We start from the raw sequence: 144179 nt of genomic DNA on the forward strand, positions 1-144179 counted from the left end.
AAAACATTAAAACTACCTGGTGTTTTTAGATAAATTGGAACTGGCACCAGCAAACTTCAAAATGTCTGCAAACACGCATCACAGCCCCTTCATGGTCTGTTCTTACATAAGCACAGTGGTGGTAAGCAGGCAATGGGCAGTGTAAGGATGGTTGGTCTCCTGGTGGGTAATCCTTGGCCATGAGTCAGAATCCCAAAGTTCACTGTGAACCTTCAGTTCAGCTTCCTTTGACTAACCATATGTCAGAGTGGCAACATGAGGTCAGATTACACCTCTTCCCCTCTAAAGACAGGAGTGGGCATCTGGCACTCTAGGCTAAATTTGTTTTGTGATGTCACAGTTTTTCCTCACTTGCCGACCTGACCCATGTCACAACCTCGTGAGTTCTCATGAGGAAGCTACAATGATATTTTGTCTGTTTTAATAATTCTTTTCTGTCTCTATTCCTTTATTTAATCAAATTCAAGTTCATTGCCCTTGGATTTGGGGCTCTGCAAAGGCCAGTTTTATTTTCTTATTTGCTTTTGTGTCTTCTTGTGACAATTAATTCCAAACATGAGCTATTTAAGGAATGTTTACAAGGCATGCTGACTACAAAAAAAGGTTAAATATCGAAGGTTGCTTACTGGAGAACTTTTTAGCTTATTAGCAGCAGGTGAGGAATCAAAAATAAAAACAGGTTTATGGATTAGAAGACAGAGATAGTGTCTCTCTCTCTTTCTTTTCTGTCTGTATCTAGTAGTCATACATGTTTTTCCTCCAGGAAAATTACTGCCAGTAGCCTAGTAATAGAGACACTGACTCCTGTGTACTGTATATTGTACATGGAACTACAGTGGGATTACTGGGACAAGGCACTCATGCCAGAGCATTACATGTTCTAGTAACATACCCTTGCATGTATTCTGCAAAATAGACTGCGAAAGATGATTTATCTCTGAGGGTCAATGCGATACACAAAAATAAAGGAAAAAGCAGATATCTGTATTCATCTATATGTAGCAGTATTTCTGAAAGCAGAAAAACCTCAAGTTTCTATGCTATAGATGCGACGAACAAGGTGTCCCTGCCATTTCAACAGTAGATGGCACCATTTGTTTCATTCTTAAAAACATCCTCTTCTGCTGTGGTTTTGTAAAGCAGCAGGTCTGCAGGAGCGGGGTGACAAAAGTGTGTGTACTGTTTCTGGCTGGTTCAGAGTAGGAATGTTTCTTTGATTTTCTTTAGTGTATCACAGTGGAGTGCAATGGGGCATGAGACATACATCTGTGGGGATCTATGGTGGTTTTCACAGGGCCAGTGAGTTGCCGGTCCTCTCAGACATAATACCTGAATAGGCTGTCATGGTAGGGTGTTGCATATGATAGCCCAGTGGTCTGTTTGCTCCTGTGCTCTGGGTAGACAAAGGTGACTATAAGGAGAACTGAATTTTCCTGTGTTTCCCCTTATTCTTCCAGGTTTAGTCGTCCTTGGAAAACAATGAATTTGTATCCCTTGATAGTGCCCTATTACATATTGATGAAGATATGCAGCCCTGAAAAGAGCATGTGCTGCTTTACTTACTTGGTCAGGGAGGACGGATAGCTACGGTTTGCTCTCTTTAATGACACATCTAATGAGGCTGTCTACTGAGCCTTGCTCCTACCAAAAAAACTCCTGTTCTCAGCATTGCTGGTCAATCAAATGTAACATACATCTCATTTCTGTTCATTCACACCAGCAGGGTCTTGTGCCTTTAATTTGTTGCACAATTAAATGTAATAAGAGAGAGATCAATAGATAGCATGCCCATTATTTTGCTAAGAAAATGCTTCATAAATGAGGTAATTCAGTTTAAATCAGGTACAAGTGTAAGTAGCTCTAAAAGGAGCCTGAGGTTGAGTAAATGTGTATTTCCACTTACATCTTTGTACATCTTTCACATGGAGGGATGAACATCAAATGCTAATGCTAATATTAGTACTGACATGTTTTCATCTTGGGATCGCTTATAACCTTGTTAACAACCTCCTGGGGAGAACTCAACCAGTCACAGCCTTGTTGTCCACTCAAAGAGACTGGCAAAGTCTGTGGTGTCTTATACAGCTCTTGATTTTAAGTGTTATATTTCTTCCCCACAGTGACTGCAAAATCCTTCAGGAACTCTTAGACATTCTTTCCATCATGATTTCAAGGTCCTTGCACATTTAGTGGAGGGCAATTTACCTCTGGACAAACAGCCTCAATGAGCTGAAATTATTTTTAAGACATTTATAAAACACTGGGGACAAGTCTATAGGTATCCTGCCGTTCTTGGAAAGTTGCTTATGCCCAGATCGCTTGCGAGGTGTGACTCTTGAGGACTTACCTACTATGTCAACAGTGTCCCCAGTGAAGTCCGTAAACATCAGCAGAGGAAGGGTTTGTTGTCAGCAGAGCTATGCACCTCACCAAAAACCCATAAGCTAAGCCCGCTGAAGCAATTGTGTGATAGCAGAGGTATCACAATAAAAAGGCTTCATAGCACAGGTAGGACAGCAAGATGGTGTGACTCACAGCCTAGAATTACAAACTTTGCCTGAGACTTTGCCCATCATACTAATGCTCTGGGCACATTTCAGAACAGCAATCTCTGGGCTATATCTCTGTCAGGAGTTATAAATCGGGTCTTTCCCTTGGTGCATACTAAGATTGTATCAGAAAGGGCTGACCCCTCAAGACTGAAAGGTCACAGATTTAAGAATCTGCCCTGCTGAAGTGATTTGTAATGTGACTTATGGTTTTTGCAGTATTATTACAGCTTTTGTGCAGGGCTCAGAGCTCTAGACTGAAGACCACGTGGATAGTGTGAAAACAAAACCACACACAAAAATATTTTGTTTTGCTGAGCAGTTCTGTTTGGCACATGATAAATTAGTATAACAAGTTCTATCCCCTCTTCAGCGTGACTTTGTGTAAGTCTTCTCATAGATTTTGTTTTGTTGTATGTTTATGGGAAATCGTCCCTAAAAAGCTGCTAATTGTCATGTGTTTCCTCCTAGTAGGTGTTTTGATGACAGCTATGCTAGAAGCACTTCTGTAGTCAGCCTTTTTTTGTCTGAAGTGTTAGTGCGAAGGTGTCTTGTCTACACTGAATGCTCTTCCCACTTCTACCCATGCCAGATCTTGGCTGGAGCCTGTGTAACCCAGACAGTCACCTGAATGTCCAAAGTCTTCTACCGACCTTAATTTAATCACATATTATTATCCATACTGGAATGAACAAGGAAGAGAGACCAGAAAAATAAACATATCTATTGCAACTGATTATCTCTAGCAGTTATTTATACAGTAGATTGTGTTGTTAGTATATTTGTTGCCTTTACAGAAGTGGAAGAAAGACGTATCTCTTGGTTTGTTTGTTAATAGCCAACTCTCGGTCATCCCAGTGGGATTATCTGAGCTGTGGTTTTATCACTATCATGGGTAGAGGATCCACTATCTTAGGATAGTAGCAGGGTTACATGAGTACAGTGACTCATGACCAAGGCTGTATTGCTTTCAGGGGGAGCTCATCACTGGAAGCAATGGAGCTGCTGTTTCGTGAAGCAGCTGTCTTCACACTGTGACAGCTTGGGCTTTTTTGCATGTTGTTCCCAAGACTAGGATGCCAGGGATTGCAGTGCAGGCTCCATCTCCATTTGGTGATAGCTCCAGTTTGGTGAGGCTGATGAGCTCCAGCAGGCAAATAGCCCCATCTTTTTCTGAAATGACTGCTTTGGTACAGCTTCCCAGGCAGTGCTCCTTGTCCAGGAATACGATTCAGTAGACGGCAGTGTCACACAAGTACATAGACCCTGGCTGGCCTACTGGATCAGCTGGGTGAGGAGCACTTCCCAGGGAAGCACCATAGCAGGCATGCAGTGCTGTGTGTGAGACTCAGGTTTGACTCTGGCAGACTAACACTGCTGCTGCTGCACTGGGGTGCAGTAGCGGTATGCAGAGAATACCTCTGAGGGAACCAACCTCTGTCAAACAAGCATGCCTTAAATTGGTTCAAGCCTGCCCATAGGTTTGGCTGGATGCAAACAAGCCTTCTGTCTGTTCACTGTTCTGTGCTATCTAGTACTCCCTTTTTTGTGGTGTTATCCATACCTTCCAAGCTTTTCCTGCTATTTGCTGGTATAGCGGCTCCCCTGTTAGCTCCAGGAACAGACTATGCTTTGACTGGATTTGTACAACCTTAAGTGCAAGATACTCTTTGAATGAAGCTGGTTTTGGACACACATTTAGGTAGTGACTTAACTTATAATTTTCCTTTTCCTTTATCTTATTTTTTGTAAAGTGCACTGAGATCCACTACTAAATAATACTATATAATCTCTCTCCCTCCCCTCAACTCTTCAGTCACTTTTTATATCTCCTCTGAATCTCTCAATCCCTTCCACAGTTGTTCCTCCATCATTACTCTCTTCTCCTTCATAGGAGAGCCTTTTATTTTAATTGGGTGATGTCTATTTCACCAGCTGGTCTTTTTTTCTCATTCCCTTCCCAGCACACATCCCACGTCTCTTCTTCTCATTGATAGGCTGTAATTGTAATTTGAAGAATGGTTGATCTATGATTCCTTGGCTAGGGCCAGGGAGGTAACTGCAAGTTCAGCTGTCTGTTGCTGAGACACATCTCAGTATTTCAACCTTTAAAGAGCACAAGACCTCTCAGTCAAAATGAACCCCTGTACAGCAACTGGTGCATCCTGAAAAAGGGAGCTGGAGATCATGTGTTTCTTAATACAATTGCTAATTAAGAATTATTTCATGTTATGTTGTTATGAACAAAAATATATTTTCCTAGGCAGTGTACAAGAAAGCAGAAATGTGGAGCATGCTTTTGATCACACAAGAGATGCACTCTGCTCCAAAATGTTGTTTCCTTCACTGATTGCTTTGTCAGCTCTTGCAGCTGAAGTCTGATATGATTCACCATTACAGGAAACCCAGACAACTATTTAGCAAAAATGTGCATGTTGGTAGGCAGATATATTGGAGGATAAAGTTATCTTGGGCAACTCAGACGTGGTAGTAGTCATCAATACAGTTTTTTAGCACCGATGTTTGTGAAGAATAGGATGACCAGACAATAGGACTGGTGATGCAGATCCTTTCAGGCATGTCACCATACCCTGAAACACACTGCATCAGAAAAAAACAGAGTGAATCCTGGTATTATCTCCTTCAGGCTTGAAGACAAATTTGAATGTTTAAACTAGTTCATGGTTTTCCCTGCTTTTCCCCTTCCATTGGTACCAATGTGATGCAATTTCAGTGAGGGCACTGAAAACACAGCAATGTAAAACTAGTATCTGAAGTTTCAGCCAAGCCCAGCTGCTGTAATTAATGCTTATTATTACTGGGATAGATGAATAATAAATAGAGATGGTTGAAAAGTGCCAGTTCTATTTATTATCAGAAAATTAAATAATATTTTACTTGAAAGTTAAATTTAAAAGGAAAATAAAAGCAGTTTTTGGAAACATTTCTGATTAGAAACTTTGTTTTTTGAAAACATCAGACCCAAACCCTTGTGCTAAAAGTGCATTTTATCTTTCTCTGATTCGGTGTAAATCAGTAATCTTTTGACTATGAAAGATTTTCTAATTAGGAAAGAGTTGACTTGTTTCATCAAAAATACAATCAGAAAATTTCAACCATTTGTAATGAATCACCAGGTCCCTGAGGGCCCTGATGAGCCTCCTCATCCCTGCCTGCATCTTCCCCCCGAGCCCTAACCCTGAGACCCCATCTGCCCATGATCCAGGATCCCACATCAGTCTCCAGGGAGCCATCAATGCCTGCCCTAGCAATGCCACTGCTTTAGCAGGGATGGTCTCCAGCTCCCCACAGCCCTGCCCTGACAGGCCACGGGGCAACAATAATGGTAAGCAGGAATACTGCCATCAGTATCAAGTAGTGGGCATAAAAAAAGTGAGCCACCATCAGCAAGTAAAAGCAGAATTTGTTGTAAATCAATCATTCATGGCAATTGCATGGTGAGTGTCTGCGTGCATGTGTGTCTATTTATCTCTCACACCTGCACGGATGTGGGGAGGAAGATATAATCTGTACCAGAGGAATGCAGACTATGTTTATTTTTTTAATTCTCCTTGCCCTTTTCCACTGAAAATACATAAGCATGAGTAACATGAGCTCTGTCACACTTTCCTTGGTGCAAATGAGATGCTGCCCTAGCACTGTTGTTTCTCGTCCTGTGTTGAGTCATGCAGCGTAGATACTTTATCCCGCCTGTGTTTGCTGTAAGACCACAGATCATGTTATCACTTTACAAATATAGCATATTAGTACATCTGGAAGGCAAGTCACGCTGTGGGGTTCAAACAGGTCTGACTGGCCATGAGCTATGTTGCTGCTATAAACAACCTCAGTGTCCCAAATTGAATAACTGCAGAGAACACTTGGGAGCTCTGAACACTCGTGTTCTTTAGTAGTAGGTAAGTGACAGTTTTGCTGATTATTGTGTTTCTTCAGATGTGTGGGGTCAAGGTGGGAAATGGCGGGGAAAGTGAGAAGTCATTATCAGGTCTTTATTGCTGCTGCTGTGCTGTGGATTTTTAAATGCTAATGTATATGGGAAAAATAGCTGGAACACAGAGCATTAGTCCAAAGTGGTGTGTTTGCTGGATACCATTAAAGATAGTAAGATTTACACCGTGTCCACCACACATATAGTTCCTCTAAGTAGATTTACACCTGTGACAAATCCAAACTTTATAATTTAGGAAAGCTTTCAAGACTTACCCCGTGACTCAGTTGTAATAAACTCTTTCTATTACATCTCAAGGACAGATGCTGGTGTGAGAATGATTTTCAATAAAAAAATGCTTGGAGAGGTTGGTCATTTATCTTTGTTGTCTGTCAAAATTTAGAGTGGAATTTAAAAAGGTTTATAGAACTTCAGTTTGTGAAGGCCACTCACAGACAATCTAACTGGTATAGGAAATCTAACCTGCTAAATCTTTTGTGAACAAAGCCTATCATTTAAAGTAAAATGTTGTCATTATTGTTGTTATTGTTGCTACCATAAGTATTTATGTCCTGTCTATTACTGTCATGTTACTTTCTGTAGGCCAAACAGTAGTGACCAGTGCTCTTTATTTCAGTAGTAGTTAACTGAGAACCATTTCAAGGATCAGTGATGGATGATAATGCCCATTAGCCAAAGAGGTAGATCCTACCAAAGAGTTTAATCCACTTTGCTCTTCTCAGACAGAAGGTGAAGGTGGAGAATTATTCCAAGGAAGATATCCAGCTGATCATGCTCCCTGTGTCTCCTGTCCACAGGCATCAGGATGTTTCATGGGAAAGGCTAAAGACAGCTGTGGGGAAAGATGAGAGCTGATAAATACAGCTTCCACCTCATGACTGTGTGGTTGGATTTGGACCATTTGAGCTAAAATAACTTGGCTGCTGGAGTAGTTGAAAGTAGTGTCTACTCTTGCTTACCTAAACTGTCTGACATATCTTCTTAAATCACAGAATTTGACTGCGTAGGAACTGGTTGTGCACTTTACTCACGATATGGGTTAAATGATCTTGTATCTAACACTGGAAATAGGACTAAGAGGTCAGATGTAGGTTTTTGCTCTCCTTCTGCAGTAGAGGAAGACACAGGTGATAGGATTGGATTCTTAGGTCAATGCATGGAAAATAGATACCTGGGAGCAAAAGGAAATGATCAAAATTTTGAGGGTCTTTTGCTACTCTCTGTTAGGACTGGAAGCCTAATATAACATTTATGATGCTGTCATCCACATAGATAACTTCAGAGGCTGGACCATGTACATTGAAGGCAACAGTTGTAGCCTTACTTCCTGGGTATGATCCAGGTACATTAACCTTAAGACAAATGACAATAAGTCAGTGAAATATTGTGCTAAAAGTACAGATTGCATAAAACAGGTCTAAGAAACCTGACATTCTAATTTTATGCTTAATTAAGATCATCTAATTGTATATGGAAACCTCCAAGTTTTTTTTTCACTGGCACTGAGTGCAATTTTATTTGCCATGGGTCTTTTTATGAGTAATTAAGTGGGGTCTCTAATCAATTCTTAGCACATGCTCTAGCTTTCCCAGGACTTTGTTGTCTACTACCTAAGACAATCGTTTTCACATGCTGACTACAGCTACATTAATAAATTCAACTACCTTTAAAAAGATGTAATATACTTTTGAGCTTACTGTTTTTCCTTTGACAAGAAATAGCCTTAAAATACATGCCCATTTCAAATACATAACTCCACTCTCAATCTTATAAGAATTAGACCTCTCTTCAGCAACACCCAGTAAAAAAAAAAAGAATGGATTTATGTCACAGACATCAGTCCAGTGTTTCATTAGCTTCATTGTCAGTGGAAGAAACACTTTGAATAATTAGTCAGCTCACTGAAGTGCTCGGGGAATACATCTGTAATAAAACCCCTTGCATATGTAACATCTATCATACTTGATGGAAAACATATTAGTGTTACAAGAGTTGAGGAAGTATAAGGAATATAGTAATTCAGCTGCTAATTAATCCATAATTAAAGACCTAATTAATGAATAAACCTGTGAAAAAAATGTCTAAAAATCAAGATGTGAAGAGTGCAGTGATAAAGAGGAATCTTGTTTGTGAGAGTGGTTAATTTACATCTAGAATAGGAACTGATTAATGAAAACTGTCAGTAAAACATTGTGCTGCAGCACTGGACAAAGAGAAATGCACACATAAAAATGTGTGGAAGCCAGGCTCAGCCTTTGCATATCTATATTCACATACCTTTTTAATTTTATGATGTTCATAGTTATTTCTACCTGAAGTATAAGAAGTAGGTTAAGAAAAGACATATTTTCTCTCCTAGCTGTGGTACGCAAACAATGCAAAAGTTATTTATTTGTGTGTGAAAGACGCTAATGTCAGATTCTGTTCTTAAAAGCCTCTTTAATGAAATAGCTAAAGCAGAAAACTCAAAAAGAACTTGATTCATCAGAGCATTCAGGATTAAGCCCCATGATATGCAAAGACACTAATTTCTGAAATTAACTTCAGTGAAAGCTGGACTAATTAATAGCTTGAAAGTGTTACTGTCTGTCTGTGTTTGTTTATCTAGGAGCTGTCTGGCTGAGTCTGTGCTCTTGAGAGAGCAGGAGGGAATATTTCAAACTCCCAAAACATCTGGGCTCGCATCCAGGTGTCAGGACTGCTTTCTCCAATCCTGGAGCAGCTTGTCCCTTTCCTTTTCTATTTATTCTGCAGTGCAGCTGCATTTGCTGGACCTCTGAGGACCCAGACCTTCAGGTGGGCACCCACTGTGAGCCATAGCATTGCCCTGCCCACATGCTCCCCACAACCCAGCCATCACATGCACGCATATATGATCTGAAGCACAATATAATCTGGATGCCCAACCCAAAACTCTGACTGTCAAATCTGCACATTTGGCAAGTCTAGTGACAACGGAGATAAACTAGCAGGGAGGATCATTCCCTGCTGGTACAGAACAACATGAGATTGTTAGTGGCAGCAAGGCTAGGTAAGGAAGAGGAGCTTCCTGCTTTGCAGTCCTCTCCCACTCCCCAAATGGCACAGGGAAGCACTTCTCCACTTACAAGCTGTGCACAGTTAGCACAATATAGTTTTGTACTATGAACATTGTCACCATTTCTATTGCTCTTTCCATCACAGCATGTTTCTGTAATTTAATCTTTCCTTGATAACACAAAAAATGTGTTCAGTTGCTATCCAAATGCCAGGTTTCCTTTGAATTATTTAGAGACTTGTGAGATAATTGACTTGATCATTCTGAAGCACAGTATGAGCAATCTTATTTCCTAAGAAATTATTTGCAGGATTGGTAGGAAACATGTTCATCCACATTTTCGCCTATGTAACCCTGCCAGTAATATTCATGAGATTGCAGGAGATCTCCCACCATGATTATCTGAAAGAAAAAGGACCCAAGTGAACAAAGCTGTTAAACAAATTGAAGAAACCAAAACATCAATAATTTGGTGACTCATGTAAAGCAGCAAAGGAAAGTGTACAGAGTCCTGTTATTGAGGGCAATCAGGCCCCAGATGAACCCAGGAGGGCTGTAACAGTGACTATTATTGGCTGTATCTGTAGTATCAGTTGTTGGACAACTTCCAGACTCAAGACACAGACCTTGTTCACTGTGAACAGGCAAGTTGACCAGCATTAACAAAGATGCCAGCTATGTTCAGAGGAGGCTAGACTGTAGTATAATAAAGCCAATATAAATTTGGCTTATGACAAGACAGAGATAATGTTGGTAAGCAGGGAGAGCCATAGAAGAGTTGGTACAGTTAGTCGTGGAAGACTGCACAATCATCATATCAAAGAATCCTTTTCCTCTGTGCTCCACTACCTTACTTTCCAAAGAAGACCTTGTCTTGTCCTTAATTTTTTGTAGTATGCTCCTCAGTGCACCTATACATTGATATATCAGATACTGACATGGATGCAGAAAGGCTGTAAACTGTTCATTCAATGAAGACGCTGATTAGAAGATCACTTCTTCTCCATGGAATGACTTCTGTCTGGAATTCAGTGTTAGTTTTAGCTTATGTATCCTTAAACAGTTTGCTTCTTGCAGATCAGGCAGACCATGGCATCCTGTGATGCAAGCATGGGCAACTGGGGTGAAACTCCTTCAGCATTAAACACCAGGAGCTGCCAAAAGACAGTCCCATTTTAAAACCAAGTTGCCTGATGGTTCCTCCATATCCCATGCTAGTTACACTTCCAGATGTATGGCAAGTCACCATTTCCCTCCTTTTCATTAAGCCCGGGGGGGGCGGGGGGAAAAAGTCAAATCCCTGCTCTGGGTTCAGAGACCAAGTGCAAACAAACACATGTAAGTAGTCATGAGATCGTTGGCTGCTGTCAAAGGTGGCTGTGGAAACATCTGGCAGGTCAGGTCTATGGCAGAGCTGTAAACAAGGAGTGGAGACATCGGTAGCTGAAGGGAGCAAGGGCATTTAAGGGGTAGCATACTAAATCTCTCCAGTTTTACTGGTGGGTCAACATGATCTGAAATACACATATCTTTGAAGCAACAGCATGAATAAAAATAAATAGGCAATAATAAAAATTATAGACATTACAAGGCAGGTATCTCCTATTTTGTAGTTTTTCAAAATCTTACTGAACAGACTCTGTTCTAGAGCTTCTGGGTACTCCCACTATTTAAAGAAGAAAGCCTGAGGTAAATGCTAGAGAACTGTCTGTGTACCTTTAGGTGAATTTATTCAACAAAATAAAATAAATGATAATATAAATGATAAAATAAAAATAATCCATGCAGATACTTAAGCAGATGCTTTTACTAGCAATAATATTTGACATTAACGTTGTATCATTTAAATGAAAACCTATGATGAGTATCACCACTAAGATTTTGCTTTTTTGCCACCTAATCCTCCAAATGCTTAAATATCAATATCCTTATACATATAAGGACTGTGTTTGATTTTAATAAGCCTATTTATATATGCAGTTAAAGGAATAAATTTTTTGCAAGACTGTTGTCTTCTGTTTAAGATCAGAAATCTCATGAAAGTGTCTGTAAAGGCATTTGTTTTGCTCTGTGCATGCAGGTATAGCTCATGGCAATCAGAGACCTAAAACCAAATATTGATAGCAAAGGAGTGCTCCTTTGTGAGCAAATGCTTCTTCTCACCTCAGCTGGTCCAGATAAGTGGTGGATTATTAAATTCACATGGAAAGAAATAAAGATGAGTTTCAGTGTTGTGATAGGGCCTGCAGTAGGGCAAGGTTAAGAGAGTTTGTGAGGAAAGGGGCTTTCTAAGGAGCTCTAGTGAAGGCACAGAGCTCTGGAATGGTGAAATTGAGAAAAGTTTGTAGGTCATGGTATTAGGGACTGAAAGTACAGCCCTGAGGGGATAAACATGAATTTGTGGTATAGAATGTAGGGAGGGGATTCTTGTGAGTCTCTTATTGATGGAAATTGGGACAAGGTTGCAGATGACCTAGCTTGCTAGTTGAGGACGATGACATGTTGCAAAGGTCATGGTGTTCAAAGGCAACTTTTTTTTTTTTTCAAAGATAAATGCTATTTTTTTCTTCTCCCTCTTCTTAAGAAAAGTATAAAGAGAGGGAAAGAATGAAGCAAAGGGAAACTTATTTTCTCTGCCATTAGTATAAGTTTCTCTGGTTAGAAACTCTAGTATTGCTTTGGCAAATAATGCAAATTCTTATTATCAAAAAAGTTCTTTTTTATTTTAAAATTAAGTACTTAAAACATATGCTACTTAAAAATATTGCCTTAAATGTGATGTGTAGCTTCTTATGAAGGGGAAACCTTGCAATCATTAGAAAAAGAAATGTATCCTGAATGGCCAGCTTTGTTGCTGAGCTAACCATTATGAGAAAGATAAGAAATCAGACTGACTTCCCAGTGTGTTGCCTTTTAACGATATTGATCAAGGTCTTGTAGATTACTTCTTGGGAGGTGTAAATGACTAGGGATAAGTTTATTTGCTTCCACAGACACACACACAAAACTATTTTCTCCACAAATTATTCACTTGTAAATGACATCTTTGCTTTCTCTTTATGTTTCTGAATCCCTTTTCCACTGGAAAGCACTTTGCTTTCTTTATCATACATTACTGAAGAACCTCGTTTTTGTGATCTATCTCACTGATAACTCATAAGGTGGAATGAATGTTATAACCATGCATCATCTAAGAAAGGTGTGCTGATGATGTACAGCATAATTTAGATGTAGATGTCACCTGAGGAAGATGATATTAAGCTGCAAACTCAGTGTAGTTATGAAGCAGGGCCTTGCAGATACAGGTAATGGTTGCTTTTGTGGTCAGGACTTGTCCTTAATGAAAGCAAGGTTGCCTGTTTCTTGGGTGAGAAATAACTTGAGTATGTTTTTTTTTTTTCACTTGCTGCCACATTAGTGGGTCGGGTAATCCTCACAAATATAACCAAAATCTTGTCTTTAATAAGCATGTGCAAGTATGGAGTGTGAAAGGAGCAATGATGAAGTACAAAAGGATGGGGAAACTGGAAGAGGAAAGGGCTGAATTATGTGTAAATTTGGGTGGATAATCATGTGACTGCTTTGAGCAGGGCAGTTGGACTAGGTGACCTCCAGAGGCCCTTTCCAACCTCACTGGTTCTGTGATTTCTTACAATGGGTAAAATGCTAATAGTGTTTACCTGTGAAGAGCCCAAGTATAGGAGGGAACACAGGTGTGGAATACCAGTCGAAGGGAAGAAGTTAGAAAGAAGTCTATAATGAGCATTTATCTACCCAAATGTAACTTCCCACCTGTGACTAATAGCAGATAGCTTTGGGTTTTCTTGTACATGCCTAACCTGATGATTGGAAGAAAGCAACTGCAGTATGTGAACTAGAACGGGTATAGCCCTATGTATTTCTAGAAATTAAAATTATTATTGGTAGTTGCTGATTCTGTCACAAGTTCATGCCATGCATGAGTCAGCACCCTGAAGAATCTACACTTAGGATCAGGTAAGTCTGGTTTCTGCCAGCATGCCAGGCTCTCTTTTCTGGGCAACATCTCATTATCAGGAAAGTGGAGGCATCTGAACTTTGCGAAATACACATTCTGCCATCATGCTTGATACTTCATGCCCATCTTTTTGACTAGGATATGGGGTAAAGCGACAGCCCTGTGATAATTGGGTGACCTTTTTGGAGTTGTAGGTAGAAACAAAGTTTCATGTTTGTCCTGAAGAATAGTTCTAAAGCCTTAGCCACTCTGTGATCCGATCAGGATTTGTAGCTTTGCCCCTCCTGAAGAGAATAATCCTGAGGACTTATGATGGACACTTATTACCGCCAACCCATGTTTCTTCTCTGTTTGGTTTTACCATTGAAGAAAAAACCTGACGCATTGCAGCCTAATCCAATTTCTGGATAAAAGCTGTATGAACTTTCCCAACCTGAATGTCTAATAAATCAGTGTCTCAAATGAAGAACAGATGACTTAACCTGGGAGACAGGAAGGTGACGAACAAGTCAAGGAAGTAGAGTACTTTCACAGTTTATTCAGACTTTGTGTTGATTAAGGCCATCTAGTTCCAACAGAGGTCAAGTGTCCAGCTGCCACTTCACTGTCTCTCAGCAATTCAGCTCCTGCAATAGCCATTCTACCAAAACACACTGCTATGAATTGGCCTATTAAAATGAATTAGATACTGCAGAGTGACTGCTGGTCTGCAGCTACTGTGAGAGGGAAGTCCTTGTCACTGAGTTTCTTGATTTGGGCAGCAGAAGAAAATGTTTTATTTTGTGCAGTAAACAATTGCCTGTAAATTATTAGTGAATACATTTTAGAAGGGTGCAGCTGATTATAGATAAACCTTTCCACTGAGAGTAAGGTCACCATTCTCATTACACTGCTATTAATGGGGTTTTGACTCAGCTGCTGTCAGCAGACAGTTCCAGATAGGTTGGGAACTATTTTTGCCTCATTGTTAGTACTTGTAAAGATAAACAAGTGATGGGGGCAGCTTTATGAACAGCAAAGATAGCAGTTTGTATAAACATCCTAAGATCCAGAAGACTATGTCATTGAAAACTACTGGTCTCCGACCAGCCTCTGTGCCAGCATTTGGAGGTATTTGTCAGGGTGTTTCTTGCTGAGATGACAAATAAGGTGGACAGGTAGAAACCTTTCCTCTTGGCGTACCTATGCATAATCCTTTTTATTCCACACTGTGCATTTTCCAGAGGACATGAGGGTGTCTTGCTGGCTCAGAAGAAATTATTCCTTTATGTGTTACGTGTTACAGAGAGATGTGTAGGTGAAAGGGGGTGAAAGAGAAAGGGACAGCTATGAAGTTAAAAGAGGAAATATGCAGAGGGAAGAATAATTTCCCTTTCCTACTCAGCATTCTAACAGAAGGACAGATAATAAATAGCCCCCGCTGAAGGATCTAGAGCTTGGAAAAAATGATCACAGTAAGGTCCGAGGAAAAAGTAATAGATATAAACTTGAAAACACCCAGTAAAAGAAGGGGCAGATTGCTTTTTAAATGACTAGAGATGGCCCAACAGGGTTTTCTTCTTCCTTTTTAAATTTTTTTTTTTGAGCTTACAAATGGTATAATAAATGTGGTGTCTAATGAAGCTTCAAGCAAAGTTTAAATAACAGATTTTCCTTTTCTCTTCTTTTATCTTGTTAGATGCAATTACTTTTAAAAGGCTTTGAACTTCTTTTTAATAAGTCTTTTTTTGCAGTGGTTCAGCAAACCATTTTATAAAGAAGTAAGCATGACAGAAGTTCTCTGTGCACAATCTAGCTGCATTTAGTGAAAACCAGTGTATTGTGATGATTGTAACCTCACCAGTGACTCCAAGGAAGTGAGTAGTTTTACCTATATTATCAAGATTAGTATCTGTACTTTTGTTAGTGATTATAGTAGGTCAATTGTTTCCTTTGTTTGTATTGAACCATTGCTACAGTGTAGGAAGGAACACCATGTTGCCTACACTATACATGTAGTAAGAAACACAGTGTTTCACAAAACGTAAATCTGAGGTCTTAATCTCTTGAGGTTGTTAAAGATACTACAGCATGGTTGTTTACTTGAGTAAAAAGAAGGTAGTTTTCAAATTGGGTCAAGCTCAAGCATCATGCCTGCTAAAGTGAATGAAAGCTTTGTCATGGACTTCAGTAGGGGCAAGGTTTCTGCAAGAATTTTCTGTGGTTTTAACTGAATATGGAAAGCTTGATGAGTTAGGGTCCAATTGAGCTCAGTTCTAGGCTGCACAGCACCTGATAGATTGATGCCAAGCCTTCAACTGTTGGAATGCAATTCTACACGTAGTAATAAATGGAGACTATGTGTCCACAAAGCCTTCACCTTACCTCTGCCATAGGTAAGTTTTCATCGTATGTTAGAGGGCTGGTCTTTCAATGCCTTTCGTAGGTAAGCACCTTCTTATGCAAACATTGGAAATTTCCGAATTCCACTGGAACAGGATGGCTTGGATGCATAAAGATCCATACATGAGAATCCAAGATGAAGTGCTTTTGCATGATTTACGATGAATAAATTCTTTATGAGCTCTCTTTTTAATATTAGTTACATAAATTGTTAAAAAACCAAAATCTTTAAAGTTATTTTAATCAGTGTTACTTGATCAAATTAGTATTTCTTTGCAACTGTGTCTTTGTCTTGGAAAGGGAAAAGTGCAAGGTATACAAAAAATTCAACATTGAGCTGTTGCTACAGATTTTATGTAGAAGTCCGTTGTATGCTACGTTGATTACTGCCAGAACAAATCCCTAGACAAACTAGGTAAGACGGAAAGCATGTTGTGTTAATATTTCTTATGACTTCATCTTTTTTTCCCAGATAACTTCAAGTAACATGATCATTTGGTTCCTTATTTTTCTCATTATTTCTTTCCCAAAGTGTTCATGATGGCTTGCTCTTGCAGGAGAAGCTTAATGTCGACAGTATGGGACATCAGGTGATAATATTTGACTTTTCTCTCATAAGAGGACTGTGGGAAACTCGAGTTAGAAAGAACAAAGAACGTCAGAGGAAAGAGAAAGAAAGATTAGAAAAAAGCTCATTGGAGAAGTAAGTGAACTTTTCTGCTGTTCATTTTAAGTGAATCCATTATTATTATCCACTAACATTGCCATATAGTAAGCATTATCAGATGATAAAAATTTTATTTTTTTTGGTGTTTGATTTCAATGATTTCTCACCCATTTTCCTCAGATGATTATAAGAGAAATGCAGCACAATCTGTGCTTTTATTTCATTAGTCCCTGCTATTTCCGATGTAGATTGTGATTTACTAATGGTGTATTTTATTGTCTACTGTGTGCATTTAATTTGAAGAGAAAAATAACACATTTTGTACCTTTCTATTGCTTATATGCTCTATAAAAGTATGGCTTTTTATTATGGAATTCATGAAAATATGGTCATAAAATTCAGTACTAAGAAATACTTTAAGTCTCTGTTGAGCTGACAGGAGAAACAAAAGAAATTAAATAAATCAACACATACAATTGCTTCTGAATAGGAGAGACAGGATAGAATAAAAGAATTATCAGAAGAATTTTTTCTTGTTCAATTGTTAAAGAGAGCCTTCATTATAATACTTACACCCACTAACCATGTTATTGTTTATATTATACTTAACTGATGTTTTCTTTAAGCAATATTTTGGTTTCTTTATGTTCATTGCCATTATGGACGATGAAATATTATACTGTGCTCACAATGTTGGAAACGCATGACGTACCATTTCTCCCTTCTAAGAAGAGAACAAAGCAGTAAGAATAACTTTCTGCTTTAAAAAAAAATGCAGAGGGATAAACAGTGCCCTTGTTTAAGACCATCATTGCAGTGAACCTTCATGTGGTGTTTCAGCTGTCTCAGGAGACCCCCATTCACAGATTCTCACTGTCAGTGCAGCTACATTGGCAACAGACCAGCTGGGCCAAGAGGAGACCAGGGTGATACAAAGTCTGACTGCCCCTTTAGCAAGCCCTTTCTCTTCAAATCATCCATAGTCATAGTCTTTGTTCTCCTGTCTCTACCCAAAGCCTTCATTAAAAACCATAATCCTAACAAAAAAAAAAAAAAAAAAAAAGAAAGCAGCAGCTCATCCTTCAGATTAAATTCTCTAGCAAGAATAAGCTTTCTTTTTGGTATGAGCTGAGGTATATAAAAATTTTGCTGTTGTGAATGTTACCCTTACAGTGGAAAAGAGAAGTGAAAGGATTTGGGATGCAACTTGATCAAACTGTATTTCTGTCTTGGATGTTACATTAAGGAGTGGCTTTCTGCAATTCTAATGCAGATGAAGTGGACAACTATCTACTGCTGTCTATGTGATCTAGTGGATCTTGGGGTGCCACTGCAGCCTTCTTCATAATAACAATATTATGACTAGGCATCCACACCTGTAGCTTCCAACAGTGTATGCAGTCATCCTCAGAATTGACGAAAGGTCAGTCCCAATGTGGACCTAAATGCCAACATCCCCCTGCCATGTTTTATTTTGGGTTTTTGGTTTTCTGTGGTGCAGAAGATAACTTCTGAGTTCACTAGTACAAAAGCAAATCAGAAACACCAGGCATGGGGAACTTCCATATGTAAGAGGGAAAGAGGGCAGCCTTATATGCTCTGAGGTAGCTAATTTCAGCTCCTATGGGGTTTTTTTGTCAGTAGCATAAGTTAAGCTGTATAACTTATTGTGACTTGTTTTCCTTAAAAACAAAACATTCTCCCAGCTGTTTCTGCCTGTGGTTATATGTCTGTAGGTCTCCCTCCAGCTGAAAGAGTGGAGCTTGAGTGCCTATTGTGCTCTTTTCCATTAATGACATCCAAAGTCAGTTATCTTCCTGTACCAACTGGAGATGGGGAACTTGGGATATGATGCAGAGAAGTAAAAGGTTCCAAGTGCACTTTCAGCATTCACAAAGGACTTTTGTTTTCTTCCTTTAGCTTGCAATTTGCATGGGGTACTTTGTCTTGTTGCGCATCTTCATGCAATCAGATTGCTTTCCAGTTAGACCTGCTTCTTTTAGAGCTCCTGGAAAAAAAAGAGGAAATACATCAGACTTTGTTTCCTGAACGTGAGTGATCTGTATTTCACCTACTGAAATCAATGGCAAAGTTCATGTTCATTCTTACAATGCAGGCCTCATAGAATGGATAAAGCTGGTCAAAATCATAAAAATATTGCTACTAAAATGCAAAATTAGGTCAAAATAAAAATAGTCTTTGTTCTATGAGGTGTGCAGTGACTGCTGGCCTTTAAGTCCTAAAGGTCAGATCGCAAATTATTTCTTAGATACTTTTCAGTTCTTCCAAATGTTGGGCCAAAAACAGGACAAGATTTTGCATGTTGTTAGCTCCAAAGTACAGAGAAAATTGTAATTACAGTTAAATGTTTAATAGAAATAATATTGCCCTGCAGAAATAAATTTCATTATTTTAGGGAGTTCTGTGTGTGACCAAATTCTGCTATTCTACTCAGAGATTAAAATTTTACTACTGTCAGGTAGGTTCACTGAAATCAATGCTAGTACTTACTCTCAAGTCACAGCAAGAAAGTATTTTGGAAAGGATTGTGACCAAAAATGATAAAAAAAAGACATTCAAAGAGGCAGTTTCCCGCACTGAAGACTGCATTCTAGGTTTTAAGATTCTAGATATACACTTTTGCCAGCAGCCAGAGTGAATTCCCAAGTAGGGCTGAAATTAATAGTTTTTCTGCAAATGTGTTTGTGTAACAGATGAGTTTGGAATCAAGCCTGCTGAGGCTGCTTTGCCTTTTTTTTTTTTAAAACACAAAATCCAGTTTTTCTCAACGAGGTTACAATTCACTAATGCCCTTGAGATTGTGCAGTTCCTTATCAGCCATGTTGCTATGTAAAATGACCTGATAATATGTAGGGAAATGTAGGATGTGTTATTTGAGGAAAAACCTCCCAATTAACCTCTAGGGAACTTTGCTTGCCTTGGGGCAAGGTAATTTAGTTCATGCAGGGTCAGTAAGCCATTAGATGTAAGATATTTCTCTTTTTTGACTGTTTTGTAAGAGGAAAACCTCACAAAGAAATGCAAAGCTTGAACTGTGTTTGCATTAATGGTGAGGTCTTGTAAAGATATTGGGAATTTACAGGTTGGAACAGATGCTTAAGCAGCTAGCCAGTGAAAGAGGATTCTTTACTACAGTCTACTGAGGATATTGTGAGAGGCTCATACATGGCTCTCTGAGAAACTGGTATCAGACCGCTTTGCGTAGAGTTAATTCAGTCCTTTGTCTTCCCTTTGGTTTTGTGGTACTGTGGAAGTATGTCAGTTTAAGGAAGCCCTGTTTCTGGGGGGCACATATAAACCTGCAACTGAGTTTAAAAGAAAAAGAAACAGTATAGTGTTGTGCCGCAGTAACTTCATTTTACTTCATGTTCTTAATCTCATTAGACAAGCCCATTCTAAATCTCCCATAGGATATGAAACACAAACTGTTACAAAAATGTACACTGTTCTGTGGCTATCTACACATTTATGAAAATCTGTATTATAGAAAGGAGTTTGTGTTTTTAGAACTGTTTTATATTTCATAATCTAGATTCTGTTAGCGGTGAACAATCTTATATTGTACCCTGAAATCCCGAATGCTGTCAGACTAACTTGATGTTGTATGATGATTTTCCTTATTAATTTTTCCTTTCTACTTGTCATTTTTTTGGAAAGGGAAAGGGAGTGAAAGTTTACAGTTAGATTTTTTTTTTTTGAAGGATTGCAGCATGTTTGTCTTCTGTGTGAAAGGCAAGTAAGGTTAAAACTGAAGGCTGACAAATTAAGCGTTCAAGTAAGGAAATACCAGAGACTTTTGCCTAGATTAGCTATCTAAATCTTTGCTGTGAAATGGCACAGCCTCCCTGTCCACCAACCAAACATGCAGCAAAGATAACAGTTTGTTCAGCCACCTCTTCCAGTGTGTCTCTTCTCCAAAAATTTCCTCTCAAGGTTTGGCTAGCTAAATGTGCCTGTATTACTTTTCTGAGCAATGCACTTCCTGAATGTTAAAAGTCAAAAGAAAACTTTCACTCTACAGGCAGCAGACAGTGACTATTTTCTGTGAGAGGTTATGTATTTGTTTAATAAAATAGATTGGTCTCTTTCTTTCTAGCAAACTTCAGTGTTATAACTCTATTTGTACCTGAACTAAGATTTTATTTGTGATGTTTATCCTTATTCTCCCACTCAATATCCAATTCAAAATTTTTTCTAAGCAAGACTAAAAATCAAGCTGGGAGTCTTTAGCCTGAAACACAAATTATAGGCAACAAGTTTGGAGTAGATCTGCAGCACTAATAACCACTTATTTGCCTTTGTTCTTAGGTGCTTGTGCATATAGACCTTGTGTATAATATAATGCACACAAATGGGTTGAAAGATAAAAGCTGCTGTTCAGCCACAATCCTTTACATCCCATGGAAAAGCCTGGCACAGAGGGACTCAACTTAAATCAATCCAATAGAATTTGAAGCAAATGTTGCTCGTCCATCACAAATATTAGTCTGGGCTGAGCTCCAGTTTAACAGTACTGCTCTTATAAAAATTCCATAGGATTATTTAATGATCCTCTGTGGCTAGTGATTCTGATTTAAACATCACCCAGGAGTGCTAAACTGGTGTCACCATGTAGTGTCCTGGCTATTTCTTCCACCCTGATTTAGAGGAAACAGTGCCATCTAATGAAACTTCCTTTCTTTACCTAAGAAGTACAGCTTTATCCTCAAGACCTCCTAATCAGACATTGAGCAGTGGGTAACTGCAGAAGAAAGAGCCATTCAAAGAAACCCAGCTACCCCTCATTTACTGGGATGGCTCTGAACTCCTTACTGGTGCAAATTTATTGTTTTCCAAGTTAGTCACTCCTTTGAAAGGTCCAATAATTGCATTTATTCTACACAAATTCTTTGCATCAGGTTGATCAGATTCATAATTTTGTGGGAGAATCTAAAATGCCAAGCAAGGAATTCCTATGTCCTTGAAAGGAAATATTTATAATAAAAAAAATTTAATTATATGTTGTTAGATCTCTTTGCTGCAGATATACTCCATTAGTGAAGTAATGTTTGAGGATGAGTACCTGAAGACAAATTCAGCACTAACCAAAATGGAAATACTTGAATATTCCACTTCCCTGCTGATCCTATTTCATATCTATAGAGTATTGTCCTGAAAGCTTACTGAAAACAACAATGTATTGGGAAATAATTTGCCAGAATTAACCTTTCCTTTATACCATTTACAGTCTGTCTTAGTGACAGGTGTGCCTTTGTGTTACAGATACAAAGGTATGAAACATGACTTTTAAAAAAAAACTCAGGCAGCAAGCAATCAGCCTTTTTAAAAATTAGTGGGGTTATTTGCATACTGAGGAGGAAATACTGGAGTAGTTAGCTGAGTGGAATCTTAGATCTCACCTGGCTTCTGCGTCCAGAAAAAATATTTTTTTTGTATTCATACTCTCACCTAAATTAGGCTTGACTTGACTATCACCCACTTTTTGAATATTGCAAATAGTTGTTGTTTCTTTAATCTGACTGCAACTCTTTGATCAAGCTCTAGAGGAAGATCAAAATATTTTATTGCCGAATAGTAATAAAAAGACATAAACTTTAAGAGGGCTGTGATTTTGTAACTGACTCATTTATTTGGAATATAGGAGCCTTCAAAGTGCCAAGACCAGAAATTTAATTTCTCTAAAAGTATATTAGTGTATTTAAAGGCTGGTTTTATTCGTGTGGATATTTTTTTTTTTCTGTTTGCCACACTGGTTTAGATGCCTTTCCTGTCTTCCCTGAAGAATCACACAATAGCCTCCAGAAACAACAAATGTGGTGGTAATTTTATTTTATTTGAGGATTACCACCAAAAGAAGACTTAAAACGGTCTTTATTTTTATAAAGATTCTTTAAGAATACCATCATCTCAATTTTTTGACAGTGACAGAGCTGAGTGACGACCATGTAGCTGAATAGATACCTTTGGCTTGATCTCAGCTGTAACCTGCAAATGACAGCTTTGTAATCTTTGCTTAATGATAAATACGGCTTAATGTAAGTCACACCTCCAGGCGAGGAAGGCTCAAATTGATTCATTTGGTTAATGTGTATCCCAAGGGTACAAGCCCCGGCTGTAAATTGTTAGACCCTCTGCCCTTGGGATATATCATGTTTTCATTCTGAGACATACTGTACAAAATTATGCATATTTGTTGCTCCATTATTAATTCACTTTCCATCTGTTCAAAATGTTCTTGCACGTAGTACTTAGCCTGGTGACCATAAGCGGGTGTTCTTTAAAAGCTAGACAGAACATGTTGTCATCATTTAATGTATGAGTAAAGAAGAAATTTGACACAGAATTTCCACATCCAGTGTGTAATATCCATGTTGAATTCCTAACCAGGCTTAATTTTTAATGCTTGTCTATCTTCTGAGGTCAATATTTCACTCACTGATTTGGTTAACAGTGGGTTTTGCTATGTGTATTTTATTTGGCTAACAATGTGTCATGACCTCCTGAGATTTATGTTTTGTACATGTTATCAGTAAAGTGTTAGAGGACAGTTTATTCTTTCATCTTTAATGTAACATCTTGATGTTTTCTGTATTCCTTGTTCTGAGAGAGTAAAATTTTAGATCTGAGCCCTCTGCTCTAGTGTTCCAGGGGTCTACCTGACAAAGCCAGCACTGAAGCGTAGCAGAGCAGCTCAGTGCCTTACCTTTTGTCAAGAGTTAGACTTTTTGACCTCTTCCTTCTGTTTGTTAAGTTTCTAGCATTCTTAGAATTTATTCTGCGAGGAATGAGTCAGTCATTCTTTGTGCATGAGTGAAGAGCAATGAATACAAAAAAAGCATCTTGGGGGCAAGTTTTTTCAGTGCATTGAATTATGCACTGAGATCAAGTGTTTATTGCTTTGGTAGAAAATGAAGGAATTCCATGGAAATGAAAGGACAGTAATGCAGAGTTAAGCTTCCCAGAGGGACAGAAAAGCTGTATGTGGAGGACTGGAGGAGGATGTGAGAAACAGTGCAGCAGTGGTAAGTAAAGTTAGGATTATTTAGAAAATTAAAAAAAAAAAAAAAAAAAAAAAGAATGCCAGGGTTTTGGTCCTTTTCAGTTCTGCCTTTTAATGATTCAGATCCTTTTGTCGTTCTCTTCCTTGGGGATTCAATTCCCCTTTTCCCCCACCCGCCCACTTCACTTCCCACTTACCTCACACAGTAATACAGAGCTTTTATAGCTGATTAGCTATGCTCACTGCTAGATGAGATTTGGAAAAAAGATGAGTAGGTGTTTTGGGTCTGTTTATTTTTCTTATAGTATATGAAAGTTTTATTTTCTAGCTGTTCCTAATGATCTCTTGCTATTGCATTTTCTGCCCTGTGCTCATGGTCTCTGGGGTTCAAATGACAGATTGAATAGGCAAGATCAACGCTAAAAATTGAATTGGCTCATGTGTCAAAGCATCTGAAACAGGTGTTTCAACTTTCATGTCTGCTGGTATGGAAAATTCTGTCATCTGAGTGCTTCTAGACTGCAGCTGAAGGGATACCCTTTGGTAGGGCTGCCTAGTGCAATCAGGTGTGTGGGTGTCTCTCCCTCTGTAACAAGAAGGATCAGATGCAGCATGTTGAAGGATCACAAAATGGGCTAAGGAGCTATGTCTGCTCTAACCTATTTTCTTGCCTTTGTTATACCAAGGAGCTTCTGAAAAGATTTTGAGATGTTGTGGGTTGGTGGTGGACTCTTACGTGTCTGTACTGGCAGCCTTGGTAGCCCTCTGTGGGCTCGCTGGCTAAAGGTGTTGCTGGACATGTTTGCTTTCTGTCCAGTCTTTTCCTTCTTAAGTCATTTACATACAACAGCTTGCTGTGCTATAAACCAACGCATGATTAGACACCGGAGAAACTGGGAGATTTTCTTCAAATATATATATTTTGTTATTCTCAAGCCTTCCCTATTAACACTTTAAATATCAGAAAGTCCTCCAGATGTCTACTTGTAAAGAGCATACTGATCTTTCTAGTGAAAACTGAAGCCAAGGATGAGTAACTTTTCTGCAGCTCCCAATAACTTCTTTATTACTTCACTGCTTCTTTCATACCTTGATAAGTTATTGCTTCCACTGTCTCTCTCTGAGTGGCTTCCTTCTCCTGGTACACTTAGCTACACCTTTAACCAACTTTACTGTTTTATGTAGTTCATCCTCTGAAATATTTGTAGAAGACATTTTTCCTTATTTTCTCTTTACAAAGATGTTTCATGGGAATATGTTGTGGTCATTATTACAGAAAGGGCTTTCTGTAGTTCTTTGATGGCCCATGTAGAGCATGCTGCTCCTTGAAACTAAATCAGGTCCTCTTGCGGTCTCATGGGCTAGCTGCTCTGACAAACAGTCATATGTGGTTTCCAAAAGCTTTTGTTGCCTGCAGTGTGGCAATGTGTTTTGTGTATGTTGATGGCTGAAGTCTCCTGCCGTTGCTGTGCTCTCTGCTTTCAATGTCTCTAACATCCCCTAAGGTTTTAGTAAGTGCCACAATTTGTGCTGGGCAGTTTAGAGCTGTCTCAGTAATACCTTTCTTATTTAGGTGTGCAGTTTTGATCCCTAATAGCATTGAGTCAAATATGACCTTTAATCTACATTATCATATTCCCATAAATATACCCTACTCTGCAGTTTCTATCTCACACCTTGCTACAAGTGTCCAAAAATTACTTATTTTCACCGAGTTTGGAAGATCCTTCCTGTACCTAAGTCTGTAACTGAAGTTTTTGTGTGTGACTTAAAACCAGACATTCTGCTTCATGTGACATTGTTTTAACATCTTAACATTTTAGAGAAAATCCCATGCTTACCTAGGAATATGTGTACAGGTTTTGTTACTTCCTACTTGAGTTTTACAAACTTGCATCTGATTCTCTTTCTAGGACATGCCATTTTTTAATTTCTCTAGGAGGCACATTATCCTGATCTTTATGCCCTTCCTCACCTGTCAGTTTTCTTCAAGTCTTTAGCCTAAAATTTCTGCTAGAAGGTGGAGATCACATAAATGCTGTATTCTTGTGGTATATGAGATTCATTTAAAGCGTGAGATCAGATTTATGATGCAAGGGGCTCTGCAGAGTCTTATTTTGGTATAAGGAAGACTTGCTTCAGTTAATCAACCTGTTCCTTAATTGACTAAGCTGAAATAAATCTCTCTTAAATTAAAGCATGTGCTTATGGCAATGCTTAATTATATCAAATTGAATTTGCACCTGAAGTTATATGGGTAAAAGTTTGCCCTGGAGGTGAGCCTAAGGTACACTGAAATTGAATCTGAAATTAGTTAACGTGAAAAGTTTGACCTTTACCTCACCTTCTACGACGATATTGGAAGATCACGTGTAAAAACTGAAAATAGATCATTATACTTGAACATATTGTTTGTACATATACCTTGTTCTGTGAGAATGTGTTTCCTACCCTATTGAAATAAATGGCATAATTCATGCTGTTTTCTATGGCAGTGTACTCAGTGTCCACTTTTCTGTTATTCCCTGGGTGTCACTGTTTTTTATAGTCAGTAAATGAAATCCTGCTCATAAGAAATCTATGTAAGTCTAGAAAATCTAAGCATGACTCCAGGAATACCTTTTTTTTTTTTTAAATGGTCAATACATGGAGTACATTATTATATTTTGGTAAGTACTAGTACAAAGATCAAGCTTTAAGATTTATTTCCCATATTGTTTCAACTGATTTACATAACCCCTTTTTGGCGCTATTTCAGGATAAAGCAGGAATGGAATTTCATACTAGAGTGTCGGAAGAAAGGCATTCCTCAATCAAAATACCTCAAGAATGGCTTTGTAGACACAAACGAGAATATCTTGGATACTTATGGAAAGACTCCTCAGCTCCAGAAGAGGCACCCCTTGTCAGATAAACCAAATAAGGAAAAAGACAAGTTTATTTTTCAGCTTTCTGGAGAGCAGTGGACGGTAAATATAACGGAAAATACATTTCTGTTGTAAAGAATTTGGATAGCTTAGCACTGTAACTTTTAAACCCCCAAACCCTTTTTTTTTTTTTTTGGCCAATGCATATGAAATTGATGCTTTTTCACAGTGTTAGAAGTGACAAAAGCATTTCCTATCTTATCCTGAACTAGTGGTTTAGATTTCAGTGTAGTTAAGTTTATTTTAAATTCTCTACTGATACATGTAATTTGGCCCTCTCAAAAATATTGGTATAAGCAATCATGCTGCAATATGGTATCTTTCTCTGAAATTCCCCAATGGATGGAAAGAGATGAAAATAATATTGAGCTTTGTTGGCTTGTTGATGTCTTCTACTACTCGGAGATCTGTCTTCTTGCTCTGACGATGTGATAATATATTTCTCAAGCTCTGTTCAAATCAAAACTAATATTAGCATCAATCCACAATGGTCTTGCTGAAAAAAGCACTTTTTACTTGCAGTTGTGTTTGATGTGGAATAGCAGTTTGGAAGTAAACTCTGAATTAATGCTGTTTTGAAATTCAGCAAAGTGTGGATTAGAGTTGGTCTGAAGTTTTCTAGATTTGTTGAAAACTTGACTGAAATGTGTTTTGAATATACACCAGTTTATTAATGAGAAAGTGAAATTAGAATTTTTACTGTTGTGTAGTTTATAATTTTGAAATATATTTTTGAGACTTTCATCACAAAATATGCAAATTAAAAAGTCAGTCAATAAAATGGCTGAATTTTACTAAAATAATTCTTTTGATTGACCCGAAACATAAGTTTTCCCAGATTTGCTCCTGAATATGAAGGTGTAGGAGAAAAAAAAAAGAGACATTACAGCCTGTAGACACCGGTCCTTAGACACTGATATAGTAGCAACTGCAAATATTTTCAGTGCATCAGGGAGCAGAGAGCTGCATAACTAAACTTTTCTGTTGCTTATTCTCTTTTGCCAAACCATTAACGTTTCACTCTGTCACCATAAACAAATCTTTACATTACGAGGTAAAATCAAACATCATAATTTGGTCTGTTTTCCAGAGCATTTCACTTCAGTTTGACATGCTGAAAGATCACATTTATGAGATATCAGTGTACTGTTGTGTTCATTATGTCATTATGGCTCTTGAGCAGTATACTCCTAAACACCATGTGTTTTGATTCTGTCTCCGTATCATACGCTCACTATGGCCATGTCAAACAACCACTGTGTCTCCATTACCCAGCTCTAGCCTAGTTAAAGTGGGCTTCCCATTTCAATGAGATACTGTGACATAGTTCAGGTGTCTGCAGATAAAAGTAAATTCAAAGCTGCTTTATTTAGAACAGACCAGTGCTCCTTCAAAATCCAGGAACACTCCCAGTCTCTAACAGCATAAAATTATTTAAAAAAACAGGTAAATCCGCTTGACAAAGTTCTGAAAGACATATATTTCCCCGTACTGCAGAAATTTTGTAAAAATTATATAGTTATACAGATCATACCACTTATTTTGTTTTTTAAAATCTCAGCTGCTGCTTCTAAACTAAAGACAGAATCAGACATGACACTCTTCCCATATTACTCTCTCACAAAAAAACACGCACTTAGGCAAAATGAATTTGCAGACTGTACAACCAAAGCTGCATTGGCTGGCAATTTGCATGTGAAAAGACCTGTGGACATGTTACAGTTTTCTCAGAGAAGGCTGTATGTTACGTAGCTGGGAGCTATGGTATCAGTTGTGGTTTAATTTTTGTTATATGTTTTGCACACAAATACATCGATGAATTGAAAGTTTGGAGCAGTTAGCACTCAGACAGTAGGAGAAGTCAGAGCTGGGATTGCTTGTGCAATTTTACTGGCACATAACCAGCTTGGTTTGCTGTTGGCTGGGCACTTACCGTTGGCAGCAGCAAACAGCTCAGCCCTGTGAAGTGTCCATTTGGGAACCAGCTGCTGGATCCTCTATCTCACTTGCTTTTAGCTGATAAGTATTTCTATTATGTTTCCCCTTTCCTCTCACCAATGAAGCAGTAATATATCCTCTAGACAGCTGATAGCTAAATCTGAGTAGGTTGCTGCTATGACTTACAGATTTAATTTTGAGAACTGGGCTTGCTTCTGGGCTGTACCAGTTCTTTTTCTGGACGCTGTGATGTTAAGTCTCACCGAGGAGTAATCCCCAGCATAGGGATTTTTCAGGATCAAAGCAAGTGGCTTTACCACATCCTTCCCATAGGTCTCAGTGTAAGGGCTGTCATTCAAAACTTCAGCAGCAAATGAGCTGAATTCACAGATCAGCTAACGGTGTTATTTGCAATGTTGCAGCCAATTAGAAAGGTAGCTTGTGTCGGGCGCTAATCGGTGCCCAGGCTGTCTAGGTGGTAGAACTGTAGGTGTGTTACAAAGATGCTATTGTCTCATTGTTTTCTTTATAAAAATTGGGCAGAAGAACCCAGTTGTATTGCCCGAGCAGTGAGCCTCCTAAATCCTGTGTTTGTAAAGCTCTTGGGGCTTGACAGCATAAGAATGGTGTACTATGGCACAAGTAACTTCAGGTTCCCAAGGTGTGTTTCAGAAAAAAATTTATTTATCTGAGAGTTTTCCAGGCAAACCCATGATTAAAAGGAGCTGCATAAGGACTTTGCATGTTTGAATCAGTTGCCTAGGAGAGAATGATGGAGAGTTGATGAAACACCTAATTGAGATCCTTTGTACATGTAAACATGTATCTACTGAATTAAATTAGTTCTTCAGAGAAACAGCACTGCTATTAGAGCAGAATGAAAGCTGTGGCAAAATAATGCCATGAATATTCATATGAATTTTTCAATGAATTCACTTTAACTCTGTTTTTCCCCTCTGAGTGTTTACTTCGTTATCCTAACTAATGAATGCTTATTCTCTGGTGGATCAGTGAATTTTAAATAATTATCAGAAAATATTTGGGAAAAACAAATTTTTGAATTTGTGATATCCATATTGGCAAAGAAAAGGTGATGATCACCCAGATACAGAGCAGGACTGCTCTTGGCTGTGTTGCTTTACCTAAGCAGAGGATCTGGATGCATAGCTTCTTTAAACAACTTTAATGTCAAATGCGTACAACACATAAATGAATGAGTGATGGTAAAATTCTTTAGTCATAAATAATGACTTTCTTGCATACCATTTCTTCACAGAAAAAGGCAGCAAATTAATTGCAACATTTGTATTTATTCTCCCAGTTTTATCGTCTAACATGCTCTGTATTTTCACAGAGAACAGAGAATTTCCATTTGTTATTCCCAGCTGTTAGTGACAGTAAGGTATTTATTTGCCATAAATGGTAAAGTAGTATTGCTGCATTGAATGGACAAAGAAAACCTCTTTTATGTTTTTTTTTTAACTTCCAGACATTTTTTCTCAAAAAAGTATAAAATTCCTGACCCAGTCAGGTAATGGCGGTGGCCCTGAGACATACCAGTTTTGGAACTAGCTCCAAACTTTTTCAAAGATGAGGGACATTTGGATCCAAGGTTTTGGATTGGCCCATGACAGATAAAACTATAGAGCTGGAAAAGAAACATAACTGAAACTTCTCAGAGCGTTGATCACAGTTTTAGTTTAGGCTCATGTCTAGCAGGTAAATTCTCTTATAATTAGAAATAGTATAATCAGCAATGGTTGTAGGTTTGCTATTTATTTCCTTTTAATACCTTTCCCCCCCTCCCAAAAGCAAAGGATTTTTAGGTATTGTTTTGCTGTTAAAGGCAAAAGACTGGCTACCCTCCAAGTGCCAGTCTTCGTGGAGCAATTTATCAGCAGGCTGCCAGCTTTAGCATGGCAGAAGAAGATTACAAAAGAACACAAGGGAATCAGAGAGTAAAGCAAAAGTAAAGCTTGTGCAAATCTCAGTTCCCATCCCTATCTAGTTTGTAAATGAAGCAAAATATCACACCAATTTATGTTGAGTAACACAAATAAAATGTAGTGTAAGATGGACAATGCTAAAAACACGTATTACAGCAAAGTACTTGTAAGCTTACATTTGCAAATTGTAAATATGATTATAAGATAGAAATAAATAATCTTGAGAAAGAAAAGTAATTCAGGGTAACTGGTAGAAGAATGGAACCTTTTTTCACTGCTTTGGAGTTGTGTCTGAATTTATTTCAGTTGCTGTACAGGAATATCTTGGTGCTTTAAACTACCCTTCATACAGAACTAAAGATTTAAACAAAATCTTTTCTCATTAATAATAATTAAAAAATATTTCGGCTTAAGATTTGTAAAATTAAGAATGAGCTTGATCGTAATCTGAGAGAGTGCTTTGTGTGCTGCACTGTTTCCAATGTATCAAGGTGATGTTTGCGGGAGACCCCCTTCAGTCTGCAAGAACAGAAAGGCCGTTGGCTTCACAGGGGCGAGTGTTCCCGTTTGCTCCCTCCTGTATCTGCCAGTAAGGAGCTGGAGATTGTTGTGACAAAGTGCAAAAACCCAGTAAGTCAGTAGGAAGACAAAGACAGACCTGGACTGCGGAGAAATAGAATGGCAAATGGTATCTGTTACCCAGACATCTTTTTCCCTCCAGTATAACTATTCTGCATCTGCTTTCTCTGTGTATCAAGGTTCTTCCCTACAGTGGCATCTATGACACACCAGCTAAATGCTATACCCTGTGTGCTGCATTTTCAATTCTGTAGAGGTGGGAAAGACGATACTAATTGAATTTGCAGTTGGTATTTCTTCTTTTCTTTTGCTGCAGAAAAATGTGCAGCACTGAAGGTGGAGGAGTGGAAACCTACTCCAGAAAGTTGGAGAGATTTCTCATTACCAGCCCTGAGGCATTTCAGGCATTTTATTTTTTAACTGCCATAAACTGACAAATATAGAAGATGGATCACAATGCAATATACACCTAGTGGGAAAATGAAGCAAGAAATGAAACAATCCATATCAAATATGGAAGGGCAGGTAGCAAGCCAGAACTACAAACATAGGCTAAGTGTCTGCATGTGCAAATTTGACAAGAACTGAAATTAGAGACAGCAGCAACCAAAGAAAGAACATCATATGATCAAGAGCGCACTATATCTCTAATTACAAATAGATGTTTTAATTTACCTAAGAGTTAAGTAACACTATTCCTAGTGCAGAAGTTCAGAATTAAAAAAACCCCAAACAATTAAAATGTATCACTCTTGTTAATGTCTTGGGGGATCTATGAAATCTAGAAAGAAAAAAAAAAAAGTGGGCAATGTCCTCTGTATGAAAACTAGTAATTCCTACTGTGTTGTGTTCTTCATGCACAGGAAACAAATGTGGATGTTATAAAGCAATTAAAGGCTGAAACTCTTACATCTCTTTTTATGGAGCAGAGTTAGCGATAGCACCTCATCTAGATTATTTATTCCAGGTGTTACCAATGCACAGTGATATAAAACCCGGGACAAACTGGTAAATCATATGCTGCTTTAAAAAGTGGCATTTAAATGATCTGACCTTCAACTTTAAGAATTGATTTTTTACTTTTTCAAGTTCAAGGAATTTGATGACAAAATTCAAACACAGATCTGTAAATCTGAACTGAATACTGATTAATTAAAGCAATTATTTAAGGATTACAGGCTTAAAAAATTTTAGTTTAAGTAACTGTTACACAATGGAGACTTTGGACAAACAGAATAGCCTGAAAATTATTCAGAAGTAAATTTATTGTGTATTTGGAACAATACTTGAATTCTTAAAGAAAAAGATTCTGCATGACTGAAGCATGAATTAATAGATGTTGTGGACTGGTTTAAAACTTGAGTATTTTTATTCTTTCTAAAGATATTTAGTAAATTTTTCAAATATTGCTGAAATAACTTAGAAAGTTAAGTTACTTATTTGAAAAAAGACTTTCAAAAGGTGATGTGTGTTTATCCTATCTGAAATATTTCTGTTCCTTGGACTGTGTTCCATCTTGGCAAAAAATTTTGAAAAATCAACAGGTATTAAGAACATAGTCACACTTTTTTTTTTTTTTGTGACAAACCTTATTTAGATATTCTCCGTACACCCACTCTTCCATTATATGTTGCATTTTACTACATCTTTATGTGTGAATTAAAGCACTGAAATGTGTTTTAAAAAAATCCTCCAGCTGGAAAAAGGAGATAATATGGGAGACACCAAACAGGTTGAGTGCTTCAGATAGGTTTCAGTTTTAGAGCAAAATGATTGTATTAGCAGTTAAAAAATGAATATGTGGTGACAGACAGCTGCAATGCCCTCCAAAAGCAAACAACTCTGGAGGGTTAGGCAAACTGCTGTTTTACATCAAGATAATTAAGCAAAGTGGTGAGGTTTGGCTGTGGAATTTTTCCCCCTCTATTTAGAAACATGGTAGAACAAAATTCTGACTTGATGCTTTCTACTTACCTGTTTTTATTTAATTTACAGGAATTCCCAGATTCTCTGAAAGAACAGATCTATCTGAAAGAATGGCACGTGTGCAATACATTGATACAAACCATTCCAGCCTACATTGCGTTATTTCAAGATCTGAGAGTACTGGAGTTGTCAAAAAATCAAATCAACCATCTCCCAGTGGAAATTGGTAAGCTGGTTCAAAATATTCAGCTATTTATACTTATGCCATTTAACTCTACTGCAGGGAAATGGACATTCGTGGATACTCTTATTCATTTATTGACTGTTTTCTTGCTTGTTTCCAGTGAATAGTCCCCTCTAAATTTTTACAGCTCTATGACTGTAATTATAGTTGCTGCATTGTATGCAATACCGTGTGTGTAGTATAGCTCAAACATGGGGGAAAAAATGACACATTTTAGGTATCTGACTATAAGGCTGTTATTGCCTGTATTCAAGTAGATGGAAATCTCTTCTTGAGAACAGGTGGTGTTTTATGTTCCTTACAGGTTAAGAAAAATAGGAGTATTGCAGAATTGTAAACCTCAGACAAGATGAACTGAAACCTAAGATTGTGATAAAAAGCAATCAAAATATAATGTTGCATAAAATCCATCTTTTGAATTTTATGAGTTCAGTAATTATGCCCATTTAATAAAGTGGTATATCCAACATGACATTGTGTATTTAGAAAAGCAGATTCTAAATGCTTACATACTTTGCCCTTTGTTATTCTAAGCTACATAATTACAAGAATTTTAGTGTTTGGCTCTGTTGTGTTTTCTGATCTTACAATGTAAGTAGCTTGTTTGAAAGACTGTAATGTTTTGATATACTGCTCTTACAAGGAAGACTGTTGCTGTAACTGGTGGTACCTTTGAGAACTGAAGAAACTGGGTCCACTATGAGGCCCCCATAGTTGAGCCCACATACCCAGGTGTACTAATACCTCAGCCTTTGATTTTTAAATACAGTAGTCCTAAGCTTTCCCCATGACTGCTATTCCTCATGTAAACTAAGACCTAACAGCTTTAAAAAAAAAGGTTAAAGACTAAAACCTCCACCTCCATAGTTACCATAGGTTTAACCAAGAAAAACAAGGAGAGAGCATCCTGAAACAGAAATCAGTGCTAGAATTTTCTACTCTTTTCCCCATCTATTAGTAGAATAACACTAATGCTTTTGATTTATTTACTAACATTATATTTTACATAGAAAATTTCCCACTAACATCAAGATATATTTTATAGGACTAACCTGGCAGCTAAACACACTAGCAAATCAGGAAAACAACACAAGCAGGAGATAATGGACATAAAATAAACCTTTATTTTCAGCACTTTGACTGTGAAATTCAGGTGGGTCAGTGAGCTTCATGGACAAATACCTTCTACCAGGTGGTATGGAAGAAAGGGGAAAGAGCATAGTTCCCTTCCAGTCACTATCCTAAACCATTAAATATAAGGTTTTAAGGGGTTGATGCTTAAAAATCAAGGCAGGTAGAGGCTAAGAAAGTTTTTTCTTTCTTCTTGTAATATCACACATCATTAATGAAAATGGTCCCCCAAAAAATATGATTATGAATGCTGTGTCTGTCTCCAGAATAAAGGCACAAACCCAGATCATTTTAGTATAACAAATTCTCTATAGAGGGTAATGTAGAGGCCATGTCATACTTTTCTTGGGAAACAAGGAAGAAAGTTTCAACTACTTCTTGTAGCAATCACTTTTCATTCAATTACATTTAAATGATGTGATTTCTGCTCATCAGTAGCTTTCATATTATTCCCATTTATTCATTTCTGCTCCAGTACGCTCATCCCTCTAGCTTATACCCAAGGTGCTGCTTTCTTCCTTTCAATGTTTTTGGTGCTGCTTTTTTATGTAAATATTTGACTGGAAGGGGTAAGGAATATCAGAAAACTCTTTGCTGTAGGTCCTGCCTCAAACACAATGTTATAGCACTCACCATCTTCCTCTTAACAGTGAACTCTTGTTCTGAAACTTGTTTTCAGATTCATTAAATGAGAGTGAGCATGGCTGTACTGAACACTCCTCTGGAGAAACTGGACTTGAACCTTTCATTTTGAGACACCACATAACAAAATTAACAACATTGGTTAGCTGTACCTGCTATTTATACAATAATTCTACTTCACAGCAGTAATTCTAGCCTATTCAGACAAAGACACAGACTCACCAATGTAGCTAAAAAAAAATAATACAAAAAAAGCCACTCCAGGACTGTGCAACTCAACTGTTCAGCACTTTTTGCCAAAACTGCCTAATGCTTGTCAGTCTTAGTGAATGTCCTGTGTTGATAGACCACCTATTAGTTATGTAATGGAGCTGCCCTTGTTGTTATGACATAAATTACGGAGTTTTTATCTCAATTTATACAATGCTTTCTTGGTTGACATGTAAAGTGGTATGCTTGCAAATGATCATGCTTCTATTTCATGTACTCCATATGCATACAGACATAGATGCTAATATGTATTGGAACTGTTCATTATTTTAATAGGATATTATTATGAAAGGTCTTGGGTATTTTGAAGGTGTTGGATGCTGCTTCAAAATGAAACCTTTCATACTTTGGTCATCTAGCTGCTAAATTATCACAGGGAAAATAATCAATGTGTGTTTGGTTTGGGAGCTCTATCTAAACAAGGAGTGAGGCCTGGGTGCTAAATCAGAAGGTAAGGTCTTGGGAAAGGTTAAGTGCTAAAGTATCCATCATTTTGTGTTCTATTTACAAAACAGCAGCAAGCAGGTAAATATCACAGTTAAAACATACTTGAGAGTAATGACAGATGGTTGAAGTTGGCAGGGACATGCATGCTGTTGAGTCTTTAATCTTCAGACAGAAATGAAGCCAAGTTTAGACCAACAAATCACCCAGCAGAAGCTAAACTGGTGAGCCATGTTAGGGCTACTTTTGATTCTCACAAGAGGGCTTTAAAGGTGTGAGAGATGAGATGATAAGAATATTTTCAGTGAAAAAAGTATTGCTGCAGTAGCAGCTGCTGGACTAAAATATCTGCAGAAATTGAAGTTCATGTTCCTATTTTACCTGATTTAGAAGGGAATGCTTTACTCTGAATCAGAGAGAAGAAAGGCTTCAATCTATTCTATGAGTGTGATTTGAAATATCTGAGCTATAATCACCTATGCACTTTGACAGATCAAATTTGGATAAGAAGACAGATGAGAATACTTTGATTCTTTTTGTGGAATAGCAAATATTTTCATGGGAAGCAAGTAAAGAAAAATGGAGAGAAGTGCAAAATGGAGTTGTTGTCTGTGTCAAAGTTGTCAGGTCTGGTTTTCCTAGGAAAAACAGAAAAAAACATGAGCAGGGATGTAGCCAGGGGATGTCCTTTGGCAATGGCTTCTGGGTGAGTTTACAGTTCTGACTTTGACTGCATGGCTGCAGTGCAGTCACTGTATATCTGTGAGTGCTATTACATTAGTAATTACCGTAACTGAAAATATCTGATAGTTTATATTCCCATATTCACACAGGAAGTAGTGAACTGCATTTTCATGTGATCTCAAAGCTTTTATGCTGTGATGGGATAGTGGGGCTATATCAGAACTTTTTTTGTCCCACAAATTATTCATGAAACATCTCAAAGATCTGTTAATAAAACCTTTGTACCTCATTATGTTCTCTCACATTTTTGATATGCCAAATACTTAAGAAGAAAAATAACTGTGCTTTTGAGATATATTTTAAGAAAAAATCACAGGGATATTTTTGGTCTCCTCCCTACCTCATAGTATAAAATTTCATTTGTGCATACCATTAATCCAATTTCTTACAACTCAGAGGGGAAAACTATAAGTAATACAGTGTTAAATGACTTCTAGATACTTAAAATAGCTTTTTCTATTAATAAGATTCCCAGTGTGCTGATGTATAATTTTCCAACAAGAAAATGTATATTCTCTGTTTAAATGCAGTCTAGTTCTGAGAATTGTCAGACTGATTTCTTACCCATGTCATTTATTCAGTATTGAATGTTACCTGCCCAGCAGCTCAGTCTTGTATACAACTGAGGAAAATTTTGTTTGTATTTCCCATTTGAAGGGGAAGTATTAAACACCTCTGCTGCAAGTTGACTGTTTTTAGGAGGATGCCAGTTGCTTTAAGGCTCGCTCCTCAAAGGATGGCTTGCTCATACTGGAACAGCTGGTAAGCGTCTCAGAATTTAACCCTTGGTTAGTGCATCACAGAAATACAGTCCTGTACTTTTTGTTGGACCACCTAGAGAGGAAATGATCTTTTTTATTAATTTGCTTAAGCTGTCAAAAATTTGGAATATTGTACTAAAATGTAATACAAACACACTGCTTTAACAAATTTCAGCATCATTGGTTCTTGCAAAGGCCAGTACTTTATTAAGCTGAATTTCTTGAAAGGATTTTAAATACTGCCATTGGGTACTGAGCTCAGACTGTAAACACTGCCGTGGAAACTACTCATTACATAAATTATTTTTGCAGAAAGATTCCTATCTATTGACTTTGTCATATTGCTTTATGTAACTACATTATATATAACAGTGTTAGAACATGATCCTCCTGCACAGAGCAGATTGGTATTAGCAAACTCTGTAGTTTATTTCTCAGTCTTCACTTGAGTCACAGTGGGAATGTTAGAGGCTGTGCACACCATTCTAGTTATGATGGAAAAGTTTTCTCTGAGAAAAAGCTTTTTCAGTTTCGAAGGCAATCAAGATGTATTTTTCTACCCTTCCTGAACAGTTTACTCCATGTTTATTTCTGATGCTCAGAAAGAGTTTTCCAGCCTGGAGACTGAGCTTATACTCTGCCCTTGGGAGACACACCCTTTTTTTGGGATCCCCAGGGAGATCAGCATCCATGTCTCAGCTTATCTGCTCACAGGAAAAAAGGAAGTCACATAATTTTCCATATAATTTCTGATCTACCAAGATATCTTCAGTTCAGATCATTGCACTTTTGTTTTCATTAATTTCTTTTTCAGCCCTCTCAGTCAGTAGACCCTCACTCTACACTTTTTCCCTGATGGTATCTTGATCTACCATTCAGACCCCAAGAACTTTATATTTTTCTACCTCTGTTTTGCTACAAAAAGGCTCCCCCTGCCCACCCCCCACCCCCAATTGTACTAATACTCTTCTTACCACAGACTGAGATCCCAAGCTTTATCCTTTTTATTTTGTGTTTGTAGTAGTCACCTGCAATTTTTCTCAATGTGTTTAATTTTTTTTTAATTGAACACATGAAGGCTGGTTAAAGAATGAAACTTTACTCGCCCAGGGTCAATCTGTTACTGTGCTACAGTTTTTATAAGGCCTACAACTTTTATAAGGCCTGCAATTTTGTTATAAGGAGTTCAGGAAGTCTGTACCCCTTCTTTACTTGGCTGCTTTGAGCAGAAGGAAAAAAAAATTGTTGTTTTAACTGTTACCTGTAAGCTTGAACATCTGTGTCTCCTTTCAGATAAATCAAAGGCAATGTCACTGATTCAGCAGAGAAGACTGGAAATTGGAGTCTGTTAGTCTTGGCACATAGGAAGCTGCTACCAGATCATTGCAAAAATATGCTTTGCATTTTACTCCAGTTTATACAAGTGGATCTGCATTTGTATTGAATGAGATCCTTAATAATACTGAGGTTCTCTGTAACCTCTTCTGTATTTTGTCTCTGGCAGCTTGCTAGAAGCACTAATGTAGGCTTGTCTAAATGGTGAAGTTGTATTATCATTATTACTATGCTGCATTGCCCATCAGAAATTATAAAGCTTAATTACTGGTTTAATTTTTTTAAAATAATGAATTAAAAATTTAAACTGGGAATAAATGTTATCTTGGGCAACAACTATGGCATTGCAGCTCCTACTTAAAAATAAAATATTCTTAATTGTGAAACTGCCAGAGAAGCCATGGATTCCATTACTGCTTTTACTGCCTTTCCTTCGAAAACACAGAGACATTAGCTGTTTAACTCCCTAATTTGCATTTTTTAATAGAACTGAAAATTCTGTGCCATTAAGCATAATTAACAACAGCGTTGTAGTAGCAACAATTTTATTATTACTACTTTTAATTGAGAAGCTGTGCTTGAGTATTACTTGAATATATAGGTCACAGGTGTGGCGGTCAAATCCTGCTCTACATTTGTGCAGCTGTGAAGGGGGTATCACCTCCTCTGTTCCCTCCTAAGGCTGCCTCAATGGCTGTATTGCATGCTTACTAAGCCTGGTGGTGGCTGGGCCCCATACCTAAGAGAGTGGAGAACATCTGCACTAAGAAGGTATAAATAAGCCCCTAAATACAGATTACAGGGTAGTGAAACTCATTCATACTGCTTTACCATCCCCCTCCCCTCACCCTTTCTCCACCCCCCAACCCCCAAGATTTTATTGCAATAAACTCCAAATGCGGGTGAGAATGGCTGGAATCTTACTGACAATGCCCGTGGTGTTTGAAGGTTATTTAGGAATCCATTGCTCCCCAGTTTTGCACTCCTTCAACCAAGATCCCTGGATTTGAGAATCTTGGATTGTCAAGAATGTTGTTTTATACTCTATATTTGTGTTCTTCCTCTGACAAAGATAACAGTCTTGTGTAAAAGGTCTATGGGAAAAGGAGAATGACAGTCTCATTCCTTTTGTCTGAGAAAGGAAAAGATCTCAGTCTTTAACCTGGATTACTACTCAGGCAACTCATATAACCTAATTTTACCCCGTGTAGATTGTTGCTTGTAGGAATTTTAAACAGTTTCTTTTAGAGGAGGGAGTAATTAGAAACATGGAGGTGAACAGAAACTAGGCTGAAATTAAAAATTTATAAAGGAAAAACAAGTTGTGCCCAACTCATTTTGTTTCTGTCTTTTGAGAAGATTGAACTTCAGGTAGTAGATCTTGTCTATCTGGCACCCCATAAAGCATTTGATACAATGAACTATGGAAAATGAATGTTTGAATCTAAGAAAATGGATTTTGATGCAACAATTGTAAAAATGAACAAAGGACCTGCTAAAGCAGAGGCAAAAGGCAATTGTTTGGAAAGAGAAGCTATTGGTCAGGAGAAAGATAATTTTTGGACTTTCTCTAGGATCAGCGTTGAGTTTATTTCTTAATAATTTTGAAGAACTGGGATACAGAAATTTTCTGCTGACACAGTTTGGGTGTTATTGTCACTGCACAAACAAGAGGAAATATGAAAAGCTGGATGAGAAAGTGGGCTTCCAAAAAAGTAGACAGATTGAATTAATGACTGCAGAGTTCAAGATCATGTACTCAAGAGCTAATAATTTGTGCAGCAGGTCATTAGTTCATTAAATGCAAATAAGTTTTGATTTCTGAATGAAAAATGAGGAAACAAAATTTCTAATCTAACAGTCACAGAAGGACAATCCAGGATGATACACACATGAAGTTGTGGTCACCCAGATTTAAGAAAAGTTATTTCAGATGGGGACAGATGAAAAAGAAGTGTATTAAGACCATTTGAGAAGGGGAATTTTTATTTTGTGAGAGGAGATTTGAAGAATTGGCTTATTCAGGCTAGTAAAATAAATTCTGATATGCCTGCTACCTATGAAAATATAAGAGAAGTAAACACCAAGGAAGGAAAAGAGCTATTCAAAGATAAAATTGTCAAAAGAAGTAATGGTTCTAAAACTTCTATGAATATATTCAGACTGGAAATCTGAAGACCATTACAAATCATGAAAAAGTTGAAACTCTGCAACTTTGTTTTTCCATAAGGTCAGTGGATGTAAAAAACCCAAACTACTTCTAAGATGGAATGTGATAAATCAAAAAATGGGATTATGTGAAGTGGTGGTGTAAGGGTTTAATCCAGAAGGTCCTGGAAAGTCCTATGTATGTTTTATGGTCCTAGAGAGAGGGTTAATTATTGATGACTGCTCAGCTGTCAGGTGACATAACTAATTTCTCATACATGCAAGCTGGGAAAAACCATACTGTGAGCAATGGCATATATGTTAGAACGTGTGAAAGGAGAAAAAAAGCTTGAAAAACCATGGTTTCAGAAGGCATGAAATTCAGAAAGGGAAGCTGTGCTTGTCTCCATCAATCTGCCCAGAAAGGCTGTTAAATATTTGTGATTTTTTTTTTTATGCAATTCTGTTCCATGTCTTCTAGTTATGCATCAGAGACGCATCATCTGAGCAGAGTTAGACAAGAGGGTGACTAGGATGTTGGTGACACTAGGTACCTTGCCTGCATTAGTTCTCCAGCTACTAATAGGACTGAGAAGCAGAAATTTCAGTGGCTGAAAAGTTAGCAAATACATCTGTTTTGGGTTAAAACCCATAGGCAGCTAAACCTCACACAGCTTGCTCAGCCCCCTGCAGCTACTAGTTCAATCTTCCACAGCAGGATAAGGAGAGAATTGGAAGGGCAAAAGTGAGAAAATTTGTGCATGAGGATGAAGAAAAACAAATGAACAAACAAACAAGTGATGCAAAAGCAATCACTCACCACCAGCTGACCAATGAACCAGTCCCTGAACAACAGCCACTTTGGAAAACTCCCCCCCCCCCATTCCTCCCCCATCCCCAGCTTTTACTGCTGAACGTGATGTTATATGCTATAGTATATTCCTTTGGTCAGTTCAGGTCCACTGTCTCAACCCTGTCCCTTCCCAGCCTCTTGCACACCCCTAGCTGACTCACTGGGGCAGCAGAGTGAGAAAGAAGAGAAGGTCTTCATGCTGTGTAAGTACTGTTTAGCAATAGCGAAAACATTGGTGTGTTATCACCACTGTTTGGTCACAAATCCAAAACATAGCACCATATGGGCTGCTATGAAGAAAATTAACTCAATTTCAGACAGACCTAGTACAATATCCTGTCCAAAATCCTTTTCTTTTAAGAAAAGACAAAACCTTCCAATGCTAATGAGTAAGTAGTTCCTTTTTCATTCCAATGGGATTTGCTGTCCTTCACTGAGGGATTAATTGGATGAGGAATTAATTTGTGATTCTCTGATTCTCTATTTTATTTTAAGGCAGTTCTGCTTCAGTGATTATTTTGTTGCAGTAAGGGGGTAAGTTGCTGTTTATGCTGCGTAGCATGTGATGTAATACCTTCATTTGCCTACATCGTGATACTAAACCTGGTAAGGCTTCGTCATGGGTAGGCTAAGCTTTATTACTTTTAAGTGCTTAAAAATCCAGAAATAAGGTGGTTCACACATTTATACCATTAAGTTGCTTTTATGACTCTTTTGCGCCAGCCCCAATGACCCTTGTAGGAGAGTAATGTACTGCCAAAACAACGCTTGTTGTAGTCTTACAGAAAATTTTGCTTCTGCTTTTTAAACTAAAACAGCACTTCACAACGAATAAGAAAGACAAGGTTACCTGCCTAAAAGGACAGTTGAATTTTGAAATATACCTCAGTTTCTATTTATGGCAGAGCTAAAGCTGGGGGGAAGCTGAGTGGAAGTTTTATTCTTCTCTGTTGCTTTATGTAGAGATTAATATAATGGAGTTCTTACCATGTACAACTTGTCTGCCACCTGTGAGAAAGATTTGGATGGTCCAGCCATCATGTGAAAACAATGTTGTGTCCGAGGGGTACTCTGGGATTTATGTAAAGTGCTGTGGGGTTTGGTGGCTGCTAGTGTTGGTCACCAAACTGCATGCCTCTGCCTCTGCCAACAGCAATTTCTCAGAGAAAAAAAGGAAGGGCTTTCAATTCCCTACTTTTCTTCTCTGTCCTTTTCTGTGGAAGTACCATCTGGCCTCCAGTAAGAATTTCCACACATTGCAAAAGGTGAGCAACTCTAAAACAGCTTGTGCTTCAGAGGGAGTTTAGCTAAGCATTAGTGCCTTAAGGATAAGCTCACTATTATGACACTGTTTTCAGCTCTTGAGATTTACTGTAAAGAAATTGTCTCGTGTCATCCAAATCCCATGAAATGCCAGGTCCTTTTTTAAAACGTGATTGTAAATAGAAGACTGATATAAAATTGTGAATCTCGTGAATGTCTTGTCTTTGTTTGCTGATGTATAGTCTGCTTTGAGAATCTGTTGACACAGATGCTGTTCTTTCCCAATTTCCAGCTGCTGAATTGCATATAAGTTTTTTACTGGTGCTTCTCCTTGTGAATGCTATACTCTTGTCAGTGGTTTAAGGAGAGTACCACAGGAATATCAATGATTAGAGGAGACAATTGCAGATGTTACCAAGCTGTGTGGTACAGTTGATACACTGGAGGGAAGGGATGCCATCCAGGGGTACCTTGACAGTCTTGAGCAGTGGACCCATATGAATATCATGAAAGTCAACAGGCCAACTGCAAGATCCTGTACCTGGATTGGGGTAATTTCCAATATCAATTCAGACTAGGGGATGAAGGGATTGACAGCAGCCTCACATGGAAGGACGTAGGGATACTTGTGGATGAGAAATTGGATATGAGCTGGCAATGTGCACTCACAGCCCAGAAAGCCAATTGTATTCTCTGTTGCATCAAAAGAAGTGTGGCCAGCATGTTGAAGGAAGTGATTCTCTCCTTCAATTCCATGCTTGTGAGACTCCACCTGGAGTACTGCATCCTGTTCTGGGGTCCTCCATAATAGAAAGACACGGACCTGTTGAAGTGGGTCCAGAGGAGGGCCATGAAAATGGTCAGAGGGTTGGAACACCTCTCTTATGAGGACAGGCTGAGAGAGTTGGGGTTGTTCAGCCTGGAGAAGAGAAGCTTAAGGACTTTCTTCTCTGGGAAGACCTTATTGCAGCCTTTCAGTACTTAAAGGGGGCTTATGAGAAAAATGGAGAAAGACCTTTTACCAGGGCCTGCAGTGACAGGACAAGGGACAATGATTTTACACTGAAAAAGGGTAGATTTAGGTTGGACCTAAGGAAGAAATTTTATACAATGAGGGTTGTGAGACACTGGAACAGGTTTTCTAGAGAAGTTGTGGATGCATCATCATGGGAATTGTTCAAAGTGAGGTTGGATGGGGGTTTGGGCTAGATGCTCTTTGAAGGTCCCTTCCAACCGAAACCATTTTGTGATTTTGTGATTCTGTGACTTTATGAACGTCCATGTAACAGAACAGCACAGCTGTCCATAGGATACTCTAATTTTGTTATGTGTTTAAGGATCCATTTGATAACACATCAGCTGTTTGATACATTCAAATTGCTTCCTTCCTTCCCCTTTGACTATCTCACTGTATGATTTGCATTTTGTCTATATAATACATTTTGCATTTTAATGATGTTTCTAAACCTGTTTTTACTGAAGATTATGTAATGCTATAAATTGAAGAAACAGAAAGTACAATGAGACTAAATGTAGATTTTAAGGCTGGCGAGGATGATAAATTACAATAAAGAAAACAATGAAACAAATACACAGGTCCATTATCTTTTATAATCATAAATATGTAATGCTGGATACCAAAGACAGAATTCTTGATGAAGTAAGTTTAGTAGGAGTGATTGTTCCCAATGAACTGATTCTGTAAAAAGTACTAAGATGCTTTTCCATTAGCAAGCTAGTTTTCTAAAGTGGCCAAACCAAAAGTCAACTTCTGTAGTTTCAACTGAGGTCAATAGGTATCTCATCTCTGGTAAAATCAAAATCTATGCATGTCTTCACTGCTTCCTTTCAAACTCTTACAAAAACCATTGCTGACTGAGGGAAGTCCATATGAGTGCAACACAACTCTATCGCTGCCTCCCTCCCCCAGTGTTAGTGACCACTGCAGAAATATGTATTAATCTCTTAGTCATTGTCATGTTAAAGAGTTTTTTCTTTGCTAAACTGAGTATGTCTTTTACTTTTACTTTCTCCTTTCATGTTTTTATTTTTTTAATGAGCTGTTTTTAATTATCTTTCCCTCACAGGCTGCTTAAAAAACCTCAAAGTGCTCAATGTGAGTTTCAATAATTTGAAGTCAGTCCCTCCAGAACTGGGTGAATGTGAGAATCTGGAAAAACTGGATTTGTCTGGAAATATGGAAATAACAGAGCTCCCATTTGAAGTAAGATAACAAACCATGTTTCTTCCATCTTTTTTATTTGTCTTATAAGGTATTTTATCACAGTCTTAAAATCTTTTCTTAACAGATTAAATCACATTCCTTGCAGTTTTTAGCAATAATGTTTTAGTAGTAATATCTCTGAAAATACTTTAGCAGCAGTTAAATGGGCCAAGCTTCTTGTTTTGGTTTTCAAGTGACTAAATTTTGCTTGTATTTATTTTGATATATGAAGGAGGACATGACCCCAAAGGGGATTTGGCCAGTGGTGATAAGGAGAAGGCTGCAAATAGCTATTTTCTGTGAAAGTGAAGTGCATCTAGACAGTCAAATTCACACACTAACCTTCATTTGTTCCCAGTGTCTGCTTTCCTCTAAAAAGATTATGGAGAGTTCTATAAACAAGACTGCATGTTGCTATGAGCATAAATATCTGTCTGAAAGGGATATTACGTGTGAGACATGGTATGAATATATAATAAAGACTGAGAAAAGGACTCCCAGGCATGCACCAACATTGTTTCTTGTGTTGGATGCATAACTGCTCTCTGCTGCAGCTGCTCTGAGACTTATTGTTCACAGAGAAATGAAACCATTGGCTGGTACCTAACCACAGTTTCAGATGTCATCTGTATTTCTCAGGTTCTTAATATCCTGATTCCTGCAGGATGAGTGGGAGGACCTCTAGGGAAAAGTGTCAGTCTCTTCTTTACTGATTCCTACTTTTTCTCTGAACTTCTGTTACTGGCGATTTACAGACAATGTTGGAGTGGATTAAACTTATGCAAGATCTTGTTTGGCCTTGCTTATGTTCTGTTCTGAGGAAATGCAAACGGTAATTAACTTTCCCCTCTGACTTTTCACTGTAAGGTAGTTTATCTGAAAAGAATTGTTAAAAAATAATGTGAAGGAAACAGAAACAAAGGACGAACATTTGCTTCACATAATAAGTGGACACTGCACTGAAATTCTAGCAACAGCACAAAGACTGCAGGTCTCCTTTCTTCTTCCTCTCTGCCTCTTTTATATAGCAAAGATAGGGGACAAACCAGATAAAACTTAACTGGTAAAAAGGAACCATAATGGATTCAGAAAGACATATATCCTTAACAGGCAAAGGAATTAAATTTAAGAATCTAGGAAAAGTGATTATGCTCAAACCTGTGGACTAGAACAGTGAATTTAGCTCCTATCATTGGTATGTTAAAATCAATAAGTATTTTCCCAGTTGCTTCTAAAGGCCTTGTAGTGCAAAGGCTTCCCCATGTCTATGCGTTATGGGCAGCCTTTGCATGTAAACCTAACTGTGCATGTAAGTCTTTCTAGGGCTGAACCCTAAGAGACCAGTGTTTCTCTTGGAAAACTCAAGAATGTTGTTCCTTTCTGGCAGTCTGCTATTTAATGGGATTGAAAGCCAAGAAAACTGAGTGTAGGCTAATGGTTCACTTAAAACCTATGGAAAAAACTTGGAGATGTGAAAGTCACTAATTAACTACAAAAACTGGGAGCAACCTCATGCCAGCATGGTCTAAAAGGTCAAGAAGAAAAATACTGCCACTGTCTATTTTGTTTCCTTGTTTCTCTGGAGGCTGGTACTTAATGTATACTTGCAGTGACTTGGGAGGTAGGCTATGCAAACTCTTCTGATTTAGTTTATAAAATTAGTTTCCCAGAATCAACATTTCAAGGGCAGCTTTGGAAGCTGAACATACAGTTAAACGAGCAGTTTTGTCAAGTGATTTAAATTGCTGCAAAGTGTTTGGCCTTCGGTGTACTCAATATGGCTGATGTTATTCAGAGCAATTGCTTTGGCATCCTTGCTAATGTAATAGGTATTTAATGTTTGATTCTCAGATGGGCAAAAGGTGGCAGTCACTGCCAGGTAACTATTTAATGAATTAAAGTATTGAGTTAGTCTGAACAGTCTAAAAAGTGAAAACAGAAAGACACTGTGAAGTGCTGTTGTGGTGGGCTAATCTCGGCTAGTAGCAAAACACCCACCCAGCTGCTCGCTCCCTCCCCCTCCTCAGCACGACATTCGGAGAAAAATAGGATAAGAAACCTCACGGGTTGAGAGAAAAGGCAGACACATTGTTTACCATATACTGTTGTGGGCAAAACAGACTGTACTTGTGGAAGATTAATTTGATATTTGCCAATATATATTTTGGTAATGAGAAACAAAGATATTAAAACAACAACTTTCCTCCCTGCTCTCCCAAGGTCAACTTCATTCCTTCAATCCAGATTCCTCTCCGAGCCGAGTGGTACAGGGAGGTGGGGGGAGCTATAGCCAGTACACAGAGGTTTCTATGTGGTTCTTCTTCCTCCTCACTTCCTCTGCTCTAGTGTGGGGTCTCTATGGGCTGCACTTTCTTCAGGAATATCCACCTGCAACAGTGTGGGTCTTTCATGAGCAGTAGTGTGATCTGCTTCACCACGGAGCACCTCCCCCTCTTCCTGCTTGGACTTTGATGTTCCCTCTGCTCTTTCTCACTCTTTTTATTCCCTCCTCCTTTCTCTGGCATTTTTTCCCCTTTCTTAAATAAATTTTTAGAGTGGTACCACACACTTGGCTGAGGGGCTTGGCTGTGTCCTGTGCTGAGTTCACTGCAGGTGGCTGGAAGTGTCTGTGTCCAGCATAGGGCAGCCCCTGGTCTCTTGCCACAGAATCCACCCTGCAGCCCCAATGCTGCCAGCACCTTGCCACGGACACATAATACAAGTGTTTAAGACCCCAAGTTAGACAGTTTAAATCAATTATTACCCAATACTATTGTTACTAACATCTACTAATCCTGTGAAACGCTTATGAGGGTTGGTCATCGTTCTCTCTTGTGTATTGGAGAACAGCAACCGGAGAGTATAAATGAGCAAGTACATGCACGCTCCATTTTGGTAGGTGAATGGGTTCATTCCCTTTACAACTTTAGGAAAAAAAGAGAAAACTTGACAAATGATACACAAAACAAGGTAGAGAGTTGCTAAAAATATTTCCTGTTTATCATCTTTTAGGAATTTCAATTTTTATTTGACTTTGAAATCTTTAAAAGTTTCTTCTGGGAAGGCTAAAGAAATGCATGAGAGCAGCAACAGTATTCTCCAGTGTAAAACTTACTTGAAAGAAATAAAGTCAAACTTCAGCCCAGCAGAAATGATCAAAGTCTAATTCTACCTTGGTCTTCTACACAGAATAATGGCCAGAGAGACACATATAACATATACGGAAATGGATTCAAAGAGATTGATAACATGCTGGTAATTCAGTCAAGCATTTTTGACAGACGCATAAAGGTTTATGAGATCATCAGAACTCTGAGACTGAACTACATCTTCAGTAATCAGTCTCCCTGTTTCCTTTCTATACATTTTCTCTATGACAGGTGCAAAAAAAAGAGAAGTCTTGACGCTTTTAATTTATTTGGTTGTTTAGTTTGCTTTCTTAGGAAAAGAGTTTAGTTTGTTTATTTTTTTAAATAGACATAAAATATTATAAGATGAGTTAATTTAGTGGGTGGTATGTCAATCAGATGGATCATATAACACATGAGTGTTGTTGCTACCAAGAAGTGGTAGAGGGTGAAAGTAGGTTACTACAGAAAAACATACAGTGTCACCAAAGGCCCATTTTGAATTGAAGTTCCTAATCTGTGTGTATAAATTTTTGCTGGCATATTAGTTGTTTCTGTGCCTGAATTTTTCAGTCAGCCACACAGGAAATTCACAGACAGTTATGATGTCTGTTAAGTCTGTTAATTTGTTTTGTGAACAAGGAAACTTCAGGAAAGACAAGATGCCAAGCACCTTTATCTTGTACTACTTTTCAGGTAAACTACAGTTGTTAAAGAGGTTTCCAGTATGTATACTTGTCTTCTTAATCTAGAAATTTTATTTTTCAATGCAGCTGTTCAAAGCTGAGGTATGCTATGATTGAGATGCTCTAGCAAAACTGAAATCTTGTGAGTCTTCATTCTCTGTTAATATATTCAATATCTGGAAGGGTACATCTACTTTTCTCAGTGTGTAGGGATAAAAAACCCACACCATGGCATTCTGCTTGGCCTAATGTAACTTGTTTCATGGAGTGGCTGTATCAGCCTACTAGGAACAGGTATGTCCAGTACTTGGACTTTTGTCAGTATTTCTATTTGGGTGTGCTTTGGAGCCATGCCTTGAGTGACAGGCCTCATGGCATAGCATCAGGAGACAAGAGACTGCTCGCTTGTCTGCCCAATTCTTGTAGAATGCTCTTTCCCTGTTTTCAGAGGCCACTTCCAGCACTCTGTAAGTCATTTCACTGAATCTTAAAGTAAGTTAATCTGATGCTTCATTAAAAAAATTGAGGGTGTGTGCTCTCAACTTTTACTTTATCAAGGCTTAGGATTTCATACCTTTCCATACTACTCCTAAAGAAGAGCAAGCTTATTCAATGTCTACTTTTCAATTTATTTTTCTCTCTTCTACTGTTGGATGTCTAACATTTTTATAATTTTAAAAGTTAATTTATCTTCAATATTTGATTAGTATTAGTTGCAAAGTAAGTCCTTTGGCAGAAAAGGTTTATGGATCTGCAGTTAAATTCAAATCTGTTTTGACAGCATTTGTTAATTAAGAATGCCTTTCTCCGGACATAAGTGAAAATATAAATTGAAATCAAATGTGAATGTCAGAAAAGGTAACTTATGTGGTATTACATTTATGCAGCCAGTTTGTAACAGATACTTCTGTACCTCAGTAACTAAGCTCAGCAGGGGAAGATGCACTGTGAAGTTTAGGGCACGAGCTTCCCTGAGACAACACATAGCTGATAAGACTCCTCTGTGGAAATGAATTTGTTTCTGTAGCTAAGATGCTCAGGAGTGGCACGGACCGTGTGTTGTCCAGTCCCTCTCCTAGCATAGTGGGATTATACTGAGTACCATACTTTGTAGCTGCAGAGAGAAGGGGAGGGATGGATTGATTTGTTTCTAAACTTTTTGTACTTTCTGTGTGTGAATTTAAGAATTAGTATGATGTTGGTATTTGTATTTTAACTATTGGATAGAGTTCTTATTGCTATTTTAATACACGTTATGAAACAAATCTTTTTTTCTAGGAATAAAACCAGCACAGGTTTGTGTAAAAACTCCTCTGACTTTACTTTGAGCTGAGCTTCCTTCAGAAACTATTGCTTTCTACAGTTGTTTACCAAATCACCCAATTAAAATTTCCTGCGCATGGCAGAATACCTGCTTTGTGCTGATATTTCAGAGACAGCTTTGCTGTGTTGAAGGGACAGTTCTTCCATACTATCAAATTCTGCTAATAATGCTACATCAGCAAGAGTATCTATAGATGTGACCTGAAGGAACTTTAAGGAGAAGAGGGGGAATATGAAGAAATTCTAATTTCCTCCATCTGTACCACCTGCTGTGGCACATGTTGTCAGTCACAGGACAGGCAAGTCAATCCACACTACCAGCAGCGAAAGAGAACTGCTTACAGATAGATGTTCTGATATTGAAAATAAATTAAAACGGCACTTTGCAAAGTTATTCTGCTTTGAACAGTGTTCAATACCACTTCTGAGCAGTCCCAGCAAGTGATCTGAAATGTTTTCTGTACCTTTTGTGAGGTCTGGGTAGTGTAAAGTGAAGGCATGAGACAGAGACTGTTACAGCGTATGAATACTATGTCAAAGAAAGAGCATATGTATGTATGCCTGCATTTCCATGTCAATCCTGTATAAACTGATCTTTGAAGTTCAGAGAAATGGCAGGTTATGCTTTCTGGCTGTTTTAGCACACCGTGTTTTCAACAGATCAAATAAAATCTTGTTTTGCATTTCTGATGCATAGAAAGTTCCAGTTAAGTCCTGATCGAGTACAGACTTGGGGAGCTTTCAAGATCATAGAGCTATAGAATCCTAGAATAGCATGGATTGGAAGGGACCTTTAAAGATCATCTAGTCCAATGCCCCTGCAATGAGCACGGACATCTTCAACTGGATCAGGTTGCTCAGAGCCCTGTCCAACATGACCCTGAATCTTTCCAGGGATGGGGCATCTACCACCTCTCTGGGCAACCTGTGCCAGTGTTTCACCACCCACAATGTAAAAAATTTCTTCCTTATATTGAGCCTGAATCTACCCTCTTTTACTTTAAAACCATTGCCCCTTGCCCTATTGCTACAGTCCCTTCTAAGAACTCTCTTCCCACCTTTCTTATAAGTCCCCTTTAAGTACTGAAAGGCTGCAATAAGGTCTCCATAGAGCCTTCTCTTCTCAAAGCTGAACAACTCCAACTCTCTCAGCCTTTCCTTTTTGAAGAGGTGTTCCATGCATCTTATCATTTTTGTGGCCCTCCTCTGGACCCACTCCAACAGGTCTATGTCTGGTTTGTGCTGAGGACCCCAGAGCTGGGTGCACAACTCCAGGTGGGGTCTCACCAGAGTAGAGTAGAGGGGCAGAATCACCACCCTCAACCTGCTAGTCATGTTTCTTTTCATGCAGCCCTGGATACAGTTGGCCTTCTCGGCTGCTGGTGCACATTGCCAGCTCATGTCCAGTTTTTCATCCACCAGTACTCCCAAGTCCTTCTCTGGTGGGCTTCTCTCAATCCCTTCATCCCCCAGCCTGTACTGATACTGGGGGTTGCCCCAGCCCAGGTACAGGACATTACACTTGGCCTTGTTGAACCTCATGAGGTTCACATGGGACCACTTCTTGAGCTTGTCCAGTTCCCTCTAGATGACATCCTGACCCTCAGGTGTGTTAATTGTACCACTCAACTTGATGTTGTCTGCAAATTTGCTGAGGGTGTTCTCAATCTCACTATGTCATTGATGAAGATACTAAAAAGATACTAAAAAGTATCGTCTCCCGAGGGGGATCTCCATCTGGCCTTTGAGCTGTTGACCAGTACTCTCTGGATGTGACCATCCAACGGATTCTTCATCCACCAAACCGTTCATCCTTCAGATTCATATCTTTCCAATTCAGAGGGAAAGATGTTGTGGGGGATCCTGTCATAGACCTTATAGAAGTCCAGATAGATGACAACCTTAGCTCTTCCCTTGTCCACTGATGTAGTCACTCCACTATAGAAGGCAACTGGGTTGGTCAGGCAAGACTTGCCCTTGGTGAAGCCATGCTGGCTGTCTTGAATCACCTCCCTGTCCTCCATGTGCCTTAGCACAGCCTCTAGGAGGATCTGTTCCATGATCTCCCCAGGCACAGAGGTGAGGCTGACAGGTCAGTAGTTCCCCAAAGGTCCTCCTTTCCACCCTTTTTAAAAATGGATGCAATGATTCTCTTTTTCCAGTCACTGGGGACTTCACCTGACTGCCACAATTGGCTTGGCAACTACATCAGCCAATTCCCTCAGGTCTCTGGGAGGCATCTTGTCAGGTCCCAGAAACTTATGTATATTCAGGTTCCTCAGGTGGTCACGAACCTGATCTTCCCTTACAGTGGGAGGGGCATTGCTCCCCCAGTCCCTGCCTTGCAGTCCCTCCACTGCAAGGAATGGAAGAGAGGTTGCCATTGAAGACTGAAGCAAAAATGTTGTTGAGTACCTCAGCCTTCTCCTCATCCATTGTTACCAGTTTGCCAGTCCTGTTCATCATGGGGGATGGATATACTTTCTTTGACCTTCATTTTCCGGCTGACATGCCTATAGAAGCCCTTCTTGTTATTCTTTGCATCCTTTGTCAAGTTCTCCAGCCTCACCTTGGCCTTTCTGACTCCATCCCTACACAAATGGGCAGTGTCCCTATACTCTTCCCAGGATACCTATCCCTGCCTGCACATTTCCTTCTTTCTCTTTAATTTGACTAGCAGATCTTGACTCATCCATGCTGGTCTCTTGCCTTCCTTGCCTGATTTCCTACGCCTGGGGATTGAATGCTCTTGCACTCTATGGAAAGTGTCCTTAAAGATCTGCCAGCACTGTTCTGCTCCCTTGTCCCTGAGGGCAGTTTACAAGGGGATCCTATTGACTAACTCCTGGAACAGCTGGAATTTTGCTTTCTTAAAATTCAGGGTCCTGACTTTACTCTTTGCCTGACCCATATACTTCAGGGTTGCCAGCTCCACTAGTGCATGGCCACTGGACCCCAGGCTGACTCCAATCTTGATGTCGCCAGTTAGCTTACTTGTGTTGGTGATCAGCAGGTCCCATAATGCATCCCCTCTGGTAAGGCTGTCTAGAGTTACAGGAGTAACCAGCTATAGCTGGTGCTCTTTCTCTCTTTGTTTACCTGAAAAATGTAGTTATAATTAGTTGTCTCTTGCATCTTTCAACAATGTGTGACCCTAAAACAAAAAGCTGATGTAATTAGAGATTGATTAAGCACTAATATTAATCTCCTAAGGTTTTCAAACAGAACAGACATAAATAACTTTTAATAAATTAATACAATTTCAAACGATATTTTAAAACTGAGGTTAATAGCTAGAAAGATTTCAGTCTCTTTTGGTCTGTTTCTCTGACCACTCCTATTCAGCAAAGAAAAGAATTAGCAGGAAAAGCAGAGGCAGAAGCTCTATGCAAGTGTGGGGACACTTCAGATAAGTCCCTGCTGGGTGTTTCCCTGTAACTTGTTGTCTTTGTGAGCTGTGACTTACACCTCCCCAAACCATACCCTGTCTATGTAGGCAGGACACCATCAGTCTCAATAGAAATGTAAAATGACAGGTTGTTTTACCAGCATGTTATTCTTCAAAGCTGTAAAATTGCAAACCTATTTCTTTCCTCTGGCATTTAGTTTTTGTGTGTATAACAATTATAAACTGAAAAACACAAACAAGGGGATGTACAGGACATTAATTTCTCAGGGGTTTCACTATCCAGTCAGGCACCAGAACAACTGACCCATAGCTCCTTCCTCTTTCATTTAAAGGGATTATAAAGGACCTATAAAATCTTCACATTTGTAGAATTTTTAGAAAGCTTCAGAGGTGTCATGTATTGGATTTGTTAAAAACTGAATTTTATTCATGTGGATTTTTCAGGAGCACAAAACAGAGAGAAGTGGTGTAATAAAGGGCTTAACTTGGTCCTGTGAAGCCAACAACATTAAGCCAATCTCTGGTGAAATTCTTCATTTTAAGTCCAGCTGACTTAACCTGACCAGCATTTCTGTGCATATGTGTCGCAGTCTCAGAAATGTTTTTCCAATTGCTTGGCTTGGGTGCATTTATGTTTGCCAGGTTTTCATCTTACCCTTCTTTGCTCAGCACATGTATTCTCTTTGAATTTGCTTAACTCTCATGATAAGTTTCTTTCTGATACAGCTGGCCAAAGTGCTGTCAATCCATGCAAAGCAACAGCTGCTTTATGGAATTGGTATAAGATGTGACATCAAACATTAGCAGGAGGGGTGTGAAACCCAAAAGAGCAGGTGCAAAGGTGTTAGGTGTCAGAGGAGATTCAGGGAGGCCTTACTGTTGCAGGAGCTCTCATAAACATTTTAATAGACAAGGGGGTAAAGAAGGGCATGGGTCTATGTTAGGAAACAAGATTATGCAGTTAGGTACAGGAAAGTGTGTCAGTTGATCCCGTTCTTGACACTCTGCCTCCAAAGTCTACTAATTAATATAGCACCACCTCAAAACTACTCCACTATCAGAGTAAGTCAGCAGCTAATAATAACAGCCCACTTCACTGGAGAACCGACTCATGCCTACCTCCATGTTTTGGTGCTAGTGACCTTTCCTTTACCTTTCACGAGCTCAAAAAAAGTAACATCACCTTTCATGGTCTAAAATTTTTTTATAGTAGGAAATGGCAGAGAAGTAGTTTTACAGCATAAAGAAAGACTTAACAATGAGCAAAAGGGCATAATGTGAACACTGCAAAATGGCTATGTTGTTGAAAAAAGTGTGAATCTAATTGCAAAATAATTCAATTGTAGGAAAGAGTAGTTGGTACTTTTTCCAGCTCTGCTTTCTCTGAAAACAGTTCAAAATCTTTTTGAGTCCAATAGCAAAATAGGTTTTCAAAATCCTGGTTATAAATCCTACATTCATCAATGAGATAACCTGAGGGAGATTTTACATAACTACTGAATAGAAGCAGAGAGAACAAATATATAGTCGTATCACATTTGCATATTTTAACTTAAAGAAAAATGTCTCTGGTGCCCACATACCTGGATGGATGACAGTCAGAAGGGAGTTGTAGGTGAAAGGAGAGAAGAGCATGTTATTTGTTATTCCATAAAGTGTAGCTAATGAGAGGTATTATTTATTCTGTAAGAAGAATAGTGTTTGAGAGTCTAACTGCAGTTAATGTATTTAATTTATTAATGAATAAATTACTATCAGTTGTTAACTAATTATAGGTAGTTACATGATTGATCAACTCTTCACAGCTGTAAACAACATTTGGTAAGGCTGACTGTGATTTTTGTTCATCATCATTGGTCAGTGAGAAAGGCATAAAGACAAAAGTCAGCCCTGTTAGCTGAAAGCAGATATCATCCTGTTTTTTTGTCTCAGAAAGAGCTCAGTCAGGTAAGACCTTTGCTTTACTAGTGCTGGGTAAAAGAGTGGATACCTAATTATACCCAATGTGAAGTGGAAGTGATGCGGAAGATGCAAGGGAATTCAGTGGAGAGTATGTCCCAGTGGTTCCTGGTTTTCCTATTGAAGAGATGCCAGCTCACAAACCTGGGCTTTCGTCATGCTTCTGAACTGCAGTGTAAAACATGATGAGTTTCAGGTGAAGAAATTAATGGCTGGAAAACTCAGAACACATATTAAAAAAAAGAGGTGTCTCTTCACCTGCTGTTTAGACTATCAATCTAATTCACCATTGTGGCTTATCATACAGCTGGTTACTACTGATGGAATTTAGAAGGAGGTGGGTAATTTTACGAATAATAAAACCACAAGTTACAAATATTATGGTAAGATTAAACTAACTTCGTGCATTACGGTGTAAACACATCTTTGCAGCAGTAAGATTTCCCAACTTCCCTTATCTTTTACTTTGCAAAATTGATCCTGGTAAGTTTTTTTTCTTCCTATCTGGTTTTAATTGACAAATGTCTTTTTTTTGCTACCCCATCGCCTCTGTTACTCTAACCACATTGGCCAGTTGCTTTCTGGACTAATCTGGGGTGATATTATTAATCCCAGTCTGCCAAATTCCTTGACCCAAAACTTGAGACTCCATGCATCGCTTTTACATGGGCAGTGTGGATGATGGGTACATGTGGCTAATCCTTGCCCATATGTAGAGTTTGTGTGAAGAATGTTTATGACTGTGTGACAGAATTTCCTCTGACTGTGTCTGGTTCTATGACTGGGGCGAGTATGTACCATTAGACTGCTGCCGTGGGCTACAACTCCTAACTTCAATCCTGTGAGGCAGCATACGCTGCTTGCCAAGCTGTCTTGAGGCTGCCATTTTGTCTCAAATTGAAATACAGAGCTGGCCAGTTAAAAGTTATGTCTGACCTGTTTGATCCTGGTGGCAGAGGTGTTACAATGAATTAGAATATATATGTGTCAGGATCACATGTGGGCATCACCATTTCATGATTTACCATTTTTCTTTTCTGCCTTTGTTTCTGGTGTTTGGGGTGTTTTTTTTCCATTGTTTGGGTTTTTTTTGTTTTGTTTTGTTTTTGGTTTCTCTTTGAATACATCCCTTGCGGGGCAGGGAGATGGTTAAGACGAGGCCAGGCTACCTAAAACTTCTTTTAATATACTCGAAATATTTTTCATTCTCAGAAGCTGGCTCCAAACTTCAGGTTTCTAATATAAAATGCTCTTTGAAATGCTGGTTAGAAGCAATAAAAAGGTTGACTAGACTTGAGGACCTAATGTGATGCTTCAGAATTGTAGAATGTGAGAGTACATTTAAAAAAAATAATAAAGGGAAGAAATGAGGAGGTTGCAAAAAATATAAAGCATCTTAAATCCCTGCTAATTTCATCACCATAATCAAAGATATTCTTGATAGGTGTCTGAGGCCTTTCATAATAGATACCTGAAGTGGTCCTTAGTACCTCAAGACTAGAAATCAGGAAACCTGTGTTATACTTTCTCTGATGTATTTTTTGACCTTGGCAAGAGACTTCTTGCCACTCTCATTCTGTTCGCTTGTTTGCTTTCTTCCATTTGCTTGTCATGGGTATTAATGATATTAAAACTGCACAGCAGACATCTCTCAACATGTGTTTTTACAGCACAGTATCACAGAGCTTTATCTGCAGTTCTATGTGTTCTGGTAGTAATGATGCTAGTATTGTAATTCACTGTTAAGTTGCATATCTGTTTTCCAAAGAAGTAAACTTTTAGCAGTTTCACCTTTGAAATTTCAATAAGCAAGCTGAATATAGCATGTTCAGTATTATTCTGCTAGAACATCAGTGAGGTGTTTATGCCATATTCTGAGGTTGAAAAAATGTGAACTATACTTGTTGGAACTGTGATGTAGAAGGAGAAGTTTTCATTATTTTTGTAAGTGTCAGCTTCCTCTGAATTCTGCAAAGTTCTTAAACTGAAAATCATGTTTTTGCAAATACTATAGCCTAATTGTATAGAAGTTTCATTTTATCAGGAAGTGCAATGCTTTTCGCTTATGTTGCTCCCATATCGTGAAGAAAGAATACACCATGAGTTTACCATTTCTAGCTCAACTTTTCTAATCTTCGCAGTCTTTCCTAATCTTGATTTAGGTCTTTCAGAACTACTGCAAATGGAAAAAAAACTTCACAAAAATAATAAACTCTTTCCATTCTTTTAATGACAATTAGTCACCTCTGAATCCCATCTACTGTTGTAGTTTTCCTAGAGAAAAACTGACAAGTTGTATGGTGTTTTGTATGTAGGTGTACAATTGTTTTATTTAGTGGTGAGTAGTTTTGGGGTTAATTATTGTATATAACATTACATATATGGCCAAGTATTTATTTCCTTTTTTGACTATACACTAGTACATATTGAATACAAGACACTCACTGAGTTATACAGTTACTTTTTTAATCTTTCCATCTTTTCCCAGGTTTCAGTCAGTTTAAGAAATGTGTGTAGTTCACTGTTCTTTTTACTAGCTTGTACTTCTTCATATTAGATTTTATTTGCAGTTGTGAAAATTCTGACAGTTTCAGACACGTGCTGTTAATAATAAATGTTACTCCTAAGTATTTGTTCAGTAGTCATAGTTTCCTTTGTTATATTCCTGTTTTTATATGCTCAAAGCATTACATAGGTATTTGTAAAATGTCATGTTCACAGAAAATATTATCCGGCATTGAACATGATATACACAAATACGCAGAAGTTTTTTGTTGTTTACTATTAAAAAATTACTGGGGGAATATATGACTCCCGCAGAAATATGTAGCTAAGCAGAGATATGTTGCTTGGACATAATCTGAAGGGGTCTGGCTAGTAAAACCCTTGTTTGGAAGCTCCTTATTTTGATATAAGACATAGAAGAAAAAGTGTAAGATATATCTGAACTTATACTGTTTCAGGACCAAGAAACCTGATTTTACACAATTTGCCTTCTGAGTAACTGTGCTGGGATAGGCCAGATGATTGGTTTTATTAGACACTTTTTCCTTGTTCTTTAAGAGACACATGAAAAAATTTAGCAATCCAAGGAGCATTACGGACTAAGCCTTCTGTTGTATTTGTACCTACCTCTTTCCAAGGTACTCTGATTTGATGGAAGAGCTCCTGATGTAATTTAGGCATAGAAGCTTGTCTGAAATATAAGAGCCTCTTGGTTACACTGGGGACCTGGCAAGTTATATTCTAGGCAGAATGTTCTTTTTTTAAAAAAGACAATTTCAACAAGTCCTTAATTTGTTTTAAAACAGAAATCAAAAAACAAAAAGGAAACTAAAGAATTTCCAGTAAAAAGCAGATGAGGTTTGTAGGCTTTCTTTGTTCTCATCCACAGGGTGGTAGCAAAGATCATGTGGCTGGGTGGGAATACTGGAGGGCTGCAATGCATCGAGTGCCTGTGCCAGGTCTCTGTAAATTCCATGTCAGGGGAATTCTTCCTGTAAAAGGAGTCTTGAAAGCCCAGATTCATGTCAAGCTTTCATACATAAGTGTATGAATAAATTAAATGATATTTTTATTAGCAGTCACTTAGTAAGAACAATAATAATTTAATACCTTATATTACTTGGTCATTCACAGATTACCTGGACACAGTCTGGATGGAGTAGTGCAAAATAGCAATGAAACACTAAAAACTGTAAGAAGGCATAGCCTCATACTCTTAATTGCACCAACAAGTTCTTAGAAAGAAGCCATATGTCCATTTGTACAAAAAAGCTGCCCACTGTGCATACAACGTATGTGCCATTCCTCAGCTTCTTGTCCAGGTCAGGAAGAGATCTCTCCTATATCTAAGTCCTTTAGTAATATTAGCTGTATTTCCAATGTTTACATGTTTGTATCAGAGCAACACATAAAACTTCCTAGAAATATTCTTATAATATAGAAAGAAAGGAATCCTTTGGGAAGAGATGAACTCAAAATTTTCCCTGTTAGGTTTGTCACCACCTCAGAGAAAATATATAAAACCTTGCATGTATCTAACAGCACTATGAAAAAGGAATGAAGAGGAGAGAGAGAAAATTTGCTATAACACTGGCAAGCCACAAAGCTGTGAGCTGTCGTGTTCAAATTTTGACAGTATTCTCAGTTGTAGGTTTGTGTACCATCAGTGTCACGCACATGTAGACTCTGTCATTAAAAGGAAAATAATTTTGTTGATAGATGTTTTGTAACAGTTTGCTCAACTAGATAAGGTCTAATTCCAGACCAGGTTTACACCCTGTGACATAACAGACTTATCTCCATTGTGACTTTCCTGAATTTGGGGATTTTCATCATGAAACTCCTGCTTCACGAACAGATAAAACCAGTTCCAGGTTGCAGGGTTCTCCTGCTTGGTAGCCAGTTAGTGGTACTTGTCAAGATACTCACCACAGCAGGCAAGAATCTTGTGCATTTTAGTGAAGTTACTCCATGCTAAGGCAAAAAGAAATTCTACCAGTTCTGTTTATAAAGCAAAAAACCATGGAGATGCTTATTCCTGGTACCATGGGAGGCAGCTCACAGATCACAAACCTTCTGACCTCTGGTGCTGAAGACAGAATATTAAGGGGAAAAAAGCAGTCTATCTTCCATTTACATTTATAAACTGATTTCTGGCTGACATTCCATGAAAGTCTTTTTTCCAAGTTTATCAGGTGATATCTGTTCAATCTGGTGTAGAAAGCTGATGTCATTGCCCAGCACCAATATACATAAGATGAAATTATTTCATCATCAGTCATCAAAATGGTGCTACTGTAGTAGTTTGGAACCATAGGACCGCATTCTTAGTTTCACTTGAATGTTTTTCTCACCTGATTTTTCTTCTTATTTATTTTACTTCTGTCAATATTATACTGTTACCTCGTCCTCTTCTGCTGATATTATCTCTTCAAATAACTTGGTATTTTTTTCAAGTGAATGGTTACTATTTTATCAATGTAAAACAAAACCATCAATCAGTGTGTTTTTCTTTATTTTTGCTGTTATCTCTATAATATCTTTTTTGAGTTGCTACAGAATAAAATTTCCTTCTCTTTTGGATGTTTCCCCCTTGCCCCACTTTGGCAAATACTGATTTACTCTGTGTTTCAGAATGAGCTCAAATGAACATATTCAGTTTTTAAAGTCAAAAAGGTAACTTCACAGGCCTCAGTGTGTTGTTGGGGCGAACCAGAGTTGTTGTATATGTTTAAATAATAATTAAGATAGCACCTTTTGAACAGTATCTCTCCAATTGCTGTTGCATCTTGGAACAGAAATGAAAAATATTTTTGGTTTTGTCTCTGTTCTGTTGAAAGTGAGCAATTTTGGTCATCTCTTGGTAAAGGAACGGAATATATCTTAAAAGGGTCTTTTGGCATATTCAAAAGACACTTCCCATCTAACCATTCAGGAGAGGTCAGTTAATGCCTCTGTGCTACTGATATTGCTGCTTTTCCTCTTCTAATGGTTTTAATCAAAAATATAAAGAGTATGCACCAAAGGAGAGCTACTGGATCTATTTAAGTTGATGAGAAACCTGTAACTGACTTCTGGTAGAACCTAGTTTTCCCTTCTAGTGTCTCTCCTTAATTTATAAGTTTTGGAGATTTGAAGACGAGATGACTTTATGATGCTGAAGTGCAATAATGTATGCAAACTGAGTGTAGCTGCAGCAGTAATATGAAAATTTAATGTAACGGATCAACATAAATTTTTTTTTTGAGACACTAGACTTGTTTTGGCTCCAGTCCAGAAAATCATTAATTGGATACTTAATTTCAAGCACGTGACTCATCTATTGGCTTGGAACAACTCCTATACTGAAATATAAACACACGATCCACATTCTTAGGGATTTTAACTGTATGAAGATAGTCCTTCTTTTATTGCTATGTGGCTCTTCAATCACCTGTGAATGATCAATACCTGATATTTTTGTGAATATTGCATATGCAACCTGCTTTCTCATTCTTTGCAGAGGTTATGAAAGGTTTGTGTATAAAAAACCTTCTCTAATAAAAGGCAAAGTCCCTTTCTATGAACTTTTTATGCTTAGATTGTCATAGCTATAATCACTCTATTAAACTTCAAACATTAGGTGTTTGAATGATCATAGAACCATTTAGGTTAGAAAAAGACCCTTAAAATCATCAAGTCCCACCATTAACCTAGTACTGCTCCAAAGATTAAAGGGAATAATGTCAAACTTCCAGGTAAACAGTTTGGCATCAGAATAACAGTGTTTTGTTTGTGGATTAACTCTGCAAAATATTTAGGATTTTAGCATTACAAAATCAGAATAATGCCATTTGGGTGAAGACTTGCTTCCACATACATTGGATTTAGCTTATCATGTTACCACCAAGTGAAGTGCTGTCTGAAGTAATGCATTTTTTGTGCCTCAGAGGGTTTTACAAAATATGTGAACAAGTACCCTGTTACTAAGGGGTGGGGTTGACTGCTAAATGCCTTTACCTCCTCAGATTTAAGAGTCCAGTTTGGAAATCCTATGGTGCACTGGGCTATAAATATGTAAGTATATCCTCATGAAGGTATCTTCTGACTCTAAAGATGCTGTTACCCTGTTTCTTTAACTGGTGCTTTTCTTCCAGGAATGTCAGTGAGATTATAGATGAGGTTAAGCTTACGGGTCTGTGGAAGAAAAGCTGGGGATTTGGTTTGAATGAATGAGATCTAAGTGGGCAGCTGTGCAGTTTGCACCTAGGGTGCTCCTTTGTCTTAAATGCTGAGTGCCAATCTACGTATTTTGGGAAACAATGCATGTGATAACCTGATCCTGCTGAAGTGGTACAAATTTTCTTGGAATTCATTGAGTCTGAAATTTCTGGGCAAAAGCACATTTGTAATACATTGATAGACATTTCTGGGTTAATCACTTGTATGCCTTGTCATACATTGACTTTGATGGGATGTTGTTTCTGTCACAGAATATTTGCATGTAATTGAAAAATACAGTATTATTGTGGTAAGGCTTGACATGACTTTACACCTTTTCATTTTTTGGTGCTAAGTAGCAGGCATTAATGATGGACTTGCATGCAGCCTTATCAGCAGATCCCTTTCATGGCAAAAAGCAGAACAGAAATAAAAACACACCCATTAATCAGATAACGTGTTTGGCCCAGGACATGGTGTCCTTTTCTTTCAACTGAAGGCTTAACTGTCAGAGAGAAAGAGAAGCAGTACAGTTCTACAATGTTATCTGGATTATTTCTATGAACAAAATTATTAAGATAAGTAAAATGGGGCAGTTTGTCAAATAAAAATGACAAGAGTGATTAAATGTAAGGACAACAATAAGTGGGTCCAGGTAGCTAGACTATCAAATATAGCTATTTTTTAAAGTGGAGCTTGCATAAAGGCTATATACTGATTGATTCAAAGTCACATAATAGAGGAAAATAGCAAAAATCAACATCAAGCAAAAATAAACTATAACGTAAAAATGATAAGGGTGCCATGCTTGTTTGAAAATGAAATGTTATAAAAGGTGCAAAAAATATATCAGTCCTTCAAGGAGAAATAAAATACACAGGGTTTTCTTTAGAAAATGTAATACACAGCTGCCGTAATTTCCAATGCATCGTATATCATAGGTGTTTGTTGGTAACTTATCAGAGACAGATTAAATAAAAACTCCATTAGGTTTCAACATACTATAGAAAATGGACAGGCTTTGTTAAATATTACCCTAAAAGAACAAGTACTGAGGACTTGCAGCTTGCACAATATAATCATGGCTCCATATATTCTGTGACATGCTGAACCAAACTTTGTATCAAAGGAGTCCATGGCCTTATATTTTGTTGGTGCATTTTTATAGGAGTACAAACTGCTGAAAAATGTAGGTTTTCATCTGACCAAGGATTAAAACAATATATTTTCAATACCATATGAAAAATGGCAGAAACAGAGCTGCTTATTAAAAAATAATACTGCTATATTAATGTTACTTTTAATATTTGGAGCAATAAGCCACTTCCAGCAAAAAATATAAAACTAGTTACTGCTGTTGAAGAAATATAATTTTATCACCTACTGTTAATACTATCAAGTTGTTTCAGCATGACAGTTGACTTCATGTGAAAGCAAACTGTTTAGGAACTTGGGTGATCAGTGCTGTCTTTTTATTTTAAAATAATCTGCCATTTGATGTTTACACACTGTGGCTTTTCTTCTTTGGGGAAGGTTTGAGAACAGTTTGGGTGGCATTTAAGCCTGTGGGACATTGTTTTAATTCTGTGCCTGTTAAATCCCTTTTGGGGACAGTTTGTTGAAAGAAATGTATCAACAGTTTTAGCAAATTGTTCTGAGTGCAGAGAAACTTGAAATATTTGCTTGGGGTTTGGAATTGTAACAATAATTTGAAACCACAAAGTAAATGCAGTGTAAAGACAGTGCCAATTATTCTCTCTATTGTCTCATTGCTATGACCTAGAAGAGTCACTCTGCTTTTCTTGTTCAAAGGAAGGTTATGTTTTGTTGGAAGAAAGATTCAGTATCTGGAAAATTTACAGTATAAGAGTGAGTGTTTATTGGTGGTAGTCAGTCCTCAAAATGACAAAATGGTTTGGAAGTGAGAAGTGTGAAAATAAAATGTGTGTTTGCCTGTTCTGAATCAGGGGTGAGACATTTCCATGGTAATGTCTCACCAAGGCTGTTTTAATGCTGTGGTGGGCAGATTTCAAAATTATATCTTTGACTTGAGAAACTCTGAACCTTTATTATATTTTTGAAAGGTAAACCTAATTGTGTAGTCATTTGTAATATGATAACTTCAGTAAATATTCCTGAAAAGAGTTCCCCAAATTTTAAGGCCTGGCAGCAATATGAGGTTATGTCTAGAAAAAAACAAAAACAAAACCCAAACAATCCCACCCCACAAACAAAAAAATCACTGCCAAAGAATCCCAAACCAAACTGTCTCTGACACTGCACCAAGCTATGAATGTGAGCATTTTAAATGGCAAGGGTCAGATTAACATGAAAATCTGGCAGTACTGCAGTATGAAGAAATTTGGCCATAAAATATAACAAAAAAGGATTTGATTCTTAATAAATAATAAAGAAATCCTTCTTAAGCATTCAGAATGAATTTTATTACTTTATAATTTTTTTTTTTAATAATTTATGGTGTTTCTTGTATTTTGCTCACTTTGGAAGTGGAAAACATGCTTGTTTTGGGGTGTTTAATTCCTAATTATTTTCTACATTCTAAGAAACCTTCAAGCAAAGACCAATGGAATTTTTTTTGATACTTTCTCTTCTGTATCAAGATTTACAGAGCTGGATTGTGACGGTGACATATGATTAGAAGCTCAGAGACATAACTTTCATTCTGAAGTACTTTTTTAGCTTAACATTTATACTCCTTTGACATTCACTTTAGCTAGCTGCATAGTTTTATGAACACTGGTAGTGTGAATAATTGATTCAGCACACAGAGAACTTTATTTAACATGTTTATTTCTGTAACAAATATATTTTACATTTGTAGTTAACCTTCATTGCACTAAAGGTTTATTGCTTAAAAATGTAATTCCTTTGAAAGGTATTCAAATAAAAAGCTCTAGTGCACCTTATTATATATTTAGTTTCCAGTATGAAAGATGTATTCTTAAAGATTTTTGAAAAATATTGAACCAAATTTTCTGTTGACATAAATTGGCAGTTTCATTTTCTAAGGGTCTCCTAGCAATACACTCTCAGTGCATAACAGAGTTATAGCAAAGGAAATATATATATTTTTGATGGGGGTTATAAAATCTCTGATTTTGAGAATAGTACCCTAGCATCTATTAATTATCAAAACTGTGTTTTGTCTCTTCAGAGCTTAGTTCATATGTAATCTAGGAAGGAACCAAGTAATGCCTGGTTCCAGCCTTTGTGTCATCTGAAAGTATAGGATTTTTTAGAATGAAAATTTCGTTCATTTACCATGGCAGTGTCAGAAAGAGGATGAACACTTTGGGAGGTAGGTATTTCCAAAATCCTTTTTCCTATAGAATGATGACTAAGAGATAAAGCTGGCAAAATGTTCAGTAAAAAAACCATGCAATTCTTATTTTTCTACATGCTTTGAGAGGAATAAGAATGTTTGATAAATGAAATGTCTTCTTGTATTTGCAAAAATGTAACTAAAATAAAATACCACTTCCTTCTAGCTAAGTAACCTGAAACAAGTCACAGTTGTGGATGTGTCAGCAAACAAGTTCCATTCTATTCCAATTTGTGTACTCCGGATGTCTAATTTGCAGTGGTTGGATATTAGCAGCAACAACCTGAAAGATCTCCCAGAAGACATAGACAGGTAGTTTATGTTTTAATTCTTTGACAGGCTTGTGAACTATAAAGCAAATCTAGAAAACAACAAGCTTCCAAGGGACACATTTAATGAAAAATCTTATGAAAAAACTAACGTTTGGAAATGCATCAGGTAGTTTTGCATGTAAGCATTACAATTACTGTTGGTGGGCTATGTTGGAGAACAGAATTTGCGTTTTCTAGCTCATTGGTGGCAGATTGCACATTCAGTACCTCTACTGTTCAGTTAACTAATTACATTTTTCTGCTGCATTCATGATAATTTGTCATTATATCCAGGCATTGTTATCTGGTAAGTTCATGGGGCATACTCTGTCCCAGTTCCAGCAAAGGGGACTCACCATGTGGAGTTGGTAGTAGTAGTTGGAGGGAAAGATGAATTAAAGCATATTTAAGTTACTGAAAAGACTTGATAAACTTTGGCAGTAAAACAGAAAAATATTGGTTAGATTAAAAACCCTCGAACAGTCCTCCCCTCCTACTCTGAAGTATATATGCATAAGCATACGTATACTCACTCTCAATATAGAGATCTACTAGAAGGAGTTTTAAAAAAATCATGCTGCTCCTTTTAATGAGACTTACTAGCCTGAGAAAGCACTTTCCTTATCCCTGGGCCCATTTATTTACTCTGGAGTCCTGTTGTAACTTGGTTTACAAAACTTTATGTAGTCATAAGTAAACCAAAACATATATTAACTAAAGTTTATTAAAAAAATATGGATTTTTTATTGATCTGGAAATAGAGATGCCTGAGGCAGAAGAAACTTCACAGAAAATTAATTCAACCCTAACTTTTGCAAGACCTTGGCTGTTTGGCAAAAAGAATTTTCTGGGACAGTGTGCAATCACAGATTTCTCCGACAGCAGGGCTAAAGCCTTATTTTGTATTAGCAATTCACATGCTCTAGCAACAACAACATAAACCTGCCATTTTTTTTCCAGGGCATCTGAACAGAGATTTAATTAACTTCAAACAGCTTCTAACAGGTTATTTTTATTTTATGGAAGGATACCTACTCAACCTATATATATTTCTCTATCTCAAAAATATTCCTTTTCTACTTTTCATCATCTCCATTTTGTACTGAGTTGCCAGACTTGATACTAAAGCGTCATAATCAAACACCACAAAATAAGGTTTCCTTTGTTTGAAACTGGGTTTTGAATTTTGAGATCTCTTGGGCTCGTTTGTGTTCTGAAGAGTAGAAAATGTCAGGATACCCTGCCCGCTCCGCCTCCCCCCACCTTCCCAAGTAAAATGACAACTCTTATTCAGACTCATGATTTCAGTGCCTGCAGTTTCGAAGAACCTCAAGGAACTACCACAAACTGTGATTAAAAAAGATGAGTTGGCAGTTAGCTGAAGCCTTACTTAATATCTTTCCCTGAATTCAAACAAACCGTATGGGCCTGATAAGCAATAGCCTGCAACAGTGTTTTAGGAATGGACCCTTCTGGTCAAATGAGACAAACTTGTTTCATCAGTTTGCTATGCTTTTCATTTCTACCTACTCCAAGGAATAAATGCTCAGCCACAAATTACTATTGCATTAGGAAAAGGCAGGGGAAATAAAGCAAAAGAAGCCCAATGCCTTCCTCCACAAAATATTGTCATTAAATTGATTTCTGTGGGACAACTTGCAAAAGCCATATGACCAGGAGCTTGTCTTTCTCTTGGTCCCTACAGTGCTAATTACCAGTGAAAAACAATAGATGGGGATATACTGCCTAGCACGGATGTATCAAGCAAATGGGCAAAGGTGTGAGTTGGTGACCCATATTTTTCATTAGTTCTGAGATACACATGGTGAGGCTTTATATCATATTCTGTCAACATCTTCTGTATGAAAGCACAGTAATTTTTGTAACCTTTTATCCTGGGCATGCTTCTGAGTACTTGTCAGAAGTATGCGATTAATATCTATAGTGTTGAACCAGGACTGGAAATTTCCATTAAAGCTGATGACAATTTGTGAAAGTGTGGTATGGGTAATTTTTAGGAAGCCAAAGATGGTATATGTAATTGTTCTTCTTTTACACAAGATTAAGTCTGTATTGCTATTTTAGATAGATACTCCTGTCTGAAATAAAGATAACTTTAAATATTTATCTTCTACATTTTTACAGGTTAGATCAGCTGCAGACTCTTCTCCTACAGAAAAACAAGTTGACTTATCTTCCACGAGCTCTGGTCAATATGCCAAAGCTCAGTTTGCTAGTTGTCAGTGGCGATGACCTGGTTGAGATACCCACAGCTGTCTGTGAGTCAACCACAGGTTTAAAGTAAGTAAAAGTGAAAAAGAAAGGAATATATTCTTAAGAAGATAAGGTAGATGCACCCAGGACAAATACTTTCACAAGCATCAGTTTCTACCATACTTGGTGGTCAAATTCTGACCCAATTTATATCAAAGCCCTTAGGAAGGCACTAGAGAGTTTGGAAATTGAGGAGGAGCTGCAGCACTCTGATTTTCATCTTCCAGTTCCCCACATTGTGCATCTGTATGCCTCAACAGCTATTCCTGTGTAGACTTGGTCATAATGGTAGCTCTAACTCTGGAGCTGCAAAGTGATGCCCCAGAGTGGGACCAGTAGTCTGACAGTTAGCTACTGACAAGCTCAGAGCTGTCAAAAGTATGCTGCTGGGAGTGGGAGGCATGGGTAGTTAAAAGGCTAAGTAGTGTCACTTGAGTTTAGTAGCTCATTCTTTGTTGTGAAAGAGCACCTTGCTGCTGCATGTGGAATAAGACTAAAAGGTCTTTTAGTCTGCAGTTAAAATGATCTTGCATTTCTGCAGGCAATGTTCAGGTCTTTGATTATGAAACCATTTGAGACTCTGTACTGGGTGTGGCTGGGCTTGAATTAACCTTCCCCATAGCAGTACTTATAGTGCTGGACTTTGTATTTTAGCTAGAACGGTGTTGATAACACACCAAGGGTTTTGACGACCGTTGAGCAGTGCTCCCACAGCATCAATGCTGTTTCTCCAACCCTACCCCACAAAGGCCAGTATGCTGAGGATGAGCAAGAGGTTGGGAGGGGACAGAGCTGGGACAGCTGGCTCAAATTGACCAAAGAGATATTCCATTCTCTATTACTGTATTGCTCTGCAATAAAACTAGGGGGAAGGAGGAGGAAGGTGGGTCATTTGTCATTAAGGTGTTTGTCTTCCAAAGTAACCACTACACAGAGTCCCTGCTTCCCAGGCAGTCACCTGACATTGCCTGTTGATGAGAAGTAGAGAATATTTCTTTTGCTTTGGTTTGCTTCCACGCATGGCTTTTGCTTTTCTTCATTAAGCTGTCTTTAGCTCAACCTGCAAGTTTTTTGTCTTATATTCTCCCCTGTCCTGCTAAGGAGGTTGAATGAGAGAGCTTCTTGGTGGGCCAGCCAGCCAAGATCAACTGACCACAGACTCACAGCAATTAATGAGATTTTTAAAAGTAATTATTTGTTGGAACATTCGTTCTTTTGAAAGTAACAATTTTATTAATTTCTCTCTTTTTTTTTTTATTTCTTGGAGAAGTAATAATCATCAGATTTTTTTTCAATGTGTGCACTTATTTTGCACGTTATGTAAGTTGTTTGTGTAACCATCTAGTTTTTCACCTGCAATGTACAGCTTCAGGAAATTCATAAATATGACATAATGCATGTCCAGTCATGCATTGTAAAAAAGAAGTAGCATAACAACAACCAAAAAAATGGAGATAGATATTGTCAGCTAAGCGACACTGGCAAACTTCCAGATTGCTAGGCAATGTTGTTCGGATGGGGCTCCTACTGTTCATTACCAGATGTGAATTTACAGTGTAGTCTGTCAGAAGTACCAAAATAAATATACCTGTTATTGCAAAGAATGATTTATGTAGTTAAGTGAAAAGAAAGAGCTAAATCTGTTCATTTTTATAAGGAAAGTGGAACATAAAGATGGTGCCACTTGAAATATTTATTTCTAATAATAGATCCTAACAGTGCCATAATGCAAAAAATGAGCAAATGTTCTTTACGGTTCCTCTTCTGCCTGTAGTAGCAACTTCTAAAATGTCACTTGTGTTGGCCAGTGATGTTCAGAAGCCTGTTTCATATATTCTTGTGTTAATCTCTCTCTAGATTCATAAGTCTCAAGGACAGTCCGGTTGAAACAATCGTATGTGAAGACACTGAAGAAATTATAGAAAGTAAACGTGAAAGGGAGCAATTTGAGAAAGAGTTTATGAAAGCATACATTGAAGACCTAAAGGAAAGGGGTATGTGTTAACTTGCAGTAAACTTCCTGCTATCTTGGATATAAATGTAGACATACATTGGGAGCATTATATTGCTTGTACTCTTAAAAATTACCCTTAAACTGTAATTTTCTGTTATAGTATTAAGTAAGACTAAAAGTGAAAAGGTGGAATGTGTTTTGTTAAAAGTTTGGGCCCTAAGTAAAACACTTGATATTGAACAAATATAAAAAAATAATGGTGTGTTTGTACATGCATTAACCTTAATTCAATGATAATGTGTGCAATGATTATCCTGATTATCCAGATTTACTTACCTCTCTTGTGTTTACCATTAGTTATTTTGAATTCCTGGAGAAGTGCTCCTCCTCCTCAAAAAGAAACACAGTGTATATATGAAATGGTCTTTGCATTTATAGAATATTCTTTACCAGTGTATCTGTATCAATGTACTAATTTTTGAGCCACTATTTAGTCACTGCTGAAAGTTTAGTCCCACCTGAAAGTTTATGTATTACTTTATTTTGCTATTCTGTCTTATATTTACCATAATTAAGTAACAGTCAATCTCTTGAGTTTTGTTTACAAAAACATGTTAGGAAACAAAGGGAAAATTTCCTGTGAGCCAAAATACTCTACAGGCTCCGTTTAAATTTCCTTGAGAGTCTGTGTGTAGAAATGAATTTTTGTGTAATGAATCTTATAGTATGTTTTTGTTCCGTGCATTTCATGTAAGTTGTCTGTATAGCGGTCCTACAAGACCTGGTAAAGGAGAAATGTCAAGAAAGGCCACAGGATGTAGCTGGAGAATATGTTTCATGTTCTGATACTGGACTTTTATTCCTTAATGTCCATAAGCTGCATACAAGTGTTCAGGCTGCCTGCTTCTAATGGGAAGACTGCTATAGAAGTGCCAGATTCTGATAATGGTAGCAGCAGTAGTTAAAATGGAGAGAAGAAATGGAGAAAAAACCTGAGATAATAATTTGGCTTTAGAGATACTAATCACATATGTAGTGATGGAGTTGTAGTTACATACTTGTGAAAAGGAGAGTCTAACATAATTCTGAAACCTGCATTTGGTCCTGTTGAGCGTAGGCCAGCTTTACACTCCTTTGGGGCAAAACAGCTCAGGGATACACTTTTCTGCCTTCCTAGACAGAATGTACCTCCATGCTTTTTATGATGAGGTTGGATCATGAATCACTGTTAGATTTCCTGCTTCTGAACTCTTGTGCTATAGATTATGACAATACCTGATTTTGAAAACCGGACAGGGGAAGGAATAGGTTTTGTATAATACGAGCCACCAGAATTTCTGAAAGATAGCACAGACATCACTTGTAGAGCACCTTCGAAATAAAACCAAACCTAGCTGTTTATAGCTAAGGGCTCCGTTCATTTGTGCTGGATTACATAGCTGAAGTCTGAGATATATTGCTTTTTTCTTTTCACAGATTCTGCTCCTTCTTACACAACGAAAGTATTATTCAGTCTTCAGCTCTGAAGATCAAAAATTGCTACATCACAACTAAATAGCAGAAAACTCTATCTTTACCCACCTCAGTAAAAAACATTGGAAACCATAGAAGTCCAGAAGTACTTCAAACTCATCACAAATTTTTTTTATTTGTTACTGTAGTTGCTCCCAGTAACCACAGATAAAGCAAAGAGCAGTAAAGCCTTCATAAGATGACTTTTCACCTTTTAAATAAAAATATTTATTTTCAGGTCCACAGCAACAGCCACTAATTTACATATAGACCTGCTGAAAGTAAATATTCACTGTAATAAAGTGTACACAGGCATAGATGACCTCAGGATGAAGATACTGTACATTGTAGTTGAAAAAGTGGAATATAAACCATCACCTTAAAAATAGATTTGATTTTATAAGAGGGGAAGGATTAATTTAGAAAATCAATGTCAACTGTTGTATACTTAAGACCAAATAACACGTTTAGTTATTTAAATATTTGAAGTGTGAACATATACCTAGTTGTTTGCATTTACCTTCTGTTCTTCAAGGAAATTATCCTTCTGGGGATTTTCAGTTTAGATGAGTTTCCACAACTTTCTATACAGAAACTGTACCAATTCTGCTGCTTTTTTTCAAGCATATTATAAGCTTTCAACTGTTCACAAATTCAAATACCAACGTGACTGAAACTTCTGTGCTAAGCAGTCTTATAGCAGTGTATTAAATAAGATTTTATGAACTAAGCAGTGTGAACAAATACTATCAACAAAATGATGATAAAGATATTCTAGTAATGGTTTCAGATTAGAGGATTATGTGGACAGTTATTGGAATTTTCCAAGTTGTATGAGAATGAGTTTGCTGGATAAAAAGTTATGTTATGTTGCTTGCTATTTAATGATCTGTTTATATATAATTATGTAAGTGTATATACTGTAGAGTGTCAGAAATCTAGTTTTACATATATTTTTTGTTTAATAAATCAATACTTTTTAATCTGAAAATACTTGAGGCTTTGAGAATTTAGACTCAAATTAGACTCACATTAGAGAATTTAAATAGTCCTAAATTTATGAATGCGGTTAGAGGAAATCATATTTATCACTCTTTTTATTATAGATGAGCTATGTCCGGTTTTATGCAATAGAGTGCCAGCTAAGTCAATCATATTTAAACAGAAAAGCAACAAAGGATGGGCTTTTCAAGACTTACATATAAAAAATACTTGGTTTGATGTTTTCTCTCCTTTTTAACTTTTTAGCATTAATTCTTGTGGAAGAAGAGAATTTGTAAATACTAGGTGTGTTATTTATACCACTCACAAACTGTGCAGTTATACTACTGTCCAAAATGAAACCCTCCTGAGTTAGTCTCTACGTGTTAATGCTGATTTTAAGCAAGTCCTGGAACAAAGAAAGTTTCAAAACTCTCCAAGAAAATTTCTCATTGATCTGAAACAGAATAATGGAAGATCTGAAATGTTTCTTTTATTATGAAGATACCGAAATATGACAAAATAGTGGCAACCAAAATGGGCTGACAGTTTCAGATAACCTCATTTCTATCATACCAAACTTTCTTTTAATGAAATTATAAATTTGTTTGATTAGCTATTGATACTAATGTAATAAAGTTCTGTAAGACATTTGATTTGGTATTGCTTGAAATTCTATTTCTAAAGTCCTGCTGTAGTCCAATATGGTCCACTGAAAAACATAGAAATGGAAATCACAGCTGCTCTGTTTTTAGAATGATGTCCATTATGGGAATTGTAATTTTAAGAAAAACTGTGGGTGCAGAAGTAATTAACTACATAAAAGTTTCAAGTGTAAATTCTAGTGACAGAATTGTTGGATATATAAACAGAAGGTACTTCAATGGAGAAGTTGTATTAGTACTTGTTTAGCATTGCTGCTAGTCTTATTTGAAAGATTTCTGCTGTTCGCAGACAAGAATGATGCAGATAAACTGGGGAACATTCAGAAGAAAAGCCATAGCATAAACAGAAAACATGTGTTTTTAAGATCATTTAAGAGTGAACAAGTCCACTTGCTTGTCAATGTTTATCAGTGAAAAATCGTAGTATAGAAATAGGAATTTTAATGCAGCAGACAAACATAAAGCAGAAGGCTAAACTTTGAATTAATGGATTTTAACTAGAAACAAAAGGCCTGTTTTTCAGCCTGAAGAAAATTTCTATAACAATTAAGCCATGGGAAATGCAATCTCGATGGTATTCAAGGGATCAAACTAGTGTTCCCCAACTTGAGTTTGGATGTCTGTGAATCTAATTTTCATGGAAACAGAGCGTGGTTTTAGTTAGAAGGAACCTTCAAAGATCTTCTAGTCCAACCCCTGTGCCACAGGCATGGCCATCTTTCACTAAATTACATTTTTCAAAGCCCCCTTTATATATTGAAAAGCTGCAATAAGGTCTCCCTGCAGCCTTCTCTTCTCTAGACTGAACAACCCCAACTTTCTCAGCCTGTCCCCATAGGAGAGGTGCTCCATGCCTCTTATCATTCTCGTGGCCCTCCTCTGCACCTGCTCCAAAAGGTCCATGTCTGTTTTGTGCTGAGGGCCCCTGAGCTGGGTGCTGCACTCCAGGTGGGGTCTCACCAGAGTGGAGTAGAGGGGCAGAATCACCTCCCTTGACCTGCTGGCCATGCTCCTTTTGATGCAGGTTATGACTGGCTTTCTGGGCTGGCTCATACCCAGTTTTTCATCCACCAGTATCCTCAAGTACTTCCCTGCAGGGCTGAGAGCTTTTATCCCTAGCTCTCATAGAACCTTACTTCCTAAAATCTTATCCACAGAAAAAAAGGATTATTTTTGTCACAGAATTTGTGAAGTACCTCTCTTTAAGGGGAAGATGGTGTACGTGTACAACTGTCTCCACCACAGCTAAGATGTTCAGTGGGTAATGTTAGCTATAACTGGAAGTCCTAATTTCAGCATAACTGTATTTGAGCTCTACTTCTATGTCTTGTACAGCAAAAATACTGTGAGAGCATACTTATCACGTATTGTTAAATATAACCATATTAGTGTCATCCACCACAGTACAAAATCTGCATGTCAAAAGACACCTCATTTCAAATTTGGTCTAATTTTGATGGTTTTCTATGTAACTTGGTTTACAAGTAATTTTACTTTAAACTACTATCTTTCACTAAAAAACAACGCTTCCATAGAATTCTGTTATTGGCATGTTGCATACTTTATTTTTCTTAAAAGTGAATACTTTTATGAATGAAGAGAGTTGTGTGTACTAATGACAATTTATGCTTTTTCCAAGCTCCTGATGTCAGAAACTTAGATACCTAGAGGAAAGCAATGTGTTTTTTATTCTGAGCTGCAAAATCAACATGCATATGTTTTGTACAACTGTGACTATCTGCCAAACACTACACTTCCTAAAACTCAACACTTCCCTTCTGCTTCTCAAGTAGCCATTATTCAAAACCAGCAAGACTGGGAGCAATTGAAATATGTGTTATAGAATACTCACTGGCTCAATGTGTACAAGTAAATCAGAACACTTTTTGTTGTGTTCCTTCTTCTTCTTTTGCAATGTTTTGGCCTTGTTTTTAAGGATAGCTAAGTAGAAGCTAGAAAGAGAAACTTATAATAAAAGCAATTAACCTGAAATTTAATTAATGAGTACCAAGGAACAACATAGTCTTGCATCAGATATTGGTTTAAAATTTACAGTTATCACTGGACAATATTTTTTCCCCTTGTGCATTTACACACCATTGGAACTGTTTTACTGTGTTTATTTTCTGCAAAGGAAGCACTAAGCAAAATGATAAAGAGGGAGTGCTCTTTTTTTGATGATGTGATTTGATTTCAGTAGCCACTAAGTCCTGGTCTGTGTGGGATTTCCATACAGATTAGCTCCTGCTTCATAGAGAGTGGGAGGAGACTGGAAAGTAGGGTTTTCTTTCTGGTTTTGAGATCTCATTTGAACTAGTCCTATTAAATAGAAGAAACGTAACTCAGCAAAACTCTTGGGAAACCTTTCTATATATTGAGCAGTTCAGGAAGAGTGTCCTCTCTTTTCAATAGCTGAATCTGCTACCTGGGCTGATTCTAGCTGTCACTATATTCTGTTTTACAAATCACTCTCTCCTTCACTTCACTGGTCTAGTAACAGCTGTGGCTGTTGCTTAGTGTAAATAGGGGATCTGCATGGTGTTTTCATTATGTGCCGACTGGCATTAATATAAAAGGATCATTACTATCTCTTACCTCTCCATGGAACTTTTTGTTTTTTTTTGTTGCCAGCTGCAACATAAATACTTGAGGTTCTGCAAAATCTAAAAAGTGATTACATCTTAAACATTGCTTCTGCTATGCTCAGAGCTTCTATTTTCCATTTATGCATCCAGCCTTTTCCTAAAATCTACAGTGACATTCATAAAGTAATTAAATTAGCTGTCAAAACATGGTGAATAGATCTGTATGGAAGGATATCAGCTTAGAGAACTAAAAAACAGTTTTAGGCTATACAAGAGCAATATTTATTCCAGATTTACATATACAAAATTACTTTTTCTTTTTTATATGTTACACAGGTCCAGACAAGTTGAGGCTGAGTCAGCCTTCAGCCCTGTGTATTATGTAATGACATAAAATGATATGTTTAGAAAAATCAATATGTTACACTGTAGGCCCTTAAGCTGATAAATACATGTGGTGCTTCTCTGAGCTACTGAAGCTGCCGTCTGTGCCTGGGACATGTCAGATTGTTTGTGTGTATACTAATTGCAGTGTTTTGCACAGAGGAACACCACATTTCTTTCAGACTTCCTACAGGTTTATGAATGACATGAACAGTTGTTTAATGTTTCATTTTTATTCTGTGTTTGCTGATTTAAAAACTGCAATAGTATGTCACCTGTGGTATCTGTATAACTTTCTGTCAGGATGAATGTTTGAAAGCAAGTTGATCCCAAGTTTGTTGCAGTGCTGCCCTGGCTGCAGGGATGTAAAGCAGGTCAGCTGTCTACTCTAAGTGCATACAGAGAAGGTGAGTTCAGTGGTTAGATATTGGCAACTACAGGAATCACAAGAGACAACACTTAATACAATCAGGTAGCTAAAGGAGATAGAGCTTTTCATTTTTTTTAATGTAAATCTGCTTTTCTTTTTACATTTTAGAAAGCTCCGTATCACCAGGGTTCCTTTTTCTATAGCTATGGGAGCTGTACGTCAAAGCACATGTTGGAATTTTAAGGTAGCACATAATTTCAGGAATGAAAGTTTAAAGAAAGTAGCAGTATTTTAGTGGTAGTAGAGTGACCATTGATAATAATGTAATACGCTGGAAAACGATTAGGGCATATCTGCTTTTATATTTGAAGTAGGCTTTGCATATGTTGGAAGGTAGTTCCTTTTCCTCTTACTTTGGACTAGTGTAAGATTGTACTATATTAAGCCAAACTACGTGGAGATTTCAGACTCACAGTAAATGGGGAAAGACTTAGGGACCCAGTTTCACCTGACTTTTCCTTACCTAATTTTTCTTTCACTCTTTTTTATCTACCAATTAAAATATCAGAAGTTCATATTAAAAATCTCTACTATACATTGAAAAAAACATCAGCATGTAGTTTTCAAGAGCTTTTTGGCTACCTGGTACTGACAATCAACTGCTAAACTGGGTTGTCCCTGAATCACATTGCAGTAATTAGCATTTGGCACTTGCTACGTGTATAACAGGTGTTGGCATGTTGGTTAGAAGTCCTTAACAGAGTATACTATATCCTGACTGCAGGTATTAATTTATATCCCTTTTCCCTCCCGTCTGTCACTTAATGCTGTAGGTATCATGTTAAATTAACACTCTGATATTTGCTACTTAACCATTCCTTGGCTTGTTAAAAGCACGTTGCATGTTTCATCCCAGGGCACATCACAAACTAGCATGAAGGCTCCTGCTCCACCTGAAGACTTGCAGCTGTGGGACAGGTTTCCTGCCCTCAAAGCTGAGGAGAAGGGTGTGCTTTCAAGTGGAGCAACCAGGATGACTAACTCTGACACACACAGGATAACCTAGAGTTGGTGGTGAGTGATACTGTTGGGCAGCTCTGCTGCAGGGGATTGAGGCACTCACCTGCCAATCTGACCTGCTGTCTAAAGAATTTTGCTGTTTCCTGGGGATGTGGATCCAGGACGTTGTGGAGAGACTGATAAAGTTTGTCCCACCCTCTGTTACCCCCTGCTTTTCTCCCATGTGGGCAAGAGTGATACTACCAGGGACAACCTCAAGAGTATCAGAAGTAACCACCAGTGTTCTGGGGCTGATAGTCAGGATTATTATTATGGAACAAATCCTCCTGGGGGCCATCACAATGCAATTGAAGCACGTGATTGGGAAAAGCCAACACGGCTTCACTAAAGGCAGATCGTGCTTGACAAACCTGGTGGCCTTCTATGACAAAGTGACTTGCCTGGTTGACATGGGGCAGGCGGTGTACATTGTTTTCGTGGACTTCTCCAAGGCCTTTGGTATAGTCCCCCATAGTCTCCTCCTGGAGAAATTAATGCGTTATGGCCTAGACAAGTGGTCTGTGCAGTGGGTGGGGAACTGGCTGACAGCATGTACCCAAAGCGTGGTGGTAAATAGCTCTTTCTCAAACTGTCAACCTGTCACAAGTGGGGTCCCCCAGGGATCGATATTGGGCCCAATGTTATTCAACATCTTTATAAGTGATCTGGATAATGGCATCAAGGGTAGCCTAATGAAGTTTGCTGATGACACCAAGTTGAGTGGGGAAGTAGACACTCCAGAAGGGAGAGCTGCTCTGCAGGAAGATCTGGATAGGCTGGAGGAGTGGGCCAGCAAGAACATTATGAAGTTCAACAAGGAAAAGTGTAAGATCATGCACCTGGGAAAACATAATCCAGGAATGCAGTACAGACCAGGATCCACCTGGCTGGAGAGCAGCTCTGTGGAAAGGGACCTGGCGGTCCTGATAGACAGAAAGCTCAACATGAGCGAACAGTGCACTGCTGCGACCAAGAAGGCCAACAGGATGCTGGGTTGCATCAAAAAGGGCATCGCCAGCAGAGAGAAAGAAGTCATTATCCCGCTCTACTCAGTGCTTGTCAGGGCACAACTGGAGTACTGTATGCAGTTCTGGTCCCTGCTATACAAAAAGGATGTGGACAGGCTGGAAGGGGTCCAGAGAAGGGCCACCAAGATGATCAAAGGACTGGGTAGCCTGCCATATAAAGGTCGGCTGGGAGAACTGGGTTTGTTCAGCCTTGAGAAAAGGAGGCTTAGAGGGGATCTCATCACCATGTACCAGTACTTAAGGGGTAGCTACAAAGAAGATGGAGACTCCCTTTTTACACGGAGTCACATGGAGAGGACAAGGGGGAATGGACACAAGTTGCTCTTGGGGAGATTCCGATTGGACACAAAAGGAAAATTTTTCACAGTGAGGACAGTCAAACATTGGAATAATCTCCCCAGGGAAGTGGTTGACTCGGCCACATTGGACACCTTCAAGAGTCATCTGGACAGGGTGCTGGGCCTTCTTGTTTAGACTCTGCTCTTCCTAGAAAGGTTGGACTAGATGATCCCTGAGGTCCCTTCCAACCTGTGATTCTGTGATTATGGGACTCAAGTGATATTCTTCTCAATCCTGCTGGTGGGGGGAAAAGGTTGATGACATGTTAACAATCGGTTGCAGAGCTGGTGATGCCAGCTAGGTTTGGTTTCTGTGACTGTGGGACCCTGTTTGAGGATAAAGGTCCGCTTGGGAGAAATGGGATCCACCTAACTAAGTGAGGCAAAGGTGTCTTTGCCAGCAGGATGGTTGGTTTGGTAAAAAGAACTTTAAATTGGGAATGATGGGAAATAGAGAGAGTTACCAGCAACCCTGTGAAGGAGTGATGGACAGTGTTGACATACACAAAGGACTGGAGCAATGTGAATGAAAAGGAAAAAAATTTCCACAAGACAGAGATGAAGAATTTGCATATAAGCAAGGAAATGCCTACAAGACATCATTATCGGGAAACCTCCCACACCATTTTGGCATGCTCAGGTGTCTCTTTGAAGTCCCTGCACACTAATGAACACAGCCTGGGGAATAAACATGAGGAATTAGGGATCTGTGTGCAGTTGCAGGGCTGTGGTCTTGTGGGGATCATGGGGATGTGGTGGGATGGATTGTGTGACTGGAGTGCTGTAATGGAAGGATTCAGGCACTTTAGGAAGGGTAGCCTGGAAAAATGTGTAGGTGGAGCTGCCCCTTATGTGAGAGAATAGCTGGAATGCATGAAGATCTTCCTGGATGAGGAGCCAACAGAGAGTTTATGGGTAAGGATTAACAAGTAGACCAGTATGGGTCACACTGTAGTGGGTGTCTGCTATAGGCCACCTGATCAGGAAGAACAAGTTCATGAGGCCTTCTACAGACGGCTAGAAGCAGCCTTATAGTAGCAGGCTCTGGTCCTTGTGGAGGTCTTCAGCTGCCCCAATTTCTGCTGGATGGACAAGATATCAGGGCATCAGCAATCCAGGAATTTCCTGGAGAAAAATCAATAAAAACTTCCTGATGGAAATGACAAAGGAGCCAGCTAGGAGAGGTGTAATGCTGGACCTCATACTCAGAAACAAGCGAGGGCTTGCTGGTGATGTGAAGGTCAAAGGCAGCCTTGGCTGCAGTGACTGTGAGATAGTGGAGTTTGGGATCCTGAGAGGGGAGGGAGCAGAGTAAAAAGCCAGATCACAACTCTGGACTTCAGGAGAGCAGACTTTGGCCTGTTCAGGAGTGTGCTTGAAAGTGTCCTGTTGTTAAGGCCTTGGAAGAAATAAGTGGTCAAGAAAGCTGGTTGATCTCCAAGGATCACCTCCTCTAAGCTCAAGAGCAGTTCATGCCAACAAGCAAAAAGTCAAGTAAAAATTCCAGGAGGCCTGTGTGGATGAACAATGAGCTCCTGGCAAAACTCAAAAATAAAAAAGAGGGTGGAAGCAGGGGCAGGTAATCTGGGAGGAGTAACAAGACACTGTCCAAGCATGCAGAGGAAAACATGTCTAGGAAAGCCAAAACCCACTTGGAGTTTAAACTGGCATGGAATGTCAGTGGTAACAGGAAGGTTTTCTATAAATACATAAATGGCAAAGGGAAGACTAGCAAATATGTAGGCCCAGTGCTGAATGGAGTGGGGACATTTGCACAGGACACAGAGAAGGCTGAGGTACTAAATGCCTTCTTTGCTTCAGTCCTCACTAGCAAAACCAGCCTTAAGAAGTTCCAGGTCCCAGAAACCTGGGAAAAAGGCTGGAGTAAGGAAGATGCATCCTTGGTGGATGAGGATCAGGTCAGGGAATACTTTAGCAAACTCAACATACCTAAGTACCTGGGCACTGAAGGGATGCATTCATGAGTGCTGAGGGAGCTGGTTGATGTCATTGCAAGGCCACTTTCAATCATCTTTTATCAGTTGTGGTGACTGGGAGAATGCCTGAAGAATGGCAGAAAGCAAATGTCAGTTTAATCTCCAAGAAGGGCAAGAAAGAGGACCAGGGAGCTATAGGTCAGTCAGTGTCACCCTGAACTCTGGAAAGGTGATGGAGCAGCTCAGACCATTTCTAGGCATATTAATGACAAAACAATCATCAGGAGCTGTCAGCATGCCTTCACCAAGAGGAAATAATGCTTGATCAACTTGATAAACCTCTACATTGAAATGACTGCCCTGATAGATGATGGGGAAGGAGTGGATATTGTCTACCTGATTTTCCATAAGGTCTTTGACACTGTCTCCCATAAGAACCTCATAGACAAGCTGTTGATGTATGGGCTAGATCAACAGTGAGGTGGACTGAAAATCAGCTGAATGGTCAGGCCCTGAGGGTGGTGATCAGTAGCCCAAAGTCTAATTGGAAGCCACTAACAAGCAGTGTACCACTGGCATCAATACTGTGTTTGATCCTGTTCAACACCTTCATTAATGATCTGGATGAAGGGGCAGAGAATTCCCTCAACAACTTCAGGAAGTTTGCTGATGACACAAACCTGGGAGGAGTGGCTGATATTATGCCAGAGGGTCATGCTGCCACCCAAAGGAACCTTGAGAGACTGGAGAAATAGGCTGACAGGAACCACATGAAGTTCAACAAGGAGAAGGGTGAAGTTCTGCAGCTGGGGAGGAACAACCCCATGCACCAGTACAGAGCTTTGCAGAAACTGCCCTGGGGGTACTAGTAGGCAGCAAGTTAAACATGAGCCAGCAGCCTGCCTTTGCCTCAAGAAGGCAAGGGCTAATGGTGTCCTGGGCTGCATTAAGAGACACCTTGCCAGCAGGTTGAGGGAGGATATTCTTCCCCTCTCCTTGGGACTGGTGAGATCACACCTGGAGTACTGTGTCCAAGTCTGGGCTTCCCATTACATGGGAATGGACATGCTGGAAAAAGTCCAATAAAGGGCCATGAAAATGATTAAGGGACTGGAGCATCTCTCCTATGAGGAAAGGCTGAGAGACCTGGGACTGTTCAGCCTAAAGAAGGCAAGGTTTAGGGGGATCTCATCAATATAAATAAACACCTGAAGGGAGCGTGAAAAGAGGGTGCAAAGAAGATGGAGCCAGGCTCTTTTCACTGATGCCCAGTGACAGGACAAGAGGAAGTGGGTAAAAACTGAAACACAGGAGGTTCTTCCTGAATATCAGGAAACACTTTTTTTGCTATGAGGGTTACTGAGCAGTGGCACATGTTGCTCAGGGAGGTGGTAGATTCTCCATCCTTGTGGAATACTCAAAAGCTTTCTGGGCATAGTCCAGGGCCACCTATTCCAGATGACTCTGCTTGAGCATGCGTGTTGGACCAGGTGATGCCTAGAGGTCCCTTCCATCTTCAACCGTTCTGTGAAGCAGAGACAGGACCCAGGTCCCAAAAGCTGCTTTGTTTCATGTGGCTAATTCCAGCTGTAATGTTTCAGCACTACTGTAAGTTTGTATGGCCTGGTTGCAGGTTCAGTATGGCAGATTTAATGGAAGACTGTTTTTTGCTGTGTTGTCAATTCTGACACCATGAGTGTAAACTGTAGCTGGATATTTCTATAATGCAGTAGTATTTGGTAGAACTAGGCTGAAATAATATCTTAAATCATGAGTGAATACTGCCTCATAGTCATCATAATTTGCAGATATTACAAGATACTTCAATACACAGAGCAACTTGCACTGTGTTAGAAATGCTTCCCTCTATATCTGCTGAAACCAGTATTGCTGAACTGTGCATCAGATCTTTGGATGAATATGTACGATTATTGTAAGAAAATTCAGCAGAAGTTTGCAATGATGCTCCTGTCATTTTGCACTCCTTTGGGAATGTTTCAGGTCTCTGTTGTGTACCCCCTGGTGCTACATGGGAGGAGGCCTGTTAAACCTCTGGACAGCAAAGTTATTACCCTAGACTGCTGGAAACCACACAGTAAATGGCCAAATGTCCCGTATTTTACAGTACTCCCTTCTTCCTTGTTAGTACTACAGGCCTTTCTGGTAAAGGTAGTGAACAAGTGTCTAAGTGGACAATTGATTTGGTGTGCTCTGATACTACAGCTTTTGTTAGAGCTATTTGCTTTTGGTGTTAAAAAAAACAAAAAAGCAGCCCTTGGCTATGTGTAAAATCCAGTCTGAAATATGAGGAGCACTGACAGGCTCAGGTCAGTAAGTAAAGTAATTTTAAATATAAAAGACTAAGTGAAGGGGAGAACAATTTCAGAGGAAATCTCTGAAGGCACTAATGAGATATCCTGGTCAGAGTTTGACAGTCATTTATTTTTGTGATGGTGTCAGCATAATTAGTTCTTCGTATTGCTTTCTGCCCCCTCAGAGAATTGATGTGGGTTAAGTTTTTGGGGCATTATTTTTAATTCAGATCAGATCCTCAGTCTGTTTGACTGTTACTACTATCACAAAGGGTCTTAGGAAAGCATTTCCTCTGAAATAAATGTTCATCAGACTACAACCGTGCTGCATTAGCAACCAGATTGTGAAAGAGTTGTAGGTTACCTAGTTAGATCTGCCTCTTGACGTTGTGTGGTCTATTTCAGATCAATGTAACAGATACACATGGGAAGTGCCACTGTGAACTATCAGAATAACAATTGTAATTGGCACCTCTGCAATATGGGAATAGGAATGAACTTTGGAAAAGAAAATGTCAGAGCCATCTGCGGTACTTAAGCATTGTATTTTACATGCAATCTTCTGGGAATTGTACTCTGTCCCTCATGGTCTGCGCAGTTCCTAATTTCAACAGCTTTCATATCTGGTTGATTGTTTTACTTCCTTTCCTCAAAAGCTCACAATGAATTCTTTATGACCTATTTAAAACCCATAGAGACATAAAAATATGAGAAACAAAGAAAACCCAAGGCAGACTAACCACTGCCTGAGCAATGATAGCTCTGAACAGAATTCACTGATCATTCCTACTCTTGTTTCAAAGGGACATAAACATTTCTGGAGCAGTTTTCCATCAGAACGTTTAATTTAATTGAAACTGATTTTATAGATTATAAATGGGGGAAACTGGTGAATAGCCTTGTGTCCTCAACATTCTTTTTTTTATAAGCTCAAGTCTTTAATTTTGAGTACAGCATCAAAAGTCAGCTGATTGGAAGGAAACACTGATATTTTGCCCTTTCAAATCATGGTTCAATGTGTTACTGCAATCCGAAGTGCTAGCGTTACTTTTTTTTAAGATCTTCCAGTTTTATGGCATTTTTCTCCAGTTTTATTTTCTAAATCTCTAGAAGTCAACCTGGGGTATTTGCAGGACAAATGATGTGACTGGAGGGGGAAGCCTGAGGTTTTGAAAGAGGGAAAGTCCAAAAAGTTGCAAAACTAAAGTATTTCTCTTGGTGTTTCTGAATGAAATGAGTAGCATTCTGTTGTATGCAAGGCATGACTGTACACTTCGTTATTTTGGAAAGAATCATAGAATCATTAAGGTTGGAAAAGACCTCTAAGATCATTAAGTCCAACCCAACGCTACCATGCTTCCTAAACCATGCCCTGAAGCGCCACATCTACACGTCTTTTAAGCACCTCCAGGGATGGTGACTCCACCACCTCTCTGGGCAGTCTGTTCCAATGCCTGACCACTCTTTCAGTAAAGAAATGTCTTCTAATATCCAGTCTAAACCTCCCCTGATGCAGCTTGAAGCCATTTCTTCTCATTCTATCGTTAGTAACTTGGGAGAAGAGACCAACACCCACCTCACTACAACCTCCTTTCAGCCTCCTTTTCTCCCAGCTCCCTCAGCCACTCCTTGTAAGACTTGTCCTCTAGACTCTTCACCAGCTTTGTTGCCCTTCTCTGGACATGCTCCAGCACCTCAATGTCCTTCTTGTACTGAGGGGCCCAAAACTGAACACAGTATTCAAGGAGCGGCCTCATCAGTGCCGAGTACAGGGGCACGATCACTTCCCTGCTCCTGCTGGCCACACCATTTAATACACATATTAATACATTAAATGAGTCTGAAGCTTCAAAGTTTGCACTTGTTCTTTGGGCAGGCAGCTGGGTTTTTTTAGGTGGCTGTAAACGTTAGAGGAATAATTCCTGCATGATACATGACAGGAGTTTCAGAAAGTATCGGAAATTTACATCTTTACCTAGGACTATCTTTTCGTTGCAAAATGTGTTGAACTTCTAAACACTGTAATTAGAACTGTTCCCTTTTTCAGTCTCTTTGGATATAATTTCCATGGGCAAGTAGGAAGAATAGTCCACTCCTTATTCTGATACAAAAGTGGAGGTTTTTGCTGTTCCTTGGAAGATGCTGGAAGGCTGCTGAACCTAATGACCTGCCGTTCTTATTAATGTTGCCATACAGAAACGGGTGCGTTCTTCCAAGTCCAAAGGGTTTCAGCCTGTACTGGAATATCTCTAAAAGCTGTTTAACTTAAAAGATGCACTAGAATTTAGGTGTGAGTTATGCATTTATTTCCTCACTATAATTGCTCTGGCTAAGCTGTCAAATTTCTGTTTAGAAATTGATTATTCTTCTAGCTCTCCAGCTTCAAGTCTTATGTAGGTCTTTCCAAATGTAAGCACACTTTATATTTTTCTAACCTGCTAACAGAGGTAGTTTTAATGAAAACTAAACTGTGGGAAAACTGAACTGTGGGAAAACAAAACAATAATGGAACCAAAGCAACAGCTTAATGAAGGCTAGATGAGCTACTGTATTTTGAAGCTGTGTTAACTATTTGAGTCAAGGTTAGTCCTTACCAAACACCTTTATCAGATATGTTTTTCCTTGTTTCATCTATTTGGCATGCCTCACCCTACATTGCACCCTTATTATTTTATTCCTTGTGTATTATGTAGCTTTAAAAATACACATGAAATAAGAAAAAAAATTATTTTTAGTTGCTTAATATTTTTCATCTCTAACCTGGAACATTGGCTACATTTCAATAACAAAACCTAAGATAAAACTGCTCATTAAACAACTCCCTGGACAAATGTTTTGTGTTCATTCTGACCAAAAAGAGCATCTCAGAAGCCTGTGTCCAGATGCAGCAACAACTGGCATAATGTAATGTGCAGCCAGCTAATTAGAATACGGTTCTATCTGATTATCTCTGTAGGAAAAATATCAGCATCTGTTGGTAAATAACAAGGACTGAGTAACTAGCAGAAGTGCTGCAGCACAGGGACAGCAGAGGTTGCAGGACCTGTGTGGTTTTGAGAAGGATGCTGGACAAGGTACTGCATTTCACAGTCACATAGGTTGTCTTTTTCTTGCAGAAAAGACTCTCTGCCATCTGCTCTAGGCATGGTAGCTTAAACTCTACGTTCAGCACAAAAGTCTTTTATTAACATACCATTTACCAGTAGACTATAAAAACCACATGACTCTAAACTAGTACGAGCTTTGCTTTCTGAGGTTTCAGATGGATTTTTAGCCCACAAGACTTAGCTTTTCCTTCTTATTTGTGTCAATTCAAGATACAATTAATCAGCTACCTTTCAACAAATCTTTATATTAAGAAGTAGTACAGTCTGGGCAGCAGGAAGGAAATTTATCCTGAATCTCTGTGATCCCATCTTTGTGGGAAAGAGATTTCCATTTTAATTTTACAGCAGGCTGCACTTCTACACTGAAAGTGTGGCAGCTACACCTGTTGGTAGAAATTTCCATGGCTTTGTACAGTTCTCCTGTCTTTTATAATGTGAATAGGAGTTACTACTGTAGCCATGCCACACACAGAGATGCAGAATGAGGAATGCTAAGAGTGAGTGCAGACGCACTTCAGCTGGATGCAGACTGCTCCTGGTTTGTAGAAGACATGGTGGGAACATAGAGGCTGACTGTAAGAGCAGGTAGTAAGAGAAGTGGCGTACCTAGATGATTTCCGTGGTAACAAGAAAACTAGCTGCTCTCATCTTCTGCCTGACAGCGGAACACTGAGGAAATGATAGCTGAGTGCTGGGGAGACTTGCTTTCTGGTCTGGTTCAGAGATTCCTAAATGTGACATATGAACAAAGCATGAACAGCAGCATGAACAAAGAGGCTTGAGAAGCCAGAGCTGACAGCTACTGTTTTGTGCAGAAGCTAGGTAGCTGCCTCCAGCCCCTTTTGCCCACTCCTGCTCTATACTTTGCTCTGCTTCCTTGCCTGCCATCAGAGGCTGGCTACCTATCCCTAGCCACCTCCCTGCATTCACAAAGCAGAGCTCCAGCCCATCCAGTAATGCTAAGATCTCGTATTTTATCCTGCTTGTTTTGGTTCTGGAATGTGCACTGGTAGCAGCCCGGGCTAGGGAAAGCAGGTTGCAGGCATCTCAGTTCCTTGGCACTTCATGTCCTTTCCTTGCCTGGCTGGAGAAAAGTTGTATGCCCAGGACTGGCATGCAGCTGCAGAAAGTAGCTGGTGCAGCACAAATGCTAGGAGTATCGCCGTCTGCCTTATCCTTGGGATTTGTGGTGTGGTCTAGAGGTATACAAATATATTGCATACTTTTATTATTTGTTATTTCACAACTTCTTGAGAGAGGTTTTAATCAAATTATTAGGAATCACATTTGATAGGTAAGCTGTAGGACACAGAGATTTCCCTCCCCGGTATTACTGTTAGTGAAGATTACTGTAATATCTAATGCTTTAATTTAAAGGCTTGTCATACTCTAGATGTAGAAAGGCTTATTAGAAGGGAAGCTATCTGGGTTTGGGGTGATTGCTCTGATTCCATATAAGTCATGCTTCAGAAATCAGTGGCACTTTGCCAATGAGGAAGGGTTCCCAAGGTCTACTTTGACTTCTGAAGTTAGAGTAGAAATTTTCAGGGAATTACATATACTCATACACATTAATTTATTTTGCATTAACAAGCCTCAGGATAGACACTTGTCTGCATTTTAATGTCTGTCCAGATTAGTTTAGTTAAAGAAAATAGCACGAATTTTATGTTCACATAACTTTTTTTTAATCGTGTGTTTGTAGAACTGTTGAAGGAAGAAGACTGCAGCAGTGAGTACACTGTAGTAATGAAATTGATTGAAAGGGATTATTTGGCAGCATAAATAAGTTTAAGGTATCTAGATGAAACATCCATCACTGTGGAACAGACTATCAAATGAACTGTGTGGGTGGATAAGCAGGGCTTTTCTTTTCCCCAAGAATTTTTATATAAAATGACAAAATTAAAAAGTAAGTGTAAATTCACTGTATCATGGTTACATTGCATGCAACTGATCAGATAATTTTGACAGTTCTGGAGCTGAACAAATATTTCACTTTCCCTCTAGGTTGCATGTTTGCTACTACTGTCTCCTTCAGGTGTCTGGGGCAATGTCTTTAGATTCATAATATATGAATATCCTACAGACTTCAGGTTCTTCCTAGGTTCATAGTGACTGTAACTCCTAATGTAAGTACCCTGTGACTGATTTCTAGCCAAACTGTCTTACAGGCCTCACTGCCCCACAAACGGGTATCCTCTGTGTTTTCTTGCTTCTGTGGAGTGTCTCATATTTTTGAAGGTACCTTTTGTTAGAATACTGGAGGTACCAGTCTTGGTGACTTTTCTTCCATGAGGTTTTTGAAGCTTGCTGGTTTAACTTCAAAGCTGAGACTTATTTTTAAAAATGTTAGCAAGACCCTGCTTCCCTGTTCCTCTGCCCCACTTAGGTAGAAAGTTTTGCAGAAATTATAGCAAAAAAGACAAGGGTGTACAGTGTGCTGATTACTATAGATTTAATGTAATATAAGATGTAGCCTGACTTATGTCATGGGTATAAAATTTTCACAAGGTTATTATATTGTTTTTCTTGACAGTTTAAAAAATATAGATTAACATTCTCTTTGTTTCAGCTGTGCCTTTTACGCCAGATCTATTTTCATTTTTTGCTAAGTTTTCAGATGTTTTCAGAATATTTTTAGCTGCTTTAGGAATCTATTATTTTTCTTGCCTTTTGTGCTGTTGAAAATGTAGTTCATCCTCACAAAAGAAATTATAATTTGATATTACTGATATGTAATCAGTGTATTAATATATTTGGTGAAGAGTTATGCAGATTTCAAAAGAAAGCAGTCAGAGAATTAGATGGGTGGATAGTGGCAGAAAAAGTGCTCTATTTATCTGAAGTCAGCAGCTGCTGTTTTCTACTTTGGCTGGCTATTGGAAGTGGTTTTCTTTTCCATGTTTTTTGCAAACCAGCATAGGTATTATTGCCAAATGGTTTTTGTTTTCAAAAAAAATCCTCTGAGATGTCATCCCAAATTTACAAGTCATTAAGAGAATGTGCTGATGAAGTTTGTACTTGATTCTCCACATTCTTTGTGGTATTTCTAGGTTTGATTGCTTGGTCTTAACTAAGTCTTGACTAAGTTGACTGCTTATCGAACATTTTGAAAGATATGCCATTCGTGGCAACTTTAATATTTTACAAGTTGCACTTCAAATACTTATAAAATTGCCCAGATTTATAATTTTTTTTAATACTATACAATTATGTTATGCTAACATATCAGCATATGTATTTCTTAACAACATTTTGTGGTTGTTGTTGTGGGAAGACTGGTATATCTTATTGTGAAAATTTCTTTATCAGTCTGCCTTATGATGGATATAAGTTTTTTCAAAATCAGTGAATGCATGTTCTCCTTGACCAAGAAGAATGTGAAATGCCATAACATCTTGGTGCATTGGCAATTCAACAGATACAAAATTTATGTTTCTAATGTTCTTCTCTCTCCTGCAGTCTTTGACAAATATTTTCAGGTTTAATCTTTTAATGTTTACGTACTGTGCTCCTTATTACTACATTGACATGTTTTTTCTTTCAGCTGGAACCAATATATGATCTGAAGCATATCCTGGTCACACTGTAGTGTATTTTCTTACTAAAGGTTTCTCTTTTCTGCATGTGTTAACTTTCTAAAATAACTGAGATTGTGTTGTCTATACAATGCCGGGTGCATAGAATTTAACTTTGACAATAACTTACAGTGTATACTTAAGGTTATGAGAATCCATAATTTTTGTATTCATTTCTAATTACAGTGGAGGATTTCAGAAGCAAAATATTTGTTTTCTTTTTCCCCAAGAAACAGCAAGCTGTTTTAAAAATTCAGTGAAGTGCATCTTATTTTGTCACATTGGTTATTTCTAGAAGACCTTTATAGTTTTTGTGCTACAGGTAGCGTGGTGTTTTGACATGTAGGACTGGAAGGCATATCCTTCAAGTCCAGCCCTACTTTACTCACAGCTAATGGTCATAACACTCTCTTTTGCAAACTGGCATGTTCCAGCTGAAAATTGCAGGAGCCAGGAGCTGTTTTCCTTACCCTTTTCCTGAGTTCATATGTTATCAGTCCTCTCAAATGCTGTTGTCAAGACTTGTATTCTGACAATTAGAAACTTCCTTCTCCCTGCTTATTTTTATCCAGTCAGTGTTTGTTTGGTCTTGTACCAAGGTTGGCCTTAAATAGATTTTCTTTCCTGTCCTTCTGTGTAATTCTCTAATGCTTACTGGCAGCAATACTTTCTTCTTAAACCATTCTTATTTTCTCTGCTAAGATCTGTTGCTCTCCCTTCATGGTATTTGCACTGATCCTAGGAGCTTTGCTCTGACCGAGTGTTTTGAATAACTTTTTTTTTTGTGACTAAAATGGTGTATTGAAATACATATACGTTTCAGCACTGCTGTGTGCAGCAATGTTAATGTTTTGCCAGTTACCCAGAAAAAATGTCCTGCACTGGTGACTTAAAATGTGGATTCTTCTTACCATGTAGAAATGATCAAAGAGAAGCCACATGACTCCCATTTTAACCAATTCCTTACTGTGCAGAACTTGTGTTAGTTTCCATCTTCTCAATCTCAGCTTTCCACAAGCACTTCATCCATTCATTTGCAATGAAGCAAAATGAATGTGCTTAATTTTGAAGACACTCTTTTTGCTTTAGAAAAGGTTTTATATATAAAAAAAGTTACTATTGCAATGACTCTTAAAATATTGTGCATACTTAGGGAGTTGTCCTCATGAAATATTCTACTTTAAAAACAGATTATATTGTTAAAAAGTTTTCAATTATGGGCAAAGGTAGGTCTTTGTGCTTGTTTATAATACTGTAAAGACTTTATATGTATGCTTTTAAATGTTTATCATACCTTAAATATATGACTTCTCCCACTCTCAAAATAGAAAAAGGTCAAAATGAAACTTCTTATAATTCTTTTTAAGAATCTTAATTTATTTTCTGTGTGGTCAAAGATATACATAGTTATTTCATTCATGTCATTGAAATATCCTGTATTTTTTAAATTTTCAAACGCAGTTTTCCCCAGGGAAATAAAAAGGGGAAGGAAGGGAAAAATGTATTTTCGAGATTTTCCAGGGAATATGCTAATAAGAGAAAGTAAACAATACAAAGAAGATATTAATATAAATGGACAGCATGAAAAACCATGTTAAATGAGTGTGGTGGGTTGACCCCAGCCACCAGTCAAACACCCACCCAGCTTCTCACTCACTCTTGCTGAATGGGGAGAAAATAGAAGGTGAGAAGACTTACAGTCAGAGACAATGACAGTTTAATAAGAAAAGCAAAAGCTGCATGTGCAAGGAAAGCAAAACAAAGAATTCATTCACCACTGGCGGATGACGCTCCCTGGGAAGCAGGGCCTCAGCAAGGGCAACGGTTGCTTGGGAAGACAAATACCACAACTAGAAAGGTCCCTCCTTCCTCCTCTCCCTGAGTGTTTATTGCTAAGCAAGCTGTCATACAGTATGAGACTGCTTTGGCAAGTTTGGGTCAGTTGTCTTGGTTATGTGTCCTCCCAGCCTCTTTCCCACCCCCAGCCTACTTACAGGGTGAGAGCAGAAAAGAGACAAAGCCTTAATGCTATGGAAGCTGTTCAGCAACAGCCAAAACATAGGTGTGTTACCATCACTGTTCTAGCCATGAACGCAGTGCACAGCACGCTAAGAGCTGCTGTGTAGAAATTTAATTTCATCCTGGCCAGACCCAGTACAATGATAAATACAAATATCTTTTAGAAATGTTAATTTCATGGACTCTCAATGTTTTAGAACGAATTCAGTTAGTTGAATATTAGATTTTTTCTTCCTTTTCAACTAATATATAACAAGGGCATCCAGAGCAGTTTTCCACTTCTCAGAAATTCATCAATTTGTTACAGCAACACATTTAGGAACAAGATAATAAAATGTTTTGTTAAGATCAGTTTCATTATTTTGCTGGGAGTTGTTATCAAAAAAGAAATGGAAATCTTTCTTTGCAGATACAACATCTAAATTTTGGTCGTGTAGTATACAGACCTCAGCAAACCTGTGATTGTAACCTCACATTTGTCTTCCTCTGTCCTTTGCATTTTCTTGTAATTTAGTTTTAAAAAGTTTATTTGCTCTGTCCTCATACCAGTTCTGTGCTAAAGACCTGATTATTTCTTCTACTTCTCTCTCTTTCCATATGCTATCACATCTCTTTTGCAACTCCTTTCTTGCTGCCCTTTTGCCAATAGGCAGTCACTTTTTGGTCATCTGAACTGTCTGTCTCTGTACAGACAATGCTTTACAGTACATTGCAATTAAGCTTTCTTCTTCATCTAATGACGGATGAAGCTATTTTTGCTTTAAGTCCAAAGGCTGAAGGCTTTTACTTTTATTTTACCACCACTGTGGTTTTCTGTAACTCTTCTTCCTCAGTTATCAGCCAAGTTTCTGTTCTGTACAGGTGACTTATTTATATTAATTTAAGAGACAGAAGCTTCTGTTCTAGATGTACAATGAATAGATGCTGACCATAAGGATTATGATGTTCAGGAAGAGCTCTTATAAATGTGCTAATGATCTTGAGTTAACAGCTGATAAAAATAGCTCAAGTTAGGAAAGTTCTGAGGCATCTCATATCCCTCTGGTTTCACTGAAGGAAAGCTTTTTCTGTTTCAGCCACCGCTGAAATGCTCCTTGTAGGCTGAAGACCCATAAGTCATCCCTAACACACACATGTGGAGCTGTGCATTGCACTTGTGAGACTGGATCTGGCTCTCTACATCACATTACATCATGATGTTTTATGCAGTTTGCCTTGATTTTGTTTGTATGTGGTCTAGTGTTTATTTTCTAAACCTTAAGAAACATTCCTAATTACTGAAGCAAGGCCTTCAAAATCATAGTTAAAGTTACATATTCATCAGCCAATGCACTGCAGATGCCAAATGTTAGTTCAGAGAATATTAGCTAGGTAAAATTGTCTTTTTTTTCAGTATTTTGTTTGTATAGCCAGTCCCATTTTGAACCAATTACTTTATAGAAGTATACTTAGGACTGGCCTGCTCAACCTTGGTACAATGGTTTCCAGAAAAAGCTTCCTACTGATTAAAAAAAGACATTTACAATCTGGCTGCTTGTCCAACACAGTAACTACTTCAGAATATTTGCAGGTGGAAAACTGAGAGGTGTTGTGTAAGACTTCAGATATTGATTGTACAGGTATCTCTGCTTGTCTGTTAAAAATGTGACATTCTGTCTTAATAACTTTAAGTGCTTTTAATAAAGTGGTCTTAATTCTTACATTTTATTGCTGTGTTGTGGGTTCTTAATTCAGCTTGTAACACCCCCTGCTTTGAGTAACATGTAAGCTTGTTTAAACATAGAAGAACCTAATCACTCACCCTCCTCGCTCACCTTTGAAACTTTAGCCAAGAAGACACTGGGAAGTCAAAAAGCAGTCTGCCCTTTTCATTTGAAAATTTAAAGGTCTGATTTAAAGTCCCTTCATTAAGGTTGTTTCCCAGCTCTTGTGCTGTCTCTGCCAAGGTCTGCATTGCCACTAATGTTGGAGCTGTGCAAGTTTTCTTCTTCCTTTTGTCTGGCAGCTTGGTACTGCCACTGAAGCTGTGTCCTTACTGAGGACGTGTGCGAAATCTGCTGCAGTATCAAAACCAAGAGGAGAACAATGTTAACAGATTTTAATTAGCCTAACAGCTAAGTCATGTTGTTACGTTGCCATTGTTAATGTGCACTGCAGAGTTAGTATGCTTCTGCACGCAAGTCATAGGACTATGAAGGGAGATTCTTAGATTCATATTTTTTAAAATCAACTTGAATGAAAGGAAAACAAGGCCCAGTGTTTTATACCAGCTTTCAGATGACCGTGAAAGTAGACTTTAGTGCTTCTGCTAAATTTGCTACACTTTCCATTTAGTAGGATTAATTGGTATAATGAAAACATGAGTTGGAAAATGCTACTATGAGGCCAGTGGAAAAAGAAGATACTGTGGCAGAACTGAATAGCAGGGATCAAAATATCTTTCTTGTATTTAAATTCTTCCTTCTATTAAAAAAAAAAGCTCTTTCAATTTAAAAAGAATTTCCTTTCAAAATCAGTGCTGATATAAAGTATAACTTGTACAACATATGGTCCACATTCTCTGTTTTGATGTGGCACTCTCCAGCATTCCTTTGTTTTAGATTTACTGTATTTTCTAAGCCAGCCTTACAGACCTATTTTTGTATAGTGGGTTTGTATCATAACCAGTAGTTTATAATTGTAAAGTGTATGTTTCATATATTGACATATGAGAACATTCACACATTTCTGTTGCATTGTTTAACAAATGTAGTTTCGGTGACACTTTTGTTGTGTATTTTTAATTGCTAGTCTAATAACAGTGTATTGGAGGAAATACTACACAGAGCAAAAGAAAGACTTTCCTAAGATTCTTGTAATCCAACAGGTAGGAAACAGCCTTCATACCCGGCTGAACAGGGAACTTTGGCTGGGACTCAGGAAGAAAAAGGAGAGCTTACCACTTTTGGAGGAAGGGGCAGGCAACTCAAGAAGAGTACAGAGGCCTCGTTAGGTCTTGCAGGGAGAAAATTAGAAAGGCAAAAGCCCAGCTAGAACTCAGTCTGGTCAGACAGAGATAATAAAAATAGTTTTTACAAATGCGTTAACAACAAAAAGAGAGCCAAGAAGAATCTCCATCCTTTATTGGAAGTGGGGGGGTGGGGGGGTGGGGGAACATTGCCACCAAGGATGAGGAAAAGGCTGAGGTACTTAATGCCTTCTTTGCCTCAGTCTTTAATAGTCAGACCAGTTATCCCTGGGGTATTCAGCCCCCTGAGCTGGAAGGCAGGAATAGATTGCAGAACAAACCCCCCATAATCCAGGAGGAAGGAGCATATGACTGGCTGAGCCACCTGGACACTCACAAGTCTATGGGGCCAGATAGGCTCCACCTGAGAGCACTGAGTGAAATGGCAGAGGACCTTTCCAAGCCATTTTCCATTTATCAGCAGTCCTGGTTAACATGGTGAGGGGAGACCTTATCACTCTCTACAACTACCTGACAGATGGCTGTGGTGAGGTGGGTGTTGATCCCTTCTTCCAAGTTACTAGTGATAGGACAAGAGGAAACGGCATCAAGTTGAGTTAGGGGAGATTTAGATTGGATATTAGGAGAAATTTCTTTACTGAAAGAGTGGTCAGGAATTGAAACAGGGAGGTGGTCGAGTCACCATCCCTGGAGGTGTTTAAAAAGGTGTAGACGAGGCACTTTGGGACATGGTTTAGGAGGCATGGTGGTGTTGGGCTGACGGTTGGACTTGATGATCTTAGAGGTCTTTTCCAATCTTAATGATGCTATGATAATTTAAATAAATAAGATTAACTTGACACTACATTGTTAACTGACATGTTAATGATATTTCAGTCGCTCTTAGACATATTTCAACTACATAAATGGACATTATCTTGTGGGTTTATTTAGGCTTTTGCAAAACAAGAAAACAAGCAAGTAAGCAAGCAAACAAATGAACAAAAGGTCAGACCTCTGTAGTGGCTAGGTACACTCAAGAAATTTCAACAGAAAAGTAAAAAGTGCTAATCATAAGGACAAAGCCACTTTTCTCATTCTGGGAATCCCTATATCTTCATTGATATAATGTATGAGGTGCCAAAAATGGTTAATTGTCATCTTTAACTCAGTGGGATCTTTCTCTGTCCTGCCAGCTCCCTGTCCCAAAGAACAAATACGGAGCATATGTGTGTTTTTTAATCGTGTTTCTATGTTAGTTCTGGCATGCTTTTCTTTCTTTTTACTGGATGATCTAAAAATTGTCTGCAAAATCTGAAATGTTTACGTGACTTTATTAATTCCCTTTTCCTGCTTGACATTCAAGAGTAGCATTGATTCCAACATGAACAGAAAAAGTGAGATGAAAACAATGTTTTGCAAGAAAACAAATAATTTAGAAAGTAGGATATTTGAGCTGGAAAACCTTAATGAAGATCTTGCTGAAAGAAAAGACAAATCTGAACATTATGAACAGGAACTAAGGTCCAAACTTTCAGGGTCTGAAGAGATATATAGAAGATAATACAATCCTTTAACAATTTGTTGAAAATTAGCTTGTACAGCGCTGTGTGGCCTATACCAAGGGGTGTTTTAGTCTCTTAAAAAAGATTTTTAATAGTGTTGGGACAAGTGTGGCAGGTCTATTGTGGTTTCCCCACTTTCTTTTTTTTAATGAGAGGATACTTTGATGCAGGTAAAAATAACATTTATCTTTCCAACTTTCTTTTTATGCATTTGTGAAGCTTAAAATAAAACTAAATGGGTCAGGCACTTACTGATTTTTTCTGGAGAAAGATTATACCAGAAGGCATTACTGAAATATTTAATCCTGTTTTCTAAAGGAAAAAAGGTTTTGCCCAAACATCTAAGTTTAGGAATATTTAAGAAGGAGTTAAGGACACTTAGCCCAAACCATGTAAATCCTGTGGATGCTGGTGGGTGGCACAAGCAAGAACTGAGGAGACTTGCAGCTTTGATACCGGTAGGGAATTGCTCAGGTCTACATACCATCAGAAACAATCCCAATTCCACACCGCATTTCTTGCTGCTGGGAAGCTGAAAAAAAAACCCATTTCTGTAATCTCTAAGAACTTTTAACTTGGTTCCATGTCCTTACCTTCTTGATTGCATAACACACTGACTAATTCTACTAGTGCTCTGTTTCTAGCTATAGAAATTGATGTAGCTCCATTTCAGTCAGTTAAGCTGAGCAGGCCTTCAGCAGCTGAGGGCTGGTACTTTATTTTGATGAGTAGAACAAAATTTTTCATAAGATTCACATTTCTGTAGACTTAGGCTTAACATGCTGCATATATTCCATTTAATTACTCCCCATTTTTGGTTTAAATACAGTTGATACTGAAATGTTTCCTCTCAAGTACCTCAATGCTGTGCCACTGCTGACCCATAATTGTATGTTTATTTCTCAATTATGCAAATCCCTGCACTCTGACTGAGGAAGGTTTTATTTGCATAATTATTTGATAGTTATTTCTGAATAACCATGAAGTGTCTATCAGATATTTCCACATTAACTGGCTACAGCCATCAGACTGTTTTTCCCCTGAAGCCATGCCAGAACATTTTTTTTTCCATGCCTACTATGTCTTTCTTGCCTAAGAAATTTAAATGTAACTTATCCTCAAGAGAATTCACTGTCTCAGAAGAGGGAGAAGAAATAAAGACAGTAAACTAATCAGTTAAGACTGACTGGCTGATGCCTTGGTGCTTCCTTCTCTCCCTTCCTTTCATCTCTCCCTCCCTTTAGCCCTCCAGTCTAGAGGACCATGTTGTGCATTTGAAGAAATGCAACTTCTTTGTATATCAAAATTATTGAACAAAACAAAAAAAACTTACCAGAAAAAATATAAGATGTAATAAGCATAAAAGGAAATTGCTATCACATCAAGTTTAGGGCAACAAGTTTTGTACATATTGGATTAGAATTAAATAATGAATATGAAAAAGGGATTTTGTGAAACCAACAAATTACAGGTTGGATCCTAGCTAGCTACAAGTCATAATAAAATCCTTTTATGGAGGTTGAAGTCTTCAATTTTGATGTGATTAGGAGTCTGAATATTAGATATGATTAAACAAATAGAAAGATTTTGATCACATTGTGAGAACTGATGGGAAAATCTAATAAAAACACTGTAAAAATGGTTATTCTTTTTCACAACTCATCTAACTATGGTTAAACCCATAGTTTTTTGCAGCCCATCTAACACTGATTAAAAACAAATTATGACCATGTTTATCAACTGTCTTGTGGATGGGATAGTGTCTTGGTAGAGTGCATTATTTTTCTTTTAAAAAACTATGATCAAGTAATAATTAAATCAGTAGAAACCTGTTTTAAGAGATAAAGGTCATCAACTTTCTCTAAAACATGTTTTACCAGGCTTTAAAAAATTAAAGAGAATGGGCATCAAGAAAGAAAATATTGAGATGCCTGGGCCTAATGGCATAGGATACACGATCATAGCTCTCCAGACACTAAGGAATGAGATGTCCATTGATGATGTCCATTAATTTGGTAGTGAGCTTCCTAATTGACAAGGGACTTAGTTCTTTTGTGGGGAAATGAACTGCCTAGGTTTGCAAAATACGCTGAAAATTTTGATACAGGTACTGATGTTCCAAATAATCGAAACCATTATATTATCTGTGGCAGAATTAGAGCTATTTTTGCTAACCGGTCAGCAAGATTTGCCATAGAGTTTGGTGTCAGATTCTCATGAGCAGCTGGTTTGAATTATGTGTCTTAGAGCTCATGATATTTGATATAATCTGATGTGACCCAAAATTTGTAGTTCTTTCCTACTGTGTTGGAGTCAAGAATGTATGAAGCTTAGAAATCTAGTGCTGTTGCAATTGAATCCTGGGGCCTGTATGTTGGGAGAAGTTTATTGTAAAGACTAGGAAACTAAGCCCTGTGCAATGGCAGTTGCTCTTATTTGGTAAACCTTCTTCCATCAGTCACAAACGTATTTCCTGAGATCCTGTCAGGTAATGATTTTCTGCTTGCATGAGGCTTCTTGAGGGACTGATTTTTACCTGTTATTTCATTCAATTCTTTTAATTTGGTGCTATTATTTATCATTAGCAGCAGTAGCAGATTTCCATTACAGTGAATTGAATAGGATGTTATTGCTGTTGTTATTATGCATGCCATATGTACAATTATTCCACTTAGTTTAAATTTTAATTGAGCAGAGAGAGAGATAGAGACATTTTAGCAATTAGTAAGAGGATTTTTTTTCTCTCTGCTCTTACTGCTTTCAACAAGAGGTTATTTGTACTAGGAGCCAGACTAACCAAAGGCACACAACAGAACAGTTTACATTTATTCTGAAGCTGATACAAAAGAAATGTTTCCTGCCTTTATTGTTACTTTCTTAGGAGAATTCATCCATAAAATGAATTCACTATTCTGTTGGTAGCCCTCTTTTTAGGACAGATTTCCCTATTTTTAACTTGGTAGAAAAGAAAATAAGGAAGGAAATTGGCATTTTTGAGCATTAATTATAGACACAGGTTAATTTAGCTAACTTCTGTGTTTGTGTTTTGATAGTGTTTCTCTCTTTTTTTCTTTTTCAAATATTTTTCAAACACGTCTATGCAATTTTCTCTATCATGTAGCCAGCTCCCATGATCTTCACCAATGTGATTATGAGACTAGTCCTTTATCAGCATGATGATGTGCCTTAGTGTCTACAGAATTCTGTGTGTACCTGTTTTGCTTTTGTGCAAGGCTGCTTCTGACTTCTGAGGTCAGGAATTACCACATAAACCACAACAGTTTCAATTTACAAAGGATTAAAGGATGAACACGTATTCAGTTTCAGACAAATACATATCGACTTTAGCAGTGGTTAAGTATGAGAACCCCATATGTTCTGGGGAAGCTTTAAAAGTAAGAAGTTTGTTTATTGTTTTAAACTGACAACTCACACAGCCCTTGTTTAGGATGTGTAATACATGTACCAAAAAGCTTATGGTTTAAATGTAGTTGCAAAGCCATAGAGCTGAAGCATCCCATGCTTCTTTCTCCTACTGTGGCTGAAAGTAAGATGCATTTTTATAAAGTTTCCACTGAATGAGACAAAGGTTAATGGGTTATGAGAAAATTCAAGTTAGATAATAATGTAACACAGAAACTCAAAAAGGTTCTTTCTTTGCATAAAGAAGACCAAAATGCCTTCTGTTTAGTTTCTTCCCCTCCTTTTCTGAAAGTTTTTAACTGCAGCCATCAAAAAGAATTTTTGTTGTTGATTCTAACATAGAGTTTCACCATTTCTCTACTATCTCCTGCTGTGTCTTCATTTAATAAGAAAATTAGAAGGTTAAACAAGAAGTATTTCTCTTCAGAGAATGAAATTTACTTATGATGTGAAAGAAAGAACTACTGAATCCACACATGATTCATATTACTGCCCTGGAACAAGAAGTGAAAGATAAAGAGCAAGTGATGTTAAGGGCCAGAGATGTCTATGAAATTGCCCAAGAGCACAAAGCTGCAACTTATTTTGAGAGCATAAGGCTGCAACTTGCTTTCTCAAAAGTCTTCAAATTGAATGATGAAATCTTAAGTCCTGAAGCTTTTTAAAAAACTCACTGCTGAAGGGAAACAAGCTTCAAAAAGTCATGGTATCTAAACACTTTGTTGATCAGCACTTCTGTCAAATATGAAAAACACATATATTTCTGGAAGTTTTAGTTCATTAATACTGCCTTAATTATCAACCTCAAAAGGCAAATATTATTAATAAAAATATAGCAGTGTTTGGTTTTTCCTCTTCTATTGAAAGCTATAAGAATTCTGAAATGATTCTCTTACCCACTTTTAAAACAAAATCTGTGTACAGATCACAGCCTGCTGTAGGACCTTGACTCTATCACAGAGAATCAGACTCTGGAGGTGACCATCCTTCATCACTGCCCAGTGATCTTTCTCACTGCCCAGTGATCTTTCTCAAGCTGTATCAAGAGTACACATTTCTGTTATAGTACCTGATAGGGATATTCTGTATTGGGCACTGACTGGATTGTCAGGAAACTACCTGTGCAACCTGTGTGCTTTTAGTATAAACATTATTTTCTTGAAGCTTTTCTAGGCTTCTGCTGACTTGGATTTTGCAAGCTAAAAAATGACCTAGGAGCTAAATGCTTTATCTCCTATTGCTGATTCTCCAAGCTTTCGATCCCCAGTAGTGCTAAATTCCAGCATTAATTTATATTTCTATTTCCCTGCCATTATTCCAAAGTTTCCTTTCAGAGCAAATTGGAAGAATCTCCTGGGAAAAAGCAAGCCAGCAAAAAGAAAAACCCCAGACTGGAAAGCCTGAGATCTAGTTCCAGACAATTTCTCGAAGTAGGGTGTTTTTTGTTAATGAAACAAGTCTGTAGTTCTCTGTGTTCCTGATTATAGGCTGAAAGCTCCAAGGACAGGTGAAACATTTAATGGGAAAGATTAAGTTAGAAGGCATAGTGATATTGCAACAAGAAAAAAAATGCTGGGGAAAAAATGAGGAAGCTCTACAAAAAAAGTTTATCAATACATAGCAGGCTTTTTAGCAAAAAGATGAAGATCCAGTAGTGGCAATGTGTGTACCTGCAGAAACTTTAGAAGAACAAAGCTGCAGAGACAAAACTGAGCTATGGCACTCAGGCTCCTGTGGCAGTTTCAGAAAAAGCCTGTTTCAATTCTAGTTGGAATCCTTCCTCTTCCTGTTTATGACCGTATGCTAAAGATGTCCTACATCTTTTGGATAAGGGAGGCAGAAGAAAGGAAGCCATCAAAATGATCCCTTGTTTTTACTTCTGCTTCCTTTGGAAAGGATACAAGGAAACTCTTGCCATGTTTCTTATGAATTTGTAAAATTCATTAATTTGCTATAAAATTGATTTTCACAGGCCTTATAATTGCCTGATACAAAACTTAACAACTGATCAAAGGCACCTTTGTTTTGCTACAAACCAAGCTTCAAATAAAATGACTTCTTGTTTTTAAATCTGATTGTATAATGTATTTCTATGTGTGTATGTCTAACCCAGACAAATTCTATTTTGTGTTTAAATTTATGGCATTTAGAAGAGAAGAGAAAGCTCCAGGGACACCTTATAGCAGCCTTCAAGTACCTAATAGGGGCCTACAGGAAAGATGGGGAGGGACTCTTCATCAGGAAGTGTAGTGATAGGATGAGGGGTACAGGTTTTAAGCTGAAAGAACATAGTTTTAGATTAGATATAGGGAAGAAATTCTTTACTATAAGGGCACAGGAACCTGTTGCATGGAGAGGCTGTAGATTCCCGCTCACTGGAAGTGTTCAAACCCAGGTTGGATGAGGCTTTGAACAACCTCATCTAGTGGAAGGTGTCCTTGCCTATGGCAATGGGGTTGGATCTAGATGATCTTTAAGGTCTCTTCCAACCCAAACCATTCTATGATTCTATGACTCTTATTCAGACTTACCAACCTGCACATAATGTGGCACAGATCACGATTAGACACAGAACTCTTAATTCTATGTTGTAGCAGATTTATTGTCTGCAAAACACCCCCAACCAACCAACCAACAAACCAACTAACCAACCAAAAAAGAATGAAAAAAGGACTATTTTTGCTATTTCTACACCATGACAGCTGGGGAAATCTAGAGCAATCATTTAAAAAAGAGATATAATTTTTGTCATCTCATACTATCTGTCTGACCATATTGTAGGTTTCAGTTACTGTGCAGTGATTCCTGGAATTTTATTTAATTGTTCTTTAGTGAAACTGAATCTGTGGCATCTAAAAAAAAAAAAAAAAAGCCAGATGTACATTATACTATTACAATTTTATGTATGTTGTGTCCAAAGGTACTTGACTACTGTTGGCTTTCTGGAAGTACATTTGCTAGACCATAGCCATAATTCTGGTTATTGTCAAGTAGACAAGGTCAGCTTAGCCAGTTATATCTCCTCAAACAATGCATTAATTCATAATCATGTTATGCTGTTATACATGGAAAAGTACAGTGTACTTTCAGTCAGTAATTTACAAAACAATCAGGAGTCCACTTATGTTTTCAGCAAAGCTGGAGTCAATTTTAATTTAATTTTTCCTTTAGTAATTTCCTATTACTATTTTTACTATTACTATTTCCTATTACTATTATTTGCTAAAGAAATAAGCAAATGAAGGAAAATGAAATTGTGTGGGTGCATGGGCAATTTGGCCTCACTGAAATGCCATGTGCTAATTTATAAGCAGTGCAATCTAGTCAGGTGAGTATTTGATACTGAACTGTAGAACAGGCAAAAACTCTGTGTGCACACAGATACAACACTAAGATACCCTTTGGATACTAATGAAAACTAAACAAAGCTCCCAAGCCTTCAGTTTGTCTGTGGATACATTACAGTGCAGACTGTAGAGGAAACAAGAGCTAGTTGAGCCACCTTGGGTACTGGAATCAGTCCTTTCTCAGTCTGGTTTGCCTTTACAGGCTGGTTTACCCTGTTTATCATATGAAGCTCTGTGCAATCACTGCTAGATGATTCTGGTGCAAACTCACTTGTTTAGATACAATTTATGCACCTGCACTGCTATCTGAAGTACACACATCTCAGATGATGAGACTCTGGCTCCACAAGGCTTAGTTTTGCCTTAGCCCAGAGCCATGATAAAGCTGCCTAGGAAGCATTTTTGAAAAAGTGACTATACTTTATTTCTTCAAGTTAGAATATTTTATAGGGTTGTGAAGGTTTTTTTTCATACTTGAGGGAGATTTCTGAAACAGGTAATTCCATTTCAGACCAATCAAACCTATGTATATTTCTGAACATTGATTCAAAGGACAAAAAATAATTTACATATCCTTGTCTTCACTCAGTTGTCTTCAAACCAGTTGCCAGTTCAGCAACAGAATTTACCCATATCTCGTTCCTTGTCCTTAAAAACTGGAGAATTGTGGACAAGGATTTACAGAAAGCTGGCCATTCCTCTTAAACATCCAAACAACAGAGAGTATCAGCAGCACAGAAAATTTAATATGTCCCCCATATCCTGTCTCTTCCTCGTGTTTTATCACTTTCAAATCAGCAGGAAAAGAGAGCAATGTTATCTAGAATGCTTTGGCTCAAAATGCTAATAAAAATGAAGGAAAAAATGTAAGTAAAATAGTCTGTGGAGAAACATTAAATGAAATTTGTGATTGTGTGATGCTTTCCAAATTATACCAACACAGTAGGGGATTTTATGCCTCCAAATGGTTGTTGTTTTGAAGGAAAAAGCATTTGTTTGGGAGTCCTTAGGTGTATAGCAGATGGTACTGAACGGAAGCTGTTGATGATCTTCACAGCAGAAAGAAAAAAATCTTAAGATGATATTGACAGGTTGTACAGAAGTGAAAATGCATCCCAGTAGCTCAGAGAAAGATGCAGGAATATAGCAACAGGCTAAGATATTACCAAAAACACTACACTAAAAGGGTATGTTGATTTACACTTATTAATTAGTGTTTCATTAATTTTGAGCCCATCTGGAATATGTCTTCTAACAAATGTGAAAAGCAGGGAGATTGCTGTGCTTGTTAATTATAGGATTGGCTACTCCAAATCTTTCCATCCTACTGAAGAAGCATGAACAGGCACTTTGTGTCTATTAAAATAAATGCTTTATTTTTGTTTGGTGTGATTTATGGCTATGAATTAAAAAAAAAACCACAACAACAACAAACACCACTACAGGTAAATTAACTATTTAGCTTTTAGTTTATCTATGTTTAATTTGAACTTCAGCAACTAAATCAAATAATACACATATTACCCTTGTTCTTAAATATTCTTTAAAATGAAGTACACAACAGCCAGATTGTGTCCAGCAGTGCTGCAGCTATGTAAAATAAGTTGTCTAATAGCTATATATTTAACCTCCTGATCCCTCTTGAAGACACCAGGCCAGTCTTAATCTTGACTTCCATGGGCTTTCCCTCACCAGCTACTGCTATAATTCTCTGTTAATTCACTTTAAAAGTAATAATGCAGATATATATTTTTTTTCAAGCATCATTGTCTGATTTGCAGTAAACTGCTTTGAAAGCTTTTGCTTTTCCTAGCTTTTTGGTTTTGTTTTTCTTTTTTTTTTTAAAGTGTCTCCTCTCAAAATTACTCATGGTCATTAACATAGGACTATCAAGGATTTCCATCAAAGGACTTGGCTTTTACTGAGTAAGTTTATTTGCAGCAGTTCCATGAGCAAAACTGCTGTCTATGATGACCCACTTGATATTCTAGCACTAGAAAAGCAATGTTAACTTTTCAGGGCCAACAGACTGACTCTGCAGCTCTGAAGCCAAGGAAGTTGGTCAGCTTTCCACAGGCACACTAGGAGTTGCACCGGTTAGTTGTATTTTTACAAAACTTAAATAAATATTATTTTACTTGTGTTCTTTTTTCCTAAGGATTCCCATGTTATAATTGGTCAGTTTCTCCCCTGATGAAACAAAAGTGTAGTTAGTATACAAGTCTGGGCATTTCTTAAGTGGGATCATGACTGTCAAAACGTCCTCAGAGGAATCATCTGGATAAAACTCTTTATGCTCTTCTGATGACAGGCACAACTGTACTGCTCAACTATCTTTTATCTGTATTTTTTTATAGTTGGCAAGAATTTGCACTGCTAGCCATTAAGCTACAGGGCACTAAATGGGTTAAGATGTTTTGCAGAATGTATTCTAAGATGCTACTGGAATTGAGAGTGAGTCTATAAACATTTTTATAGGTCATGTAAATATTTATGAGGCAAGTATGATTATCATCCTTGGTAAATGTGGCCAAGGTTAGCAGGGGGTGCAGATGTTCAGTAAAAGATTCTACTTCTGTGTCAGATTTTCTATCAGCAGTGAAATTCTTCATGAAACTAGAGGATTACAGGTTTTAATTTCCCTGTAGACACGTTTTGTATGTTTATTGAAGGTGGAATAATGCAATTTCATGATGTAATACTGGGATAAAGATGTGTTGCTCCACCTTGTAGAAGAGGAACCCCTCTAAAGCTTTAGTCAGTCTCTTTCTTAACTGCCTCCCCCCCCACTCCTAACAAAAACCTCCTTAAAAGTAGGCTGTCCAAGTGACCTGTGTTTGTTTCCTGTGGCAGGTTGTTTGTTGGGTAGCTTGTATTGAACCCTGCTCAGTGAGAGACCTATTACCAGCTGCCACCTCTCCAAGTGGCACAAGTCCCATGTGGTGCCTGCACAGCTGAGAGAGCAGGTCACAGAGTCACAGATTCACAGAATCTGTAGGGGTTGGAAGGGACCTCTGGAGATCATCTTGTCCAACCCCCCTGCTTGAGCAGGCACACCCAAAGCAGGGGGCACAGGAATGCATGCAGGGGCGGTTTTGAATGTCTCCAGGGAAGAAGACTCCACAACCTCCCTGGGCAGCCAGTTCCACTGCTCTGGCACTCTCACAGTAAAGAAGTTTCTTCTCATGTTTAGGCAGAACTTCCTATGTTCCAACTTGTGCCCCTTGCCCCTTGGTCTGTCATTGGGCACTATTGTAAAGAGCCTAGACCCATCATCCTGACACCCACCCTTTAGATATTTACAGGTATTTATGAAATCCCCCCTCAGTCTTGTCTTCTCCAGGCTGAACAAACCCAAGTCTGTCAGCCTTTCCTCTTAAGGGAGATGCTCCAGTCCCCTGATCATCTTTGTAGCTTTCCACTGGACTTGCCCAAGCAGTTCCTTTTCTTTCTTGAATTGGGGAGCCTAGAACTGGACACACCAATCCAAATGCGGTCTCACTAGGGCAGAGTAGATGGGGAAGATAGCCTCCTCGACCTGCTGGCCACACTCCTTTTAATGCATCCCAGGATATCGTTGGCCTTCTTGGCCACAAGGGCACATTGTTGGCTCATGGTCAGCTTGTTGCCCACCAGAGCTCCCAGGTCCTTCTCAACAGGGCTGCTTTCCAGTAGTCCAGCCCCCAGCCTGTACGGTACATGGGATTGTTCTTTCCCAGGTGCAGGACCTTGCACTTGCCAGAAGGAATGAAATGAAATACATTTCCGGAATGTTGTGGAGGATTCTTTGCAAGACTAGGTGATCTAGGCAAAACGTGCTTATGCTTTGGGCACAGGTCAGAATATAGTGTATAAGTACCCCGACCTGTTTGGACCAGAGTTACACTTTGAATTTTTTTCCTTGAGATGACAAATTTGATATTGGATAGAAGAAGAAAAGGAAGAGAAAACTTGGAATAATATGGATTTTTTCAGTTTTCCTAACTGATTGGCAAATTATCTATATTAGGGTCTGCTTTTGTAGAATCACAGAATCACACAGTGGTTTCAGTTGGAAGGGACTTTCAAAGATCATCTAGTCCAAATCCCATGCCACAGGCGTGGATCAGGTTAGTTAAAGGCCCTTGCAGTCTGAACCTGGACATTTTCAAGGATGGGGCATCCAAACTTCTCTAGGAAACCTGTTCCAGTGTCTCACTACCCTCATTGTAAGAGATTTCTTCCTTAGATCCAATCCAAACTATCCTCTTTCAGTTTAAAACTGTTACCCCTTTTTCTGTCACTACAGGCCCTGGTAAAAAGTACCTTTCTCCATTTTTCTCATAAGCCCCCTTTATGTATTGAAAAGCTGCAACAAGGTCTCCGCAGAGCCTTCTCTTCACTAGGCTGAACAACCCCAACTCTCAGACTTTCTTCAGAGAACAGGTGTTCCACCCCTCTGATAATTTTTGTGGCCTTCCTCTGGACCCGTTCTAACAGGGCCATGTCTGTTTTGTGCTGGGGATGCCAGAGCTGGATGCAGTACTCCAGATGAGGGTCTCATGAAGGCAGAGGGGAAGAATAAACTCACTTGGCCTTCTGGCCACACTTATTTTGATGCAACCCAGGATACAATTGGCTTTCTTGGCTGCAAGTGCACATTGCTGGCTCACATTTATTTCTTCATCAGCAAATATCCCCAAGTTCTTCTCTGCAGGGCTGCTCTCTATCCATTCATCCACCAGTCTGTACTGATATTGCAGATTGCCTCGAACCAAGTGCAGGACCTTACACTTGGCCTTGTTGAACTTCATGAGTTTCACATAGTCCCACTCCTCAAGCTTCTCATGTTCCTTGAGGATGTCATCCCTTCCCTCTAGCATTTCCTAACACTCAAAACTGAAGTAAAAAAATTCTGTCCTGTATTAACGTTGACTGGAGAGGGAAAGAAAGATTGGAAAGTCAGTTGGTGTGCTCTTGGAAGAAGGAGCTGTATTTTAATTCTGGGTTTTCTATAAAGTTTCCATCTACTAGTACTGCACATTTTTATAAAGGTAAACCAGTGTTATCTGTGGAGCACTCTGTGAGAGTATTTATATTTCTGACTTACCATTTACTGGTACACAATGATTTCAGCCCTGCAGAAAGAGTTCTGGGGGTGCTGGTTGACAGCAAGATTAATATGATTCAGCAGTGTGTCCTGGTAGCCAAGAGGGCAAAACGCATCCGGGGTTGCATCAATCACAGCATAACTAGCTGGTCAATTTTCTTGCTGTAGCAATGGTGTGGTCTCACCTTGAGTTCTGAGCCCCACAATTTCAGAAGGACATGAAGGTCCTTGAATGCGTCTGGAGGAGGGCTACAAAGCTGGTGGAAGGGCTGGAAGGCATGTCCTATGAACAGTGGCTGAGGGTTTGCCTAGTTTGGAGAAAAGGAGGCTGAGAGGCGACCTCATTGCTCTCTACAGCTTCCTGAGGAGAGGAAGTGGAGGGGGAGGTGCTCATCTCATCACCCTGGGATCTGGTGACAGGATGCGTGGGAATGGTTCAAAGCTGCATTAAGAGAGATTTAGGCTGGACATTAGGAAGCATTTCTTTACCAAGAATTTCTTTACCGTTTGGTCAAACACTGGAACAGGCTTCCTAGAGAGGTGGTCACTGCCCCACCCCTGTCAGTGATTTAAAAAGAGGCATTCAGACTGTGCCCTTCATAATATGCTTTAACTTCTGGTAAGCCCTGAAGTGGTCAGGCAGTTGGACTAGATGATCACTGTAGGTCCCTTCTGAATGAACTCCTCTCCTCTCCTCTCCTCTCCACAGAATCACTGATTGTTAGGGGTTGGAAGGGACCTCTGGAGATCATCTTGTCCAACCCCCCTGCTTGAGCAGGCACACCCAGAGCAGGAAGCACAGGACCACGTCCAGGCAGGTTTTAAATGTCTCCAGGGGAGGAGACTCCACAGCCTCCCTGGGCAGCCTGTTCCACTGCTCTGGCACCCTCACAGTAAAGAAGTTTTTTCTCACTTTTAGGCAGAACTTCCTGTGATCCAACTTGAACCCCTTGCCCCTTGTCTTGTCATTGGGCACCACTGAAAAGTGTCCAGGCCCATCCACCCACCCTTCAGATATTTATAAGTATTGATAAGATTCCCCCTCAATCTTCTCAGTCTTCTTCAGGCTGAATTCTATTCTGTTCTGTTCTGTTCTGTTCCATGTTTTATTTCAGACAGGATAAAACCCGGGAATAATTTACAGGAAGTTGTGGAAGGGTGGAAGGGTGCTGAGTAAGGAAGTTGACAGGCATCTTGAATTCTCATTGAAATTAAAAAGAAAACCAACACCAAACACATACTTTCAGTGATTTCTGTGCACATGTGTGTGAGAAATTGTATATACACATACACACACACACACGTATATACATATGGATATATGCAGAATTCCCCCATATATGTTGTAAATGTGTGTACACATATACACACAACCCCCATGTGCACAAGTATATATTTATTTTAAAAAATTAGATTTATTCAAATTTTGAGATTTTTGACTACAAAGAAAACAGCTTATATTGTAAATAAATTTCAGATTTATTATTTCAGAAAACCTTGCAAGCAGTTAAAGCTCTAGCCTATCCAGGTGTTCAACCTCATGTTGTATTATACTTCATATAAAAAATCAAAGCTGTCTTGTTCACTTTAGAAAAGGCTGGCAAGAGTAATGTTGATATTTAGAGCTCCATAAGGTGAAGCACTATCTAACTCTTCATAATGCCACACTTACTAGTCTAGCTTTGCTGACAGAGGCTTTGCTGACTAGTAAAATTTTAGTTGGCACATATGATAATGAAATGTTGAACTCAAAAATGGTTGAGAGCAAAACTGGAGAAACTGGTCAGGAAGAAGAATTTTCATTCTTTCCCCTTGTCTCTGTCACTCCAAAGACTGCAAAAATATTTCCTTGGCAAATTTGATGCAGAAATATCTGTCATTTATCTGCTCTGGACATGGTGCAAAGCCACCAGAGGCTCTCTCTCATGGCTTATTAAACTTATTATTAGTCTAATCATGTGGCCCAAAGTTAAACAGCAGTGCTCTGAAATAGCTGTCTAGAGCAAATGTCAAGCTGATTCACGAGTGGGCTCTGTCTGCTGCTGTTGCAGTAATTTCTGTTCTGAAGCTCAAGCTTTTTGTCCTGCACGTTAAAAATATGTAGTGGAAAAGATAGTCTCTAACCTAAAGAACTCGCGGTACAAATCGAGTTTCTGTCAGTTACAAGTATTAGCTGTAAGCCAAACGTAACCAATAAATTAAGCTGGATTTATTATGCTGTTGCATCACCTAAATCATTCAGTGCAATCCAGTCGCAAGTCCCATTCTTTTAATACCCTAACTGGCATTGAAATCAATGTTGGGAGGGTACAGAGCCCTCTTCCCTACCCTGCTGTAGGACATCCAAAGCCTTTTGCGCAAAACTAAAAACGGGACGGCCAAGGCCTCATTTTTTCATTCCCAGGATTTTACTGCAGTCTGTGACTTGGATAATACTTCTGGGAACAGCAGGATCAAATGCTTGTGGCAGAGCAGAATCTGTGATTCATTACAAATTGAAGTTCCTCATGCTAAAATTTGTGTAAAAGTGAGAAAAGCCACTTCACCCTGAAGTATAATGACAAAGCCAGCACTCATGACATGTTAATGCAAACGTATGTTTGGCCAGCTTTAGGTATATCTGCTGTTGTGGGAGAGATCAATGGGAAAGGTCTGTTTTATCAATCTCAGAAGATTTACTCACTAACAAAATAGAATATCTTCTAATAATGCAGATCTTCTGTTGTCTATGGAATCTGTCTCCTAAAATCAAATGCTCATGAGCCTGGGCAAGATTTTTTAGGCTTGTGTTTCTGAATGTGAGGGAATTATATTTGCTGTAAGGCCCTCTGTGGAGCTAACATTTAATCTCCTAGAGGAGTATTTTTGAAACAATTATCCTCAAGAGTTTGTGACTGCCACCAAATGGAGTCGACTGACTTGTCTTTTTCTGTATGTTTTTTTTCTGAATTTGTTACAAATTTGTTTCTAACTATGAGTGGCTGTATCCCACATTTGAACATTATTACACTTTAGTTTATTTAGCAAAATGTTAGTTTGCATAAAGGTTTTGATATGTTATTCTGTATAGATCTTGTTTGTTCAAGCAGCTTGAACGATTACAATTCTTTCAAGTCCTTTCAAATTCTTTTACCTAATAAATCCCATGTTACCTATCCCAGGTGTGATTCTTCCCACTCAGTTTCAAACTGTCTGGAGCTTTACTGGGCTGCGGGCAGTCATTGGTACATTGTCTGCTTCAGAAGCTATTTAAATACCCAAGTCTGTAAGATTTTAAAGATAGCAGCTGCTTTTAGATCTAGAAGAAATTATTTTAAAATTTCTGACATCAACCAGTCATAGCCTTTGGGGGAAGGGGTAAAAGTAACACAAGAATCTTCTAATCCAAAGACTTGCAAATTGGGACGTGAAAACTGGTTTCAGCAAGCATCCTGTTCTGGGTAGTGTCTTTTGCTGCTTAGACAAGTTGTTTAACTGAACCTGTTCTTTCTGGTGAGAGGAGGTCATATGAAGAGATCTTATTTTCTGAGAGGACTTTTATGCTATAAATGTGCCTTAAGAAGTGATGGTCTTGAGGAAAATTTGTGACAAATTTATGAATTATATGATTGTTGTAATCTTATGAATGATAGGATTAATGCCTCTTGACCTTTAAATTATTTTTAACTATTTTAAAAGGAAATTCAACCTAGAGCCACACCCTGAAAACAGTTGCATGAGAACTTCATTGTTTTGGGTTTAGGTTTTTTTTTTTTTTCCCTTAAGTCCATCTTTCAGAATTGGGGGTAAATTTTGACAAGTCTTAGTGTTAGGATGGTAGAAGGAGAACCATTTTTTCAGCACTTTTTAAAAAAGATACTTGTGTTCTTACATGCTCTCATTTATTTTGGTACAGTTCAAAAAAGAAGTTTCTAGAGTGTATCTTACATTTCCTGTGTAGAATATAAAAAAGTAAAAAAAAAAGCAACACATCACACAATTTTAAACAATAATAAGCCTATAGCTATGTGACTATTGAGTAAATTTTTTTTTCTTATTTAGTATTCCTAAAACTCCAACGAAAATATGCTTTTAAGCACCTTTGTGCAAAAGATATTTAATAAGATTTGGTTTTGAGTTCTTATTTTGGAATTTATTTTTCATTTATAATCATGGTTTCCACTTCACAGTGATTTTTGTTCTGTTTCTGTGATACCTCAGCCAACTATCTCTGATTCTATCTCTAATTATCATGAAGACTCAACACCTTTGCAAATTAATATTCTCTCTGCAATCACCAGTGCTATAAGGTGTGGCAATTCATACATAAACATTACGTCTTAGTTGTGAATCTAGTCTGCACTATTCTCTGCTTCTGTAAGTTGTCATTGCCTATTAATAACGTTTTCCTCATATTGATTTATCAGTTGATACATTCATATGTATATCAACACATGAAGTAACAAATTGCCTAATGTCCATGTTGGCAAAATGTACCACTTGGAAATGGTCAGTGCTCACACCTAACATTTTTCTGCTTATAAAGTTTTCTTCCCTCCATAAATGTAGGTTGCCTCCCAGTTTACTCTATGTTCTTTAGAAGCTTTTTTTGCTGGATTATGTAGGTTGGCTGAACTCTATTGGATACTTGTTTAATAAAGATAGCTTTTTCCCTGAGTTACTCTGGGAATTTGGAAGGGATCCAATTTATATGTTGCTCTGGGAAAACCTTATTTGTACTTAAAGTATAATTTGTAAAACCATGCTACTAGTTAAATTAATGTTGTCCCTTTCTCTGCCTTCCTGCGAGTTGCTCATTAATACATCTCTGCTGGACTTATTTCTGTAGACACAAAAAAGAAAACCTCTAAATTCCTTTCAAGTTGTTTTTTTTTTTTTTTTGCTTTTGAAGTAGAAGATCTACTGTAAATAATGATCTCAGAAAGTTACCGTTAGCTTCTAACATCACTGGAAATTATCAGTCCTAGTTTGGTGCTGAGCAGAACTTGCTCTAGGTGGCTGTTACCTCATGCTGCATGGTTGATCAATGTTAGAAATACTTGCACTGAAAAGCTAGGCATCTGGCTTTTTCTAGTGCTAGTAATGTTTGTTTCTGGCCTTTGTTGTGATGGTCTGGACCACTTTGTTTCCTTTATGACAAAAGATTTTGTTTTAACAGTTCTCATATATAAGTATTTATCTGATCACTTTTCAATTAATAGATTTGAAATATTAGTAGGTTACATACATTTGAAAAAAGCTTTGCATAGATGGAATGTATGAACATTACTACTACTGGCATTTATTAGTTAAACTTTTCCAAAACACCGCCTAAGCAAAGAAAACATGATTGGGCTCTGTTAATTTCATACTTCTATTAACATTTCTGTGAGATGCATATAAATCACTCTTACCTTTACCACACACAAATAATTTAATAATGCCAAACTTTTCCCACTGATATCTTCATTTTACTCAGTCATTAAGTTAACTTACTATCTACATAATCTATTTACTTTTAGTCTATTAAAGGTAATGAGTCCTGTGCTGTAATACAGACAGAAGGGTAGGCAGTAGAAACAATAATAATTTTTTTTTTTGTTATTGGAAATTGGCTACTTCATATGTACCTTGACACAGGCAATTTGTCTGGCTGAAGTGAAGAATGCAGACTAGCATGTCTGATCCTCATGCCATTAAATTCAAGAAGAGTTTTGTTATAGATTTTTGTTATGGGAGCAGCATCTACCCTCAAGCCTAAAATCATATTATTTTCCTGCAGCAGTGTCCCCAAGTAACATTTAAAATTAAAGAAATGTTATTTTGAACTATAAAATCTCAGCTGGATCTGGGAAGAGTATTTGATGGTATAGAGATGCAAATTTTGAAAGGATATAGTAATTGGTTTAGACAATGCGGTATTTTTGGTTTTACTTTTCACATTGTGTACAAGAACTTCAGCTTATCAGTCAATACCTCTAGCACTCCAGTTGGCAACCAAGCACCACCCAGCTGCTTGCTTGCTCCCACCTGCTGGGACAGGGGAGAGAAACAGAAAAGTAGAAGTGCGAAAACTTGTGGATTGAGGTAAAGACAGTTTAACAGGTAAAGCAAAAGCCATGCACGCAAGCAAAGCAAAACAAGGAATCCATTCACCTCTCTCATGGTGTGGTGGTTTTGTCTGAGAAAGAGTTAATTCTCTTCACTCTAGCACCTGTAGTAGTCAGGGACCTTTCCAGCCTCCAATGCTCTGTCACATGGGCAAGAGGCTGGGAGGGGGCGGACCACAGCCCAGACAGCTGACCCCGACTGGCCGATGGGATGTTCGTTCCATACGATGTGACACCATGACCAGTACATTAACGGGGCAGTTGCTGTGGGCTGGGGCGGTTGCAGGGTGGGGACCGGTGGCATCAGGTGGGTGGTGAGCGAGAGGCTGTGTCACGTGCTGTTGGTTTGGTTGTTCATTCCCCTTTCCCCCTGGCCCAGGTTTTGCGCCTCTCCCATTGTTTTCCTTTCCATTGCATTATTGTTGTTGTTGTTATTGTTTAATTTTAATTATTAAACTGTTTTTATCTGAACCCATGAGCTTTACCTGTCTGATTCTCTCCCCCATCCCACTGGTTGGGGAGTGAGTGAGTAGTTGTGTGGGGCTGAGTCACCGGCTAAACCACAACAATCTGTTTTGGTGCCCAACGTGGGGCTCAGAGGGTTTGAGATAATAACAGTTGCTGGTCACAGCACCATGTTCTCATCTTTGCAGTACTTGTTAAAGATTGGTGTTGGTTTCTTTAGTCTGCTGTGTTCTGCTGTGATTAGTGATGTTTTGCCTGAGAGATTTGTTATGCAAACACTGGTTTTCACCTTTATCTGGTATTTTGGGTTTTTGCTGGAAACATTACTGTACTTTGGATACCACCTTGTTGAGGCAATTAGCAATTATACCTCCTCCTCTGAGATATTTTATATGGAGGGAATAAAGAATGGTATCTTTGCAACTTTCTTCTATGATGTCTCCACCTTTACTGCAACAACTGTTTTGTATCTTGAATATCTTTGGGTAGTTAAGATATACTTATTGTTAGTTTTGGGGCACGTTGCTTTGGTTTTGACTAAGGTTAGAAAGCAACTTAAGAATATCACCCAGAGATCTGCCCCAAGGCCTGATAGTTATGAGTGGCAGGGCATGTGGGATAGCATAGGCAAATACCTAGGGCAGTGGGCACCCCCAGTCTTTTGGAGCTTTACCCCTGAACAAGTGCAGAATCCTGAAACACTAGTAGAGTATTTGGAGAAAGTTTGTTGTTACACTGGGAACTCCAGAGAGACACAGATCACTGCAACGTGCTGGGGCCTGGCCTGTGTGTACCGAGCCCTGCTCAACAGTATTCAGTGCTTCCAAGGGGAAGAGAAGGTCTCTGGATTCAGAGACAAAGTGACAGGCACTGCGGCCACTCCAACCCTCAAACCTTTAGGACAAGCATGGTGGCTACTCAAACCCCAATGACAGGCACTGGAGCTGACTCAGAATCAACCCATGCCAGTATCAGTAACCCCCATACACAAGAAGAAATCTTGGTAGCGGAAGTTAACTCACTTAATGTGATGTGATGAAGAAGCAGGGCCGTCATGAAGAGAAGAGGAGGAAGAAATTATAAATGAAACAGAGACCACCAGATCCCTGTCCTTGAGTGAGTTGCAAGATATGGAAAAAGATTTTGGCCGTTCTATAGGTGAGCACATTGTCATCTGGCTGCTCCGATGCTGCGATAACGTGGCCAGTAGCCTGGAATTAGAGGGAAAAGAAGCCAAACAACAGGGTTCACTTTCTGGAGAAGGGGGTGTTGACAAAGCAATTGGAAAAGGGACACAAGCCATCAGCCTCTGAAGGTGACTTCTGTCCAGAGTGAAGGAAAGGTATCCCTTCAAAGAAGATGTTACATATCTCCTAGGAAAGTGGACAACCATGGAGAAAGGTACCCAGTATCCAAGGGAATTAGCTGTGCTTGAGGTGATTTATGGTGACCTGGATGATGAACAGTCATCCAAAGATCCAGGTGAAGCCCAGTGCACAGGACCCGTGTGGCAGAAGTTTGTATGGAGCGCACCATCCTCATATGCAAACTCATTGGCAGCGATGTCCTGGAGAGATGACGAGGCACCAACAGTGGTGGAGGTGACTGATAGACTCCAGGATTACAAAGCAAATATCTCTTCCTCCCTTGTTTCTGCGGAGAAACTGTCCCAAGAGGTCCAGCAACTCAAAGAAGATATGTCGTGCTCCCCACCTCTACAGAGTAGTGTCTCAGCTGTTAGGAATAAGTGTCCTTTGGCTCAAAGGAGAGGATACACACCACGGGCCACCCTATGGTTCTACCTGCGTGACCACGGAGAGTACATGAGGAGGTGGGATGGCAAGCCTACCGCCACCCTAGAGGCATGGGTACGTGAACTGCAAAGAAAAACAATCACTCAGGGAAGTTCTTCCAGGAAAGCTGCTGCTCCAGTTTCCAGTGAGCAGGTCCTCAGACAGACGAGTAGAAGTGCTGATTTTATTTCTGAAGCTTAATACAGAGACTCTTGATTCACATTTACAGGAAGTGAGTTGTGAATGTCACGATCGGGTGCAGAGGGGCCCAGCCTCCAGCCAGGTGGAGGAAAGGTTTACTGGACTGTGTGGATCTGATGGCCTCCACATCTGACCCACAGGAGTATAAAGCTTTAGTGGACACCAGTGCACAGTGGACCCTAATGCCATCAAACTATACAGGGGCAGAACCCATCAGCATTGCTGGAGTGACAGGGGGATCCCAAGAGCTAACTGTATTGGAGGCCGAAGTGAGCCTAAATGGGAATGAGTGGCAGAAGCACCCCATTGTGACTGGCCCAGAGGCTCCGTCTGTCCTTGGCATAGACTGTCTCTGGGGAGGGTATTTCAAGGACCCAAAAGGGTGGGCTTTTGGTGTAGCTGCCTTGGAGACGGAGAAAATTAAACAGCTGTCTACCTTGCCCGGTCTCTTGAAGGACCCTTCTGTTGTGGGGTTGCTGAAGGTCAAAGAACAACAGGTGCCAATCACCACCACAACAGTGCACCGGTGGCAATATCGTACCAACTGAGACTCCCTGATCCCCATCCATGAGTTCATTCACCCACTGGAGAGCCAAGGAGTGATCAGTAAGACCCACTCACCCTTTAACAGTCCCATATGGCCAATGCAGAAGTCTAATGCAGAGTGGAGGCTAACAGTAGACTATCGTGGCCTGAACGAAGTCACTCCACCGTTGAGTGCTGCTGTGCCAGATATGCTAGAACTTCAATACAAACTGGAGTCAAAGGCAGCCAAGTGGTGTGTCACAACTGATATTGCTAATGCATTCTTCTCAATCCCTCTGGCAGCAGAGTGTGGGCCACAGTTTGCTTTCACTTGGAGGGGTGTCCAGTTAACCTGGAATCGACTGCCCCAGGGGTGGAAGCAGATTGCACTGGAACACGCAGAAGCTCCAGAACACCTTCAATACATTGATGACAACATTGTGTGGGGCAACAGAGCAGAAGAAGTTTTTGAGAAAGAGAAGAAAATGGTCCAAATCCTTCTGAAGGCTGGTTTTGCCATTAAACAAAGTAAGGTGAAGGGACCTGACCAAGAGATCCAGTTCTTAGGAATCAAATGGAAAGATGGATAACGTCAGATCCCAATGGATGTGATCAACAAAATAGCAGCCATGTCTCCAACAACAAGCAAAAAGGAAACACAAGCTTTCCTGGGCATTGTGGGGTTTTGGAGAATGCATATTCCAAATTACAGTATGATCGTAAGCCCTCTCTGTCAAGTGACCCGGAAGAAGAATGATTTCAAATGGGGCCCTGAGCAATGACAAGACTTTGAACAGATTAAACAGGGGATAGTTCATGCAGTAGCCCTTGGGCCAGTCCGGGCAGGACAAGATGTAAAAAATGTGCTCTACACTGCAGCCGGGGAGAACGGCCCTACCTGGTGCCTCTGGCAGAAATCACCAGGGGAGACCCGAGGTCGACCTCTAGGGTTTTGGAGTCATGGATACAGAGGGTTCGAAGCCCGCTATACTCCAACTGAAAAAGAGATATTGGCAACATATGAAGGGCTTCAGAAGTGGTTGGTACTAAAGGCCAGCTGCTCCTGGCACCCCGATTGCCAGTGCTGGGCTGGATGTTCAAAGGGAAGGTCCCCTCTACACATCATGAAACTGATTCTACATGGAGCAAATGGGTTGTGCTGATCACCCAGTGGGCTTGAGTAGGAAACCCCAGTCGCCCAGGAATCTTGGAAGTGATTATGGATTGGCCAGAAAGCAAAAGTTTTGGATTATGACCAGAGGAGGACGTGACATGTGCTGAAGAAGCCCCACTTTATAACAAACTGCCAGAAAATGAAAGTCAATATGCCCTGTTCACTGATGGGTCCTGTTGCCTTGTGGAAAAGCACTGGAGATGGAAGGCTGCTGTATGAAGTCCTACACGACAAGTAGCAGAAACTGCGGAAGGAGAAGGTGAATCCAGCCAGTTTGCAGAGGTAACGGCCGTCCAGCTGGCCTTAGACATCGCTGAAAGGGAAAAGTGGCCAGTGCTCTATCTCTATACTGACTCACGGATGGTGGCAAATGACCTGTGGGTCTGGTTACAGCAGTGGAAGCAGAACAACTGGGCGTGCAGAGGCAAACCCATCTGGGCTGCCACATTGTGGCAAGATATTGCTGCCTGGGTAGAGAACCTGGTTGTAAAGGTACATCATGTGGATGCTCACGTCCCCAAGAGTCGGGCCACTGAAGAACATCGGAAAAACAAGCAGGTGGATCGGGCTGCTAAGATTGAAGTGGCTGAGGTGGATCTGGACTGGCAGCATAAGGGTGAACTATTTCTAGCTCGGTGGGCCCATGACAGCTCAGGCCATCAAGGGAGAGATGCAACATACAGGTGGGCTCGTGATCGAGGGGTGGACTTGACCATGGATGCTATTGCACAGGCTATCCATGAATGTGAAACATGCGCTGCAATCAAGCAAGTGAAGTGGGTAAACCCTCTGTGGTATGGGGGACAATGGCTGAAATATAAATATGGACAGGCTTGGCAGATTAACTATATCACACTGCCACAAACCCGTCAAGGCAAGCGCCATGTGCTTACAATGCTGGATGCAACCACTGGCTGGCTGGAAACATATCCCATCCCCCACACCACTGCCCGGAACACTCTCCTGGGTCTGGAAAAACAAGTCCTGTGGTGTCATGACACCCTAGAGAGAACTGAGTCAGACAATGGGACTCAATTCTGAAACAACCTCATAGACACCTGTGCCAAAGAGCACGGCAATGAGTGGGTGTATCACATCCCCTGTCATGCACCAGCCTCTGGGAAAATTAAACACTACAATGGACTGTTAAAAACTACACTGAGAACAATGCGGGGGTGGGGCATTTAAACACTGGGATACACATTTAGCAAAAGCCACCTGGTTAGTCAACATGAGGGGATCTGCCAGTTGAGCTGGCCCTGCCCAGTCAGAAATCCTACATACTGTGGAAGGGGACAGAGTCCCTGTAGTGCATGTAAAAAATATGCTGGGGAAAACAGTCTGGGTTCTTCCTGCCTCAGGCAAAGGCAAACCCATTCATGGGATTGCTTTTGCTCGAGGACCTGGGTGCACTTGGTGGGTGATGTGGGAGGATGGAGAAGGCTGATGTGTGCCTGAAGGGCATTTGATTTTGGGTGAAAACAGCCAATGAACTGAATGGCATAATGCATACTGCTATGTAATATTGTACATCATCTCTTCTGTGGTTGCTATATGTCATGTCAATGATATCATCGTGCAGCTCTCCTAATTCATGAAAAATGAACTTTGAACCAAGCAAAGTTCAGCAGTGATGGAATGAAGACTGACTTGGTATGCAGCAACCCAACGCCACACACACCATCTCTCCTGCCTTGAAAGACTGATATGACAGATGGAGCCCAGAGTCATGGACTGGGTGAACTCAATGGACATTTTAATGGACATTTTACAGGGAAGGTCCATAGACTAAGGGAATGATGTCTGTGTATTATGTCAAAGGATGGGAAGGGGAGGGGTGGTGGTGGTTGGTGAGGTTGTCTTGGATGGTATGGGACCTGGCATGGTATAAATGGTATGGCATAAGGGGTGGAGAATGTGCTGGTTTTGTCTGAGAAAGAGTTAATTCTCTTCACTCTAGCGCCTGTAGTAGTCAGGGACCTTTCCTGCTTCCAATGCTCTGCCACGTGGGCAAGGGGGTAGGGCCACATCCCAGACAGCTGACCCCGACTGGCCAATGGGATGTTCATTCCATAGCATGTGACCCCATGACCAGTACATTAACCAGGGCAGCTGGTGCTCGGGGGGGGGGTGGGGGGCGCAGTAGTGGGTCAGGGACTGGTGGTGTTGGGTCAGTGGGCTGTGTGCGGCTGTGTCATGTGCAGTGTGTTTGGTTGTTCATTCCCCCTTCCCCCCAGCCTGGGTTTTGCACCTCTCCCATTGTTTTCCTTTCCACTGCATTATTGTTGTTGTTATTGTTTTATTTTAGTTATTAAACTGTTCTTATCTGAACCCATGAGCTTTACCTGTCTGATTCTCGCCCCTATCCCACTGGCGGGGGAGTGAGCAAGTGGCTGTGTGGGACTGACTTGCTGGCTAAACCACAACACATGGGCAGGCAGGTGTTCATTCATCTCCAGGAAAGCAGGGCTCCATCAGGTGTAATGGTTACTTGGGAAGACAAAACACTATCACTCCAAATGTCTCCCCCTTCCTTCTTCTTCCCACAGCCTAATGTGCTGAGCATGATGTCATGTGGTGTGGGATATCCCTTCAGTCAGCTGGGGTCAGCTGTCCCGGCTGTGTCCCCTCCCAGCTTCTTGTGCACCTCGCGCCTCCTTGCTGGTGGGTGGTGTGAAAAGAAGAAAAGTCTTTGACGCTGTGGAAAAACTGCACAGCAATAATGAAAACATCTCTGTTTTCAGCACTGTTTCCAACAAAAATCCAAAACATTGCCCCATACAAGCTACTATGGAAAAAATTAAGTCTGTCCTAGTCAAAACCAGCAGAGTGAGGAAAGCCCTTTACTGCCAAGCTCCAGTCCCTTAGTGTTTTCTCATTCAAAGCATGGGAACAAGTTACAGTCATATATGTTCCTGATTTGTAAATCACCTAACATACTTGTAGCAAAGATGAGGAGGAAGGTGCATAGTATCTTTTTAATACTTAGGTGAAAGGAAAGGTTTTTTCTGCCCTTCCAGCAGAGGTTAAACACTTTATTGCCTGTATGAAATTGTGGTTCTTTTTTGTTTGCTTCAAGAAGTCCTGCACTGATTGTCAGTCAATGCTTTCTGGATTTTGTCATTTTTGAGCCAGGAAACACTCCAAATGGCACAGCCTCATTTTTGCTTCCATTATGAATTATTAAGGTTTCCCACTGAGAATTTTCCTGAACAACTCTGTTTGTACCTCTTATTATAGATTAACAGGCTAAACTAAATCCATTTTTTGTGCCCCTAGTGATTTCTGTTTTTCTCCTGGCTGGCTGGATTTCTGAGGTGTTTTTATGCTGAACTGATATTCCTCAAAGCTTTTGAAGGCTGCTCTTCCCTCTCTTCCACTCTTGCTTCCTACTCAACACCACCCAGCCTCTGCCCTCAAAAGCAAGCCCAAGAAACACCAATGCTGCTGTAGAAAACCACCTCCTGGTGACAAATGTCCTCTTCCTTGCTTAGAGAACGTAGGAACAGTGAGGGGGTGGTGAGAGCAGGGCTGCTCAGAGGGGTCAAGCTGGGTGACTCTTTGTGGGCAACCAGCCATCCACTGACTCAACAAACCTGCTGCCCACCGCTTTGGGCATGGAAAGAGAGGTTAATAACTGTACTATGGTGGAGAAGCAAGAAAAATCCTGTGGAAGAGAGTGCCAGCTGGAGTGTCTTAAGCCCTGTTTTATGCTCTGGCCTCCGTCCCAGCTAAAAATGGCTTGCATGCTTTCAAAATGCTGTCACATTTCTCTGGCGCATGCCTGAGGTTAAAGGAGAGTGAGATACTGAGGGAAGCTGAGGGTGTGAGAGGCTTTGTTTAAGAAAACATTACTTGAAAACCAAGAGAATGTTACTTAATTTTTTTTTCTTCTTTTGTACCATAGTATGAAGGAGAAAAAAAAATCTATCCAAATCCTCAATTCCTCGCTCCATCAGAGCTTCCATAATAGGAACCTTTAGAGCAACAGGTTTAATCTCACCACCAAATGTCACAGCTCATTAAACTTAAGGAACAGTGACATCTCTTGCGGAAAATGTTATGGCACACGTAGCATCCTTCTTGTGTGTGTTCTCAAGACACTAGAGATGAAGGCTGGGATTTTTCAAGAGTACTTGATGTTGGCCATGCTCTACTACTGTTGAGGTTAGTGGAAGATTTAATACTGTCATCAGTGGGAGTAGCGTGAGGCAAGTGATACTTTTTGTGGTGAAACATTGGTTTCTTTTTCTTTTTATTTGAAGGGAAGAAAGGAAATATGTATTTAAATATAAAAAAAAATTATAAGTACTACAACTACTGCATTTGTAGCATGCTAAGGCATTGACAAGAGTGGCAGTATTCTAGGTTGCACAGGCTGGGGATATTTGAGCTGCCTCTGAATGTTCTGGTTGATCCCTATGGTGCAGTGCAGTACTCCATAGAGGCACTTGGTGAGGTACCAAAATGTATGGTGCACCATCCCAGAAAATCATCATTTCTTTCTGGTACACCAGAATTAATTGACTGGAATATGATACTGTGCTGCTGTACTGTGTAGATACCTCTCTGACCCTGTAGAGGAAACCTGTAGAATTGAAAAGCAACTCTTCCAGCAAAGAAGCAGACATGTTAGGCCTCATAATGTTGCACTTCAGTGTGGGTCTTCAAATGAGAAACATGGGTGTATACACAGATTTCTAAATATAAATGGTTAGAAACAGTATTTTGAAAGCCATGGGAAAAGTTCTCAGCCATTATAAAGAAAAATGAACATTTTAATAAAATATTTGATGAAATAATATTACCTTCTGAATTTTTTATCTGCTTCCTCTCTGGAGATTGTTGCTGTCTTTCCATCTTGAATAATATTCCCGCCACCCCAATATTTTGATGTTGCAGTACCCCATTTGATAAAGATATTAAATGTTTGGAGAAGGGTGGAAATGTACTTTGGTGACAACTAAACTTTTTGACTAGCAAGTGCTGCTACAGTGATCTAATACAGTTAACTTTGTTGGGAGGTCACTCTTTGATCAAGGGAACGAGCAACTCTTGAGCAGTCTGGGTGTGTGAGTTGCTGCCATAATGTAAAGCTGAACACAGAAAAGTCATCTGGCATGCTTAGAGTAGTATTTGGTCTTGTTTTCATGCCAGAATACTAACCCATTTTTCCATGTTTGCATGTTATTTTGGAGAAAGTTATTACGGTTACAAACTTGAAAGGCATAGCAAGACCAGTTCAGGTTTTTGTTGGCACCATTGCTTTAGTCAGGATAACACAAAACTCCATAAAACAAATTCTAGCAGCAGAGCTGTATTGAAAAGTGTTTTCTGAACTCCTTAATACCATGCGAAAAGGGCTAGAGAGTGCATTTTGGCATTCAGATCCCGAGCACATCCATTTTTGTATGTATAAAAATACAGAAACATTTTTATATTTTTCTACATTAGCTTGCTGTAAGCTTGCTCACTTCTATTGTTGGCAAGTCTGTTACACTATCCAGGAAAAATGCGGTTAGAGGACCCTGTCTAGCAGAAACCTTAAGTTTTTAAAACCATAATTTAATTAAAGTTCTTGGCATTAATTATGTCTTTAAAGATAGATATTTCTTTAAACAATGAATGGATTCAGGGCCAAAATGGTGCTGTACAAGAACAGGATGATCTTGCTATATTTTGGTCTTCAACAAACGGGCTTGTTTAAATAATATGCTTAATACCTATTTTCAAAAAATGCACGGATTCCTAGGAATGTTTTAATGTATTATTAAAGTATTACCAAAACCTGTATTATCTAAGCAAAAAATCCACCTATGAAGTGTGCTTTCCAGTGCCATGGCCTAATTTCTGTGTTTCAAGCTTTAATCTAAAATGGTTACATAAAGAAAGACTTGAAATTTGTTCAAAGAAACAGTGGTCAGTATCTATTAATTTTAAAATATATGATGGAAAAATTATCTTGAGTGTGATTTTATGAACTATCTGAAAGTTTATTTCCCTCCGATGAAATCCAGGTTCATTGAAACTACTGAAATGACCTAAGAGATAAAATTGACTATTGAAATAATCCAATTAAATTTCTAGTATTTAAGAATATAACGTAAAATTAGGAGAAAACTGAGTTGTCTTTAGAAGTAAAAACTGAATAGCTGCTGTGGATGGATTAACTACTTTTTTAATGTCCTTTTGTTGATTAAAGCTGTGTGTACCATAAAAGATTGCAAACCATGTTAGTTTGTCAGACCAGATGCTTTTTCAGCCTTGTTTTAAGGTTTGTGTGTGAGGATAAGTCACATTGTAAAATATAAAAAAAGGGAGGTGTTTTTTTTAACTTTAATTAGAAAATTAAAGTAGAAATGTTTCAGATAAAATTAAATATTTGTTCCCCGAAATACTGATATTTTTTTTGGTAACTCTTGTCTCTGTGGACACAATTAGTCTCTGACAATCTGTTTGCAAAATCGGTTTTAATTGTGTTGCACATTTATTTATCAAAACTTTAAAATGTACCTTCTATGAGCTGTTCATAAGTAATTACATTCAGATAGATTTTTTTTTTTTAATATAATGATGCTTTCTGGTAAAAGACAAAAGAGTTACAACTACGAAGTAGAAAGCCTAGATATATGTCTAATATTTATCCTTTAAACTTTTGTCTTACTGTTCAAATGTAACTCTGAATGTGAAAACTGGTTTGCTCACCATCTCAAGACTAGTTGTAATTTTGTTAGGGTGGTGTAAATCAAGAATGTAAGAGGTTCCTATTTCTTTCTTTTTTTTTTTCTTTTTAAACTTTTAGCTAATGTGTATTGTTTCTGTGAGAATCACTTGAGCCAATACAGCTTTTCAGATGACTGAGATGCCAGCACAGGAATTTGCATTTGTCTGGATCATGGCCTCAGCAACTTTTTTTCCTTTCTCTCTCATATTGATAATCTTTTGCCCTCATCAATTTCTCTGTTTCTGCCTTCGTCCCTCCTTCTCCTCCAAGTGCTGATCCCACTACTGTATCACTTCTTGTGAAATGGAAACATCTCTATAACTTCTTCCAACTTTTTCCAAACACATCTATCAGGAACTTTAGCAAATAAATATTTACAATTGTGATAGAAAACCTAATTAACATTTAATACTGTAGTAGTTGTGATACATGTTAATATCTACTTTCATGCTATATGTAACTCCTGGGAAACATTACAGGGAGACAAATTTCATACCTTCCTGTAATCCAATAGGGCCTAACTTACAACAGTTGTCAAATGAATATTGAATATTGAAACAAACAGCAGAACTCCATGTATTATATTTTCTGTCGGCATGAAAGATATACGTATATACGTACATATGTATTTCTGTCTATCCATATGTATTCTAAGATATGTATTTCCTGAGCTCTATATTTTTTTTATTTTCTTATTTTTTCATATTTTTCTTACAACATCTCTTTTTCCCAGGAATCCTCATTTCTGTCCTTGCTGCACTTGACTTTATTTTTCTGGAACTTGCAACTGGAGTGCTTGTGTCTGGGGACAGTTTTCATGCCTGTGCTTCTCTGGGTGTATCATTTTACATAAAAGCATTTCACATGTTTTCAGGAATGCTAGCAATGTATAATCTGTACTTAATGCCCAACCGGTACTTTAACATTTCAATACATTGTCAGTATTTTACAAAAACAGGGTTTTTTTTTTTTGGTACCAGTTGTACTTAAACTTTCTTTGTATCATAAATGAAGTATTTGAACTTGTGTAAGTTTGTTCTATTAAAGACTAAAGAAGTAGTAGCTGTTTTGCAGAAATACTATCCCAGTGGAAAACATACAATATGAGGTAAATTTTACTATATGCTGTCCTCTTAGCTGAAGAATACGGAGAGGCATGGATATAAAAGAGGTTTTTTTGACAACAGGTGGATAAGCATGTTCACGCAGGTATCCTGTCAAACACCTCTCACAGGAAAGGCTTCTGTAACTTTTATTACAAAGGTGCTGTGCGTGGGGCAGTGCTTTGGAAACATCTGAACCAGAAATTAGTTTGTAGTCCATCACTTGGGGAAGGTCGTCTTCTCCTTACAACCTTCACCTTGCATGCATAGCTGATGTGCTGCCTTGATTCTTGGGATATCAGCAGCTGTGAAGGTCAATAGAAGTGAGATATTATGTTAGATTTCCTCCTCATGATACTTAGAAGACATACAAGTTATTTCCTTTCCTATGTGGAGCATGAGTGTAAGGTAGAAATGTTGCTGTAACCTCTTGTTATGGTTTGCTGCAGTTTCTAGATCCTTCATGTAGGTGTAACTACTTTGCTTTGTCTGTGCTGGGTTTTTTTTAAATTTTTGATATCTTGCGGTCATTTCTTTACATCCTAGCACAGAGGCATCCAGCACTGCAACGCATCTTCCAGCGCATTCCTCCAGCACCTGCCTCAGACAAAAACCAGCCAGCTGCTTTGGTTACAGACTGGCTTAGGTTTTAAAGAGTAAAAAATGTTAATATGCTTTCCAAAATCTGATTAGTTATATTAAACAGTCAAAAGGAAAATATCAGCTCTTTTGTGAGAAGAGGAAATATTAATAGAAAGGGCCCCTGATGGTCAGCAAACAACACCAGCAGAACAAGCCAGTGAACCTGTTTTCGCAGGAGTAATTTAAACTCATGATTTGAGATCTTGGGGAGGATTTTGGTGATAAATACAGCAAAGATGAGTTTTGTGACAACACTTAGGCCTTTCTTTTTTTTTTAAATTATATTGTGGAAAGCTGCCTTGTCTACGCATTATCCTTAACTGAGAAACCTTGGGATGAAGAAAACGTGAAACAACAGTTTTTGAGAGGACATCGTTTCAGTGTATGCTTTTGTGTGTGGGTGTTTGTATATTCTCTCAGAAAATGGAGTAATAAATTGGGATTCCTTCTTTTGAGATAAAGAAGATGACTGTGAATACTCAAGGCTGTTGCACTCCTGAACTGAAATTCTAGCAGTGTTTCTCTGAAAGGTGGCCCAGTAGACCACAGCAGATGTAGCTGGGAGAGCAAAAGGGTCAAAATTATGTAGCTGGGCAACCAGGCAAAAAAGTAAACTTGGCTTACTTACCCAGTCAGGCACATTTGCAGGACTGGGAGATATGTTCTGGGATGGGATTTTTGCTCTCTGTGGACAAATGGTTTGTTCAAACCAATATGTTTTGTTCTTTCTTTTCCTCTTAAAAGTAAAATATTATTTTTTCTTTTATGTTGGAGCCTCCATAACTCTGTCGTTGAATGGAGAAGTGCTATCCCCACATTACACTGTCTGTGGTGTAATTTGCACACTGGAAAGCATCCTGTTTTCTGTGGTGGTGGCTTTGCCCACCGTTACTTACATAATTTAATAAGGACCCCTCAAAGCTGACTCTAATGCTTGTTGCTGCCATCCGGTGCTTGACAGAAGGCCTATATTTGCAGCATTGGTTAACTGTGACGCTCAGATGAATATCTAATCCCTTTTCATTAATTTCATTAACATTTAAATTCTTGTCCTTTGCAACTTGCTGTGTCAATAGCATTCAACAGCTAATCACGTCATGTTTTAAAAGTATTTCTTTTAAATCGCTTTGTGAGTTTTTGATTTCAGTGTAAGAGCATGATATGCTTTATCACAGTGTCACTCCATGTAGACAATGTTAATTGTACTTAGCTTTTTTTCTTTTTTTGGATTGCAGTTGGGATGCTGAAGAAAATTTTTTGTTATACTGTCCTCAGAGGTGGCCAGGTGCTTTTTATAAGTACATAAGTTATATAAATAGGGTTTTTTCCGCTCTAGTGTTCACAATTTATATATGTGTCAACAGTGAATTTACATTGCCATCTTTTTGCCCGTTCTCCTAACCTGGATAAGGCTCTTCCTGAAGTTCCTCATGGCATCTTTTTCTGATTTATCTGAACTGCTTTTTCTTACCTGCAGTTTCAAAGAAATCTGATGTATCTCTGTTTCCAGACCCCTGAAAGCCATAGGATCTCATATGAGCCATAAGGGTGGTGCACTGTTAACTTTCTACCATTGAAAAAAATAGCATTTTTTTGTCTTCTTGTTTGATCCACAATAACAAAATATTGCATCTCAGAACCAAGAGGCTGTACGTTTTTCATATATCTTGTGTGGAACTTGGACCAGATATCCTTCTGAAATCTTAATAATCTGTTGACCTGTCCTTCTTTGTGCTGCAGGTTAAAAGCCTGTGTTTGTATCCACCCATTCAGTGTGGATATGAGTCTCTGCTAATAATATGGCACCTCCATGAGCTTTGTGATACAGCTGGTATCACATGTGAAAGACACTTTGGTCTCATTTCTGACAGATTAAGAAAAGTACTGTTTATGTTCTGTCCAGATGAACGGTAACGCAGAGACTAATGATGATCTCCCAGTTTCTCTTGCACTGGCTTGCTGACACATTGAACTGCTGGGAAGTGACTCAGGAAAGTTACTTTATTTTAATACTGTCAGCGAGCTTATATTGGTCATCTGTCAAATGTAACTTAAAAAAGAGACAGAAGCTAAATAAGGGTGGTGGGTTTTTTTGGTAGCAAAAAATAATCCTGAAATTCTCAATGCTTTAAGATACATGAGATGAAAACTTAGAGTAATACATTTAAATGGTCAACATGTGTGCGTGCAGGAAGAAACAATCAAGTTGACAACATGCTATGAATTGCAGATAAATGGTAGAAAAATGCTATTCAGTGGGTAAATGAAATCTTTCAACCATGAGGCCAGAATAGGAAAGATATCCACAGTGAAAGCAAAGAGGAGAAGAGAAGTTAAGATGAAGTTTAAAAATGTAGTGGTAATGAGAGACTGTTATTTGCTGAGACAGGAATGATTCTTATCACAACAGGTCAGGGGTTACATGCAGGCAGAAAACCAAGAATGTAGCTGGGAACCATGAGAAGGTAATTGAAAACTGCATCCTGAATTGAGAAGGAGAAGTCTGCCTTTGTGCACGGAGAAATGTGCTGACATGCACCTGGAAATGTAAGACAACCATTTTCCAGGCAGCTGGATTTAGAAACTGCAAGCTTTTGTAACTGAAAACAGGTAGAAATTACTTTTTCAGCCAAGAATTTAGTAATTGTGTTTATAATAAAGCAAATAAGGTACTAAGCAGGGTAACATACACTGTTTTTTGGTGGGTATGGGAATACAGCAGAAATTTAGGCTGAAAGTTAATAGGATGGCTATGCATAGCTAAAGATGCTGGGAATTTGCAAAGGATTTGCCACTTTTGCCCGAAATTAAAAAAAAAAAAAAGCTTTAGGAGATTCACCTGAGCGATAGGAACAGACTACAAGCTTAATTCTCTTGGTGACAGCATTTTTCCATTTTATAACTGCTTCAGATATACCTGTTCTACACAACAATCCGTTGTATGCTATGGTACGGAGCAATGCCGAGTAGAATTGTATTGGTTTGTGCCAGCTGGGACTATGATGTACTTTTCTGAGATGGATGTAAGAGAAAGTTTGCTGCTCTACAGACTTAAGAGGTCATCTATGCAGTTTGCAAGGCTCCAGTTACCCTTACTACTCTTGCTTCTCCTAATGGCTGAGCCTTTTCCAGTTTGCCTGATCAATTAATCAAGTCAAAACATTCTAGTATAACTAATTTGGCTGCTGGACAGCCTCAAAGAAACTGTGAAGTATTAGAAGGATTTCAGCATTGTTCAACTCTGTACAAAATGTCTCATAAAGATTTGAAGGAGGGTTAATCTAAGGTAAATCTAATAGTGACTGAGGACAGGGAACATTATATCTCTATTATCTTCTGGCAGGATGGTTTTAATAACGAAGGATATCTAATTGCAAAATAAAGCAGACTTTAATTTACCTTAGGTAAAAAGTATCTCAAGTGTCTTTTTCTTAATTTGATTCAGTGAGGTTAAAGAACCCCCAAACTAAAAATATACACCAAAAGCAACAGTTGCTGAAATGTTTTGGTATCCAATTTTTTTGACATGCACCTGCACATGTTCCTATTCTTTAATCCCCTTAATCCATTAATTTCTTCTGTTTGGGTTATTCACAGTTCACAAACACATCCTCTTTGTTGTTTAAAAATAGAGTTGGGCAGAAAAGTAGAACAACATGCACTTATTTCGTCAATTAAATCCTGTTCCCAGAGGTAGAGGTCACTCGCAGCTCCCAAAGAGTTCTTTGAATAGCATGTCACTGAGCAATTAAAAACAGATACTTTGTTTAAGTGCCTTTCAAACCAACATAATTGCTTAGTTGTAGGCATCAAAGCTTTATAATATTACTCTTAAAAAGGTGGATTGCTTGTTTACCAAAGGCATGGTTTTAAGCCAGTTTGCAGATATTTCAAATGGAAAAAAAAAACCCCACCCCAAACCAGCGATATCTCGCATCCTATCCAGTGTATTTGATAGGTTTTTGGGACTAGAGTTGATGAAGGTGATAGCAGCTATACATTTGAGAAGGATACCGTCCCCATTTTCTTTAGAGTTGTCAGTATATCTTCTAATTAGAACAAAGATGGGAATCCAACCCCCTGCATCTTAGAAGACTGTCCCAAATACTGGATCATGCAATATTTTTGTGAGGTATCTCTTGCTGTCCTCCTCAAATGCTTCATGCTGCTTAAAATATTCATTGCAGTGGAGGGAAATGTGTTTGTCTGCTTGTACCCATTCCCTATTTCATTGACATGGAGTATGTTCACGTTGCAGTTTCTCCACTAATGCGTAGATATTCATACAAGCTCCAGCAGAGATGCCATGTGTTGTAGCTGGGTATCTGGGACATTATCCTACCTTACACTTAAAACTAAATCTTCTGATCACTAGGCAAGAGAATATCTGAATTCACACCTCATATATTGATTCTGCTATCTTTTTGTGACTAGAAGAGAAATCTTTTTATGTCTAGCTTTTCAAGTGTTTGTTTCCTTTGTTTGGATTTAATATATTGCCTTTTTCACTTAAAACTTCCTTTTCTGTCATCAAAAGAAGAGGAAGAAGAAATTGCATTATGCCCAAAACAATTTTTTTTTTTCAATTTAGCTGCAGACTTGAAGAATAGTCCTGGTTGCAATCTTCTGACTGTTATCTCTCTTTTTGTATCACCATGTTTCTCAGTTATTCAGTTACCTAGTAAAACAAAAAAATGTGAGGGTTCGAGAACAAATTTGTAATGGTTACAGATGGTAAATGAAGGACTGTCATTGCTGTAGTGGTTGCAGCACGCTAGAATTTCTAGTAATCTGTGAACGTACTCTGAGTGCAACATCCCTGAGGCAATCAAGCATAATATTTTTTGGCTCAATAAGCTTAGAGTAACTGAACTTGGATTAAAAAGGTAGCTACACTTCTAAATTTTTTACTTTAACAGCTGTCACGGTACTCAATGGGACAAAATATTATATCCTGAATTGTTAGAACTGGCACCTGGCAAACAGCAGGTCCTGTTTAAATACATCTTTAAAAGATATATTTTCTAATTGGAGGACATATTTTTAATTGCAGAAAAATGGCATTGGCTGGTCAGGCAGTCACTGAAGTATAAGATTGGAGTTCTTGTCTCTCCTCAACTCAATGAGCATGGCTTAGTGCGCAGAGAGAAAGGTATGTTTTGCTTTCATGTAGAGTTGTCAGGGAGGAACATAAACATGTCTGTAAAATGGTATATTGTTTATGATATTCTATGGCCACCTTCCTCAATAGTCTATTCAACTAAGTAGTCTTAATTTTCACTTAATCTATTCTATGGACAAGTGAAAGTAAAATGGCATTATTTGGAACCAGCTTAAATAAAATCCCATTTTTATGTGGAGTAGTTAGCCTTTCTCAAATTTTTAAAGCTTTGAGTTAGGTAAACTTGCATCCTGGCTTACTTTAGGAAACTAGAGGAGGTCTTGGCGTCAGTCAGTTTTAACAGTTGTTCAAACATTAATTTCTACAATGACTAGTGCATATTAGAGATGGGGAAACAGATATTGAGGAAGTTAATGGCTAATCCAATTTGCCAAAATACATAACACAGAATGTCTGTTTTCAAGTTTGGAATTGTAGGTAATACGTCTCCAGGTTTTCCAGCTGAGATGAGGCAGAATCAATAGACTGAAAAGAGATATCCTATTATGAATCCTGTGTTTCTTCAGAGCAGGCTGTTGCAGAAAATACTAAAAATATAATTGACTGTGCCCTCAACATCTGATAATTTTTTTTGTAAGAATGACTACTTTTATCACATGGGACAAAAAAAGTACACCCCGTAACTAATATGGAAAATAGTTTAAAAAAAAGAAAAAGTAAAAAGATTGCTGAAACAGTAATCTCCAGCCATTAGCACTTCAGTTATTGCCATCAAAAAATAATTTACAGATCTTCTGGCAGCTGCTTACCAAGAGACTGTTGTGAGACAAAGCTGGGCAGAAAAGGTTTTGATCGTCATGCAGTCAGTGTAATTAGTTTAAGAATAACCTCTCCCTTGTGTACCTGAAACAGTGTTATTGAGTAATAGGCCCAGCTAAATACATGCCACTAACCAATTAGAGCTGGATGGGTCAGCAAGGTAAGGCATTTTGTTGATGAAGTAGATTATTTTAAGATGTTAATCAGTACGTTAAAGATGGTTATGATAAATCTTTATAGAGTTAAAAAATTAAGTGTTTGTTTTAATATATTTGCTAATGGTGCTCTACAAAAAGCTACAGTGCATTTTTACCACATAATAGATTATCTTTTTATTTTGTGGTAAGGATAAAAATTTGTCATGTGTCTTTTGACTTATTCCATGTAGTTAAGGGGAAAAGCTACGAAACAGGCCAAATTATCTGAATGGAAACATTCCTGATTTTAATACGAGATTTCTGTTCCTACGTGCTGCGTTTTATGCTTACTGTCATTGTGTGGGTTTTTTTCTCCTTTCCTTGAGAAAGTGCCACTAGATGGCGCAAGCGTAGTTTAAAAAAAAAAAAAGGCAAAAGAAAAATGAAAACCCGAATCAAGAATACTGAAGCCTTCTACTAAAGCCTGAGAAGGCTAAATACACACATCATTTAGAGATGCAACATCTTTGTTATTAAAAGTTATGTGCTAAACTATGGAAGCTTAATGTAGTTGAAAGCTCTCTAATCAAGAAAATTCTTTTCACTTTTTGGCAAATATCTTAATAAAAGTTATGCTTAAAGGAACTCTAATATAAGGGGCTGGTGGGGAGAAAAGAAAACTGAAAAAGCAATTATTTAAAATTCCTTGTAGAATCTATTACATATCTAGGATAATTGGATGCCATCATTAAATATTTTCAGATAATGAGAAGCAGTATGGGCATATGAGAACATTTCTCACTGTATTAAGTGAATGTTTTATCAATTGCTTTAGACTTGGGCACAGAAATTAAGGTTGGCCTTGGAGCATGAGACTTGCCTGCAGAATACAGGAATGGTGGACTTACCTCAGGGTCATGTGGGTCTTTGTACTGTATCACTGAAGTGCTCCAGAGCAGCATCACCCCTCTAGCTGGTGAATGTCAACATAGGCTCAGGAGGTGAATGTTACAGCTCTTGTTAGTCAGAGGTGAGATTAATTTGGTAAAGTCTGTGTTATGTATTTGAAAGTCTCAGATAGCATCTGATCTTACTATGACTTAGCAAAATTGGGACTGTTTTTTCCAGTTCTCTCAAACTGATTTATTTAAGTGGGCTATATTTAATGTAGAATGAAGGATTGCAATGTTTCTTAAGATTATTTTCATTACCTGAAATTAGAAGAAGTCAGGAAAAAAAATCCATAAAGATGCTCTGGATTAGATTATAAAGCAGTTTGCTGACAGAGTTGTGCAATCTCCTGTGGATGACAGCCCAGTGTTTGAAAGACAACAAAATTTTCATTGTTGTAGCTGACCTGTTCCTGTTTAAATTGCAGTTTCAGGGGCTTAAAGGAAAACAAGGGTTTGCAGCTTTTTTGACTGAATTAAACTTCAGTAACTTGACTGGTATCTCCCAATCAGACAGTGGAGAGTTTTCTTCCTACGCCTGTCTGCCACCTCTGACTTACTGCACCACACTAATCTAGTCTGTGGCTTCACTTGATTTTCAGGAAAGTGTTTGGTTACTTTTTAGAGTATGCACAGTAGAATTTCTTGTTTCTAAATGTTGTGCTCTCAGAAATTCCTGCTCTCTTCCTCTTTCAGTACAATTTAGGTGATGAAGGCACACTTTCATTTTCAGTGGTGTACACAGATGCTCTTTAAAAAGCGCATGAGAGACAGAAAGATGCTGGAAGTACAGACATAAAACAGACAGTGGCAATGCAAGCCTGCCCATGCAGTTCAACTGATATGCAACACTGACCTGGAGAGACTTTCTCCAGGGATAAGGATTAGTAGCTATGCTTGACTAAGCCATGGTCTCTTTTCTCAGGCTGCCAGTCAGGGCACCAATTAGTGTCAGTTTTGATAGTAATATTTTTGAGATCTTGACCATTAGGAAAATTCTGTAGTGTCTGTACCTAGTCATGCTGAGTACACTTCATAGCATAAAAATAATTTTGTGTGGTCTCTGCTGGTGTGTTGGGTTTGTTTAATGAGAAGAAATGAGGTTTGGGGAATATTGCATTAAAGATTTTTGGTACATATACTCTCTATTTCATTAAAACAAGTAATTTATGATTTGTCAGATCAAAATTTCACCACTTTTTCCACAATTTTTCTGCAATGAACATTAGTTTCTTGAAGAACTAATTGTAGGAAGACTTAATGAAAATAACAGAACTACTGAAGGCTGAGGATTTCTTTCATGCATTTTGTAAATGATAGAAAACTTTAAAATTTTAAGATACCTGCCTCTGTTTTTAAACCATCATGAATAATAATAGAAATAATACAGTTAGAAATTTCAAGGAACCAATTTCAGAATGAGATTATTTGTTCTCAGGATGGGTAAATGAATGGTAAACCTGGAGCCAGAAGTTAAATGCAGGTTAATGTAAAAACGAGCAGGCAGATAAAGGAACAGATTGAAGACTGGATTTGTTGAGCTAACATTGGCCCAATTACTACTTTTTCTAAAGGTTTTAGAGAAGGATATCCTTGCATTGGGTATATACGACTTAAGTATTAGCTGCTGCAATGTCTGCTGGATAGTTTTTGGGCTATGGCTATAAGAAGTTGTTTTCCCCAGTCTGCCTTACTGTGCCATGGCCCTGTTAGATACAGGGGAGTCCACTCACTGGAGGCTATCAAAATTCCATGGAAAAGGATATGTCCCATCAGGATTAAATCTTTGTATTATGTTGATGGAAGCAGAAGGACTTGTCTTTTAGGGTAATCTTCAAATCAAAAAAATAGATAAATTAGTAATTGCACTAGAAGAAATAATTTTCCGTTGTGATTTACATAATCTAAAAATGCTTAAGTCTGACTTCCTTTCCCATCCACACAATAAAGTCCCTCAGAGTCTGACAGTGGAAACTCTTATCATATTACTTGTGATGCAAACCCATTTGTCACCTATTTATTGTCTAAAAAATCCTCTTCTGTTGGAGTTTCAGCAACCTAGCTCTTTGTCCAGGGAAACCTGAAGACATGCTACAAAATTGTGTAAGAACTCAGACAAGTGTTGTTTCCTTCTGGCTAAAATATGTGCATGCTGATTTTTGTTCTCCTCCATCCATGAGGGATTAGCTGCTCTTATGCTGCTTCTAATTTTCCATTAGAATAGCTTATAATTAATACAAGGAGGTCTATGGTTGAGATATGTTTCTTGCAATATCAGCAGTCCATTAAAGATGAAGAGGGAGAGAGTGCTATAAATGTATATGAGGGATTTTTTTCCTTTATTCCCAGGATAGAGCAGTAGCCAAAATACCAGCTTCCCTCTTTTAGCTACACTTATCGCTTGGATGCAGGTCTGGCAATGGCGATTCACCTATTTGTCACCTTCATATTGGACAATTGCAATGCATCCTACTACTTGCAGTTCATCTGGAAGGCAAGTTGAAATAGACAGTTTAATATGCAGTAGTCTTCCTTTTTAGAAGGACAGAGATGTAAGTCCACACTTAAGATGTTCTGGTCATATATCCACTGTCAGTTCAATTATTGATCCATTGAACTTTCTTTGCGTCATTGTCACCATTGGAGTCTTCATGAGAAATGGCTGTTTCTCAAAAAGCAGGTATGCTATTTGTGTTCCTATTCTTCAGCAAAAGGGATGTATATGGAAACATGTTGCTGTGGAACAGCTGAAGCGTACATGTGTGTTAACCAGCCAGGTAACTGCTTAAGTGCACTCTGACTTCTTGGTAAATGTTGGGTAGTTCAGCCGCAGAAATTTTGCTTTCATTGACTATAGTGCTCTTTCTATGCCATCCAGGAGTGTTTATTTGAAAATGGCAAGTAGGCAAAGGTTAGTGGAAAGAATAAATTTGGCCTGCTCTAGCGTACTGCCAGTATGCTGTTTTGAAACAGGATTTTGATCATTGCTCAAAACCAAAAAGTGATTACAAACAGGTGAGTTTCAAAGAGACCAAGAGAGAGAACTGAAAAAGAAATTATGGGAATGTAGCCTCAGTACATCCTAACGTTACTCTAACTCCTGGTAGTGAGTTCCATTTGGGCGTCTCTTCTAACTTGGTAGTCTTTTATAACATATTTTCTTTCACTTTGTAAAAGCAGTAGTCAGCCATGTGTTTTCTTCTTGCTACTTAAAGAAATTCTCAGCTCACAGAAATATAAAATAATCTTGAAGACAATATGTGAAAAATAACACTTTCCCATTCAGAATCCCAGAAACTTTATGAAAAGACTAGTATTAGGCAGGCCTTCTGCAATGGCCCAGTAATTGTGATCTGACCACAATTTCCTTTCTCAGGGCTGCATGGAGAGATGGGTGTGGAGGGATCTTCTGTTCTCATTTGTCAGAGCTGTGCTGGTGGGTTGGTGGGTACGATTGCTGTAGACCGAACTTACAGCTCTTAGGAATTGAGGTGTTACACAAGTCTTAGATTTAGCTTCATTCCTGTTGGCAGGTCAATCTACTGTTTCATATTTTTAAAGTTATGAAACAAATTGGGCAAATTAGTGCTTAGTTTTGAGTTCACCTCAGGAAATCCCACTGAAATACTACTAGGTGCATTCTTGAAGCTAGATGCATTCTTGCACTGCTGTTAAGTTAGCTATGTACTGAAACTTACACACTAAAAAAAATCAAGTAAAGAATAGGTGAAAATAATATGTACTGCAAACTGTGTGTGTTAAACACTTAGAATAGACCCAACAATGGCCTTCTGGTCTGAAAGATATGTCACCAGGTTTGACTCAAGGTTCAGTCTTCTGCCCTTTGTTTCTGAGGAAGAAAAAGTGTTATATAAATAATTAACCTCTGTGATAAAGCAGTGCACAATCTCTCTGCACTGCGAGGCTTCCAGTCAGCTTTAGCACCAAACCTTTGAGTGTAACTTCTGGTACAGTAATCCTTTTAGTAAGAGGGAATCTAAACGGAGCTTCGAGTAGAATGACTCATCCCATCTTCTCATTTAACATCACAGGTTTTGCTTTGATATTATAAATCCCTCCTACCATTTTATCCATAGCACCTCATCAGTTGTTTTCCTTGCTAAGTGTGTTCCCAGCTTCAGTAACCTCCTTGCTGGTCTGATGATAGTGTTGATCATCTGCTTCAGCCTACATTGTTTTCTTTCCTTTTCCTTTCCTATATAATCCAACTATATGTGTGGAAAATTTTCCATGGCTTCTTTGCCTTCTTTTCCTCTAAGCATGTCAAATATATTTTTATTTCTGTAGTGTTTTCTTTCTGTTCTCTTCTTTCATTCTCAAATAATAAACTTTTCTACTTTCATCTTCCTGTCTGCTCATTGACCTGTTATTCTGCTTGTAAGTGTCTGTACTGCAACAACCCTTTCCTGCTCCCCCACCCTTTGCCCCATGGGAGCTTCCCTACTTCCCTTGACAAGAGTTCTGTGTTTTTAAGTCACTTGACAGCTTTCTTATCAACTAAAGAGATCACTGTTACAAGAGTCACCTGTTCTTTCCATGAGCTTGTCATCTGGAAGAACATAAACACTAGAAAACCAAGCTGTTCTCTTGGTATTAGTATCTCTGGACTAAAATGGTAACCTGTACACTGCTTCACCTCTGCATAGTTGCTTGACCTGTTTTTTGTTGTTGCAAATGCAAAATACTACAGTTAAAGAATTTTTAAAAAAAATCTTGTCTAAGTGCACTGTACTCCAACCAAAATCTCATTGGAATTACTGGGATTTTTTCCATTAACTTCAGTGTGCTTTGGATCAGATCCCAGATGAACTTTATTATTTTTTTGCCTTTAATGCTGAGAGTACTCAATTATGCCTCTCCTAATGCTGAGGCATGCTGGGAAGGGGAAGGATTTACCCTGCTGGAGCCCTGATTCCTGGCAACCATATGTCTTTCAAAAGCAACATTCCTCCATGGGGGAATGATGGAAAGATTCCCTCTGCTACACCTCTTTAATTACAGAAGCAAGCATCCTCCCACTGTAGTCCTTCCAGCATCTAGGAACAGTGCTACAGCCTTTTCTGGTGCAGTCAGCATTGCCAGAAATTATGAAAACCTTCCCATCTGCCTTCCTGATCCAATGCTCCCACCTCCCATGCAGCTGTTACTTATTATTGCAATGCATTCTTTAATTGATGGTGCTCAGGACAGTAAAGATTCCCATATGGCATTTGCGGCAGCTCTGAAACTAGAAAAAGCCTTTTTTGCTATTTCTCTTCAGTAAAAATATCTTTGGTTAAGAAGTTCTGGGTGTTGCTTTCTTACTCATTGGCTCTTTGTGGAAGGTGTACAGGCTGACTTTATATACATATATATAGACACATATATAAAAAATGTTTTTTATATATATACACACACATATATAATTACAAGTCCTTGCCATTTTCTTTTCAACTTAATGGCAATAAAAGCAGAATTTCAAAAAGAGCAATTTGCTTCTGTACCTGACAAAGTTCCTCTTCCTTTCATGTTTTTTAGCCATCCTGAAACACTGACACCTCAAATCCTGTTTTGACAACTGGCGAAACCATTTAATAAAAGCACCCTATTGCCTGTAGCAAGGCTGTCAAAATCCAAGTTTCAGATGAAAGTCTAAACTGGGAACCAAGCACAGTAAATATGAGGAGTCATTCCACAAGTCTATCCTTCACTTGCTCACATGGGAAGGAAATTTCTCTTTATAGTTTTCATTGGGATAATGGAATAATTATTTTTTCCCCAAATACTCTGATATCATGGGGAAAAAATCCCCTCCCCTCCCACCCTCATCCTAAATGGGAATTCCTAGTTTCATTAACAATGCTTTAATGTTTGTGTAACTGCCTTCAGATTCTAAGCTGGAAAAATAATTAGCATTTTAATTTTAGGAAACAGAACAAAAACAGGTTACCTAAGCACAGTATAACGTTTGCAGGTATTCCGTGTAACAGATGCAGGAAGCAATGTAGTAAGGGTTCAAGTCTGGGAAATGCTTTCCTGGAAATGCTGGAGGCACTGTATCTGTATGCATTATTACTCTGTCTCTGGGAATGGTGCCAGGATGCTCCCCTTGGACGGGTGTAGGGTACACTGCTCATAGTATCCACGTTTGGTGAAGACTCATCAGCTCACAGCCAGTCCTCACAGAGTGCTTTGTAAGTGGCCTTTGTGTGCATACCTAAAAGGTGGGATAAGGTCACCTCTGCACCTACTGCCCTAGGTGACTCACTGAATATGCCTTGCAATGGCACAAGTACCTTCTGGAATTAATGTGTTGTGTAATAGTCAGAGAATCTGTTTTAGTCAGACAGTGAATCTGAAATACAGCAGCAGCTGCGTGTACAATCAGAGGAGGAAAAATCTGTTTTCAGACAAAGCAATAAATGAAGCTTCTCTGATGATATGGGTTTGTCCAAATGCCCCAGTCTCAGGCAGCAGAGCTGTAAAGGGATGCTGACTGATCTCTTCTGCGAGTGAATTTCAGGCACTAAAAAAGCACCATGTTGCTTTAGCTTGTCAGTGCTAGAGTTCTCTTCAAGACAGCAAAATGGCCTAGGCAAGTAGTAAAATCTGGTAATAAAGACCGTATCTTGAATTTTGTCCTGAGGAGAGACACTGAAAAGAGCTACTGGCTGTAGTATTATCTTGATGGATTCATTATTGGTTGCTGTCAGAACAGCATATTCCTGATATACTAAGTAAAAGAAAGATCTTAGAGGAAGCAAGAAAAGATTTCTAAACATTTTTCCACCCTCCTAATCTTTGGCTCAATCCATATTCAAATCTGCCCAGGCAAAATTCAGAGCAGCTTGTCACTGTTGCTTTCAGGTAAAGCAGGCCCTGAGGAGCAGTCTAATATGAGGAGTGGAAGCCACATATACCAGTTGGAAATTACATCAGAGTTCCTTTATGCTGGAGACATACCAGTCTGTCGTCATACAGCTTTACTAGCTGAGGAAGAAGGTGGAGCAAAGTGTCAGGAACTAGCTTAGTGGTTAATTTCCAGTGCAGAATTCAGCTGGAAAACTACATGCGGGAGGTAAACGCAAGAGCATCCCTCATGCTTAATCATTCATGATCATAAGTTCACAATAAAAATGCCATAGAAGTTTTTCCTCATAGATAGTGATTTATCACTCAACAATATTCAAAAATTGTAATTGATGGACCTGTTAGAGACCTGCACAGTAATTAGAGTTATCTTTCCCAAAGTCTTCTGTGGTAAAATGTATTCGGCACTTTATACATTTCATATACTTAATTGCCATTTTACTTGTGCTAGTGAACATCTCTATTACAGATATTATTAGTTGCCCTAAAATACAACTCCTAATGCTCCATTCTACTAAGCAAGCCATCTGACATTTAGAAAAAAGGCTTTGGCAGTGCAGAGATCAAGATACATGAGAAATCCTCACCAGCTGTGGGTGGAAAATAAAAATAATTGTCAGCTTTCGGACAACTAGTTGATGAAAAATTTGAGACTACTGAGTGGTTGTGTGACCATATTACCAAGGGAAGAAGAGTACATGTGCCACAGAGAGAAAGGAAAAAACATTATTCCTTATTTTATGACCGACACAAAGTGAGTGTGCATCCAGAGGGTCTGGCCTAGTGGGCGTAGCAGCTGCTTTCATGTTTTCTGCAGGGGGATGAGAGTATGAAGGCCTTTAGTTTCCCCTGTCAATTTGTCCATCAACAGCTGTAGTAGGTTGGAATATCTGTGATCAAATAGAGACTGAGCACATCCCTGGAGCAGACGAGGGGCCCTGTGGATTTCTTGGGCGTAATGTGTCCACACTTACCTGGAAGATATGCACTGCCTTTTACATTTTCCTTTATAGGAATATTTACTCTTTACTGTTGAAATCTTGTGGATGAGGCTTCTCATGCAAAAATGTGCCACTACAGACTCCTGTAGTCTGGAACAATTGACAGTTTAAGATGTTTATGGCAGATACAAAGAAATCGGCCGCTCTGGCAGGGCTGCTCGTCCTAGGACAGTTTAGCCTGCTGAGGAACATTTTTGTCGCATGGTAGACACTGTTTGAATTAATTCTCTAAAGGCTTTATGAAGATGGAAGATAGACAGGTTGGGTTAGAGAAGGGACAGGGTCCTTGTTTCACTGGGGATAGTAATTTTCCTGCTGTTTTCTTTTATGGATTGATTTTATTTAGTCATACAGGCCCCCAAAATGGGCCAAATTTCCACAGAATAATCAGAACAGCTGTGGAGTGTGAGTGCAGAATCTGTGTATAAACAGACCTACTTGTTCAGCCATTCCCAGACTGGGTTTTGTCTTTTGTTGTTTTACTCCTGAGTTTTTCTGGGTTGTAAGTGGACTCAAGCTGCTAGAGGTAGAAATGCAGAAAGACCAATTATTTTAATGAAGGCAACTGCGTAAAGAAGGATTCTGTTCCTTGTATTGGTGTAAGAGCATTTTTATTTTTCAGTGGATTATTTTAAATTATTTTATTGACATGCAATTCATCCTGTGACTCACTGGTGTTAGGGAAATGTTTTTAGTAGGAGGCTTTATTTTGGTGTTCCCGTACTATAACTGTTCTTAATTTTAGAAAGGGATAGCTAGATGTTCCAATAATATTTCTAAAAATATAGTTATTATGTTCAAGGTACTGAAATCTGTGAAAAGGTTTCAAAATGTGAAAAGTCTAATGAGTGTCACAAAGGTGTGCTATGCCTGAGATAGCATACTTCAGCTTTGTAAAGGCTGGAGATGCTCCTATTTGAAAATTATTTTATTCAGGAAGCTTATTGACTTAGTCACATAATCTGATTAGGAAACAATGAAAGCAAACAACCTATATTGCAAAAATTACTCATCCTAAATTCTTCTGAAAACACAAATTACGGTTCAGTCAGGTTCTGTCCAGAAAGAAGCAATTCTAGAAACAGGAACACTTGCAAGAGAAACTAAACAGAGACTTTTTGGCAGTGAAAGGGAGAGAAAGTATTTTTTATTTGTGGCTGTGGTCTTTCATTTAGATGACATTTCTTTCTTCTGAAATTGCTCTGCTTGAAATAGTTTTGGATCAAACTTCTCTGACTACACTGCTGTTCACAGTCAGGAAAAGAAAAAATTGAGAGACTGGGCTGTTATGTTGGCTCAGTCTTCATCTGTGCTTGCATCTCATTTTGTCTTCTTATCCTGGACAATTTGGCAACTTCAGTTATATTTGCCTCCAGAGGTATTGCTACTGCTTTATTGGACAGGAATCCAAATGAGTAGCTGCTCCAGGCAGAGATCATTGCACAGATTTGAACTTCCATTAAAAACACACAAATGAACAAACAAACAAGGAAAAATCCAAACAAAAGCAACACCCAATGTTTGTTCCACATGATTCTCAGGTATGTGCAATAGGCAGAAATAAGAGTAATTCCTTGACATCTCTCTTTTCCCCAATTAAATTTTTTTTCTCAGGGAAACTTTTAAGAACGTTTTCTGGGATTGTTTTTCCCATTCAGGAGAGATGAGCAATTGCTACAGTGAGGAAGCTATTTGGAACTCTCAGTTAAATGCTTTCATGTGTTAGTATGACTGCAAGCGAATAGAGGTGAGAGGCTGGTGGGTGCATAAATCTGTCTTTGACATTCACTCCCCTTTTGTAAATGTGTGCAGCCCCAGAGAAAGGAATTGTTTCTTTTCCACACCTGGGAAAAGGCATTTTTTCTCCCCATTACTCTGCAAGACTTGGATTTGCTAAAACTCTGGTTCCCTTTATTTAAAGTCTGTTAAATAAGACAATCAGTATTATACCCTTAGTACTATATTGGTCAAGACCTGAGGCTAATGGTTAACCTAAATATATTGTCTTAGGTAAAAGACTCTGCAATCTTACTGACTATCTTCCTTTAGGCATTTTCTTTATTGAAAAGCCTATTTTCAGCACTTTTTAATGCATAGAAATTATTTTTTTCCTGATTTAAAATGAGTATTGATTTTTTCATGTAAAAGGAAACGGTTTAAGCTGCAGGAACCAAACTTGACCTACTTTGGGTCATAGAACTGGCATAGGAAAGTCCTGCTGATTC

At 38.6% G+C, this 144179-nt stretch overlaps 1 protein-coding gene across 1 annotated transcript; it reads left to right on the plus strand.

Moving 5' to 3' along the window:
• The first annotated feature begins 6363 nt into the window (after positions 1-6363).
• LRRC2 (leucine rich repeat containing 2) lies at positions 6364-73239 on the plus strand. Its single transcript, XM_064438716.1, has 9 exons — positions 6364-6466; positions 16493-16638; positions 26382-26592; positions 33009-33165; positions 44862-44998; positions 65718-65863; positions 68008-68163; positions 69994-70130; positions 71567-73239. Exons 2-9 carry the CDS (start codon positions 16514-16516, stop codon positions 71614-71616), a joined length of 1119 nt encoding a protein of 372 aa, XP_064294786.1. The 5' UTR covers positions 6364-6466; positions 16493-16513; the 3' UTR covers positions 71617-73239.
• The last annotated feature ends 70940 nt before the right edge of the window (positions 73240-144179 follow it).

This window comes from Phalacrocorax carbo, chromosome Z (assembly GCF_963921805.1).
Source record: "Phalacrocorax carbo chromosome Z, bPhaCar2.1, whole genome shotgun sequence".
Lineage (NCBI taxonomy): Eukaryota > Metazoa > Chordata > Aves > Suliformes > Phalacrocoracidae > Phalacrocorax > Phalacrocorax carbo.

What these genes read in the sequence shown, in the direction of transcription:
- LRRC2 (XM_064438716.1), top strand. Translation starts at nt 16,514, where the DNA reads ATGGGACATCAGGTGATAATATTTGACTTTTCTCTCATAAGAGGACTG. An exon ending in TTTCTGGAGAGCAGTGGACG is followed by an intron (nt 26,593 to 33,008) that starts GTAAATATAACG and finishes TTTAATTTACAG; the next exon opens with GAATTCCCAGATTCTCTGAA. An exon ending in GAGTCAACCACAGGTTTAAA is followed by an intron (nt 68,164 to 69,993) that starts GTAAGTAAAAGT and finishes ATCTCTCTCTAG; the next exon opens with ATTCATAAGTCTCAAGGACA.